Source organism: Taudactylus pleione, unplaced genomic scaffold, assembly GCF_031769625.1.
Source record: "Taudactylus pleione unplaced genomic scaffold, aTauple2 ptg000403l, whole genome shotgun sequence".
In the NCBI taxonomy this organism is placed as follows: domain Eukaryota; kingdom Metazoa; phylum Chordata; class Amphibia; order Anura; family Myobatrachidae; genus Taudactylus; species Taudactylus pleione.
In genome coordinates this window covers 2,583,442-2,714,405 of record NW_028284805.1, presented here as the reverse complement: position 1 = coordinate 2,714,405, position 130,964 = coordinate 2,583,442, and the positions used below count along the sequence as shown (strand labels likewise).

General features: G+C 45.5%; 1 protein-coding gene and 2 pseudogenes across 2 annotated transcripts; all 3 read left to right on the top strand.

Annotated features, from left to right (window-relative positions):
- The first annotated feature begins 15,935 nt into the window (after window positions 1–15,935).
- On the top strand, window positions 15,936–27,992 carry LOC148506454 (uncharacterized; annotated as a pseudogene). Its single transcript, XR_015869788.1, has 7 exons — window positions 15,936–16,010; window positions 18,765–18,932; window positions 21,211–21,396; window positions 24,512–24,635; window positions 24,752–24,849; window positions 24,948–25,059; window positions 26,229–27,992. The product of XR_015869788.1 is annotated as an uncharacterized LOC148506454 (transcript).
- A 6,170-nt stretch (window positions 27,993–34,162) lies between these two features.
- On the top strand, window positions 34,163–127,185 carry LOC148506452 (uncharacterized). The gene is made up of 9 exons (XM_088446728.1): window positions 34,163–34,244; window positions 35,822–35,971; window positions 43,505–43,696; window positions 44,766–44,889; window positions 45,006–45,094; window positions 45,248–45,362; window positions 72,291–72,764; window positions 72,849–73,430; window positions 125,657–127,185. Exons 2-9 carry the CDS (start codon window positions 35,894–35,896, stop codon window positions 127,183–127,185), a joined length of 3,183 nt encoding a protein of 1,060 aa, XP_088302854.1. The 5' UTR covers window positions 34,163–34,244; window positions 35,822–35,893.
- On the top strand, window positions 98,166–103,982 carry LOC148506453 (oocyte zinc finger protein XlCOF8.4-like; annotated as a pseudogene).
- Window positions 127,186–130,964: the final 3,779 nt, after the last annotated feature.

Below are 130,964 nucleotides of genomic sequence, written 5' to 3'. Positions count from 1 at the left end.
ATTGGATAAAGATGCCGTTAATTCTATTAGTCACATTCAGAGTGTGTGTCATAGACCATATATCAGCGAGGTATAAATGCACATCTGTTAACCAAATGTCGAAACTGAATTATTGGGTAAGACATAATCTGTTTGCCAATCAGGAAAACATGCACGACGCCATCTTGTGAATGGCAGCAAGACTCCATTTTAGAAAAGAAAGCTTACACAAGCGCCATTTTGTCAAAAATACATAGTACACAATCCACAGTGCAAAATTGATAAAAGTAGCAATTTTGCAACTCACAACGCAAAGTTGCTAAAAAGTAGCACAAACAGCTTTTTAGCAATCTTCCCCTAACACCTACCGACGGTGTTTATCAGACATAAAATAACTTTGCAACACATTAAAATCACCACAGACTTATATTTGAGCAGTAGCAAAGAAGTGGTGTTTTCCCTGCATTCACATTAACACATACACGATGTAGCAAAAAGTAGCAAATTAGTGGTGTTTTCCCTGCACTTCATGTTAAACATAGGACAACGCAAAATAGCTAATTAGACGCACAGCCAGCTTTTTAGTGACCTTTCCCAAACCCATACTGGCATGTTCACACACATACACAGAAGCCTTTCCAACTTAGTGCTGGTCGCTAAGTGCCTCACAGACCCTCAAACACACAACACAATTTAGTGTCATTTCTCTCCGCATACACATTTAAAAGCAATGGTCCCGCAGCGTGAAAGGAATGATTATTACTTGGTTTAATCGCAATGTCAGCATATAAAGAAATGAATGTTTTCTGTAACTATGGCTTAGTAAATGACAATTGGACCGTGTTTGGTGCCGTACTGATCTACTCTGTTCCCACAGCGTTTTGGTGGCATCGGTGAGGAGATCAGAATATGCGGCTATGAAATATGAATGTTAGAGAGAATTTCTTGAAATGTTGTATGCCATAGTTAGATTAGATTTATTATGCAGCGGGAAGGTGAACACAATCAGGCTGTTAGAGGCTGGGTTGAGTCTTTGCACTTACCTATGAATTGTACTGTAACGGAAGAAGCAAGAAGAGGAACCAGTGAGAACCTGCCAACGTATTCTATTGTATTGCTTATCCCAGTACGGGTATATATGTGAGTGCTCTGAAACAAGATGCCAGTCTGCGGTGTTCCTGTTATGCTGTTCGACGAAGGTCTCATTATTGATGCCAGTATCTGGTCCCAGAGCGCACGCGTATGTATTGACTGTACCTTATGACCTAATATTTGTACAATTTATTTTGCTCTCATTGTTAGATCATAGCGTGGTAACATCTGCACTTTTACCTGAATAATAATCTTTAGCGCATTGGACTGCTATTCAACTGTCTTAGAGTTTTATTAATGGTATAATTAAACACAATGCTAATTAGCGACATCTTGTGGTTTTAGAAGGTATAGGCAGGTTTTGTCTTAGAGGTTCTAGGCAGGTGAATCTTAGAGGTTTATAGGCAGGAATGTACTAAAGGTTTATTTACGATTCAACAGTTGGGGGCTTGTAGGTTTATCACGTTATCTGATACATGGTAACACTCGGTCAGTTCTCTCTCAGCAAAAGGGTGGAGGCACCTTTTGAGAGGCGCATTAATCTTTCATTACCACAGTGTTGCTGAGAGCGTACTGCCGGTTATTGTGTAGAGGAAGCGCTGATCAGAATCCAGGGACAAGGAGAGAAAAGTTGTTTTCTCTCGTTAATAAAAGTTTAGAGGGAGTAGCATAATAGCGTTAAGGTAATAACACATGGGCCTGGTCGCATCACTGTGTATGCGACTAGTCGCACATTTGCGTACACATACTTCCGGTTGTGCTGCCACGTGTTTGAACAAAGCCATTGAGGTTTTCATTTTTTTTCTATTACCAATATCTGGGTTAACGTGTATTTTTCTGCGCAGGAAAAAAGTGTGTAACAGTGAATATTTGTTGAACAAGGTTAAGGGTATCGTATGATCCTTAAAGGCTAGGTGCAAGGGTTAGTCTAGCCGCTCGGTAAGCAGCTTTACCATTCTATATACAGTAGCAGGTGTACATGTTGTCTTTGCTGTAGAGAGGTGCGTGAGAGTAGCCGACATACAAACTCTCATAGGTGTGGAAGTTGCCTTACTAAATCTTATCCGGGTGTGGAAGTTGCCTTTTTCAAATCTTATCCAGGTGTGGAAGTTGCCTTACTAAATCTTATCCAGGTGTGTGGGCGCCGCCGACTTAAATCATCCACAGGTAAGTGAAAGTGTCTTGATTGTCTTTCACCGGCTTAAATCTGTATTGAAAAGCATAGGAGTTGTCTCAGAATGGGAGCCGCGCAAACAGTAGAGATGTTAGACAATGATGTGCTGCTAATGGAGGCGCCGATCGGATCGGCCCGTCGTATCATGCATACCAAGTACGGTACTTATGCAATAAGGTATTGTGATTTATGGTTTAATATGATGAGGAAGAGTGTTAGACCGTTTCCCAGAATTGGTAGTTTTGATAAAAATGTGTTAGACAATGTCCGGGATCACATCAGTTTGATGCGCTCCCGAGAGAAAAAGGTTAAGTATTTTGAATGTTTAAAACTGTGGCAGCACGAGGGGGAAATGTGGCTGAAGGAGGTACATGCAATGCAAACAGGCGTCCCGGGCACAGTCTCGGGCAATGCGCTAATGACGCCAAATAGCGCCGCGGACGCATCGCTTGATAGCGCGCACGCACTGCAAGGTAGCGTCGCCTTGCAGTGCGGGATGTTTCTGTCCTCCCTGAGCTCGCCTTAGGACACCTGCGTTACGGTTTGACAGGTGTACTGCCCCAGTCAAACTCCCCACCTGCCACGGGGATCACTGCAGTAACGGAGGGATTGGGGATCACTGCAGTAATGGAGGGATTGGGGATCACTGCAGTAATGGAGGGATTGGGGATCAGTGCAGTAATGGAGGGATTGGGGATCACTGCAGTAATAGAGGGATCGCAGATCACTGCAGTAACAGAGGGATCGGGGATCACTGCAGTAATGGAGGGATAATTGAAGTACCCTTGAGTTTACTAGATTCATTTATATCCTTAGTTCCAGTAGACTACAAATTTGCCTAGTGGAAGGTACATTCTCTGTGTCCTACTTGTGTGTAGCTGATTTTTAAACTATTATGTGATATAGTTACTATAGTGCAGTTTTTAGAAATGGAAAGTTTGCCCATAGTAACCAAACAGAGTCTAGCTATTATATTCTAGTATGTGCTAGATAAATGTTACGTAGAATCTGAATGGTTGCTATGAGCAACATCTCCACTTCTAAAAACGCTCACTTTATTAAATATACCCATAAGTGTCCACCTCAGGCTTTTGTCTTGTCACAACATCTAATGGTAAGGGATGTGTGTGACATCATTGAAGACGTTGATGTGATTATGGATTTGGATGCGTCCATGCTTAGCACCCCGCATTTGCTTTTAGCCAGCACAGAAGGATAAATCTATGCCTAGAATATACATAGTCTTGCGCAAGGTATTACCGATTATAAAACCAATATTAAGGCTGCAGAGTCTTTTTGCTTTGTAAGCTTAGTCCTAAGTAAACTTAGACAGATCAGCATGAACAGAAGCAGGGAGGACAAAAACAAATACACATTCCCTTTATTGCTAAGGATGAGTGGGACTTGTCCTCAGTATGTACATTGAAAGTGTCAAAGTTGTCCCACTCATTCCATGCACTGCAGGAGTTCAAATGGGGGAAATACTCACCTAAAAGGCCATTGCTGGTAGATGCCGCTAGAGACGGGGGAGGGCGGGGCTTGATGACTTATGGCACCAAAACTAAAACACTGCAGGAAAAGTAGGGTGTGAGGTTCTCACTATGTGCCTGTTTTAGAGATGTACGCTAATGCATTCTCAGCTGCGATCAAGCACACAGCTGGTGTATGAAAATATGCTAATGCTAGTATGGATAGCCAAATACAATATGTTTAGCTGAATGGTTAGGATATTTATATAAATTGGAAGGTTCCCTGATGAAGCTCCTAAGGGAAGAAACGCGTTGGTAGGAACCTTGCACGACTACACGTTGATGTCTCAGGACCTGGAAACCAGAGGATGCGAAACGCAGAAGCTGTCATCATGCGCTTCAAGATGCGTTCCAAGCAGCCGGGAAGAAGCGGCAGCACACCGGAGAAAATGCCTCAACTAAAAGTACAGCTTTGAGAGACCGGGCCACATAAGGTGGGAAAAGGGACATCGGCGCTCAGTGATTATTAATACCCAAAAGAGGCGGGGGAGTGCCATACAATGGAATAAATACTATGGGGTCAATCCTATTAGCCGTGATGACCTCACCGGTACAGCCCGGATTAGCTGATACTTGCTCGCAGCCCCATGGGGCACCAACATAATTCAGAGAATTCGTGCTCGGAGCGGGCCGCAAATGGTGCAAGGTGCCGGTCCGTTGCCACCGTTTTAACGCCATTGCAAAGGCAACTCGCACCCTTCGCACATAATAGGATTGACTCCTATGTTCATGAGATAATCAGGAGCTGGCTGGGAGTGATTTTATTACCGTATGTGACAAACTAATCGTGTGTTTACATCGTTAGAATTTAGTATCTTTTAGTATTCATGACATGTTGGCAACGTCTATTTAAATAGAGATATGTAGAAGCCGTTGAGGCAGGGATAACAGTTTTCTGGACATTTACATTGCCGATTAGGCAGGACTATTATTTGCTTACATTGGATGCAATGCATGAAATGTATTATGATGAATTTTAAAAGTTTTTAGTAGATAGAAAAAAAAAATATATATATATTTTATGTATTGTTGATTTAGTGACAGTGTATTTTAAACACATACATCAGCACTGCACAGTGCATTTTATTAGGAAGTACCACAATATTTCTATTTTATAAATTTTTTATGATTTATGATTAAATAAGTTATCTACATTTATCGTGAATATAGTGGACTGTCTACTCCATACTAACCCGCCCTATCTCTATCCTCTTGTTTGACTAGAATTGCGCCATCAATTATTATTTGTTTTTGTTTGAGGCAGCAATCTACTTCTCTTATCATTTTTGTATTAAATTGCGCAGATAGTATATAAAACTTTTGTATAAATGGGAAGTGTTGCTTTCAGTTTTAGGGGTCTATTTACTAAGCAGTGTTAGGAGACAGGGTGAAAAGTGATAAGGTACCAGCCAATCAGCTCCTAACTGCCATCTTACAGGCTGTGTTTCAAAAATGACAGGAGCTGATTGGCTGGTACCCTATCACTTTTCACTTTGTCTCCTAACACTGCTTAGTAAATAGACCCCTTAATTGCATATTTACTTATATCTTGCAAAGAAATTATTATTTTGATTACACTGTATATCATTCATGCCTACTTTTGAAAACTAGTTTCAGGGAGATTATAGTCAGTCATAGTGTGCGCCTCTGGAGGGGCATGTCTAGCACTGACTATAGGGAGTTTAATAACACCCATTGGGCATGTCTAGCACTATTTTAATGTCTGTGCCAGGCTGTGCTTTGCAGAGTATGATCCATAGGCTGCAGCATTGACTTTGCTGCACTGTACAGCTGCAGGCCGGCAATCTATTAGGTAGCCCAATATCTATGCCACCAGCCCACAGAAGGGGTTAATGATTTTCCCCAGTCAGCCAGACTGTTCATTGTTAACGTGGCATGAACTCTCCCACCGGACTCAAGATGGTGAGGCCTCCTGCCTGCCCACTAGTGTGGCTGGAGGACAGACCATTAGAAGAGAGGGACAGTGGCATATGGGATGTGGGTCCGACATGAATACAGGCAGCACGCGCGGGGGGCACTGTGGACCATTAGGGAGTCCTGAGGGAACGTTTGAAGAGGGGAGAGAGACCTACATTGAAGGTCTGGCCGCGGCTGCGCTGTCATCCACGCAGTGTTTTCAAAAGCAGCAACAGAGCAGTGTGAGCCTGGGACCTCTGGAGTTTGAGTGACAGGAAGCGTCCAGTGAAGGAGGAGCTGGGGAGGTCCAGGGAAGACCAGCGCCGCCCATTCTTTGAACATCGTTGGAAGCAGGCAGCCTGGAGGTGGCTGTGTGGGTGGATCAAGGCGGACCGGAGGATACAAGTGTCAGCCTTCATAACATATCACTCGTTGCCAGTGGGAGGTTCGGAGGCAGGAGCGGAGGCGGATCTATGTGGACTTCTCTCAGGAGGTGGGCCGGCTAGTATTCAGATGGAATCCCTACGAGACAGTGGGGAATCAGGGGTTTTGTTTAACATTCTGGGGCAGCGGGAGACTCTGCAGTGAAGCGGGAGTCTCCCGCAGGATTCGGGAGGGTAGGCAACTATGCTATATATATATATATATATATATATATTATATATATGAGGAAATGGGCACTGGCTGTTTGGTAAATCAAGGTCTGTGGTTAAGAAGTTTCCTGAGAAATAAGGAAGCCAGCTGGTTAGTTACAGTTTTAATGGTTACTTTGAATATTTTAGCAGATGTCATTACAGCGAGTTTTGGAAACCTTCCATCAGGGGAGTATATGTTATATGTTAATCATTGATCTGCTTATGTTTCTAGACCAATTTAGTATATAAGATTGTATTATTTGAAATGACAGCAGCCAGCAGATTGGATTTGACTTGCTCTGTACGGCTGTACATACATAAATCTTCAAAGAGACTTCATTGTATCCCGTTATTGATCCATATCAACATGTAGCCGGCTTGAAAGGTACTGAGATGACCACCGGTGGCTTTGTAGATCCAAGCAAGTGCGTATAAATACGCAGCCACCCTCACAGACATTTCGATAATCGGCCATGTTGGTAGCCTTGCGGTCACGTAGAATAGCCGCCCGAACTGAGCCGTCGGAACCACTTTGTCTGCGTACGGGATTGTAGATGCCGCCTACAACCCACCCCAAAAATGTGCGGGACACGCCTACGTTTTTTGCAGCTAAGTGGTTTTAGCGCTATGTCATATGATTCATTCTTACATATACCCTAATTGCCTAATTGCACCTGCCCGATGGCTTTGTGTCTATTGCAGGGAAAAGTCTGGTTAGAAGACCGGGTAGATGATAACTATCATGTTAAAGTAGGCAATAAGCGGCTCTCCAGCTGTTGTTGAACTACAAATCCCAGCATGCCTTGTAGCCGTTTCAGCACGGCCAAATTGCAAAACTGTGGCAGGTCATGCTGGGATCTGTAGTTCTACAACAGCTGGGGGGCCACTTATAGCCGGGATCGGTATGAAATACCGCCGGATGCACGTCCGGAGGTTCAAATCCTGACGCCGGAAGACTAACTAACCTAACCCCCCCTAACCTTGCCTTAGGGGTACCTAACCCTAATCTCTCCCCCAAATGCCTAACCCCCTGTAAGTGCCTACACCTAACCCCCCCTTCCCCACAGCCTAAACCTAAGTCTCTCGGGGGAGGTGCCTGACCCTAACCTCACCCCAGGGGGTGCCTAACCCCAACCTCCACTTCTCCTAGCCTGACTCTAACCCTCCCAGGGCGGTGCCTAGCCCTAAGTCCCCCCCGGGAGCCCCTAACCTAACCCACCCCCCGCGGCTGTCTGCGCCCGGTGCCCAGCTTACCTTCGATCAGGATGCCGTGCGTCGGGCTCCCGGCGTAGGTAAAATGACGCCTGTCATTAGACCCTTGCTGGGATTAGACTGGTCGGCATTTAGACCGTCGGCATCCCGACTGTATACCCTTATTGCCCACCCCTAAAAATCATCTAAGCATGTGCCTTGATGTTGGCTAAAGCCGGTGGGTATGGGAACCCATAATTTAGATAAATATTTGATGACAATCACATTTACATTTATCCTATTTGCCAGGGGCGGAACCAGAATTTTTGGGCCCCAAAGCAACATTTTAAAGGGGCCCCAACCTCAATGCTTTAGATAGACTCTTCTCTCTGGAGAAGTGGTACATTTTATGAACCATAGTAGTGCCCCAGTTCATCGTATGCCCCATAGTAGTTCCTAGTTCATTTTATGCCCCATAGTAGTGCCTTAGTTCATCGTATGCCCCATAGTAGTTCCTAGTTCATTTTATGCCCCATAGTAGTGCCCCAGTTCATCGTATGCCCCATAGTAGTGCCTTAGTTCATCGTATGCCCATAGTAGTGCCCCAGTTCATCGTATGCCCCATAGTAGTTCCTAGTTCATGTTATGCCCCATAGTAGTGCCTTAGTTCATCGTATGCCCCATAGTAGTGCCCCAGTTCATCGTATGCCCCATAGTAGTGCCTTAGTTCATCGTATGCCCCATAGTAGTGCCTTAGTTCATCGTATGCCCCATAGTAGTGCCCCAGTTCATCGTATGCCCCATAGTAGTTCCTAGTTCATTTTATGCCCCATAGTAGTGCCTTAGTTCATCGTATGCCCCATAGTAGTTCCTAGTTCATTTTATGCCCCATAGTAGTGCCCCAGTTCATCGTATGCCCCATAGTAGTGCCTTAGTTCATCGTATGCCCATAGTAGTGCCCCAGTTCATCGTATGCCCCATAGTAGTTCCTAGTTCATGTTATGCCCCATAGTAGTGCCTTAGTTCATCGTATGCCCCATAGTAGTGCCCCAGTTCATCGTATGCCCCATAGTAGTGCCTTAGTTCATCGTATGCCCCATAGTAGTGCCTTAGTTCATCGTATGCCCCATAGTAGTGCCCCAGTTCATCGTATGCCCCATAGTAGTTCCTAGTTCATGTTATGCCCCATAGTAGTTCCTAGTTCATGTTATGCCCCATAGTAGTGCCTTTGTTCATCGTATGACCCCATAGTGCCCCAAATCACATTATGGGCCATATTAAATTTGAGGCGAAAAATCAGTTTCTGTGATACTTTTTCGCCGATGACGTCATTTTCGCCTGTTTTGCCTTTACCCCGTATTCAATTTCAAAGACTTTTCGCCTAGGCGGAAAGTCAATGCAATGGACCCAGCGAAAAGGTTTCGCCTATGAATAGCAGGCAGAAAAAAGTGCAGAATTGGGGTTTTGGGGTGCAACGTTGCGGGAACCCACGAGCAGCCTTAAGACACTCCCCCAAAGGTAAACTGCGTGAAAATGAAAAAAAAAACACTTAAGAAAACCCCAAAAAAGTACATTCATTTTGGGGGCGAAAAAAAACAAATTTGGGGGACAAAGTTAAAAACTAGCGAAATAGTCTCCAGGGGGTCCCCAAGTATGCCCCAGGTGTTTTTTTGATTGCAGGTGCTTGCGGCAGGTGATTTTTAATGATTTTTAAAAATTCACTTTAGCAACTTTTAAATATGATACCCCCCCATTTTCATGTACCCCAAATTTGCTGGGACTACTTATTTTCACCAAAACAAATAGCTAAATGCTATTCTTCACCACTTATGCAAATACACTAATTACAACCTATTGAGAACATTTAAGTACCTCAAATACCTTCAGCAGGGCTATTCGTGGGTATCCCCCATGTGATATAGTGATCCCCCATGTCAGTGCATCTTTTGGGGGGTGTCAGGTTGATTTCCCCAAATCTGACAGGACTTTTCGCCTGTTTAAGTTTTGCCAGGTCCCATTTTCGCGTTCTTTCAAATTGAATATGGGGATAAGCGGGGACGTGAGCGATACTTTTTCGCCTGCAAAACACGCGATATAGGCGAAAAGTCCGGCAGGCGAAAAAGTATCGCTGGTGCGAAACTTATTGAATACGGGCCTAACTCACAAATTACTCCAGTTCAGATTATGGGCCTCATTCAGAGGCGGGCGGAGGATGCAAGCGGTCGCTCAGAAACTGGGCGGCCGCTTGCATCCTGACCGGCCGCCTCTGTTTCGGTCGTTAGGCTGTGGGTTAACACCCACAGCTCTAACGACTGCTCCGGTGATGGTCGCGATGGTCATTGACCATCGCGACCATCGGGGCTTACGACGAGACCCTAGAGTAGGGTCTCACTTGTCGTAAGCCCCGGAGAGCTTCTGGCTCTGTCAGAGCCGGAAGCTCTCCACTGACATCACTAGTGATGTCAGTGGGGCCTCCCCCAAACGGCAGGCGTTCCCATGGGAACGCCTCCGTTTGGGCTGCCACCCCCCCGGCCCGCCTTCCAAACGGGGCGAGCTGTCAATCAACATCGACAGCTCGCCCCCTTTGGAAAGAGACCCTCGCTGTCGGTCGTAGCGGGTCTCACGCATGCGCACGAAGGAGCCAGCTCCCTCGTGCGCATGCACACTAGACAAACATCGAGGCGGCTGTGCGGTCGTAGACCGTACGGCCGCCTCTGAATACAGCCCAATGTCTCAAATTACCCCAGTACATATTATGCCACTGTGTAGTGCCCCAGTTCGTATTGGTAGACAACTATATGACCTGGGTGCAAGTGAGCTGGTCCCCCTAAGCCTCTGGGTCCCATAGCAATGCCACCCCCAGTACCCAGTTTAGCTACGCCCATGCCTACGTCACGTTTATTTGTGGAGAAATGTATGTGTAATTGTAGGAATGTGTCAGGTGACTGTGAGCAGGGTTTAGGGGGTGGAGCCAGCACAGAGCGCACTGCCGCCCTGTTATGTTGCTGACAGTGAGATGCCCCGCCCCCAGCTGTGGATGGCTCCACCTCCTCTGCTATTTTACAAGTTGCCTCAGGCTTAAACTTATCAACAGTGTGACCACATCTCTCGGTCCGCAGGTTCTGGGCCGTCCGTCTGTCTCCTCTATGTACATTGTCCAGTCCACATCCACACCGCAGGCTGGCCGGCACAGTCTCTGATAAAGTGAGTGATCAGTCTCACTCTCTGAGGATTGGTCAGAAGAGGTAGAGCTGAGCCGCAGTGCAGGTCGCCCACTGATTGGCCCCTGCAGCGGTGACGCGAGTCTCAGGACACTTGAGTCCCTGCTGTAGGAGCCAATCAGCGGGCAACTACTGCTGCTGCCAGATGCCATACCCAGATAATTTGTGGATTATCATCTGGACTCCAGACAGTCTGGCGGATTTCTGGACTGTCCAGAGTATTCCCGGACGGGTGGTAACCCTACATGATATGTATGCAATACACATACTTGGAGTTATGGAGAAATTACCCTTCTTACACTAATAGGGGTATTCAATATGGGTGCGATAACATCGTTTTTTGCGTTAATATCGCAGGTTTTAGTTTTACACCGTATTCAATTTCAAAGACTTATCGCAGTTTTGAAAAGTCTTTGATAAAAAACGGTGATAACTTTTCACCATTGAATAGGTGTCGAAAAAAAGTTTTGGGGTTTAGGGGTGCAGGTTTAAAAAAAATAGCCTGCACCCCTGGGAATGACATTTAAAAAAGAACTGTGTCAAAAAAAGTAAAAAAAAAAAAAAAAAAATAGGGACACCCCAAAAAATTAACTTAAAAATTGGAGTGCAAAAAAAAAAAAAGGGAAAAAAGTGTTTAACAATAGGGAAATAGGTTCAGGGCTATTCTGCAAGTATGCGTCACGTGTTTTCTAGAATAGATTTATAGCGGCAGGTGCACAATTGCAGAATTTTTTAAAACTTACTTTAGGGATATCAAAATATGCTAGTACCCATTTTCATGTACCCCAAATGTGATGGGACCACTTAAAAACAAAAAAAATAACCTAAGTGCTCTTCTGCATCACTTCTTCACTGTCGGGAAAAAAACACCTGCTGCGGCTATTTAAATCTCCGACTTTCAATTAAAGGCTAAAACGGGGGTACCCATAGTGTTCCCCCATGTTTTTACAACTTTAGGGGGGTCCTACAATTATTTTAAGGAAAAATTCGTAACTTTACGCAAATTCAACTTCGGAGTTTTCCGTTTTCGTTCAGTTTATATTGAATACGGGGATAAGCGGGAGCGCGCACCAGACTTAACACAGAAAAAAACTCTGATATGAAACGTTAACTTCGACAGTGAAGTTAACGTTTCATATTGAATACCCCCTGAGAATTGATTTAGCAGCAGTCACTCACAATGAAGGTATGGATTTGTATCCTCTTTATCGGTGGAATTAGGCAGTATGGAAAGCTGATATAGATGGGCCTGTGGGGTATTACCCACACTAACTATATAAATATTGGTGTTTTGTGCTCCTTACTGTCTATGGACCTGATGCAGAGTGGATAGCATTGCTGCTGCATCTTTGTACGCTAAAATATGCTAATGCCACAGAAGCCGTCTGGAGACAAAAGACACCCCCTGGCGGCATCGCGGACCTAAGTTCTGTGTCCAAAGATGCAGAATTGGGTGACCATCGGTCATGACATCAGCCTTCTAAGAGAGCCTGAAGCTGGATACACACTGGGCAATATATCGCCAATATATATATCGTGAGCGCATAAGCGGGTGTGCAGCCGACAGGGGCCGGGTATGCAAATTCCGTGATCACACGGCCAGGCTTAAGGACGCCCTCTATGTCTTAGAGAGGGACGGCAGAGCGAACGCACGCCAGTGTAAAGACGCCCACTTTTCATTCTCAACACACGTCATCTCCAGGAAGTGTGTGATTAATCTGTAACATCGAGAGCCATCGGAGCTGCACGCAACGCTTGAGGTAGACACTACCCCGCCGCAAACACTGCGATAACTGCAGTGTGAGATACACCCAGGTGACGTGTACAATGACGCATCCATGTTAATTATGCACGCCCAAAGAACAGCGTTTTGGCGCACAGACACGCCTGCGTTCACACATTCACTCCCCCGTTTTCCAGAACCTTCCCCTGTTACCACCCACATACGGCACTACATGTCACTCAAAGTAGTGCTCCGACTGCGGGCTACGAGCAATCACTTCCCGATCGCACAGACTGGCTTGCGCACACGCACTGCGACGCATACACAGACGGACAACGATCGCCCATAGCGAACGATCGCGGTTTAGCGAGCGGATCTGAATCAGACCCTCTGTCTGTTTCATTTACAGTATTATTTATGACGCATGTGTCTGTTGTTGTCGTATTTCAGCAGTGTATCCAGTTCTGGTACTCAGGAAAAAAAGTGCAGATACTGCGTTCCCGAGTGCCAGCAATCAGGGCCTCATTCAGAGGCGGTCGGAGGATGCAAGCGGTCGCTCAGAAACTGGGCGGCCACTTGCATCCTGACCGCCCACCTCTGTTGCGGTCGTTAGCTGTGGGTTAACACCCACAGCTCTAACGACTGCTCCGGTGATGGTCGCGATGGTCAGAGACCTCCGTTTGGGCTGCCACCCCCCCGGCCCGCCTTCCAAACGGGGTGAGCTGTCAATCAACATCGACAGCTCGTCCCCTTTGGATCGAGACCCGCTACGACCAGCGCTGTCGGTCGTAGCGGGTCTCACGCATGCGCACGATGGCGCCGGCGCCGTCGTGCGCATGCTCTGTGGGGGGCCACCGACCCGGTCCAAGCGCATCGGTGCTAATGACCGGGTCTGAATGACCCCCTCAGTGCTCACAACACTCCTAATTCTCTCCATGGCATTGGTCTCTCAGTATAAATGTCACAATGTGATATCTAATCCCACTGAGATCACAGACAGAAGCGTTACAGTGTTATTCCCTGTGACTATACAGTAGGGCACATAGTGGCTCTATCCCAGACTGATAGACTACATTGTAATCTCAGTGGACCATTCTCATACTGCTCTATATCTGACATTACATACAAAGTAGATTGATATTGATAAAATGTACCTATTTCACAAAGGGGGATGGTGAGGAGGAGGCATGTGGGGCACAGACAGAAGAGGAAGGGCATGTGTGGCACAGACAGGAAGGGCATGTGGGGCACAGACAGAAGAGGAGGAGGTATGTGGGGCACAGACAGGAGAGGAGGGGGCATAGACAGAAGATGGGGGGCATGTGGGGCACAGACAGGAGTGGAGGGGGCATGTGAGGCACAGACAGGAGTGGATGGGGCATGTGAGGCACAGACAGTAGAGGAGGGGGCATGTGAGGCACAGACAGGAGTGGAGGGGGCATGTGAGGCACAGACAGGAGTGGAGGGGCATGTGGGGCACAGACAGGAGTGGAGGGGGCATGTGGGGCACAGACAGGAGTGGAGGGGGCATGTGAGGCACAGACAGGAATGGAGGGGGCATGTGGGGCACAGACAGGAGTGGAGGGGGCATGTGAGGCACAGACAGGAGTGGAGGGGGGCATGTGGGGCACAGACAGGAGTGGAGGGGGCATGTGGGGCACAGACAGGAGTGGAGGGGGCATGTGAGGCACAGACAGTAGAGGAGGGGGCATGTGAGGCACAGACAGGAGTGGAGGGGGCATGTGAGGCACAGACACGAGTGGAGGGGGCATGTGAGGCACAGACAGGAGTGGAGGGGGCATGTGAGGCAGAGACAGGAGTGGAGGGGGCATGTGAGGCACAGACAGGAGTGGAGTGGGCATGTGAGGCACAGACAGGAGTGGAGGGGGCATGTGAGGCACAGACAGGAGTGGAGGGGGCATGTGGGGCACAGACAGGAGTGGAGGGGGCATGTGGGGCACAGACAGGAGTGGAGGGGGCATGTGAGGCACAGACAGGAGTGGAGGGGGCATGTGGGGCACAGACAGGAGTGGAGGGGGCATGTGGGGCACAGACAGGAGTGGAGGGGGCATGTGGGGCACAGACAGGAGTGGAGGGGGCATGTGAGGCACAGACAATAGAGGAGGGGGCATGTGAGGCACAGACAGGAGTGGAGGGGGCATGTGAGGCACAGACAGGAGTGGAGGGGGCATGTGAGGCACAGACAGGAGTGGAGTGGGCATGTGAGGCACAGACAGGAGTGAAGGGGGCATGTGAGGCACAGACAGGAGTGGAGGGGGCATGTATGATACAGGATAGTGAGGTTGTGAACATACGGCGCTGGGGTTGGGTAATAAGTTACAGTAATGAGGCAGCAGGTATACCCAGGCTTACCATACTATCCCTTTTAAACTGGGACACTCATGAATTACACAGGTTCTGTGGCTGACTGAGGGCCTGATTCAGAGCCGGACGCTATTTGCGCTCGCTCGTTCAAAAATAGGGGCCGGCTATTTAAATTGAGTTCTCGCTCTTTGCGGTCTGTGAACGCCTCTATGTCTGAGCGAGCGTCCGAAACATGCGCTCGCTATTTTGTAAAGACGCCCTCTGGCCGCTCGCATCATACGTCATCTCCGCTATTTATTAGATTAATCGAGTACATCGAACGGCGTATGAACTGCTCGCAGTGCTTGTGGTAGCATTTTCCTACCGCAATCATGCGAACAGTTCTGGCTATAAGACAACCAAGTGACGTGGTCGATGACGCTGCTTTGTTAATTATGCACACCCATAAAACGCCCGTTTTGACCTTTAAGCACGCCTGCGATTGGATCTCCACTCCCCGTTTTCAAGCACCTTCCCCTGTTACCACCCACAAACGCCTCATTCTGTCACTCAAATTAGCAGGCACTCGCTATTTTGCGAGCACACGATTTCCGACCGTACTGACTGGTTGGCGCATGCGCATTACAACCCATACGCATGCGCAGATGTGCGAACATCGCTCGGTGCGAACGAGCGGCCGCTTACGAGTGGCTCTGAATCAGGCCCTGAATTCACAGTCTCATGAGTGTCCCAGTTTAAAAAGGGATAGTATGGTAAGCCTAGGCATAATGAGGATACGGGAGACTGTATATAATCAGTAACACTGCTGACATGTGTGCACTACATGTATATAACCTGCTGGGCACTTACTGCCATCTATTGTGACAGTGACGTGTCTGCCATGAATGGGGGTTGGTACATATTACTCAGACAGCAGAGTCCCCGCCCCGTGTGGCTTCTCCCTCACTTCTGTCTGTCTGACATCGTTCCCCGTACACAGCATCCTGGGAGCAGTAAATCTCCAGCTAGGTGTTAGTATAATGTCTTCTGTGCAGGCGCCATTTTATGTATGTCAGAGCCTGTGTTTTAGCAACTGTTGGTCTTCAATAAAATGTCTGACAGGTGAGAATTTAAGCTGTTGAAATGAAGTTCTCTAGTGATGCAGTCAGTGACAAAAGTACTTGCCTGGAAACCTCAAACCTCTGATAGAGAATCCATCTACTAGACCCCAATACTTGGAAGGATGTAAGAGCTCATATGTGATATTACTCTGATATATGTATACTGTGGTATGTGTGACCTGTGTATAGTGATCAGTGTGTATAAGGTGTGTAATATTGGTGTGACCTGTGTATAGGGATCAGTGTGATATTGGTGTGACCTGTGTATAGTGATCAGTGTGTATCAGGTGTGTGATATCAGTGTGACCTGTGTATAGGGATCAGTGTGTATCAGGTGTGTGATATCGGTGTGACCTGTGTATAGTGATCAGTGTGTATCAGGTGTGTGATATCAGTGTGACCTGTGTGTATATAGGGATCAGTGTGTATTAGGTGTGTGATATCGGTGTGACCTGTGTATAGGGATCAGTGTGTATCAGGTGTGTGATATCAGTGTAACCTGTGTATAGTGATGATCAGTGTGTATCAGGTGTGTGATATCGGTGTGACCTGTGTATAGGGATCAGTGTGTATCAGGTGTGTGATATCAGTGTACCCTGTGTATAGTGATCAGTGTGTATCAGGTGTGTGATATCAGTGTGACCTGTGTGTATATAGGGATCAGTGTGTATTAGGTGTGTGATATCGGTGTGACCTGTGTATCAGGTGTGTGATATCAGTGTAACCTGTGTATAGTGATCAGTGTAATATCGGTGTGACCTAAGTGTGTTAACGGTGTATAGTGATCAGTGGGTCTGATTCAGAGCCGTACGCTCTGACCAGAGCGCTCGCTTTGAATAAGGGCCCTCCTACCTCAACTTGGAATGGCCTCCTGGCCGCTCGCATAGCTGTGGGTGACCAACACCATCGACAGCACGCCCCCTTTGGTGCGAGACCCCGAGCGACGGATTCCCCGTCGCTCGCCGGGTCTCGCGCATGTGCACGACGGAGCTCCCTCCGTCGTGCGCATGCGCACTTGGGCACCATCGACCCACTTGCGAGCGTCCAGCGCTCGCGAGCGGGTCAGAATCAGGCCCAGTGTGTTATCTGTGTATAGTGATCAGTGTGTATCAGGTGTATGACCAGAATGGGATTGAAATACCAGTGGCTCTTCTGTTTCCCCTAACCCTCCCTTAGTGGTGCCTAAACCTAACCCTCCTGGGGGGATGCCTAATCCTAACCTCCCCCCAGTGGTGCTTAACCCTAACCACCCCTTCCCCTAGCATAACCCTAACCCTCCCTGGGGGGTGCCTAACCCTAAGTCCCCCTGGGGTTACCTAAACCTAACAGCCCCCTTCATTACATGTTGGCATGTAATGTAATGAAGTGAAATGAAGGGCATGGTGCCGATCATTGTCCACCAACCCTAACAAATACCAGGAACTACATGAGAAACAGTTAAGATGCCCATACACGGTGCCATATAGCAGCCGATCCAACGGATTGGTATGATATTGCTGCTATATTGTATCATGTATGGGCATGTGTGGGGTCATACATCGCACCCCCAGTACTTACTGCATGTTCAGTTGATCTGGGGATGAAATGTGCGTTCCCATGCAGCGCTATGCGGGTGGGGGAGGGGAGAGCCAGCATATCGGGCGGTCGGACAACCAATTGCACCGTGTGTGTGGGGACCGCCCGATATGTCGGACGTCGGATCCCCCTGTCGCATTGCAATGTGCATATCGTACCGTATATGGATGCCTTTAGTGAGAAGCTGCGTAGAATTGTAACTCTCCCATGCCTCAAAAAATGTGGCCAACCTATGGATCTTTTAAAATGTGCCAGTCAGTAATGAATACACCTGTGCTCCAGTATGGAGATATGGAAAACATGCACTGTTAAGTTGGCAACACAACTAAAAGATTGTCAGTCCAATCCAGCCAGCCAGCTAGCTGGCTGGCTGGCTTAGAAATACCGGTGATGTTTTGAGCATTTGCTCCCGAACGACGGAAACAGACAAAAACCGTCGCTCAGGCCGGCCACCGCAACGTTAAGACGATGGATTTAACCAACTTCTTTGAACAACCTTTTTTGTCCGTGACAATGTCAATTTCCCCGACAGTCCAGGTTTTAAGGATATCCATGATTGAGCACAGGTGACTTATTTAGTACCTCCGTCAATTTGATTTAACCCTTTGGACTCGAGCATGGATGTCCTTAAAACCTGGCCTGTAATGGCGGAGTTTATATAACTGTGAATCAGTATATCTCATATTACATATGTCCTTGTATAATCATAGAGATACGCACAGAAGACTGTTGGCCCTAACACCACATGTCCGTCCAGCTTTCCCGGTTACAGATGACCCTTAATGGATTCCTGTTACTCCTATTACCTGTATGTTCTCCGTGAATGCTCACCTGTAACCCGCTGTAACAGCAGCAGAGCAGAGCAGAGGAAACAGGAATTGTACCTGTAAGACGTCTATAAGAGTCTCTCCATGTGATGGTTTGTTTCTGTCTTCTACATGCATCTCGGAGTGCACAGTCTACAGGCAAGGGGCTAGCAGAATTTAGCTGGGAAGGCCGGAGAAGTCACTGCGTCTGGTGACACGTGTGCCCGAAAAGGTGGCATGGCCTCACAGGAAATTCTGATTCCATCACTACGGGGGTTATCCCCAGAGACTAGTGCCTCCTCTGTGACAGCCCAGTGCTGCAGGAGAATGTCACTTTGCAGCACACTGCTCCTGTCACTTAGGAGGAGCCCTCTGAGGATGACCCCATACCCCCCCCCCCAACCTCATAGTGACGCCACTGGGGAAGACCATAATGCAGTTAATAAATATATGGAGCACTCTGCAATGTTTTTTAAAGTTATTCTGTTTGTTTCTAGACATTTGAGCTGAGTGGAAGCTGAGAGACCTCACTAGACGTAATGCGATGGTGATATGCCCATCCTGTATAAATCTCCAATTACCTGAGGATGGACAAGGACAGGAGTCACATGACTGAGAGGATATTACATATTACCCTGGAGATCATCTACCTGCTGACTGGGGAGGTGAGGGAGTCTGGGAGTGTCACAGTGACATCTCTATTATCTCTATTACTAACACAGGGACCTGACTGGGGAGGTGAGGGAGTCTGGGAGTGTCACAGTGACATCAGTATTATCTCTATTACTAACACAGGGACCTGACTGGGGAGGTGATGGAGTCTGGGAGTGTCACGGTGACATCACTATTATCTCTATTACTAACACAGGGACCTGACTGGGGAGGTGAGGGAGTCTGGGAGGGTCACAGTGACATCACTATTATCTCTATTAACACAGGAACCTGACTGGGGAGGTGAGGGAGTCTGGGAGGGTCACAGTGACATCACTATTATCTCTATTACTAACACAGGGACCTGACTGGGGAGGTGAGGGAGTCTGGGAGTGTCACAGTGATATCACTATTATCTCTATTACTAACACATGGACCTGACTGGGGAGGTGAGGGAGTCTGGGAGTGTCACAGTGACATCACTATTATCTCTATTACTAATACAGGGACCTGACTGGGGAGGTGAGGGAGTCTGGGAGTGTCACAGTGACATCTCTATTATCTCTATTACTAACACAGGGACCTGACTGGGGAGGTGAGGGAGTCTGGGAGTGTCACAGTGACATCAGTATTATCTCTATTACTAACACAGGGACCTGACTGGGGAGGTGATGGAGTCTAGGAGTGTCACGGTGACATCACTATTATCTCTATTACTAACACAGGGACCTGACTGGGGAAGTGAGGGAGTCTGGGAGGGTCACAGTGACATCACTATTATCTCTATTAACACAGGAACCTGACTGGGGAGGTGAGGGAGTCTGGGAGGGTCACAGTGACATCACTATTATCTCTATTACTAACACAGGGACCTGACTGGGGAGGTGAGGGAGTCTGGGAGTGTCACAGTGATATCACTATTATCTCTATTACTAACACAGGGACCTGACTGGGGAGGTGAGGGAGTCTGGGAGTGTCACAGTGACATCACTATTATCTCTATTACTAACACAGGGACCTGACTGGGGAAGTGAGGGAGTCTGGGAGGGTCACAGTGACATCACTATTATCTCGATTAACACAGGAACCTGACTGGGGAGGTGAGGGAGTCTGGGAGGGTCACAGTGACATCACTATTATCTCTATTACTAACACAGGGACCTGACTGGGGAGGTGAGGGAGTCTGGGAGTGTCACAGTGATATCACTATTATCTCTATTACTAACACAGGGACCTGACTAGGGAGGTGAGGGAGTCTGGGAGTGTCACAGTGACATCACTATTATCTCTATTACTAACACATGGACCTGACTGGGGAGGTGAGGGAGTCTGGGGGGCGGGAGTGCACACCCTAGGGTTGCCACCCGTCCGAGATTACTCCGGGCAGACCAGAAATAAGGACATCTTTTTGGAGCCCACACTGTCAACAATCCACAAAGGATGCTTCGAGCAGCATGCCAGGGAGCTGGAGCAGTGTTTCCCACCCTCCCGACACCTGGGGTGCTTAGTTATGACAGCTTGAGTGCCACTCGGGAAGCGGGTGCAGCACAGGGCTCAGTGGCACCCTGTTACAGGGCCGCATTTCATAAAGCCATGTGGCCCAAGTTAAGAACATTTAGTTCGGCTGGCATTGATCCCGATGGCATAGTTTATATGGTGGACTTAACGTTTATTAACAGCGCCGGGCACTAACCTATCTCGTCATTGGGTGTTGTTATGGTGTATTTCTCCCATGAGCCTCTGCTTCCTGGCCCCCGGGATGACGTCATTCTCCCTTTGGTACGGTCTGTTCTGCCTCAGTCTTCTCATCAGCGCAGGTGTATCCGCGCAGCAGCTGGTGGACAGTATTGGGTACAAGGATTAGCCCCCAAATCCTTACAGTCTAAAACCCTAATTAAATGGCAAATCTCTAACCAATTCTGGAAAGCCATTTTACTCCATAATATCATGAGCTGTAGCAAGATAATTAATTATTCAGTGTTGCAAGTAAGGATCGAACAGCTCTTTATTCAATTATTAATATTTTAATATCCTTCTGCGCCCCAAGGCACTGTTCCCCAAGGGATTTCGGATCTCCTAATCTAATTCCCTTTTATCAGGTGCCCTGTTGTAAGCATGGGGACCCAGTTAAGAAAAATGATGTGTTATAATATTTAATTATCCATGTCCTAGATTGTTAATACTCCAGTAAGGGTACAGATAGGGCTGTATTTATGAATCGACGGCTTTTGTAGTTAATTCACAGAGGTTCAGTCTTCCACCTAGTTTTTATTGATGTCTCTCAATACACAGGATTATATTGTAGTGAAGAAGAAATCTGGGGAAACACCCAGCAGCCGTCCCCGTGTGTCAGGAGGACTGAGCAGGACCCAGAGCCCCATCACGGTGCCTCCACCTCACTCACTGATACATGAGAGACACAATGACCAGAAGATCCTGGAACTCGCCAACAAGATCATTCAGCTGCTGACTGGAGAGGTGACTGCTGGGAATGGGACATTATACAGTAACACCAGGGGATGTGTCTGGGTGATGACTGGAGAGGTGACTGCTGGGAATGGGACATTATACAGTAACACCAGGGGATGTGTCTGGGTGATGACTGGAGAGGTGACTGCTGGGAATGGGACATTATACAGTAACACCGGGGGATGTGTCTGGGTGATGGCTGGAGAGGTGACTGCTGGGAATGGGACATTATACAGTAACACCAGGGGATGTGTCTGGGTGATGACTGGAGAGGTGACTGCTGGGAATGGGACATTATACAGTAACACCAGGAGATGTGTCTGGGTGATGACTGGGGAGGTGACTGCTGGGAATGGGACATTATACAGTAACACCGGGGGATGTGTCTGGGTGATGACTGGAGAGGTGACTGCTGGGAATGGGACATTATACAGTAACACCGGGGGATGTGTCTGGGTGATGACTGGAGAGGTGACTGCTGGGAATGGGACATTATACAGTAACACCGGGGGATGTGTCTGGGTGATGACTGGAGAGGTGACTGCTGGGAATGGGACATTATACAGTAACACCGGGGGATGTGTCTGGGTGATGACTGGAGAGGTGACTGCTGGGAATGGGACATTATACAGTAACACCAGGGGACGTGTCTGGGTGATGACTGGGGAGGTGACTGCTGGGAATGGGACATTATACAGTAACACCAGGGGACGTGTCTGGGTGATGACTGGAGAGGTGACTGCTGGGAATGGGACATTATACAGTAACACCAGGGGATGTGTTTGGGTGATGACTGGAGAGGTGACTGCTGGGAATGGGACATTATACAGTAACACCGGGGGATGTGTCTGGGTGATGACTGGAGAGGTGACTGCTGGGAATGGGACATTATACAGTAACACCGGGGGATGTGTCTGGGTGATGACTGGAGAGGTGACTGCTGGGAATGGGACATTATACAGTAACACCAGGGGATGTGTCTGGGTGATGACTGGAGAGGTGACTGCTGGGAATGGGACATTATACAGTAACACCGGGGGATGTGTCTGGGTGATGACTGGAGAGGTGACTGCTGGGAATGGGACATTATACAGTAACACCGGGGGATGTGTCTGGGTGATGGCTGGAGAGGTGACTGCTGGGAATGGGACATTATACAGTAACACCGGGGGATGTGTCTGGGTGATGGCTGGAGAGGTGACTGCTGGGAATGGGACATTATACAGTAACACCAGGGGATGTGTCTGGGTGATGACTGGAGAGGTGACTGCTGGGAATGGGACATTATACAGTAACACCAGGAGATGTGTCTGGGTGATGACTGGGGAGGTGACTGCTGGGAATGGGACATTATACAGTAACACCGGGGGATGTGTCTGGGTGATGACTGGAGAGGTGACTGCTGGGAATGGGACATTATACAGTAACACCGGGGGATGTGTCTGGGTGATGACTGGAGAGGTGACTGCTGGGAATGGGACATTATACAGTAACACCGGGGGATGTGTCTGGGTGATGACTGGGGAGGTGACTGCTGGGAATGGGACATTATACAGTAACACCGGGGGATGTGTCTGGGTGATGACTGGAGAGGTGACTGCTGGGAATGGGACATTATACAGTAACACCAGGGGACGTGTCTGGGTGATGACTGGAGAGGTGACTGCTGGGAATGGGACATTATACAGTAACACCGGGGGACGTGTCTGGGTGATGACTGGAGAGGTGACTGCTGGGAATGGGACATTATACAGTAACACCGGGGGATGTGTCTGGGTGATGACTGGAGAGGTGACTGCTGGGAATGGGACATTATACAGTAACACCAGGGGACGTGTCTGGGTGATGACTGGGGAGGTGACTGCTGGGAATGGGACATTATACAGTAACACCAGGGGACGTGTCTGGGTGATGACTGGAGAGGTGACTGCTGGGAATGGGACATTATACAGTAACACCAGGGGATGTGTTTGGGTGATGACTGGAGAGGTGACTGCTGGGAATGGGACATTATACAGTAACACCGGGGGATGTGTCTGGGTGATGACTGGAGAGGTGACTGCTGGGAATGGGACATTATACAGTAACACCGGGGGATGTGTCTGGGTGATGACTGGAGAGGTGACTGCTGGGAATGGGACATTATACAGTAACACCGGGGGATGTGTCTGGGTGATGACTGGAGAGGTGACTGCTGGGAATGGGACATTATACAGTAACACCGGGGGATGTGTCTGGGTGATGACTGGAGAGGTGACTGCTGGGAATGGGACATTATACAGTAACACCGGGGGATGTGTCTGGGTGATGACTGGGGAGGTGACTGCTGGGAATGGGACATTATACAGTAACACCGGGGGATGTGTCTGGGTGATGACTGGAGAGGTGACTGCTGGGAATGGGACATTATACAGTAACACCAGGGGACGTGTCTGGGTGATGACTGGAGAGGTGACTGCTGGGAATGGGACATTATACAGTAACACCGGGGGACGTGTCTGGGTGATGACTGGAGAGGTGACTGCTGGGAATGGGACATTATACAGTAACACCGGGGGATGTGTCTGGGTGATGACTGGAGAGGTGACTGCTGGGAATGGGACATTATACAGTAACACCAGGGGACGTGTCTGGGTGATGACTGGGGAGGTGACTGCTGGGAATGGGACATTATACAGTAACAGCAGGGGACGTGTCTGGGTGATGACTGGAGAGGTGACTGCTGGGAATGGGACATTATACAGTAACACCAGGGGATGTGTTTGGGTGATGACTGGAGAGGTGACTGCTGGGAATGGGACATTATACAGTAACACCGGGGGATGTGTCTGGGTGATGACTGGAGAGGTGACTGCTGGGAATGGGACATTATACAGTAACACCGGGGGATGTGTCTGGGTGATGACTGGAGAGGTGACTGCTGGGAATGGGACATTATACAGTAACACCGGGGGATGTGTCTGGGTGATGACTGGGGAGGTGACTGCTGGGAATGGGACATTATACAGTAACACCGGGGGATGTGTCTGGGTGATGACTGGAGAGGTGACTGCTGGGAATGGGACATTATACAGTAACACCAGGGGAGGTGTCTGGGTGATGACTGTATCATTGTGTGTGTCAGGTTCCTATAAGGTGTGAGGACGTCACTGTATATTTCTCCATGGAGGAGTGGGAGTATATAGAAGGACACAGGGGTCTGTACAAGGACGTGATGATGGAGAATCACCGGCCCCTCACATCACTGCGTAAGAGGAGACTGTCACTTACTGTAATGGGGAGAGCAGCTATGGGGCCACCTATATACACATCATCTGATAATCACATATATACAATGTAATCAGTCACTGTGTGTGACCTACAGATGGGGCCAGTAACAGGAATACCTCAGAGAGATGTCCCCGTCCTCTTTATTCCCAGGATAATACAGAGGAGAATCACAGTGTCCTACAGGAGGATCAGGTAGGTGGGATTCACTGTCTCTAGGAATGTGATCTGTAGAGAAACTCTGTGCAACTAATACACTGTTTTTTTTTTTCTTATTGTTTGTTGTTATTTAGGATGATCACCTGATTGTTATTAAAGTAGAAGATATAAAAGAGGAAGAAGAGACGTATGTGATGGGTGATCAACAGTGTAAGGAGGAGGAAATCCCTACAGCTATCAGCACAGGTGAGTAATAATCACTAAGTACAGAACAGTCACATATTCTCCTTGTTCTGTCACTACAGCAATCTCTTATCCTACACCCTCCTCTGTCACTACAGCAATCTCTTATCCTACACCCTCCTCTGTCACTACAGCAATCTCTTATCCTACATCCTCCTCTGTTACTACAACAATCTCTTATCCTACACCCTCCTCTGTCACTACAGCCATCTCTTATCCTACACCCTCCTCTGTCACTACAGCCATCTCTTATCCTACACCCTCCTCTGTCACTACAGCAATCTCTTATCCTACACCCTCCTCTGTCACTACAGCAATCTCTTATCCTACACCCTCCTCTGTCAGTCTAATGAGGGCAAGGATCTGCCCAGGAATGGTGTCAGGAGCCATCAGCCCCTATTATACTCTTGATCTCCCCCTCACATCATGTCACTGTGTGTTACCAGCCCGGAGATCTGACCAGTCTCCTCTACACACACTATGATTATTTAACTTAAGGGGGCATAGTGAAAATGTATTAGACAAAAGAGTGCACAGTGCTATGTCTGCCAACCTGAGGTTGCTCAATATGATATGTCCCTCGCAGGTCATGACCACACTTCTCCAATGGCTTGTCACACCCCTTCATCGGCCCCTGCCATTGCATTTATCTGATGAGCTCTTTATGTTCCAGTCTGACACGTGATTGGAGTGGGGTTGAAAGTAACTTTTGACAGGGTTTGGGGTTTCACACAACAGTGTGTGGTTAGTATAAGGTGCTTGGATCAAACTGGAGACCTCCTGTATAGTTGGCTCTATACTGTTATACCACTATTGTGCTCTCATAAAATAAAAAATACGAACATACTTTGCAGGACTTGGTCCTAGGTCCTGGGGACACAGGAACAGTGATTATACCATGTGAGCCAAAGCCAGTGCTGTTTGTTAGGGTCCTGTTTAGTGAGACTTAAACATCATGTATTTGCCTGTTCTCCACACACTCCCTGTCTACAGCCAATCCTCTGCCCCCTGGTGTTATATAAGACTTGAAAACCACAGCAGTAGTGTCTGTTGGACCTCGTGGACTTTAACCTGTGTCTTTGTCTGATTTCCAGTCCAGCTCTGTTTTTCTCAGCCTTTTTTCTTTCTTGTACAAAATACAAAATATTTCAATACGTTTTATTTTTTCCCAGTAGATGGACACAGCAGCAAGAATACCTTGATGGAGCATCCCGTTTTATCTCCTGATTGGCAAATAGAAGATGGCCACATCACACCAGATCCACAAGGAGAAAACCCATCTAATTTTGAGGGATGTTCTTCCGATAAATCCAATAGTGTTCCATTTCGTACACCTCTTAGAGGAGATCACATGTTTACCTGTTCTGTATGTGGGCAATTGTTCACACAGAACACAATTGTTACTACACAAGAGCCAGCTCACACAGGTGGGAATCTAACTCCATACCCTGAGTGTCCCAAATGTGTTAAACAAAAAGCAGATCTCGTTGTACATCATAGAACTCACACAGGTGAGAAGCCATTTCCATGTTCTGAGTGTGGGAAACGTTTTACACACAAATCGATCCTTATGAGAAATCGGAGACGCCACACGTGTGAGAAGCCATATTTATGTTCTAAAGGCGGGAAATGTTTTATGCACAAATTAAGTCTTGTGAAGTATAAGAGGATTCGTGCAGGTGTGAAGCCTTTGCCGTGTTCTAAATGTGGGAAATTATTTACACGTAAGGCAAATCTTGAGGGGCATCAGAGAGTTCACGTAGGCCAGAGACCCTTGTCCTGTTCTGAGTGGGAAAGTTTTTAAGCGCAAATCGGATCTTGGAAGACATAAAAGAATTCACACAGGCGAGAATCCATGCTTTTGCTCTGAATGTGGGAAATGTTTTACCCGGCGGTCCAATCTGGTTAGACATGAGAGAATTCACACAGGTGATAAGCCTCTGTCATGTTCCGAGTGTGAAAAATGTTTCACCCATCCGTCGCATCTTGATAGGCACCAAAGAATTCACACCGCCGAGAAGCCATTTTCCTGTTCCGAGTGTGGGAAATGTTTTGCACAGAAATCAGATCTGGTTAAACATCAAAGGATTCACACGGGCGAAAAACCTTTATGTGTTCTGAGTGCGGGAAATGTTTTACACAAAAATCAGACCTCATTAAGCATCAGAGAATTCACACGGGGGAGAAACCTTTTACATGTGCTGAGTGTGGGAAATGTTTTACACAGAAATCACATCTAGATAGACATCGGAGATTTCACGCGGGTGAGAGGCCTTTTTTGTGTTCCGAGTGTGGCAAATGTTTTACGCGGAAATCAGATGTGCTTAAACATCAGAGAAGTCATACAGGTGGGAAGACTTTCTGTGTGTTCTGAAAATAACTTTTATACAATGTAGAATGGAGGCAGCACTAAATAATGCTTAAAACAACTGCAAAGAGTATCACCAACACTCAAATACAGATGACAAATATAGCTAACATAATGGTATTATATTGGCGCTAAAGGGTCAACCAGTCTTCTCTTTTTCATATTTCTATTTCAGCTTCTTCTCCAAACAATCCTTTCTTTTCAATTCCGTCATAGGAAAAGAACACATAAAATATTGATGGTGTAGTAATTTGTATAAAAATATACCACAGTTTCTATTGGGAAGTGTGTGATAGCTTTAAGTTCAAGGGGTATGTTCCAACCACTATAAACCCTTCTTATGTTTCCGGAACCTCATCTGGTGTAGTTCACATTACATGTTGGGTGGTTGAATAAATAATGGAACTATGAAACCGTGGAGTATCTGCTTTGAGAAAGATTGAAACAAGTGAAACGCGTCAGTGGGGGGTTCTAGTCTGCACCACCAGAGAACTATTTCAATCTACAGAAGGGCAACTACACCAGATAAGGATCCAGAACATGTTCTGGGTTTTACATACTATTTTCTTGCAGCTAGACATTTACTGTTTGAAAATGTTGATGTTTTATATGTTTTACTATGTATTTAATTCTGTAAATGATATATATTAAAAAGTTTGTACAAGTTTTCAAAAGGTGTTTGTTTATTTTTTGTATTTTAGTGGGCACTTATTCCATTAACTGAGGAACCAAGGGAGTGAGTCCTTGGAGGAAACCTTTTTGAAGTATAGAAAAATTGGGACATTACTGACGCGTTTTGATTGTTTAAATTTTTCTCAGAGCTGATATTTCACTGTGTCAGTGTTCCGTTCTTTATGCAGACAACCGCCCTATAGGTAAGGAGAACCTGATTCTGAGAGCATGCAATACGCACGTAATGCTGATGTTCAAGTAGTTGATCGATTATTTGCAACGGCGCATGCACCAGTGTACACAAAAAGGTGCTGTTACGATTGGGTCAAATGGTAGCAGAAATGTGGCAATAAAATTATGGGTGTTTGTGAACGGTGGCTAGTTATGCCCGCAAAAAAGTGCCGGTCAGTGGGCAATACGATCTTTACGCTGGTGTACGTTATTGGATGGATATGAGAAGGCAGCAAGTGGGCGTCCTGCTGCTCGGGTGTGCTTTGGAAGGCATTAGCAGATTTTGGCAAATGCGAGCCGTGACAGTATGCCACTTGCATCAGCGTACATCTCTGAATCAAGCCCTCAGAACGTTTGCAAATATTTATAACTTGTTTGTGTGTTTTTTTGTGCATCTCAAGAATAAATCTCAAAGTAGAAAGCATTTCCCCCGACACCGGCTTTTTATTGCACTCTCCTCCCAGTTCTGTTTAGCTATATAAAGGCATGAGCTGGTGTTCTTCTACTGCTGTTAGAGTTGTTGTACTCTTGTTTGTTTTATTCTTTGTCTGGTTAATGCTCATTACCAAGAAAATGTGCATTCGTCAAGGGGAAAAAAAAAAAATCACTTTTATATGTCAATAGTGTTTTCATTGTAATGTAATTATTGGCGTGACATGCTCACGGACACTTACATGGGTAGCAGACACAGCAACCGTGGGTTTGCACATAGCATGCTTATCCTTTACAACCTGGACTTTTATTGCCTAACTAAAACCCTAACACGCACCCCCATGTAGCCTAACCTTCCCCCTAGTGCCTAACCTCCCCTCCCGTAGTCTAATCCTCCCCCTAGTGCCTAAGCCTTACCTTCCTGTCCTGCAGCCTAACCTCCAGTGCCTAAACCTAACATTCCCATTCTGCAGCCTGATCCTCTTCTTAGTGCCTAACCTTCCCGTCTTGCAGCCTAACCCTCCCCCTAGTGCCTAACCTTCCCGTCCTGCAGCCTAACCTTCCCCCTAGTGCCTAACCTTCCCGTCCTGCAGCCTAACCCTCCCTCTAGTGCCTAATCTCTCCTATTGTCTAACCCTAACCTTCCCATCCTGCAGCCTAACCCTCCCCCTAGTGCCTAACCTTCCCGTCTTGCAGCCTAACCCTCCCCCTAGTGCCTAACCTTCCCGTCTTGCAGCCTAACCCTCCCCCCTAGTGCCTAACCTTCCCGTCCTGCAGCCTAACCCCCCCCCTAGTGCCTAACCTTCCCGTCCTCCAGCCTAACCCTCCCCCAAGTGCCTAACCTTCCCGTCCTGCAGCCTAACCCTTTCCCTAGTGCCTAACCTTCCCGTCCTGCAGCCTAATCCTCCCCATAGTGCCTAACCTTCCCGTCCTGCAGCCTAACCCTCCCCCCAGTGCCTAACCTTCCCGTCCTGCAGCCTAACCGTCCCCCCAGTGCCTAACCTTCCCGTCCTGCAGCCTAACCGTCCCCCCAGTGCCTAACCTTCCCGTCCTGCAGCCTAACCCTCCCCCTAGTGCCTAACCTTCCCGTCCTGCAGCCTAACCCTCCCCCTAGTGCCTAACTTTCCCATCCTGCAGCCTAACCCTCCCCCTAGTGCCTAACCTTCCCATCCTGCAGCCTAACCCTCCCCCTAGTGCCTAACCTTCCCGTCCTTTTCGGTTGTTGACTTTGTGAACATTTTGCCTGTTGACATTTTGGCGTTGACGATAAGAATGTGGACATTGTTATTGTCGACCTTATGAGTCCATCCCCTCCCCCTTAGTATATACATTGTTTCATGCTAAGCACAATTAACAAATTAAAAATAATGATGGTACAGACTCTTAACTTTTTGTACTTCATAAAGAACCTCTCCAGATCAACCTATTCAGGAAGGAGGACAACTGTAGATACTGGTTTAATGGGATGTAGTTATGATCCTGACATCCCGACGGTAAGTATTGGGGTTAAGGGGGCGGGTTAGACACTAGGGGGAGGGTCGGGTTGAGGCTGTGGTGGTGGGACTAGGATTAGTCTGCAGGGGGGGGGTTAGGGTTAGCCTATTTACTGGTAGGTGTCTGAGTGCCGAGAACTTGAACGCCGGTTTCCTGTACCCAACTAGTTTTAGTTAAGTAAACACTGTGTTCTAATTCTTACATCTATCCATGCAACTTCTGTCCATTGGCCTGGCGTCGGTGCCCGGTAAAGGTTGACTTTAAAGAAGGAATAGAAGACAGCCTGTTACCTGTTTATGCAGCTACCCAGAGTTCTTCATCCAAATCTAACATCTAACCATGGAGGTAACCACGGCCAGAGGGTAGAGGCATCGCTCACAATGAATAGCCACAGAAAAAAAACTTGTAACAACTGAGGAAATGGGATTAAGAAAAGTTTGCTCTTTTTAAAAAAAAAAAAAACCTTCCTTGTACCTATCATAAAAGGGTTGGGTACACGACCCCGGCGACCGAATCCTGAGAGTGGAAATCCGGATACATGGAAGTAATCTAACCTTTCCCCTACCCCTCCTCCCACAGCCTAACCCCTAACCCTAATACTCAGCGTCCGGATCACATCCGCCTGGAGGCCAACTACATCCCTCATATAGGTGTGTGGCCAGATCATTTATGTGACGATTACTTTATTGGCAATGCAGAAGTCAGACGAGTCTACTCTGATGAAGACCGGTACTTCAGGCCACACCACACTTTCCTATGTTAGTCTATTTATGTAGCGAGTAAGCAGGGAAAGAATATTCTAGGAGTGGCAGTGCTGGGAACTTCAGTCACAAAGGAAAAGTATAGAGAAAGCAACAAACTATTAGGCTTGTTTATTGGGGGGGAAAGGGACTAATCTGTATAAATATATATTTAAGCTTAATTAATACAGGGATCTTTCTAACTAAATTGTCATAGCGAGAGCCATATAAACAGCAATCCGTCAATCTGTGCATAGAAGATCGATACGTTCGTTCATTACTGCATTGGATGCCTTAATTGCAAAATATGACACCCAGGGCTAATTATCCATGTGACCTTACCCAGAAAGGAAATGATTTCTTTTGTAGTACATAGAGTGATTTCCTATATAGTGGCCATCTTAGTAGATACTCAAGACCTATATTCCCTTTATGGTTCACAAAGATAGCGGGTACCACTGTAAAATATGTATTATCATTTATTAGCAACACTGGCCTCAGCCGGCACACATGGAAAGAGAATGGCATTATCGGTACTCGGCTAGTTTTCCATAATGTCTGGATTTCTGCCTTCCTGCGTCCTACTGCCAGGCAGCGTAGTGGCTAAGCCCAGGTGACTCCCCGATTCAGCAGACCCATATAGTCAAGCACTACCTGCAGGCTGGCCAGTTCTACAGCCGAGTACACACTTGAGCGATGTTGGACCGATTTGACGTTTCGTAATGAAAAATTTGCCTACATAGCTCAGTGTGTATGGGTGATTGCGCACTCCCGCGGTCGCTAGATTTGATGTCCTACACATCAAACTTTGCAATAACACTAGCGACCTGCGGTATGCTAATAAGGGACAGAACAGTGATCGTTCCTCTTTCATTAACTCGTTCTAATGTGTACGGGCAATCTCCACTCAAGGGCAATCGTGTGTACCAGGTGTGTGATATTGGTGTGACCTGTGTATAGTGATCAGTGTGTATAAGGTGTGTGATATCAGTGTGACCTGTGTATAGAGATCAGTGTGTATCAGGTGTGTGATATCAGTGTGACCTGTGTGTATATAGGGATCAGTGTGTATCAGGTGTGTGACCTTTGTGTATATATAGGGATCAGTGTGTACCAGGTGTGTGATATTGGTGTGACCTTTGTGTATATATAGGGATCAGTGTGTACCAGGTGTGTGATATTGGTGTGACCTGTGTATAGTGATCAGTGTGTATCAGGTGTGACCTTTGTGTATATATAGGGATCAGTGTGTACCAGGTGTGTGATATTGGTGTGACCTGTGTATAGTGATCAGTGTGTATAAGGTGTGTGATATTGGTGTGACCTGTGTATAGTGATCAGTGTGTATCAGGTGTGTGATATCAGTGTGACCTGTGTGTATATAGGGATCAGTGTGTATTAGGTGTGTGATATCGGTGTGACCTATGTGTATATATAGGGATCAGTGTGTATCAGGTGTGTGACCTGTGTGTATATATAGGGATCAGTGTGTATTAAGTGTGTGATATCGGTGTGACCTATATATAGTGATGATCAGTGTGTACCAGGTGTGTGATATCGGTGTGACCTGTGTATAGTGATCAGTGTGTATCAGGTGTGTGACCTGTGTGTATATATAGTGATCAGTGTGTATTAAGTGTGTGATATCGGTGTGACCTATATATAGTGATGATCAGTGTGTACCAGGTGTGTGATATCAGTGTGACCTGTTTATAGCAGGGTTGCCTACCTTTAATATTCTCTTCCCGGGAGAAGCCCGGGTAAGAGAAGCAACAGGGGGCCGACGGGGGCGGGGCTTGATGATTTGCGTCATTAAGCCCCGCCCCCTCACAGTAAAATTGTCGCGATTGGGCACAATTTACATAGGGGGCGGGGCCAAATGCTGTGATTCATGCAGAATAACAGCTTAAGCCCCGCCCCCTTCACGGAGACCCGCGATTGCCGCGGGTATTCTCCTAATTCTGCCCACTTCACTAGGAAGTGGGCAGAATGCGGGAGAAATGCCTACCCTTCCGGGGGTGCGGGGGGTTACCCGAAAAATCGGGGGCCTCCCGCGAAAACCGGGAGGGTAGGCATGTATGGTGTATAGTGATCAGTGTGTATCAGGTGTGTGATATCAGTGTGACCTGTGTATATATAGGGATCAGTGTGTATTAGGTGTGTGATATCGGTGTGACCTGTGTATAGGGATCAGTGTGTATTAGGTGTGTGATATCGGTGTGACCTGTGTATAGGGATCAGTGTGTATCAGGTGCGTGATATCGGTGTGACCTGTGTATAGTGATCAGTGTGTATCAGGTGCGTGATATCGGTGTGACCTATATATAGTGATGATCAGTGTGTATCTGGTGTGTGATATCAGTGTGACCTGTGTATAGGGATCAGTGTGTATCGGTGTGACCTGTGTATAGTGATCAGTGTGATATTGGTGTGTGACCTGTGTATAGTGATCAGTGTGCATCAGGTGTGTGATATTGGTGTGACCTGTGTATAGGGATCAGTGTGTATCAGGTGTGTGATATCGGAGTGACCTGTGTATAGCGATCAGTGTGTATCAGGTGTGTGATATCAGTGTGACGTGTATAGTGATGATCAGTGTATCAGGTGTGTGATATCGGTGTGACCTGTGTATAGTGATGATCAGTGTGTATCAGGTATATATCGGTGTGACCTGTGGATAGTGATGATCAGTGTGACCTGTGTATAGTGATCAGTGTGTATCAGGTGTGTGATATCAGTGTGACCTGTGTGTAGCGATCAGTGTGTATCAGGAGTGTGATATTGATGTGAATTGTGTTTTTTTAATATAACATGTTGAGACTGAAGCACAAATAATCTAACTTCAGCCTTATCTGGTATGCGGAAAAGACGAACATGAGAAACACTGAACACCACATGAAAGTATAAACATTGTATCAAGAATAATGGGAGCCAGTCTGTTAAAGAACCATTGTACCACTGCTGTGTACTACATAAAATGACATGCTGCACAGTGTTAGACTTCATAGAGGATTGTAGTTTAGCTAAATGCTGTCTTCTGCAATGGCGCCATTTTATATGTGGCTGTGCATGAGACTCAGGCAATAATGGTCCTCGGGAAAATGGCCGTCCAGTAAGCAGCCTATGTATTCATACATACAAACTCTAGTGTTTCACTGAGACTCCAGGTCCAGAATAGCAAAGATAACAGAGATACCTTTATCTGCGACCCTGCTATTAAGCCCGTCACCCAGATAACCATATAAAAAAAGGTAATTATTATCAGATATGTGTATCAAGTAAGTGTAATATCTGTGATCTGTGTATAGGGATGAGGTATCAGTGTGTATCAGGTGTGTGTAAATCTGTGACCTGTGTATAGGGATCAGTGTGTATCATGTGTGTGATATCAGTGTGTCCTGTGTATAGGGATCAGGTGTGTGTAATGTCAGTGTGACCTGTGTATAGTGATCAGTGTGTATCTGATATCAGTGTGACCTGGTATAGGGATCAGTGTGTTTCAAATTGTAAAGCGCAACGGAATTTGCTGCGCTATATAAGAAACTGATAATAAATAATAAATAATAATAATATCAGGTGTAAAATATTGGTGTGACCTGTGTATAGGGATCAGTGTGTATCAGGTGTGTGATATCGGTGTGACCTGTGTATAGGGATCAGTGTGTATCAGGTGTGTGATATCAGTGTGACCTGTGTATAGGGATCAGGTGTGTAATGTCAGTGTGACCTGAGTATAGGGATCAGTGTGTATCAGGTGTGTGATATCGGTGTGACCTGTGTATAGGGATCAGTGTGTATCAGGTGTGTGATATCAGTGTGACCTGTGTATAGGGATCAGGTGTGTAATGTCAGTGTGACCTGAGTATAGGGATCAGTGTGTATCAGGTGTGTGATATCGGTGTGACCTGTGTATAGGGATCAGTGTGTATCAGGTGTGTGATATCAGTGTGACCTGTGTATAGGGATCAGGTGTGTAATGTCAGTGTGACCTGAGTATAGGGATCAGTGTGTATCAGGTGTGTGTAATATCTGTGACATGTGTATAGTGATCAGTGTGTATCAGGTGAGTGTAATATCTGTGACCTGTGTATAGTGATCAGTGTGACCTGTGTATAGGCATCAGTATGTATCAGGTGTGTGATATCAGTGTGACCTGTGTATAGTGATCAGTGTGTATCAGGTGTGTGATATCAGTGTGACCTGTGTATAGGGATCAGGTGTGTAATGTCAGTGTGACCTGAGTATAGGGATCAGTGTGTATCAGGTGTGTGATATCGGTGTGACCTGTGTATAGGGATCAGTGTGTATCAGGTGTGTGATATCAGTGTGTATCAGGTATGTGATATCGGTGTGACCTGTGTACAGTGATCAGTGTGTATAAGGTGTGTTATGTCAGTGTGACCTGTGTATAGTGATCAGTGTTATATCAGTGTGTATCAGGTGTGTGATATCGGTGTGACATAGTATGGTGTAGGTAGTTTAAATTTAAAGTAGTCACGGGTACAAACATTCTCAGTTTCTGGATTATAATTAAAATGGAGATTAGGTATCAGGAATCCCCAATTCTGGTGTTTGCGATAGATTTTAAGTGGTGCAAATAGTGCTTAATGGACGACTGGAAGCTCCCAGACTATTGGTCACTACAGAATCATTGATCTCACCTTCAGAAATATGACATTGTGTGTAGTCACCGTCCAGCCTTGTGGATTAGAGAAACGTTTGAGAAACACTGTCCAGGGGCGGAAGAAGAGACTTAAAGGTCACTCAATGTTTTATATATAACTATGCTACATGTGTACTCTGTGATGTTTATTATCTTTATTTTTAGGCACTTCAGCTGTAAGAAAGTGGAGAGTCTATACTAGCCGTCACATGAAGGTACCATCACTGATCACTGAGGATGGACAAGGAGAGGAATCACATGGCTGAGAGAATATTACATATCACCCTGGAGATCATCTGCCTGCTGACTGGGGAGGTGAGGGAGTCTGGGAGTGTCACAGTGACATCACTATTATCTCTGTTACTAACACAGGGACCTGACTGGGGAGGCGAGGGAGTCTGGGAGTGTCACAGTGACCTCACTATTATCTCTGTTACTAACACAGGGACCTGACTGGGGAGGTGAGGGAGTCTGGGAGTGTCACAGTGACATCACTATTATCTCTATTACTAACACAGGGACCTGACTGGAGAGGTGAGGGAGTCTGGGAGTGTCACAGTGACATCACTATTATCTCTGTTACTAACACAGGGACCTGACTGGGGAGGTGAGGGAGTCTGGGAGTGTCACAGTGACATCACTCTTATCTCTATTACTAACACAGGGACCTGACTGGGGAGGTGAGGGAATCTGGGAGTGTCACAGTGACATCACTCTTATCTCTATTACTAACACAGGGACGTGACTGGGGAGGTGAGGGAGTCTGGGAGTGTCACAGTGATATCACTCTTATCTCTATTACTAACACAGGGACCTGACTGGGGAGGCGTGGATGTCTAGGAGTGTCACAGTGACATCACTATTATCTCTATTACTAACACGGGGACCTGACTGGGGGAGGTGAGGGAGTCTAGGAGTGTCACAGTGACATCACTATTATCTCTATTACTAACACGGGGACCTGACTGGGGGAGGTGAGGGAGTCTAGGAGTGTCACAGTGACATCACTATTATCTCTATTACTAACACAGGGACCTGACTGGGGAGGTGAGGGAGTCTGGGAGTGTCACAGTGACATCACTATTATCTCTATTACTAACACGGGGACCTGACTGGGGGAGGTGAGGGAGTCTAGGAGTGTCACAGTGACATCACTATTATCTCTATTACTAACACAGGGACCTGACTGGGGAGGTGAGGGAGTCTGGGAGTGTCACAGTGACATCACTCTTATCCCTATTACTAACACAGGGTCCTGACTGGGGAGGTGAGGGAGTCTGAGAGTGTCACAGTGACATCACTATTTTTCTCTATTACTAACACAGGGTCCTGACTGGGGAGGTGAGGGAGTCTGAGAGTGTCACAGTGACATCACTATTATCTCTATTACTAACACAGGGACCTGACTGGGGAGGTGAGGATGTCTAGGAGTGTCACAGTGACATCACTATTATCTCTATTACTAACACAGGGACCTGACTGGGGAGGTAAGGGAGTCTGGGAGTGTCACAGTGATATCACTATTATCTCTATTACTAACACAGGGACCTGACTGGGGAGGTGAGGGAGTCTAGGAGTGTCACAGTGACATCACTATTATCTCTATTACTAACACAGGGACCTGACTGGGGAGGTGAGGGAGTCTGGGAGTGTCTCAGTGACATCACTCTTATCTCTATTACTAACACAGGGACATGACTGGGGAGGTGAGGGAGTCTGGGAGTGTCACAGTGACATCACTATTATCTCTAATACTAACACAGGGACATGACTGGGGAGGTGAGTGAGTCTGGGAGTGTCACAGTGACATCACTATTTTTCTCTATTACTAACACAGGGTCCTGACTGGGGAGGTGAGGGAGTCTGAGAGTGTCACAGTGACATCACTATTATCTCTATTACTAACACAGGGACCTGACTGGGGAGGTGAGGGAGTCTGGGAGTGTCACAATGACATCACTCTTATCTCTATTACTAACACAGGGACCTGACTGGGGAGGTGAGGGAGTCTGGGAGTGTCACAGTGATATCACTCTTATCTCTATTACTAACACAGGGACCTGACTGGGGAGGTGAGGGAGTCTGGGAGTGTCACAGTGACATCACTATTATCTCTATTACTAACACGGGGACCTGACTGGGGGAGGTGAGGGAGTCTGGGAGTGTCACAGTGACATCACTATTATCTCTATTACTAACACAGGGACCTGACTGGGGGATGTGAGGGAGTCTGGGAGTGTCACAGTGACATCACTCTTATCCCTATTACTAACACAGGGTCCTGACTGGGGAGGTGAGGGAGTCTGAGAGTGTCACAGTGACATCACTATTTTTCTCTATTACTAACACAGGGTCCTGACTGGGGAGGTGAGGGAGTCTGAGAGTGTCACAGTGACATCACTATTATCTCTATTACTAACACAGGGACCTGACTGGGGAGGTGAGGGAGTCTGGGAGTGTCACAATGACATCACTCTTATCTCTATTACTAATACAGGGACCTGACTGGGGAGGTGAGGGAGTCTGGGAGTGTCACAGTGATATCACTCTTATCTCTATTACTAACACAGGGACCTGACTGGGGAGGTGAGGGAGTCTGGGAGTGTCACAGTGACATCACTATTATCTCTATTACTAACACAGGGACCTGACTGGGGGAGGTGAGGGAGTCTGGGAGTGTCACAGTGACATCACTATTATCTCTATTACTAACACAGGGACCTGACTGGGGGATGTGAGGGAGTCTGGGAGTGTCACAGTGACATCACTCTTATCCCTATTACTAACACAGGGTCCTGACTGGGGAGGTGAGGGAGTCTGAGAGTGTCACAGTGACATCACTATTTTTCTCTATTACTAACACAGGGTCCTGACTGGGGAGGTGAGGGAGTCTGAGAGTGTCACAGTGACATCACTATTATCTCTATTACTAACACAGGGACCTGACTGGGGAGGTGTGGATGTCTAGGAGTGTCACAGTGACATCACTATTATCTCTGTTACTAACACAGGGACCTGACTGGGGAGGTAAGGGAGTCTGGGAGTGTCACAGTGATATCACTATTATCTCTATTACTAACACAGGGACCTGACTGGGGAGGTGAGGGAGTCTAGGAGTGTCACAGTGACATCACTATTATCTCTATTACTAACACAGGGACCTAACTGGGGAGGTGAGGGAGTCTGGGAGTGTCACAGTGACATCACTCTTATCTCTATTACTAACACAGGGACATGACTGGGGAGGTGAGGGAGTCTGGGAGTGTCACAGTGACATCACTATTATCTCTAATACTAACACAGGGACATGACTGGGGAGGTGAGGGAGTCTGGGAGTGTCATAGTGACATCACTATTTTTCTCTATTACTAACACAGGGTCCTGACTGGGGAGGTGAGGGAGTCTGAGAGTGTCACAGTGACATCACTATTATCTCTATTACTAACACAGGGACCTGGCTGGGGAGGTGAGGGAGTCTGGGAGTGTCACAGTGATATCACTATTATCTCTATTACTAACACAGGGACCTGACTGGGGAGGTGAGGGAGTCTAGGAGTGTCACAGTGACATCTCTATTATCTCTATTACTAACACAGGGACCTGACTGGGGAGGTGAGGGAGTCTGGGAGTGTCACAGTGACATCACTATTATCTCTATTACTAACACAGGGACCTGACTGGGGAGGTGAGGGAGTCTGGGAGTGTCACAGTGATATCACTCTTATCTCTATTACTAACACAGGGACCTGACTGGGGAGGTGAGGGAGTCTGGGAGTGTCACAGTGACATCACTATTATCTCTATTACTAACACGGGGACCTGACTGGGGGAGGTGAGGGAGTCTGGGAGTGTCACAGTGACATCACTATTATCTCTATTACTAACACAGGGACCTGACTGGGGGATGTGAGGGAGTCTGGGAGTGTCACAGTGACATCACTCTTATCCCTATTACTAACACAGGGTCCTGACTGGGGAGGTGAGGGAGTCTGAGAGTGTCACAGTGACATCACTATTTTTCTCTATTACTAACACAGGGTCCTGACTGGGGAGGTGAGGGAGTCTGAGAGTGTCACAGTGACATCACTATTATCTCTATTACTAACACAGGGACCTGACTGGGGAGGTGTGGATGTCTAGGAGTGTCACAGTGACATCACTATTATCTCTATTACTAACACAGGGACCTGACTGGGGAGGTAAGGGAGTCTGGGAGTGTCACAGTGATATCACTATTATCTCTATTACTAACACAGGGACCTGACTGGGGAGGTGAGGGAGTCTAGGAGTGTCACAGTGACATCACTATTATCTCTATTACTAACACAGGGACCTGACTGGGGAGGTGAGGGAGTCTGGGAGTGTCACAGTGACATCACTCTTATCTCTATTACTAACACAGGGACATGACTGGGGAGGTGAGGGAGTCTGGGAGTGTCACAGTGACATCACTATTATCTCTAATACTAACACAGGGACATGACTGGGGAGGTGAGGGAGTCTGGGAGTGTCATAGTGACATCACTATTTTTCTCTATTACTAACACAGGGTCCTGACTGGGGAGGTGAGGGAGTCTGAGAGTGTCACAGTGACATCACTATTATCTCTATTACTAACACAGGGACCTGACTGGGGAGGTGAGGGAGTCTGGGAGTGTCACAGTGATATCACTATTATCTCTATTACTAACACAGGGACCTGACTGGGGAGGTGAGGGAGTCTAGGAGTGTCACAGTGACATCTCTATTATCTCTATTACTAACACAGGGACCTGACTGGGGAGGTGAGGGAGTCTGGGAGTGTCACAGTGACATCACTATTATCTCTATTACTAACACAGGGACCTGACTGGGGAGGTGAGGGAGTCTAGGAGTGTCACAGTGACATCACTATTATCTCTATTACTAACACAGGGACCTGACTGGGGAGGTGAGGGAGTCTGGGAGTGTCACAGTGACATCACTCTTATCTCTATTACTAACACAGGGACATGACTGGGGAGGTGAGGGAGTCTGGGAGTGTCACAGTGACATCACTATTATCTCTAATACTAACATAGGGACATGACTGGGGAGGTGAGGGAGTCTGGGAGTGTCATAGTGACATCACTATTTTTCTCTATTACTAACACAGGGTCCTGACTGGGGAGGTGAGGGAGTCTGAGAGTGTCACAGTGACATCACTATTATCTCTATTACTAACACAGGGACCTGACTGGGGAGGTGAGGGAGTCTGGGAGTGTCACAGTGATATCACTATTATCTCTATTACTAACACAGGGACCTGACTGGGGAGGTGAGGGAGTCTAGGAGTGTCACAGTGACATCTCTATTATCTCTATTACTAACACAGGGACCTGACTGGGGAGGTGAGGGAGTCTGGGAGTGTCACAGTGACATCACTATTATCTCTATTACTAACACAGGGACCTGACTGGGGAGGTGAGGGAGTCTAGGAGTGTCACAGTGACATCACTCTTATCTCTATTACTAACACAGGGACCTGACTGGGGAGGTGAGGGAGTCTAGGAGTGTCACAGTGACATCACTGTTATATCAATACTCCTATCTCTTATTCATCCATTCAGAAATCCTATTATTTTCTAATCATTTAACTATTTTCCATCTGCATAGCAGGTAAATTATGGCTACTGAATCTCATCATAAACTTTGATAGAGATAGCTGGCTGAATCATTGTATTTACCATGTTAAGTAACATTTAAGATTCTAATCATACAAAAAACCATATAATATACTGTATTAGGATCTGATGTCACAACCCAGGCAGCTGTACCCTACAGGAATCATTGTGATGCAGAGTCTCTGCTGCTTTTCTGATGTGTTCGGCCTAAGTGCAGAGCTCCCTCCTCTGCTGGACATTTGTCCTAACTATAGAGCTCTCAGCATTAATGACCATGTGCTGTTTTATGACTGACCCATTCCAGTATCCCAGATAACAGCTGTAACTGCAGTTCTACAGATCTGATATAAAACAGAGAAACCTTCTCTTCCCGGAGGTGATGTCATCTGCATAATGTCTGAGACTGCCAGAGCGTCAGTTTTGGATTTGTCTGATGGCAGGAAGTAGGGACGAACTGGGGCTCTACTACTTCAACCCTGGCAGCCCCCTCTGTGGGGCGTGGCCTCATTTCACAAGGGGTGTGGTTAAATATCACATTGTGAGTTATGGCGCAGCACACCCCATCTATCAGTATCCCGGACGAGCAGAGCACCAGGAGGCGGAGCTGCTCGGCCAGGCTTCAAGACCGGCCCGGCCCACCAGGCCATCGGCCCTTCTAGCATCTGCCAGAAGTGCCATGTGGCCAATTTGGCCCTGGCAGGAAGGATGTGTTCTAATAATAACTCCCTGATGGGTTTGTGGGTAACTACATATATGTCTCCTTGGTAAGGGCTTACCTTGTGTGCGATTATAACCTTGTATATGTGGTGTTTTATTGTAGTGTAGCATTTAGGTTATTTCTTGTAGGATCATGGCAGTGACTCCATTATGCTGAGCAGGTTCCATTTTTCTTGTTGCTCATGACACCATGAGCCAGGTGTGGGCCATGAGCGGCCCTCCAGCTGTTGTTAAACTACAAATCCCAGCATGCTTCGCAACAGTTTTAGCATGGCCAAATAGCAAAACTGTGGCAAGGCATGCTGAGATGTGTAGTTCTACAACAGCTGGTCACAAAGAGGACTCCGGCCCCATGACAGGTCTAGTTAATCTGATTCACTTAGACACCTCCATTCCTCCAAGTGATGGTAGTGAGATGGTCTAGTTTAGAATATATCATCCATTTCCTTTGTTTAAAGGAAAGTACAGATGTATTCATCAGAGAGCACTCTGACATAAAGTGCCCATGTAATTTCATGTCACAGCGACACCATCCATGTTTATTCATTAAACTTGAACCTGACCAGAGCAGTGAAGGATTCTGGGAATATTATGTGTGTGTGTGTGTGTGTGTTAGTGTCATCTATACACACTTGCTAATGCTACAGTTGTCCAGCACGGATGCATTACTGCCTCACAGCACTGAGGTCTTGGGTTTAATTCCCACCACGGCCCTAATTGTATGGAGTTTGTATATTCTCCACGTGCTTGCAAGTTAATTGTCTACTGACTAGTGTGTGTTTACGTGTGCTGTACATGTGGGAATATAGAGTTTAAGCTCCACTGGAGCAGGTAATGATGTGAATGGCCAAATATTCTCTGTAAAGCTAAGCAGAATATGTGTGCGCTGTATAAGCATCTGGTAAAAAAATAATTTGATATTTTGTTGCAATTTTATTTATATGAAATATTTTTTTAAATAGATGATCAACAAAGCGTGGGATAGCTTGTTCAGAAGCACTGGCAGTGTTACAGCATGCACGGGCAGTGACAGTGGGCACTCCTGGGGGTGGTACAATCTGGCCCACACTAGTACACAAGGGGAACCTTGCATTTATATATTATCGTCGATGTGGCTCCACCAAAAGCTATGTGCTATGTACACTTACTAGACCAGTGTTTCCCAACCTCGGTCCTAAAGGCACACTAACAGGGCAGGTTTTAGTGATATCCTTGATTGTGCACAGATGGTTACATCAAAATAACTGAGGCACTAATTAAGTCACTTGTGCTCAAGTATGGCTATCCCTAAAACCTGGACTGTTGGTGTGCCTTGAGGACCGTGGTTGGGAAACCCTGTACTACACGGTATCTATAAAAATTGTAGATAGGATAGATACAGATTTGTATAATGCACCTTTTGTGTCTATTCTGCATATTTAACCCTTAAATAAATCAACTCCTCATAGAAAGAGGTTTCCTATGTATTATTATCTCCCCCAATATACAGGATTACAAAGTAGTGAAGAGGACATCCGGTGAGTGTGAGACACCCAGCGGACTCCCCCATATGTCAGGAGGACTGAGCAGGACCCAGAGCCCCATCACGGTGCCTCCACCTCACTCACTGATACATGAGAGACACAATGACCAGAAGATCCTGGAACTCACCAACAAGATCATTCAGCTGCTGACTGGAGAGGTGACTGCTGGGAATGGGACATTATACAGTAACACCAGGGGATGTGTCTGGGTGATGACTGGAGAGGTGACTGCTGGGAATGGGACATTATACAGTAACACCAGGGGATGTGTCTGGGTGATGACTGGGGAGGCGACTGCTGGGAATGGGACATTATACAGTAACACTAGGGGATGTGTCTGGGTGATGACTGGAGAGGCGACTGCTGGGAATGGGACATTATACAGTAACACCAGGGGATGTGTCTGGGTGATGACTGGAGAGGTGACTGCTGGGAATGGGACATTATACAGTAACACTAGGGGATGTGTCTGGGTGATGACTGGAGAGGTGACTGCTGGGAATGGGACATTATACAGTAACACCAGGGGATGTGTCTGGGTGATGACTGGAGAGGTGACTGCTGGGAATGGGACATTATACAGTAACACCAGGGGATGTGTCTGGGTGATGACTGGAGAGGTGACTGCTGGGAATGGGACATTATACAGTAACACCAGGGGAGGTGTCTGGGTGATGACTGGAGAGGTGACTGCTGGGAATGGGACATTATACAGTAACACCAGGGGATGTGTCTGGGTGATGACTGGAGAGGCGACTGCTGGGAATGGGACATTATACAGTAACACCAGGGGATGTGTCTGGGTGATGACTGGAGAGGCGACTGCTGGGAATGGGACATTATACAGTAACACCGGGGGATGTGTTTGGGTGATGACTGGAGAGGTGACTGCTGGGAATGGGACATTATACAGTAACACCGGGGGATGTGTCTGGGTGATGACTGGAGAGGCGACTGCTGGGAATGGGACATTATACAGTAACACCGGGGGATGTGTCTGGGTGATGACTGGAGAGGCGACTGCTGGGAATGGGACATTATACAGTAACACCGGGGGATGTGTCTGGGTGATGACTGGAGAGGCGACTGCTGGGAATGGGACATTATACAGTAACACCGGGGGATGTGTCTGGGTGATGACTGGAGAGGTGACTGCTGGGAACGGGACATTATACAGTAACACCAGGGGAGGTGTCTGGGTGATGACTGTATCATTGTGTGTGTCAGGTTCCTATAAGGTGTGAGGACGTCACTGTCTATTTCTCCATGGAGGAGTGGGAGTATATAGAAGGACACAGGGGTCTGTACAAGGACGAGATGATGGAGAATCACCGGCCCCTCACATCACTGGGTAAGAGGAGACTGTCACTTACTGTAATGGGGAGAGCAGCTATGGGGCCACCTATATACACATCATCTGATAATCACATATATACAGTGTAATCAGTCACTGTGTGTCTCCTACAGATGGGGCCAGTAATAGAAATACCCCAGAGAGATGTCCCCGTCCTCAGGATCATAGAGAGGAAAAGTACAATAACCCACAAGCGGATCAGGTAGGTGGGATTCAGGGAGTTGCCCAATACCAAAGTGACGCTACAGTATATGATCTGTAGGACAGCTGTGCGGGTCTCATGCACTGATGTCTTCTGTTTACTCTGAAATAAATCAGTCATTATTATATGTATGTTATTTGTATTGTCTTGTAGGATATTCAGGTTGAAGAACTTATTAAAGTAGAAAACATAATGGTAGAAGAGGAGACGTATGTGATGGGTGATCAGCAGTGTAAGGAGGAGGAAATCCCTACAGCTATCAGCACAGGTGAGTAATAATCACTAAGTACAGAACAGTCACATATTCTCCTTGTTCTGTCACTATAGCAATCTCTTATCCTACACCCTCCTCTCTCACTACAGCCATCTCTTATCCTACACCCTCCTCTGTCACTACAGCAATCTCTTATCCTACACCCTCCTCTGTCACTACAGCACTCTCTTATCCTACACCCTCCTCTGTCACTACAGCCATCTCTTATCCTACACCCTCCTCTGTCACTACAGCAATCTCTTATCCTACACCTTCCTCTGTCACTACAGCCATCTCTTATCCTACACCCTCCTCTGTCACTACAGCCATCTCTTATCCTACACCCTCCTCTGTCACTACAGCCATCTCTTATCCTACACCCTCCTCTGTCACTACAGCAATCTCTTATCCTACACCCTCCTCTGTCACTACAGCAATCTCTTATCCTACACCCTCCTCTGTCACTACAGCAATCTCTTATCTTACACCCGCCTCTGTCACTACTACAGCAATCTCTTATCCTACATCCTCCTCTGTCACTACTACAGCAATCTCTTATCCTACATCCTCCTCTGTCACTACAGCACTCTCTTATCCTACACCCTCCTCTGTCACTACAGCCATCTCTTATCCTACACCCTCCTCTGTCACTACAGCAATCTCTTATCCTACACCCTCCTCTGTCACTACAGCAATCTCTTATCCTACACCCTCCTCTGTCACTACAGCAATCTCTTATCCTACACCCTCCTCTGTCACTACAGCACTCTCTTATCCTACACCCTCCTCTGTCACTACAGCAATCTCTTATCCTACACCCTCCTCTGTCACTACAGCAATCTCTTATCCTACACCCTCCTCTGTCACTACAGCAATCTCTTATCCTACACCCTCCTCTGTCACTACAGCAATCTCTTATCCTACACCCTCCTCTGTCACTACAGCAGTCTCTTATCCTACACCCTCCTCTGTCACTACAGCAGTCTCTTATCCTACACCCTCCTCTGTCGCTACAGCACTCTCTTATCCTACACCTTCCTCTGTCACTACAGCAATCTCTTATCCTACACCCTCCTCTGTCACTACAGCAATCTCTTATCCTACACCCTCCTCTGTCACTACAGCAGTCTCTTATCCTACACTCTCCTCTGTCACTACAGCAATCTCTTATCCTACACCCTCCTCTGTCACTACAGCAGTCTCTTATCCTACACCCTCCTCTGTCGCTACAGCACTCTCTTATCCTACACCTTCCTCTGTCACTACAGCAATCTCTTATCCTACACCCTCCTCTGTCGCTACAGCACTCTCTTATCCTACACCTTCCTCTGTCACTACAGCAATCTCTTATCCTACACCCTCCTCTGTCACTACAGCAATCTCTTATCCTACACCCTCCTCTGTCACTACAGCAGTCTCTTATCCTACACTCTCCTCTGTCACTACAGCCATCTCTTATCCTACACCCTCCTCTGTCACTACAGCCATCTCTTATCCTACACCCTCCTCTGTCACTACAGCCATCTCTTATCCTACACCCTCCTCTGTCACTACAGCACTCTCTTATCCTACACCCTCCTCTGTCACTACAGCAATCTCTTATCCTACACCCTCCTCTGTCACTACAGCACTCTCTTATCCTACACCCTCCTCTGTCACTACAGCAATCTCTTATCCTACACCCTCCTCTGTCACTACAGCCATCTCTTATCCTACACCCTCCTCTGTCACTACAGCACTCTCTTATCCTACACCCTCCTCTGTCACTACAGCACTCTCTTATCCTACACCATCCTCTGTCACTACAGCACTCTCTTATCCTACACCCTCCTCTGTCACTACAGCCATCTCTTATCCTACACCCTCCTCTGTCACTACAGCCATCTCTTATCCTACACCCTCCTCTGTCACTACAGCCATCTCTTATCCTACACCCTCCTCTGTCACTACAGCCATCTCTTATCCTACACCCTCCTCTGTCACTACAGCCATCTCTTATCCTACACCCTCCTCTGTCACTACAGCACTCTCTTATCCTACACCCTCCTCTGTCACTACAGCAATCTCTTATCCTACACCCTCCTCTGTCACTACAGCAATCTCTTATCCTACACCCTCCTCTGTCACTACAGCAATCTCTTATCCTACACCCTCCTCTGTCACTACAGCAATCTCTTATCTTACACCCGCCTCTGTCACTACTACAGCAATCTCTTATCCTACATCCTCCTCTGTCACTACAGCACTCTCTTATCCTACACCCTCCTCTGTCACTACAGCCATCTCTTATCCTACACCCTCCTCTGTCACTACAGCAATCTCTTATCCTACACCCTCCTCTGTCACTACAGCACTCTCTTATCCTACACCCTCCTCTGTCACTACAGCAATCTCTTATCCTACACCCTCCTCTGTCACTACAGCAATCTCTTATCCTACACCCTCCTCTGTCACTACAGCAGTCTCTTATCCTACACTCTCCTCTGTCACTACAGCCATCTCTTATCCTACACCCTCCTCTGTCACTACAGCCATCTCTTATCCTACACCCTCCTCTGTCACTACAGCCATCTCTTATCCTACACCCTCCTCTGTCACTACAGCCATCTCTTATCCTACACCCTCCTCTGTCACTACAGCCATCTCTTATCCTACACCCTCCTCTGTCACTACAGCCATCTCTTATCCTACACCCTCCTCTGTCACTACAGCCATCTCTTATCCTACACCCTCCTCTGTCACTACAGCACTCTCTTATCCTACACCCTCCTCTGTCACTACAGCAATCTCTTATCCTACACCCTCCTCTGTCACTACAGCAATCTCTTATTCTACACCCTCCTCTGTCACTACAGCAATCTCTTATCCTACACCCTCCTCTGTCACTACAGCAATCTCTTATCTTACACCCGCCTCTGTCACTACTACAGCAATCTCTTATCCTACATCCTCCTCTGTCACTACTACAGCAATCTCTTATCCTACATCCTCCTCTGTCACTACAGCTATCTCTTATCCTACACCCTCCTCTGTCACTACAGCACTCTCTTATCCTACACCCTCCTCTGTCACTACAGCCATCTCTTATCCTACACCCTCCTCTGTCACTACAGCTATCTCTTATCCTACACCCTCCTCTGTCACTACAGCACTCTCTTATCCTACACCCTCCTCTGTCACTACAGCAATCTCTTATCCTACACCCTCCTCTGTCACTACAGCAATCTCTTATCCTACACCCTCCTCTGTCACTACAGCAATCTCTTATCCTACACCCTCCTCTGTCACTACAGCATTCTCTTATCCTACACTCTCCTCTGTCACTACAGCAATCTCTTATCCTACACCCTCCTCTGTCACTACAGCAGTCTCTTATCCTACACTCTCCTCTGTCACTACAGCAATCTCTTATCCTACACCCTCCTCTGTCACTACAGCACTCTCTTATCCTACACCTTCCTCTGTCACTACAGCAATCTCTTATCCTACACCCTCCTCTGTCACTACAGCACTCTTTTATCCTACACCCTCCTCTGTCACTACAGCACTCTCTTATCCTACATCCTCCTCTGTCACTACAGCACTCTCTTATCCTACACCCTCCTCTGTCACTACAGCAATCTCTTATCTTACACCCTCCTCTGTCACTACTACAGCAATCTCTTATCCTATACCCTCCTCTGTCACTACTACAGCAATCTCTTATCCTATACCCTCCTCTGTCACTACTACAGCAATCTCTTATCCTACACCCTCCTCTGTCACTACTACAGCAATCTCTTATCCTACACCCTCCTCTGTCACTACTACAGCAATCTCTTATCCTACACCCTCCTCTGTCACTACTAAAGCAATCTCTTATCCTACACCCTCCTCTGTCACTACTACAGCAATCTCTTATCCTACACCCTCCTCTGTCACTACTACAGCAATTTATTATCCTACACCCTCCTCTGTCACTACTACAGCAATCTATTATCCTACACCCTCCTCTGTCACTACTACAGCAATCTCTTATCCTACACCCTCCTCTGTCACTACAGCCATCTCTTATCCTACACCCTCCTCTGTCACTACAGCAATCTCTTATCTTACACCCTCCTCTGTCACTACTACAGCAATCTCTTATCCTACACCCTCCTCTGTCACTACAGCCATTTCTTATCCTACACCCTCCTCTGTCACTACTACAGCAATCTATTATCCTACACCCTCCTCTGTCACTACTACAGCAATCTCTTATCCTACACCCTCCTCTGTCACTACAGGCATCTCTTATCCTACACCCTCCTCTGTCACTACAGCCATCTCTTATCCTACACCCTCCTCTGTCACTACAGCCATCTCTTATCCTACACCCTCCTCTGTCACTACAGCACTCTCTTATCCTACACCCTCCTCTGTCACTACAGCAATCTCTTATCCTACACCCTCCTCTGTCACTACAGCAATCTCTTATCCTACACCCTCCTCTGTCACTACAGCCATCTCTTATCCTACACCCTCCTCTGTCACTACAGCACTCTCTTATCCTACACCCTCCTCTGTCACTACAGCACTCTCTTATCCTACACCCTCCTCTGTCACTACAGCACTCTCTTATCCTACACCCTCCTCTGTCACTACAGCACTCTCTTATCCTACACCCTCCTCTGTCACTACAGCACTCTCTTATCCTACACCCTCCTCTGTCACATCTACAGCAATCTCTTATCCTACACCCTCCTCTGTCACTACTACAGCAATCTCTTATCCTACACCCTCCTCTGTCACTACTACAGCAATCTCTTATCCTACACCCTCCTCTGTCACTACTACAGCAATCTCTTATCCTACACCCTCCTCTGTCACTACTACAGCAATCTCTTATCCTACACCCTCCTCTGTCACTACAGCCATTTCTTATCCTACACCCTCCTCTGTCACTACTACAGCAATCTCTTATCCTACACCCTCCTCTGTCACTACTACAGCAATCTCTTATCCTACACCCTCCTCTGTCACTACAGCCATCTCTTATCCTACACCCTCCTCTGTCACTACAGCCATCTCTTATCCTACACCCTCCTCTGTCACTACAGCCATCTCTTATCCTACTCCCTCCTCTGTCACTACAGCAATCTCTTATCCTACACCCTCCTCTGTCACTACAGCAATCTCTTATCTTACACCCTCCTCTGTCACTACTATAGCAATCTCTTATCCTACACCCTCCTCTGTCACTACTACAGCAATCTCTTATCCTACACCCTCCTCTGTCACTACTACAGCAATCTCTTATCCTACACCCTCCTCTGTCACTACAGCAATCTCTTATCTTACACCCTCCTCTGGCACTACTACAGCAATCTCTTATCCTATACCCTCCTCTGTCACTACTACAGCAATCTCTTATCCTACACCCTCCTCTGTCACTACAGCAATCTCTTATCCTACACCCTCCTCTGTCACTACTACAGCAATCTATTATCCTACACCCTCCTCTGTCACTACTACAGCAATCTCTTATCCTACACCCTCCTCTGTCACTACTACAGCAATCTCTTATCCTACACCCTCCTCTGTCACTACAGCCATCTTTTATCCTACACCCTCCTCTGTCACTACAGCCATCTCTTATCCTACACCCTCCTCTGTCACTACAGCCATCTCTTATCCTACACCCTCCTCTGTCACTACAGCACTCTCTTATCCTACACCCTCCTCTGTCACTACAGCAATCTCTTATCCTACACCCTCCTCTGTCACTACAGCAATCTCTTATCCTACACCCTCCTCTGTCACTACAGCAATCTCTTATCTTACACCCTCCTCTGTCACTACTACAGCAATCTCTTATCCTACACCCTCCTCTGTCACTACCGCCATCTCTTATCCTACACCCTCCTCTGTCACTACTACAGCAATCTATTATCCTACACCCTCCTCTGTCACTACTACAGCAATCTCTTATCCTACACCCTCCTCTGTCAGTACTACAGCAATCTCTTATCCTACTCCCTCCTCTGTCATTACAGCCATCTCTTATCCTACACCCTCCTCTGTCACTACAGCCATCTCTTATCCTACACCCTCCTCTGTCACTACAGCCATCTCCTATCCTACACCCTCCTCTGTCACTACAGCACTCTCTTATCCTACACCCTCCTCTGTCACTACAGCAATCTCTTATCCTACACCCTCCTCTGTCACTACAGCCATCTCTTATCCTACACACTCCTCTGTCACTACAGCACTCTCTTATTCTACACCCTCCTCTGTCACTACAGCAATCTCTTATCCTACACCCTCCTCTGTCACTACAGCAATCTCTTATCTTACACCCTCCTCTGTCACTACTACAGCAATCTCTTATCCTATACCCTCCTCTGTCACTACTACAGCAATCTCTTATCCTACGCCCTCCTCTGTCACTACTACAGCAATCTCTTATCCTACACCCTCCTCTGTCACTACTACAGCAATCTCTTATCCTACACCCTTCTCTGTCACTACTACAGCAATCTCTTATCCTACACCCTCCTCTGTCACTACTACAGCAATCTCTTATCCTACACTCTCCTCTGTCACTACAGCAATCTCTTATCCTACACCCTTCTCTGTCACTACTACAGCAATCTCTTATCCTACACCCTCCTCTGTCACTACTACAGCAATCTCTTATCCTACACCCTCCTCTGTCACTACAGCCATCTCTTATCCTACACACTCCTCTGTCACTACAGCACTCTCTTATTCTACACCCTCCTCTGTCACTACAGCAATCTCTTATCCTACACCCTCCTCTGTCACTACAGCAATCTCTTATCCTACACCCTCCTCTGTCACTACTACAGCAATCTCTTATCCTACACCCTCCTCTGTCACTACTACAGCAATCTCTTATCCTACACCCTTCTCTGTCACTACTACAGCAATCTCTTATCCTACACCCTCCTCTGTCACTACTACAGCAATCTCTTATCCTACACTCTCCTCTGTCACTACAGCAATCTCTTATCCTACACCCTTCTCTGTCACTACTACAGCAATCTCTTATCCTACACCCTCCTCTGTCACTACTACAGCAATCTCTTATCCTACACCCTCCTCTGTCACTACAGCCATCTCTTATCCTACACACTCCTCTGTCACTACAGCACTCTCTTATTCTACACCCTCCTCTGTCACTACAGCAATCTCTTATCCTACACCCTCCTCTGTCACTACAGCAATCTCTTATCTTACACCCTCCTCTGTCACTACTACAGCAATCTCTTATCCTATACCCTCCTCTGTCACTACTACAGCAATCTCTTATCCTACACCCTCCTCTGTCACTACTACAGCAATCTCTTTTCCTACACCCTCCTCTGTCACTACTACAGCAATCTCTTATCCTATACCCTCCTCTGTCACTACTACAGCAATCTCTTATCCTACACCCTCCTCTGTCACTACTACAGCAATCTCTTATCCTACACCCTCCTCTGTCACTACTACAGCAATCTCTTATCCTACACCCTTCTTTGTCACTACTACAGCAATCTCTTATCCTACACCCTCCTCTGTCACTACTACAGCAATCTCTTATCCTACACTCTCCTCTGTCACTACAGCCATCTCTTATCCTACACCCTCCTCTGACAGTACAGACTAATGCGAACAAAGTATCTGCCCAGTGGGAGAGTCAGGTTCCATCAGCCCCTATTAGACTCCTGCTCTCCCCCTCACATCATGTCACTGTGTGTTACCAGCCCAGAGATCTGACCAGTCTCCTCCCCTCACTCTCTGGTGTATCTCATACATCAGGAGCCATCAGCCCCTATTATACTCCTGCTCTCCCCCTCACATCATATCACTGCGTGTTACCAGCCCAGAGATCTGACCAGTCTCCTCCCCACACTCTCTGGTGTATCTCATACATCAGGAGCCATCAGCCCCTATTATACTCCTGCTCTCCCCCTCACATCATTTCACTGTGTGTTTCCAGCCCAGAGATCTGACCAGTCTCCTCCCCACACTCTCTGGTGTATCTCATACATCAGGAGCCATCAGTCCCTATTATACTCCTGCTCTCCTCCTCCTCGCATCTTATCGTTGTGTGCTACCAGCTTCCCATTTTCCTCCCTTACTTACAAATATAACATTTGCCCATGATTCTCCCCATGCTCTACCATGGGACATTAACCATGATCCTTTCTGACAACTTCCGCTTGATATTCTTAATGATCACGGATGGTAATAACATCTATGTACGTTCTGTCTTGTTCTGATTATATACTGTTTTACCTGAGCTATAAGCCACATCTGCTTACATATTTTTTATTTAAGTATTGCGTTTGCTGCCTGGAGGTCCACGGCGAGGGCACTGGTGGGATCTGATTGTTATGTTCCAGCGGGTACTTTGCTGGTTCATTTGAGTCAGGCTCGGTATATCACAGTGCACCAGAAAAAGCAGCCTATATACACCAGAATAGGAGAATGCCCATCTGCTCCTACAATAAATAAGATAAATGCACAATATGGGTATAATGGTGCTCGATATATATTTTTTCACAGTTTGTGCAAACCTCAGACACAAATAGGAATAACACAAATACAAGTAGTGTAATCCTGGTATCATACGTAAATGTTTTTAGTTATTTGTACCAATAAAAGAGTAGTGTATTGTTCTCCACCACCACAGAAAGATTGTGTATGACGGGTTTGCCCCCCATGCAGAGCACTCTCAGCCTATAGCCCAATAAAGGGCACATAGAAATAATACTCCAACAGGGTCTGGAACCGCCTTCTTTTCCTCTCGGGGTATCAGCCAACCAGATATGTATATCCATAAAGTAACCTTCTATTACATAAAATTACAAAACATAAAGTAGGTGAACTGGACTCTTAGAAGGCAGAAGATTTTTAGCAATGGATACGCAACATCTGAATCGAAAAACCATCACAAGTTTGTTCTCCCTTCTTCCGGAAACAGTCCTATAACGGCAACAAGCATGAGGTCTCCCACCAACGCGTTTCGATCCCTTAAGGTGCCTACACACTTGGCGATGTGCCCCCGATCCGACATCGTGTCCGATTTCCCTTGAGCTCTCCCCCGGCAACTCCCTGGCAGTCCTGCACACGATTTGGTGTAAAAAGTGTCCAATGTGACAAACGATCTATCGTGCTTCCTTAACTTTTTCCAGTGCATCGTGTCCCAGACTGGCAAATCTGCCCTACAGCACGGCAGATCTGAAGATGCGATGTTCGACCTGCGGGGACGCGCTCCGGCATCGTGATAGTGAGTTGACACTCATGATTTGGGCATATTTTACACGAATTTGTTGTCACGATGCGTTGGAATCGGGCAAATCTTGTAAAATATTGCTAAGTGTGTAGGCACCTTTAAGGAATTGTTTTCAAGGTTTGGGAAGAAAATAAACAAGTCCAGCTTTAAATACCCTATCCAATTAACCTACGAGATGTGGCTATTAAATAATGAGACTGATGCTATAATTTTTAAATATATTTAGGAAATTTTAACTCCTTTCCCTTCTATGTGCTCCCCTTCTGCATCCACACATCTCTATATTCTTATTATCTATTGGCAAAGCCGTGCTGTAGCTCATTATCTATCTAAACTGCTCTGTTGTTTTCTTCTTTACCTCAGTAACTGATGCAAAACGGTTCCCTTCAGTACAGATTTGACTTTAGGGAAAAGAAAGAAGTCACGCGGTGCTAGGTCTGGCGAGTATGGAGGGTGTTCTAGCACTGCGAACTGTTTCACTGCCAAAAATTGCTTCACGGAGAGAGCTGTGTGGGCTGGTGCGTTGTCCTGATGGAGAGTGAAACCATTTTTCCACAACTCTGGCCTATTTCTTCTGATTCTTTTTCGCAAAGTTGCTAGAACATTTTTGTAGTAATGTTGATTCATCATTGAGGATGAGTCGATGGTCAATTTTGAACATTTATTTTCATTTTTTTTACCACATTTTCATTTGTTTTTGATGTGCAAGGCCTTCCAGGATGTTCATCATCTTCGACATCCTCACGGTCGCCACTAATTTTTTGTGCCACACGAGCACATGACCTACAATGCGCCCCGTAAGCCTCGGTTAGTATACGGAAAGATTCGGTGGGTGTATTGTTCAGTTTAACTAAAACTTTTAAGTTAACACGTTGCTCTACTTTTGAACTAAGGCCCTCATTCAGAGCCGCTCGTTAGCGGCAGTACGCTCGTTCCGAGCGATGTTTGCACATCTGCGCATGCGTACGCTTTTTAGTACGCATGCGCGAACCAGTCAGTGCGGCCGAAAATCCTTTGTACGCTATATAGCGAGTGCCTGCTATTTTGAGTGACAGAATGAGGCGTATGTGGGTGGTAACAGGGGAAGGTGTTTGAAAATGGGGAGTGGAGATCCGAACGCAGGCGTGCTTAAAGGTCAAAACGGGCGTTTTATGGGTGTGTATATTTAAAACAGCAGCGTCATTGACCACGTCACTGGGTTATTTTATAGCCAGAACTGCACGCAAATTTGTGGTAGCAAACACCAACCACAAGAATAGCGAGCAGTTCATACGCTGGTCGATGTACTCGATTAATCTAATAAATAGCGGACATGACGTAGGATGCGTGCGGCCAGGGGGCGTTTTTAACAAATAAACGAGCGTATGTTTTGCTCGTTCGTTCAGACTTAGAGGTGTGAACAGACTGCAATGTGCGTACGGATCATTTGAATAGCCACCCCTTGTTTTTAAACGAACGACCGCAAATAGCGTCCGGCTCTGAATGAGGGCCTAAGCATCTTATGACGCACGGGGAATACACATCTTCAATGCTGTATGACAGCAAACTATTTGTGCGAGAGGGGTGAAACTTGCAAATTCGTTTTGGGATAGTCCAAGGTCAATGTTCCCCCCCCCCCACTCCCTTTTAACTCACACAGTTTATTTTTTACAAGTGCAGTCTCTGTATTTACTAGCCACATCTTGTATTATCCAGTAATAAAAATAAACCACCCTGTATAAAGGATTAATAACTCTTATAGTCCATATACTATACATTCATGTCATCCACGTGGCCCGTCGATCATCAGTGCTTCTGATAACCAGACCGAAAGTGATGTAACTCCCGACATCTGTTGCGGCGAGACCGGAAGTAACTCATGTCAGTAGTCTCCGGCGGAACAGGAAGTGACTCATGTCAGTAGTCTCCAGAGGAACAGGAAGTGACTCACGTCAGTAGTCTCCGTCGGAACAGGAAGTGACTCACGTCAGTAGTCTCCGTCGGAACAGGAAGTGACTCATGTCAGTAGTCTCCGGCGGAACAGGAAGTGACTCATGTCAGTAGTCTCCGGCGGAACAGGAAGTGACTCATGTCAGTAGTCTCCAGAGGAACAGGAAGTGACTCACGTCAGTAGTCTCCGTCGGAACAGGAAGTGACTCATGTCAGTAGTCTCCAGAGGAACAGGAAGTAACTCACGTCAGTAGTCTCCAGAGGAACAGGAAGTGACTCACGTCAGTAGTCTCCGTCGGAACAGGAAGTGACTCATGTCAGTAGTCTCCAGAGGAACAGGAAGTGACTCACGTCAGTAGTCTCCGTCGGAACAGGAAGTGACTCATGTCAGTAGTCTCCGGCGGAACAGGAAGTGACTCATGTCAGTAGTCTCCAGAGGAAAAGGAAGTGACTCACGTCAGTAGTCTCCGTCGGAACAGGAAGTGACTCATGTCAGTAGTCTCCGGCGGAACAGGAAGTGACTCATGTCAGTAGTCTCCGGCGGAACAGGAAGTGACTCATGTCAGTAGTCTCAGGCGGAACAGGAAGTGACTCATGTCAGTAGTCTCCGTGGAACAGGAAGTGATTCATGTTGGTAGTCTCCGGCGGAATAGAAAGTGACTCATGTCAGTAGTCTCCAGCGGAACAGGAAGTAACACCAGTGGTATCATTCTAGTCCATGCTCTATTTTTATAGGAAATTACCTGACTGGAGACCGGATGTTCCATCACATTGTAGTCCTGTCATTTGGAAATCGAAAATGACATGGGCGTAGACCTGATGTTCCACCATATTGTAGTCCTTTTATATGGATATAACCATAGTGACCTATGAATAAATACAAAATAATATGTAAATAAACCACTCTTATTCTAAAGTGGTTTTCATACTTCATGCAAGACATAAATAACTAATAAAACACATTGAAAAACATCTGAAAAATAAGAGCTATGTACAAATGGGGGTAATATCATACAAGTTTAACTCAGTAATACTGAAAATCAATGTAATTTCTGTTTTAGCAATCAAATGTATTATATTTTTTATATCTCCACTTACCTCTCATTAATTTAATCCAATAGAATTTAATGCTCTCTACGGAGCAACCATGTGCTGAAAGTTAATGGGTTTCCAGACATTTTTTTTTTATATTTCTCAAACGTTCACCAATCTGGACTTTTAAGTGTCGCCCTATATACAATTTATTACATTTACACTCTAAGGCATAAACTAAATTTTTTGTGTTGCATGTCATAAATTCTTTAATTTGATGTATATTGTTATTGCTGATGACCTCATTAAACTTATTTATCTCAATACTTTTGACACTTTTGTATCCCATACATGATCTACATCTAATAAAACCTGAGGACTTTATATATCCTGGATCATTAATTGTATTAAAATGAGCACTGCTTACTTTTTTTTTGTTACTTTAGATGCCCTGCTATAAATATATGTTGGCTTAGCAGGGATGGATGACTCTATAACTGGGTCTCTTAATAAAAGTGACTAGTGTTTTTTTAATACATTTTCTAATTCATTATGTTTTGAGTTACAATTGGGATTTTATAACTAATATTATTTTTAACTTCTTTCTATGGGTTTAATATTCAGTACAAGAATAGCTTCCCATACACTACTTCAACCCGCCTTTAGATTTGTATCTATTGTTCGTTTATCATATGCACATGATAAAAAGGCATTCTTACTTTCATCAGCCTGGTGTTCAAAAATATTTATTTCTGTACAATTTTGTTTTACTCTTTTAAATTAGCCCCTGGTATCGAATAGAGCCAATTTCTATGGCCGTGATATATGATCTTGAGTTTGTTTTTTTTAAACACACAGTCATTACCAAAAAAAAGTAATCAGAGTTTAATTTATATCCAAGGACAATTTGATAGTATATGAGTTATTGTTTAAAAAGCTACTGAATTCCTCTAAAATAATACATCCTCCTTTTCCATATAAAAAATGTCATCAATATAACGCAACCAGGACACCGGGTTTGCCGCAAATGGATTGCTATTCCATATAGTTTCCTCTTCCCATTTCCCTATAAAACTGGGACTTGATAATTATACTCCGAATATTGTCTGTGAGTTTGGAGTAACACGTCCACCCTTCAAAGCACCTTGATTGAGCTGGGGACAGGAGAAGCTTGTGATTATTGGCTCCTGCACACACTGTATTAACTCAATGTAAAGGACACAGAGCTCCCAATTAGCGGCCCTTAGACGGAGCCTGTGCCCGGCCGGCTTTTACCTATACAGAGCTGGGACCTGAGCAAAGGAGGAAAGTGTTTTCGATGCAAAGAGGACCCGGGGAATCGGCGAACAGACATAGCTTGTGTGTAGTAACATACTGTACACACAAAAGACGGAAACATAAAGTGTCCGGGACTGCTGGTGAATAACAGTGTGGTAACTCCCTTTTTTCAATATACCAACAATCTATTGCAACTGGTTAATAAGCCCTTTTTATCTAATATTACATATATTCTAAAGGGGCTGGACAAGTATTATAAAGGACAAGCCTAAAGAATGATTTTTGTTCACAAAATACGGGACTCTTTTTGATAAAACCAAATGCACTTTTTATCTATTCACACATTTAGTGAATATGCTGCTCATAGACATGTGATTTGATGTGTTGCTTGTTGCGATCAGTTAGGAATATAATGTTTTTATTATATATGAATTGCTTTGTTATTTATTGTGAACAGTCAAAGTATAAAAACATAAAAGTGAGATTATGAGCATATCACTTTGTATCCAATTGCAAGTTGGTATTGACATTGAAATTGATACAACTCCAACAGCTGAATCACAAGAAGTTAGGTAGAATTTTGCTCAAGCTATAGTTATGTGTTTATTTTTATAAGGTATTCATTTAATAAATATGAAAATTGCCAGATTTAAATATATAATATATGAGTATTATTTCTACAACCCCAGCGTAGTAATTTATTGTTCATTTTAGTTTAATCTCCTAGAGGCTGACAATTCCTCTATTTCCCTGCTACAGGTATGGGGGGGGGGGGAAACAGATATCTACTATTGAGTGTATAGAACAGGTGCTGAGTCTTTTAGGGGCAAACTGGGCCATGTGTGCACTCTGTTACATATACTGATATGGAGATACGGAGAGTGTGAGGACATAGCAGGATACAGCTAGTATGACCTGTGTGTGATATAATGTATAGACCATGCCTGCACTCTGTTACACATACTGAGATGGAGATCCGGAGAGCGTGAGGACACAGCAGGATGCAGCTAGTATGACCGGTGTGTGATATAATGTATAGACCAGGCGTGCACTCTGTTACATATACTGAGATGGAGATCTGGAGAGTGTGAGGACACAGCAGGATACAGCTAGTATGACCTGTGTGTGATATAATGTATAGACAATGTCTGCACTCTGTTACATATACTGAGATGGAGATCCGGAGAGTGTGAGGACACAGCAGGATGCAGCTAGTATGACCGGTGTGTGATATAATGTATAGACAATGTCTGCACTCTGTTACATATACTGAGATGGAGATCCGGAGAGTGTGAGGACACAGCAGGATGCAGCTAGTATGACCGGTGTGTGATATAATGTATAGACAATGTCTGCACTCTGTTACATATACTGAGATGGAGATCCGGAGAGTGTGAGGACACAGCAGGATACAGCTAGTATGACCTGTGTGTGAGATAATGTATAGACCATACCTGCACTCTGTTACATATACTGAGATGGAGATCCGGAGAGTGTGAGGACACAGCAGGATACAGCTAGTATGACCTGTGTGTGATATAATGTATAGACAATGTCTGCACTCTGTTACATATACTGAGATGGAGATCCGGAGAGTGTGAGGACACAGCAGGATGCAGCTAGTATGACCGGTGTGTGATATAATGTATAGACAATGTCTGCACTCTGTTACATATACTGAGATGGAGATCCGGAGAGTGTGAGGACATAGCAGGATACAGCTAGTATGACCTGTGTGTGAGATAATGTATAGACCATGCCTGCACTCTGTTACATATACTGAGATGGAGATCCGGAGAGTGTGAGGACACAGCAGGATGCAGCTAGTATGACCGGTGTGTGATATAATGTATAGACAATGTCTGCACTCTGTTACATATACTGAGATGGAGATCCGGAGAGTGTGAGGACACAGCAGGATACAGCTAGTATGACCTGTGTGTGATATAATGTATAGACCATGACTGCACTCTGTTACATATACTAAGATGGAGATCCGGAGAGCGTGAGGACACAGCAGGATGCAGCTAGTATAACCTGTATGAGATAATGTATAGACCATGTGTGCACTCTGTTACATATACTGATGGAGATATGGAGAGCGTGAGGACACAGCAGGATACAGCTAGTATGACCTGTGTGTGAGATAATGTATAGACCATACCTGCACTCTGTTACATATACTGAGATGGAGATCCGGAGAGCGTGAGGACACAGCAGGATGCAGCTAGTATGACCTGTGTGTGAAATAATGTATAGACCATGTCTGCATTCTGTTACATATACTGAGATGGAGATCCGGAGAGCGTGAGGACACAGCAGGATGCAGCTAGTATGACCTGTGTGAGATATAATGTATAGACCATGTCTGCACTCTGTTACATATACTGATATGGAGATCCGGAGAGTGTGAGGACACAGCAGGATGCAGCTAGTATGACCTGTGTGTGATATAATGTATAGACCATGTCTGCACTCTGTTACATATACTGAGATGGAGATCTGGAGAGTGTGAGGACACAGCAGGATACAGCTAGTATGACCTGTGTGTGATATAATGTATAGACCATGACTGCACTCTGTTACATATACTGAGATGGAGATCTGGAGAGTGTGAGGACACAGCAGGATGCAGCTAGTATGACCTGTGTGTGATATAATGTATAGACCATGTCTGCACTCTGTTACATATACTGAGATGGAGATCCGGAGAGTGTGAGGACACAGCAGGATACAGCTAGTATGACCTGTGTGTGAGATAATGTATAGACCATGTGTGCACTCTGTTACATATACTGAGATGGAGATCCGGAGAGTGTGAGGACACAGCAGGATACAGCTAGTATGACCTGTGTGTGATATAATGTATAGACCATGTCTGCACTCTGTTACATATACTGAGATGGAGATCTGGAGAGTGTGAGGACACAGCAGGATACAGCTAGTATGACCTGTGTGTGATATAATGTATAGACCATGACTGCACTCTGTTACATATACTGAGATGGAGATCCGGAGAGCGTGAGGACACAGCAGGATGCAGCTAGTATAACCTGTGTGAGATAATGTATAGACCATGTGTGCACTCTGTTACATATACTGATGGAGATATGGAGAGCGTGAGGACACAGCAGGATGCAGCTAGTATGACCTGTGTGTGAGATAATGTATAGACCATACCTGCACTCTGTTACATATACTGAGATGGAGATCCGGAGAGCGTGAGGACACAGCAGGATGCAGCTAGTATGACCTGTGTGTGAAATAATGTATAGACCATGTCTGCATTCTGTTACATATACTGAGATGGAGATCCGGAGAGCGTGAGGACACAGCAGGATGCAGCTAGTATAACCTGTGTGAGATAATGTATAGACCATGTGTGCACTCTGTTACATATACTGAGATGGAGATCTGGAGAGTGTGAGGACATAGCAGGATGCAGCTAGTATGACCTGTGTATGAGATAATGTATAGACCATGTATGCTCTCTGTTACATATACTGAGATGGAGATACGGAGAGTGTGAGGACACAGCAGGATGCAGCTAGTATGACCTGTGTATGAGATAATGTATAGACCATGTATGCTCTCTGTTACATATACTGAGATGGAGATCTGGAGAGTGTGAGGACACAGCAGGATGCAGCTAGAATGACCTGTGTGTGATATAATGTATAGACCATGTATGCTCTCTGTTACATATACTGAGATGGAGATCCGGAGAGTGTGAGGTCACAGCAGGATGCAGCTAGTATGACCTGTGTATGATATAATGTATAGACCATGTATGCTCTCTGTTACATATACTGAGATGGAGATCCGGAGAGTGTGAGGACATAGCAGGATGCAGCTAGTATGATGTGTGTGTGATATAATGTATAGACCATGCCTGCACTCTGTTACATATACTGAGATGGAGATCTGGAGAGTGTGAGGAAATAGCAGGATGCAGCTAGTATGACCTGTGTGAGATAATGTATAGACCATGCCTGCACTCTGTTACATATACTGAGATGGAGATCTGGAGAGTGTGAGGACACAGCAGGATACAGCTAGTATGAGCTGTGTGTGAGATAATGTATAGACCATGCCTGCACTCTGTTACAGATACTGAGATGGAGATTCGGAGAGTGTGAGGACACAGCAGGATGCAGCTAGTATGACCTGTGTGTGATATAATGTATAGACCATGTATGCTCTCTGTTACATATACTGAGATGGAGATCCGGAGAGTGTGAGGACATAGCAGGATGCAGCTAGTATGATGTGTGTGATATAATATATAGACCATGACTGCACTCTGTTACATATACTGAGATGGAGATCCGGAGAGTGTGAGGACACAGCAGGATACAGCTAGTATGACCTGTGTGTGATATAATGTATAGACCATGCCTGCACTCTGTTACTTATACTGAGATGGAGATCTGGAGAGTGTGAGGACACAGCAGGATGCAGCTAGTATGACCTGTGTATGAGATAATGTATAGACCATGTATGCTCTCTGTTACATATACTGAGATGGAGATACGGAGAGTGTGAGGACACAGCAGGATGCAGCTAGTATGACCTGTGAATGAGATAATGTATAGACCATGTATGCTCTCTGTTACATATACTGAGATGGAGATCTGGAGAGTGTGAGGAAATAGCAGGATGCCGCTAGTATGACCTGTGTCAGAAAATGTATAGACCATGCCTGCACTCTGTTACATATACTGAGATGGAGATACGGAGAGTGTGAGGACACAGCAGGATACAGCTAGTATGACCTGTGTGTGATATAATGTATAGACCATGTCTGCACTCTGTTACATATACTGAGATGGAGATACGGAGAGTGTGAGGGCACAGCAGGATACAGCTAGTATGACGTGTGTGTGATATAATGTATAGACCATGCCTGCACTCTGTTACATATACTGAGATGGAGATCCAGAGAGTGTGAGGACACAGCAGGTTACATCTAGTATGACCTATGTATGAGATAATGTATAGACCTTGCCTGCACTGTGTTACATATACTGAGATGGAGATCTGGAGAGTGTGAGGACATAGCAGGATGCAGCTAGTATGACCTGTGTGAGAAAATGTATAGACCATGCCTGCACTCTGTTACATATACTGAGATGGAGATCCGAAGAGTGTGAGGACACAGCAGGATGCAGCTAGTATGACCTGTGTGTGATATAATGTATAGACCATACCTACACTCTGTTACATATACTGAGATGGAGATCCGGAGAGTGTGAGGACATAGCAGGATGCAGCTAGTATGACCTGTGTGTGATATAATGTTTAGACCATGTGTGCACTCTGTTACATATACTGAGATGGAGATCCAGAGAGTGTGAGGACACAGCAGGATGCAGCTAGTATGACCTGTGTGTGAGATAATGTATAGACCATGTCTGCACTCTGTTACATATACTGAGATGGAGATACGGAGAGTGAGAGGGCACAGCAGGATACAGCTAGTATGACGTGTGTGTGATATAATGTATAGACCATGCCTGCACTTGTTACATATACTGAGATGGAGATCCGGAGAGTGTGAGGACACAGTAGGATGCAGCTAGTATGACCGGTGTGTGAGATACTGTATAGACCATGCCTGCACTCTGTTACACATACTGAGATGGAGATCCGGAGAGTGTGAGGACACAGGATGCAGCTAGTATGACCTGTGTGTGAGATAATGTATAGACCATGCGTACACTCTGTTACATATACTGAGATGGAGATCCAGAGAGTGTGAGGACACAGCAGGTTACATCTAGTATGACCTATGTATGAGATAATGTATGGACCATGCCTGCACTCTGTTACATATACTGAGATGGAGATCTGGAGAGTGTGAGGACATAGCAGGTTACATCTAGTATGACCTATGTATGAGATAATGTATAGACCATGCCTGCACTGTGTTACATATACTGAGATGGAGATCTGGAGAGTGTGAGGACATAGCAGGATGCAGCTAGTATGACCTGTGTGAGATATAATGTATAGACCATGTGTGCACCCTGTTACATATACTGAGATGGAGATCTGGAGAGTGTGAGGTCACAGTAGGGTGCAGCTAGTATGACCTGTGTGTGAGATAATGTATAGACCATGTGTGCACTCTGTTACATATACTGAGATGGAGATCTGGAGAGTGTGAGGACACAGCAGGATACAGCTAGTATGACCTGTGTGAGATATAATGTATAGACCATGTGTGCACCCTGTTACATATACTGAGATGGAGAGCTGGAGAGTGTGAGGTCACAGTAGGGTGCAGCTAGTATGACCTGTGTGTGAGATAATGTATAGACCATGTGTGCACTCTGTTACATATACTGAGATGGAGATCTGGAGAGTGTGAGGACACAGCAGGATACAGCTAGTATGACCTGTGTGAGATATAATGTATAGACCATGTGTGCACCCTGTTACATATACTGAGATGGAGAGCTGGAGAGTGTGAGGTCACAGTAGGGTGCAGCTAGTATGACCTGTGTGTGAGATAATGTATAGACCATGTGTGCACTCTGTTACATATACTGAGATGGAGATACGGAGAGTGTGAGGACACAGCAGGATGCAGCTAGTATGACCTGTGTGTGATATAATGTATAGACCATGTGTGCACTCTGTTACATATACTGAGATGGAGATCTGGAGAGTGTGAGGACATAGCAGGTTACATCTAGTATGACCTATGTATGAGATAATGTATAGACCATGCCTGCACTGTGTTACATATACTGAGATGGAGATCTGGAGAGTGTGAGGACATAGCAGGATGCAGCTAGTATGACCTGTGTGAGATATAATGTATAGACCATGTGTGCACCCTGTTACATATACTGAGATGGAGATCTGGAGAGTGTGAGGTCACAGTAGGGTGCAGCTAGTATGACCTGTGTGTGAGATAATGTATAGACCATGTGTGCACTCTGTTACATATACTGAGATGGAGATCTGGAGAGTGTGAGGACACAGCAGGATACAGCTAGTATGACCTGTGTGAGATATAATGTATAGACCATGTGTGCACCCTGTTACATATACTGAGATGGAGAGCTGGAGAGTGTGAGGTCACAGTAGGGTGCAGCTAGTATGACCTGTGTGTGAGATAATGTATAGACCATGTGTGCACTCTGTTACATATACTGAGATGGAGATACGGAGAGTGTGAGGACACAGCAGGATGCAGCTAGTATGACCTGTGTGTGATATAATGTATAGACCATGTGTGCACTCTGTTACATATACTGATGGAGATACGGAGAGTGTGAGGACACAGCAGGATGCAGCCAGTATGACCTGTGTGTGATATAATGTATAGACCATGTGTGCACTCTGTTACATATACTGATGGAGATACGGAGAGTGTGAGGACACAGCAGGATGCAGCTAGTATGACCTGTGTGTGATATAATGTATAGACCATGCCTGCACTCTGTTACATATACTGAGATGGAGATCCAGAGAGTGTGAGGACACAGCAGGTTACATCTAGTATGACCTATGTATGAGATAATGTATAGACCATGCCTGCACTCTGTTACATATACTGAGATGGAGATCTGGAGAGTGTGAGGACAGAGCAGGATGCAGCTAGTATGACCTGTGTATGAGATAATGTATAGACCATGTATGCTCTCTGTTACATATACTGAGACGGAGATCTGGAGAGTGTGAGGACACAGCAGGATGCAGCTAGTATGACCTGTGTATGAGATAATGTATAGACCATGTATGCTCTCTGTTACATATACTGAGATGGAGATCCGGAGAGTGTGAGGACACAGCAGGATGCAGCTAGTATGACCTGTGTGTGATATAATGTATAGACCATGTGTGCACTCTGTTACATATACTGATGGAGATACGGAGAGTGTGAGGACACAGCAGGATGCAGCTAGTATGACCTGTGTGTGATATAATGTATAGACCATGCCTGCACTCTGTTACATATACTGAGATGGAGATCCGGAGAGTGTGAGGACACAGTAGGATGCAGCTAGTATGACCGGTGTGTGAGATACTGTATAGACCATGCCTGCACTCTGTTACACATACTGAGATGGAGATCCGGAGAGTGTGAGGACACAGTAGGATGCAGCTAGTATGACCTGTGTGTGAGATAATGTATAGACCATGTATGCACTCTGTTACATATACTGAGATGGAGCTATGGAGAGTGTGAGGACATAGCAGGATGCAGCTAGTATGACATGTGTGTGATATAATGTATAGACCATGCGTACACTCTACTACATATACTGAGATGGAGATCCAGAGAGTGTGAGGACACAGCAGGTTACATCTAGTATGACCTATGTATGAGATAATGTATAGACCATGTGTGCACTCTGTTACATATACTGAGATGGAGATCTGGAGAGTGTGAGGACATAGCAGGTTACATCTAGTATGACCTATGTATGAGATAATGTATAGACCATGCCTGCACTGTGTTACATATACTGAGATGGAGATCTGGAGAGTGTGAGAACATAGCAGGATGCAGCTAGTATGACCTGTGTGGGATATAATTTATAGACCATGTGTGCACTCTATTACATATACTGAGATGGAGATACGGAGAGTGTGAGGACACAGCAGGATGCAGCTAGTATGACCTGTGTGTGATATAATGTATAGACCATGCCTGCACCCTGTTACATATACTGAGATGGAGATCCGGAGAGTGTGAGGACACAACAGGATGCAGCTAGTATGACCTGTGTGTGATATAATGTATAGACCATGCCTGCACTCTGTTACACATACTGAGATGGAGATCCGGAGAGTGTGAGGACACAGCAGGATATAGCTAGTATGACCTGTGTGTGATATAATGTATAGACCATGCCTGCACTCTGTTACACATACTGAGATGGAGATCCGGAGAGTGTGAGGACACAGCAGGATGCAGCTAGTATGACGTGTGTGTGATATAATGTATAGACCATGTGTGCACTCTGTTACATATACTGAGATGGAGATATAGAGAGTGTGAGGACACAGCAGGATGCAGCTAGTATGACCTGTGTGTGAGATAATGTATAGACCATGCCTGCACTCTGTTACACATACTGAGATGGAGATCCGGAGAGTGTGAGGACACAGCAGGATGCAGCTAGTATGACTTGTGTGTGAGATAATGTATAGACCATGTGTGCACTCTGTTACATATACTGAGATGGAGATCCGGAGAGTGTGAGGGCACAGCAGGATACAGCTAGTATGACCTGTGTGTGAGATAATGTATAGACCATGCCTGCACTCTGTTACATATACTGAGATGGAGATCCGGAAAGTGTGAGGACATAGCAGGATGCAGCTAGTATGACTGGTATGTGAGATAATGTATAGACCATGCCTGCACTCTGTTACACATACTGAGATGGAGATCCGGAGAGTGTGAGGACACAGTAGGATGCAGCTAGTATGACCTGTGTGTGAGATAATGTATAGACCATGTATGCACTCTGTTACATATACTGAGATGGAGATACGGAGAGTGTGAGAACATAGCAGGATGCAGCTAGTATGACCTGTGTGTGATATAATGTATAGACCATGCGTACACTCTGTTACATATACTGAGATGGAGATCCAGAGAGGGTGAGGACACAGCAGGTTACATCTAGTATGACCTATGTATGAGATAATGTATAGACCATGCCTGCACTCTGTTACATATACTGAGATGGAGATCTGGAGAGTGTGAGGACATAGCAGGTTACATCTAGTATGACCTATGTATGAGATAATGTATAGACCATGCCTGCACTCTGTTACATATACTGAGATGGAGATCTGGAGAGTGTGAGGACATAGCAGGATGCAGCTAGTATGACCTGTGTGAGATATAATTTATAGACCATGTGTGCACTCTATTACATATACTGAGATGGAGATACGGAGAGTGTGAGGACACAGCAGGATACAGGTAGTGTGACCTGTGTGTGATATAATGTATAAACCATGCCTGCACCCTGTTACATATACTGAGATGGAGATCTGGAGAGTGTGAGGTCACAGTAGGGTGCAGCTAGTATGACCTGTGTGTGACATAATGTATAGACCATGTGTGCACTCTGTTACATATACTGAGATGGAGATCCGGAGAGTGTGAGGACACAGCAGGATGCAGCTAGTATGAGCTGTGTGTGAGATAATGTATAGATCATGCCTGCACTCTGTTACATATACTGATGGAGATATGGAGAGTGTGAGGACACAGCAGGATACAGCTAGTATGACCTGTGTGTGAGATAATGTATAGACCATGTGTGCACTCTGTTACATATACTGAGATGGAGATCCGGAGAGTGTGAGGACACAGCAGGATGCAGCTAGTATGACCTGTGTGTGATATAATGTATAGACCATGTATGCTCTCTGTTACTTATACTGATGGAGATATGGAGATTGTGAGGACACAGCAGGATACAGCTAGTATGACCTGTGTGTGAGATAATGTATAGACCATGTGTGCACTCTGTTACATATACTGAGATGGAGATCCGGAGAGTGTGAGGACACAGCAGGATGCAGCTAGTATGACCTGTGTGTGATATAATGTATAGTCCATGCCTGCACTCTGTTACATATACTGAGATGGAGATCCGGAGCGTGTGAGGACACAGCAGGATGCAGCTAGTATGACCTGTGTGTGATATAATGTATAGACCATGCCTGCACTCTGTTACACATACTGAGATGGAGATCCGGAGAGTGTGAGGACACAGCAGGATACAGCTAGTATGACCTGTGTGTGATATAATGTATAGACCATGCCTGCACTCTGTTACATATACTGAGATGGAGATCCGGAGAGTGTGAGGACACAGCAGGATGCAGCTAGTATGACCTTTTTGTGATATAATGTATAGACCATGCTTGCACTCTGTTACACATACTGAGATGGAGATCCGGAGAGTGTGAGGACACAGCAGGATATAGCTAGTATGACCTGTGTGTGATATAATGTATAGACCATGCCTGCACTCTGTTACACATACTGAGATGGAGATCCGGAGAGTGTGAGGACACACCAGGATGCAGCTAGTATGACGTGTGTGTGATATAATGTATAGACCATGTGTGCACTCTGTTACATATACTGAGATGGAGATATAGAGAGTGTGAGGACACAGCAGGATGCAGCTAGTATGACCTGTGTGTGATATAATGTATAGACCATGTGTGCACTCTGTTACATATACTGAGATGGAGATCCGGAGAGTGTGAGGACACAGCAGGGTGCAGCTAGTATGACCTGTGTATGATATAATGTATAGACCATGTGTGCACTCTGTTACATATACTGAGATGGAGATACGGAGAGTGTGAGGACACAGCAGGATGCAGCTAGTATGACCTGTGTGTGATATAATGTATAGACCATGCCTGCACTCTGTTACACATACTGAGATGGAGATCCGGAGAGTGTGAGGACACAGCAGGATACAGCTAGTATGACCTGTGTGTGATATAATGTATAGACCATGCCTGCACTCTGTTACATATACTGAGATGGAGATACAGAGAGTGTGAGGACACAGCAGGATGCAGCTAGTATGACCTGTGTGATATAATGTATAGACCATGCCTGCACTCTGTTACACATACTGAGATGGAGATCCGGAGAGGGTGAGGACACAGCAGGATACAGCTAGTATGACCTGTGTGTGATATAATGTATAGACCATGCGTGCACTCTGTTACATATACTGAGATGGAGATCCGGAGAGTGTGAGGACACAGCAGGTTACATCTAGTATGACCTGTGTGTGAGATAATGTATAGACCATGCCTGCACTCTGTTACATATACTGAGATGGAGATCCGGAGAGTGTGAGGACACAGCAGGATACAGCTAGTATGACCTGTGTGTGTGATATAATGTATAGACCATGCCTGCACTCTGTTACATATACTGAGATGGAGATCCGGAGAGTGTGAGGACATAGCAGTACAGCTAGTATGACCTGTGTGTGAGATAATGTATAGACCATGTGTGCACTCTGTTACATAAACTGAGATGGAGATCCGGAGAGTGTGAGAACACGGCAGGATGCAGCTAGTATGACCTGTGTGTGAGATAATGTATAGATCATGTGTGCACTCTGTTACATATACTGAGATGGAGATACGGAGAGTGTGAGGTCACAGCAGGATACAGCTAGTATGACCTGTGTGTGATATAATGTATAGACCATGCCTGCACTCTGTTACATATACTGAGATGGAGATACGGAGAGTGTGAGGTCACAGCAGGATACAGCTAGTATAACCTGTGTGTGATCTAATGTATAGACCATGCCTGCACTCTGTTACATATACTGAGATTGAGATCCGGAGAGTGTGAGGACACAGCAGGATGCAGCTAGTATGACCTGTGTGTGAGATAATGTATAGACCATGCCTGCACTCTGTTACATATACTGAGATGGAGATCCGGAGAGTGTGAGGACATAGCAGGATACAGGTAGTATGACCTGTGTGTGAGATAATGTATTGACCATGCCTGCACTCTGTTACATATACTGAGATGGAGATCCGGAGAGTGTGAGGACATAGCAGGATACAGCTAGTATGACCTGTGTGTGATATAATGTATAGACCATGTATGCACTCTGTTACACATACTGAGATGGAGATCCGGAGAGTGTGAGGACACAGCAGGATACAGCTAGTATGAGCTGTGTGTGATATAATGTATAGACCATGCCTGCACTCTGTTACACATACTGAGATGGAGATCCGGAGAGTGTGAGGACACAGCAGGATACAGCTAGTATGACGTGTGTGTGATATAATGTATAGACCATGCCTGCACTCTGTTACACATACTGAGATGGAGATCCGGAGAGTGTGAGGACACAGCAGGATGCAGCTAGTATGACGTGTGTGTGATATAATGTGTAGACCATGTGTGCACTCTGTTACACATACTGAGATGGAGATCCGGAGAGTGTGAGGACACAGCAGGGTGCAGCTAGTATGACCTGTGTGTGAGATAATGTATAGACTATGTGTGCACTCTGTTACATATACTGAGATGGAGATCTGGAGAGTGTGAGGACACAGCAGGATGCAGCTAGTATGACCTGTGTGTGATATAATGTATAGACCATGCCTGCACTCTGTTACATATACTGAGATGGAGATCCGGAGAGTGTGAGGACACAGCAGGATGCAGCTAGTATCACCTGTGTGTGATATAATGTATAGACCATGTGTGCACTCTGTTACATATACTGAGATTACTCTCTGTCTTGCTCACTCACAAACTAGGACATGACAATGACAAAGTCACTGATTGTATGGAATTGTTGGGGTGAACGTCTTATTATAGTAACACAGTATGGTATAGTGCTGCAGGGATGCTAATTCTCATATATTTATTCTGTTCCCAGCAGATGGACACAACAGCAGGAATACCTCGGGGAGACATCTCATATTATCTCCAGATTGTGACCTAGACGATAACTTCTCACAGGACTCTCCAGGAGAAACCCCCATTTCCCCAAGTGTACACCCAGAATATCACAGTACAGATCTATCATCTGATCCTTCTAATCATGAAGAGTGTTCCCCTGATAATCCCAGTATTGTTACACACAGCTCAGATCATACACATGATGAATCCTTTTCATGTTCTGAATGTGGGAAATGTTTTACAAAGCAGTTAAGTCTTTCTATACATCAGAAGAGAGTTCACACAGCTGAGAGGCCTTTTCCGTGTTCTGAGTGTGGGAAATGTTTTTCACTCAAAGGAAATCTTACTAGACATACAAAGAGTCACACAGGTGAGAGGCCATTTTCATGCTCTGAATGTGGGAGATGTTTTGCACAGAAAAGAGATCTTAATAGACATCAGAGAGTTCACACAGGTGAGAAGCCATTTTCATGTTCTGATTGTGGGAGATGTTTTGCACATCAGGGAACACTTGACATACATGAGAGAACTCACACAGCTGAGAGGCCATTTCCATGTTCTGAATGTGGGAAATGTTTTACAAAGCATTTAAGTCTTTCTATACATCATAAGAGAGTTCACACAGCTGAAAGACCTTTTTCATGTTCTGAGTGTGGGAAATGTTTTACACTGAAAGGAAATCTCACTAGACATACAAAGAGTCACACAGGTGAGAAGCCGTTTCCATGTTCTCAGTGTGGGAGATGTTTTACACAGAAAAGAGATCTTCATAGACATCAGAGAGTTCACACAGGGGAGAAACCATTTTCATGTTCTGAGTGTGGGAAATGTTTTGCACATCAGGGAACACTTGACGTACATGAGAGAACTCACACAGGCCAGAGGCCATTTCCATGTTGTGAATGTGGGAAATGTTTTATACAACAGTCAGCACTTGATGCACATCAGAGAGTTCACACAGGTGAGAGGCCATTTTCATGTTCTGAATGTGGGAAACGTTTTACATGGAAAAAAGATCTTAATAGACATAAGAGAACTCACATAGGTGAGAAACCATTTCCATGTCCTGAGTGTGGGAAATATTTTAAACACAAATCAGCTCTTTTTAGTCATCAGAAATGTCACACAAGAGAAAAAAACTGTTTATGAGGGTCTAGATATATAGAAATTGCAGAGGTATTCGCAGTACTATAATTTTATTAAACATTTTCACAACAAGCATAAATACAGTCTTAGCCTAGATTGTTGTCCCTGCTTAATGAGGGGTAACTTACATTTTGCATGTATGCACAATATACTTATATATCACAATTTAGATAAAACCCACACCTAGGTGGAATGAATGTCCCCAACATAAGACTACAGCATATTCCTCATGTAAATGGCTTTCAGTTTCCGTATAATATTAAATGTTGGCCCTTTTGCACAATAACAAGACCACTTGCCATAATACAGGGTCCTAAGTATCTAGAATTATCCATGGTTGAGCACAGGTGACTTCATTAGTACCTCAGTCAATTTGATTTAGTCAACTCTGCTCAAACATGGATATCTCTAAAACCTGAACTGTTGAGGAGCCTTGAGGACCGCGTTTGGGAACCTCTGGTCTAGAGAACCAATAGGCCTTGCAGAGGCAGCTGGCGCAGTTCCTGTAAGAAATGTCTGCATGCCTGGACAATATACAAACAACCCTTTTGGGTGTGGGTCCATCTGTTAATTTGGTTTCAGTTCCTGTAGCACCTGCTCCTCCATCCATGCCTATGCTGGTATCTCATCTCCAGTTATCATCAAACAGCAAGTTTGATGGAAATCCTAAGCTCTGTTGTGGCTTCTAAAATCAGTGTGAGATCCATTTTGCGTTAGAAGCCACTAATTGTCCTACAGCCAACACTAGAGTATCATATATCTAGTTGATGACCGAACAAGCTCTTGACTGGGCCACGCTTTGGGAAAGGTGGAACCCTTTGCTTTCCAACTATTCAGATTTTATTTCTACTTTCCATTAGATATTTGATGAGCCAGGAAGAACTACTTCAGCCTCAGTGGACATCTTACGGTTATGCCAAGGTAGCAAAACTGTAAATCAATATGTTGTTCAATTTCAAATCTTGGCCACTGAGTTACATTGGAATGAAGATGCTCTAATTGTGGCTTTCTGGAATGGTCTTTCTGATAGACTCAAAAATTACCTGGCTACCCTTGATATTCCTCCTAAGTAATATGATCTCATCTCTCTATGCCCTAGTCCTCCACCACCATCTGGTGGAGAACCAATGCAAGTTAATCAGTTCCATCTGGGGAACGACAGAGAAATCATCAAGAGAACATTTGCCTATACTGTGGAACCTCTGGACATATGGTCAGTGGTGGAGAAGTTAAGTTAGATGTAACTATCATTACTCCACAGTTTTGGAGTCCTAAATATTTTCTGGCACTACTGTATTCTGGTGCAACAGGGAATTTTATCACATTTGACTACGTCCAAAAGTATCAACTTCCTACCAAAGCCCTGTCATAACCAATCACCCTTGCAGTAGTTGATAGCAGTCAAATTCCAGATGGAGTTGTGACTCAACCATCTGTCCTTGAGGTAGAGGCTTCATCAGAGGGAATTGGGGCAGTACTCTCCCAGTGATTTGAAGATGAAAAACTCCACCCTTGTGGTTATTTTTACCAGAGATTTCTTCCTGCTGAGAAAAATGATTCCATCAGAGATCAAGAGTTACTCGCCATTAAACTTGCTTTTGAGAAGTGGCGATATTTACTTGAAGGAGAAGAATATCCAGTAACGGTATTTACGGATCACAAGAATTTGATATATCTGAGATCTGCTCACTGTCTTAACCCAAGGCAAGCCCGATGGACAATGTTCTTCTCAAAATTGAATTTCAAACTTACAGAGCAGTCCAATGTACACGGAAGAAGATCCTGCAACCACCGAAAAACATCCAATTGTAGATCCTGCATCCTTTGCTACAGTAAAGTTATCCTTTACTATTCCAAGGGGGAAAACTTTTGTAGCTTCTAGTCTTTGTAAAAAGCTTGTACAATTGGGCTCACGCTCTTTCATAGGTCACACTGGAGTCCAGAAAACTCTTGAATTTATCCAAAGATCATATTGGTGGCCAACAATGAAGTAAGATGTTCAAGAATTTGTCTCTTCTTGTATAAAACGTGCTCAGCACAAATTATCTCAATAGTCTCCTGCTAGACAACTTCAGTCCCTTCCTGGACCCATCTCTTAAAGGATTTCATCCCTGACCTTGCTCTATCTGAAGGTTACAATACCGTATTGGTCATTGTGGCTTGTACCTCTCACTAATCTCCCATCAGCTCCATGCCTAGATCAGTTGTTTATTCAATAAGTCTTCAGACTCCATGGTCTATAAACAAAGAAAAGAAGACTCTTTGTTGGGGGCACTCTATGTGAATATGAACTGAATAAAGTAAAATGTAACTTTTAATTGTTATAGGATATAAAATATTGGTACACACACAAAACATACATGACATATAATATATACAGATATAATAGAGTGTATAGTACTGTACACAGAAGAACTAGATCTCAATTAGAGGAAGTTCACTAGGCAGACAATTATGCCAATAAAAGAAGATCTGAAAAACAGATTCATCAGCAAATCTGGGTGACGGCGAATAGTATTAGATAGTGTATCAGCCCATAGAGCCAAAATATTGTTACATGGTAACAAAAACCTCCTGGTATGGCACACATAAATAGCTTATAATAAAACACCTCTAAAGTGACATTTTAAATGCAGAGTTCCACCAGAGATGTACCTATCATATAATAAGCACCACATGCTAAAGATTCAGCTACAATACAAAAAAATGGAACCAGCGCTATTATGAATAAACTATATACTGATGGACAGGTGTCTCTGAATAGAATCAATGTATTTATTCAAATAAAAACACATATACAAATATTAGAGATCTCTAATTAGAAAACACATAAAAGTTGACACAATAATAGTGACAATATAATAATAATAAAAATCCACCAAAACAAATATTGGGAATGAACTCTCTCCTCAATGTTCCAAGTGATTGGAATGTTAGGCAAAATACTGCTCGCCGGTGGGCTCTGCAAGCCAAACAAAAAGTCCTCTCATATCCAATTAAGGATGTTTAGGACTAGAGTGTAGTGGAAAGAGTAAATCCAATTTGTATGCAAATAATGCTAAGAGATCCTCTGGTATCCAGATAACAAATCAAATGAGCTCCTGAGGAAGCTGAGCGGTCATTGCTCAGGGAAATGCGTTGAGAGACCTTATCCACCAATATCTGAACAAATTGTTGGATTCATTATACTGTTTGGCTTGAACTCTAATTGTCCAAGTTTGTTTTAAAACTGAAAGGATTCCTTAAGGATTGCGCTCCGGCTTATTCATTCCATCTGCTGGATGCAAGAGGATTATCTATCAGCAAGTTACTATCGTTCGGTCCCTGGATGATTCCTTGTGACAACGCCTCAGCACCTCATTCACTGTTGGATGCCAGAGAAACTTTCTGCCAAGCACGCACAGCCGTTAGCAATAGGTACGCAGTACAACATTACCAATGTATCATCTTTTCTACTATGTCTGAGGAATTTGCCTAGGCTCATTTGATTTGTTATCTGGATACCAGAGGATCTCTTAGCAATATTTGCATACAAATTGGATTTACCCTTTCCACTACACTCTAGTTCTAAACATCCTTATGCTGGGCATACACGGCAAGATAAACTGTCTGTCAGACCGACAGACATTTTATCTGGACGGCTGCCAGCCGCAGATGTCCGCGGCATACACTGTGAGAGAAATCTCACAGTGTATAGCCCGACATCTGCGCTCCGCCCCCGGGGGAGGAGACATTTCCCTGTTCCTTCCGTAGGAAGGAACACAGGAAATGTCTATCTGTCGGCTGCACTGGGCATACACTGCCCGATGCGGCCGACAGTTACCGGGTAAATATCTCATCAGACGGGCATGCTGTACAATCCAGCATGCCCGACCGAGCAATATTTAACCCTCGGTCGCCCCCCCCACGCTACAATTATCGCGGCGATCCGCCGATATCGGGCGGATCGTCCCGAAAATTGCAGCGTGTATGGCCAGCATAACTTGGATATGAGAGGACTTTTTGTTTGGCTTGCAGAGCCCACCGGCGAGCAGTATATTGCCTAACATTCCAATCACTTGGAACATTGAGGAGAGAGTTCACTCTCAAAATTTGTTTTGGTGGATTTTAATTATTATTATATTGTCACTATTATTGTGTCAACTTTTATGTGTTTTCTAATTAGAGATCTCTAATTTTTGTATATATGTGTTTTTATTTGAATAAATACATTGATTTTATTCAGAGACACCTGTCCATCAGTATATAGTTTATTCATAATAGCGCTGGTTCCATTTTTTTATGTTTTTCTCTATTTTTCTGGGGCTGACTACCCCACTTACCAGCAGCTCTCGTGATAGCGCGTCTATTTATTTATTTATTCAGCTACAATACAATGTTGATGTATCCTATTATCACACTGTAAATGAATAAACATGCAGATTTATATCGAACGTGTTAGAACTCGTATCTCTTCCAGGGGAATAAACACCCCTCCTCTGAAATTGAAATATAAACCAAATTATGGTGTCTAGATATGTCACCTAGAATATAAAAGGCAGGTTAGCAGGTTCAACATTTATCTCTTAATACTGTATAGATTTAACCTCCAAGATACTGTGACTGGAGAATGGGTACAATAGAATTGTTGTTGCTTATGGTAAGTACTGTCAGAGATAGTGACATATGGTATAGAATATGTCATTAGAATAACCCCCCCCCCCCACACACACACACTTCTGCTGTTGCCACGTCTTGTATGGAACAGAGGATGTGGGATGAGAGAGTGGGGCTGGTAGGAAGGAAGAAATATGAGCACTTCTGCTGTCAGCATGCACAAACCTTGGCTATCCTGATATCATGGACATTGCAGGATAGGCAAGGACGGCTCGCTGATGAGAGAGTGCGAAATAGATATCCAATATGTTGTTCTAATTATAGGAAAATATTCCTTATGGAGCGAGTGGTCAGGAGTTGATAAGCTGTAGGTTCACTGTCATTGACTATGGTTCCTATGGTACGCTTGTTGCTGTATAGTGATCAAATCCATAAGACTGTAATGGGATATATGGAGTTTCACTTTCCAGCGCTGTAAAAGTAGCTGACTATAATCCAAAGCGAATGTGCGTGGAGCATTGTCCCAACAGTGTTGAAATAACAATGTACATTCCTGTAGTGCCTGTAATATTTGTAGGCAGTCGCACTCGTTAGATTGTGAGATATCCCGAGTACCTGTTATTCCTTATGCGGAGGCTGGCGACTGTAGTCCTGGACAGGTAAGTATAGCAGCAAGGCCAGTCTGTGCTACACTCGCGTCTTTAGATGGTCCCAGTTTCCTGCAGTGGATACGAGGTGTGTGAGCCATACCGGCTATGCAACTGTGTGTGGAGGGCGGGCGGTCTATGTTGCTGGTAAGTGATCGAGCGGCGTTAGACTGCAAGGAAAGTTCTGTGTGCACGTCTGACGGGATGGTGCCCGGCCTTTCAGATCACATGACCCTTGACGTACGTTTCGCCTTCAAAAAAGGCTTGTTCACATCCTTTGGTTAGACTGTATGGTCTACCAACAGAAATCATCTCTAACCGAGGGGTAGCAAAGTTTCCTAAGCGTATCACACTCAGACTAGTGGTAAAACTGAGAGGGTAAACCAAGATCTAGAGACTTTTTTGCGGCTCTATGTCTCCTCTTCACAGGATGATTGGGCTGAGCTCTTGCCCAGGACAGAATTTGCTCACAATAATCGTTATCATACTTCCTCGGATTTTACACCCCTTCTCTATCTTGACATAGATCCTCTATAACCTACTATTCAGACTATTCCAAAAGTTAAGGACATTAAGGATTAATTATGTAATTTATATATTGTTAGATAATGTAATTTGTGTTGGGACACAGGAAGCTGCTGGTCTCGTTATAAACCACTACCGGTAATGTCCATTAGGTGCATCAGACTCCCAATATCCCCAGCAGAATACTGAGTACAGATGTGAGCAGGGTACGTAGTAATGGAAGAATAATACAGGGACATCACAGGATAAGTAGGATCAGTACAGATTGTCCTCAGTATGTCCTGCACTGTCTCACCTCCCACAGTGGTGATAGCACCAGTAATGTGCAGGGTCAGGAGATGGAGATCATTTGGCAGTGAGGGAATCTGCAGGGACCAGGCCAATAACACTGAGCAACACCCAGAGGACAATTCAAGCTTTGGTAATAACTTACAATGAGGAGGTCAGAGAGTTTAGGAGGAAGTTAGAGAACAAGTCGCTGTACTGAGCTGTCTGACATCCATGTGACATAACACAGCTGTGTGTGATGGTGGTTTGTGTCTGTACATTGTTAGTAAAGCTGGAATAGTGTATAATTGTCCTCTCAGTGATGCACATGTTCTGTGATGGCCTTGGTGTAGTATCTAGTGACATGATGTAATGGAAACACTGATATTACCAGAGATTTCCCAAGGAAGTATAGAACTATCAGGCTGGTCACACTAGGCCACAGCTGGCAGGGGAATATAACATAGAGCTGTAACCAGGGACAGGGCAGTCAGCTATAGGCCAGAGTACGGGCTGAGGTCAGGGCCACTGAATAGAAGAAACATCAGTATAAGCCAGGAGGATATTGGTCAGTCAGACAATTACTACGACTCATTCAGAACTGGATATTAAATGACTTAAAGCTGTAATATCCTGTCACTTTTGGTACCGGACATTTATACTGTGACGGTCTTAGGCCCGTATTCAATTTGAGGCGAAAAGTATTTTCTCCTCCTTCGCCTGTTTTCTAGGCGGAAAAGTATCGCACGTGTGCCCGCTATTCCCCGTATTCAATTCCAAAGTAGGCGAAATCGGGAACCGGAGAAACCTGGATCGGCAAAAAGTCATGTGAATTTTTGGAGGAACCCCCTAAAGATGTCCAGACATGGGGGGTTCAGTTTGGGTACCCCCGTTTAGCCCTGCAGAATGTGTTCTGCATTTTTAAATAGCCGCGGCAGGTGTTTTTTCCCGATATTGAAGAAGTGATGTAGAAGAGCACTTAGGTTTTTTTTTTTTTTTAAAAGTGGTCCCATCAAATTTAGGGTCCCTATTAGCCTATTCTAGAAAACACCTGCCGCATACTTACACAATACCCCTGAAAATATTTTGCTATTTTTAAACACTGTTCCCCTATTTATTTATTTATGTCCACAAAATTTTTAATAATTTTTTTGGGGTGTCCCGATTATTTTTTTTTTTTACTTTTTTTTGCCCATTTCGTTTTAAGGGGCCATTCCCAAGGGTGCAGGCTATTTTTTTAAGCCTGCACCCCTAAACCCCAATTCTGCATTTTTTTTTTCGCCTACTAAAGGCTGGCAAAAAAGTTTCCGTGTTTTTTTACATTGACTTTTCGCACCGGTGAAAAGTCAGTGTAATTTAATACAGGGATATTTCAAATAGGCGAAAATGACATCCTGTTGGTGTCCCGCAGGGTTCTATCCTGGGCCTACTGCTCTTCTCCCTGTACACTTCTAAACTAGGAGAACTCATCAGCTCCTTTGGCCTCCAATACCACCTCTATGCCGATGACACGCAACTATATCTCTCCTCTCCTGAACTCTCCCCTTCTGTCCTCTCTCAGGTAACCAGTTGCTTCTCCGCCATCTCTTCCTGGATGTCCGAGTGTTCTCTGAAGCTCAACATGGAAAAAACTGAACTCATCATCTATCCCCTTAATAGAGTCTCCACTCCAACCAATCTCGCTATCACTGTTGACAACACAATCATCTCCCCTGTCCCCCAACTTCGCTGCTTGGGTGTCGCCCTTGACTCCACCCTCTCCTTCACACCCCACATTCAATCTCTGGCTCAATCCTGTTGGTTCCAGCTACGCAACATCACTCGTATTAGGCCTTTCCTCTCCCAGAATGCTACCAAACTGATTATTCATTCACTAATCATTTCTCGGCTTGACTACTGCAACCTTCTCCTTACTGGCCTCCCACATTGCCATCATGCCCCCTTTAGTCTGTTCTCAATGCGGCAGCTAGACTTATCTTCCTCTCCCGCCTTTCCACTTCTGCTGCTCCCTTCTGCCAAAACCTGCACTGGCTCCCATTCCCCTACAGAATCCTCTTCAAACTCCTCACCTTCACATACAAGGCCATCTCTAACTCTACTGCTCCCTACATCTCCAACCTTATCTCCTTACACACTCCCTCCCGCTCACTTCGGTCTGCCAATGGCTGTTACCTCTCCTCCACCCTGGTTACGTCATCTCATGCTCATATCCAAGATTTTGCTCGTGCAGCCCCCCTCCACTGAAATAAGCTCTATCACTCAGGTTCTCCCCGACCTTGCAGAGCTTCAAACGTGCACTGAAAACCCACCTGTTCACCAAAGCATACCCCTCCACCACATAACCATCACCAAGTCTCTGTCCCTCCCGCCTCAGCCATCTCTACCTCGCCTACTTCCTGCACTCAGGTCCCCCTCTACACACTCATGTCATCTGTCTGTCTCCCCTCTCCCCTAGATTGTAAGCTCCTAGGAGCAGGGTCCTGCTCCCCACTGTCTCACAGCCTTTTTCTCTAGCACTTCTATGACAGCCTTCACCTTCCCAGCTGTATTGTGTATGGAAAATTGTGTTGCTAATTGTTACTTGTGCTGTTTATATTTTGGTTACTGTATTGTAATGTAATGTTCTGTGTACCCTTTACTGTATGTACGGCGCTGCGGACCTTGTGGCGCCCTATAAATAAAATTTTATAATAATAATAGTGGATGGCCATCTTAACTCTTTAAAATGTACCATTGAATTGCAATCATTACAAACAAAGCCATCTGCAGTTCACATGCTGACCACAAGATGGCAATGTGAGAATACATAATGATAAGTGTATTATATTATACAGTGTAACGGTCAAATTTACCACTGTAGCAGTCATATACTGTATGAAACCTTCTACATTTCACAGGCTGACCACAAGATGGCAGTGAATGAATACATAATGAAAAGGGTAAACGTATTATATGGTAATGCTCAAGTTTACCACTGGAAGACAGTCATTATATATGAAACCATCTGCAGTTCACACAAGGGCCTGATTCAGACCCGCTCGCAAGCGCTATGCGCTCGCAAGCGGGTAGATGGCCGGGCAGTGCGCATGCGCAAGCTTTGGAGCGAGCGAGAAATCACTCGCTCCGGGGCTCGCAACAAAACGGGGTGGCGGTCGATGTTGATCGACAGCTCGCCCCGTTTTGTAGGCGGGAAGGGGGGGTGGCTGGCCAAATGGAGGCGTTCCTGAAGGAACGCCTGCCGTTTGAGAGCGGCCCTACTGCCATCACTCGTGATGTCAGTAGTTGAGCTTCCTGCTCTATTAGAGCAGGAAGCTCACTGGGGCTTGCGGGAACGAGACCCTACCACAAGGGTCTCATCACAAGCCCAATGGTCGCAACCATCACCTGGCCGCTCGCAAAAGGAGGCCAGATTGAAAAAAAAAAAAAAAAAAAGGCCGCCCAGATTCAGAGCGAACACTCACAAAGAGCGTCTGGTTCTGAGTCAGGACCTAAGACCACTAGATGGCAGTGAGAGAATACCTAATGATAAGGGTAAAAGTATATATTGTCACTCTCAAACTTACCATTGGATGCAGTCATTACAAAAGAAGTAATCTGCAGTTCATAGGCTGACCACAAGATGGCAGTGAGAGAATACACAATGCAGTGGTTCCCAATCTGTGCACCGCTGCTTCCCAGGCTGCTGCAGCTAGAGGTTGCCCAGAAACTGCTTGTTTTTTTTTTGTACGGCGAGAAAGGGTCAGGGTTGGTGAGCGGAGTGGAGGCGAGGCTTTTGGTGCGAGTGTACAGGAGCTGTCAATGCATGGTATGTAATGGGCTGGGCTGCTGGTGCTGCATGGAGTCTGCAGTAACGGCCTCTGCGCTGGATCTGATCAGCTTTAGATACAGCCGTGGTGCTGGCGATCTCTACTAAGTAAGGGGGGCTGTATTGGAAACTAAGGGGGGGCATATAGCTATGAGCAGTGAGATAACCACACTATAGGGGGGCTGCAGTGAGAGACAGGGGGAGGGGGCTGCAAAGGAAGACACGTTGAGGGGGCTTGCAAGGGGAGACACATGGGGTGTGCTGCAAAGGGAGAAAGGGAGACACGGAGTGGTCTGCATAGGAAAACACATGGAGGGGGCTCTAAATGTGGCTCTTGGGTGGGTTTGGGTAATTAATGCACCTTTCTGGGAGCCCATGATTAGCACCCACCTGAGTGTTTAAAGCCAGGGTGCCACATAGTGTTCTATAGGGATGGTGGGCACATAGGGAACTTAAGGAGGGCCTGCAATGAGAATTAACTATACTATAGGGAGGAGATCACATAGGGAACTATAGAGAGGGGGCCGCATAGGGAACTATGGGGTTACTGCAATGAGAGACAAGGAGAAGAGGGCTGCAAAGAGAGACTGGAGACACATGGAGGGCGCTGCAGAGAGAGAGAAACAATGGAGGCTGCAATGAGAGACATGGAGAGGGGCAATAGGAGAGACAGGGGAGGCAACTGGAGTGGGACGGAGGGGGCAATGAGCAAGAATAGCAGTTTTTCTGTCTGTGTTTTTTTGTGGTGGATGACACTATGTATGATCTTAATTTGAAATCACACTACTTGGGTCAAAAAGGGACCACTTGGTAACTATTTTGAATTAGGGACGCCTTTAAAAAAAATCATGGAGACCCTAAGGGTGCCTTGAACTGGAAACGTTTGGGAACCACTGACATAATGATAAAGGTATTATATAGTGTAACTTTCAAAATTACCACTAGGAGGCAGTGAATACACATGAAACCATCTGCAGTTCACAGGCTGACCACAAGTTTGTAGTGAGAGAATACATAATAAAATAAGGATAAAAGTATTATTAGTGTAGCTTTCAAATTTACCACTGGAGGGCAGTTATTGTACATGAAACCATCTGCACTTCATAGGCTGACCACAAGATGGCAGTAAGAGAATACATAATGACTATTAAGGTGCCCACACACATACCGACTTTTCATCCAATTTGGACGATTTTGACGAATCGTGACGACAGAACATGTAAAAAATGGCCAAATCGTGAGTTTCTACTCTTGATCATGATGCTGATGCGCGTCCCCACTCGTCGTACCTCACATCTTCAGATCTGCTGTGTTGTAGGGCAGATTAGCCAATCTGGGATACAGTGCATTGGCTGCAAGATAGATCTTAAGTCAGATTGGACATTTTTAACTCCAAATCGTGACCACGACTGCCTGCGGAGAGTTCAGGGGAAATCGTGTACATCGGCTGATTGGGAGCAAGTCGGTATGTGTGTGGGCACCATTACTGCCTCACAGCACTGAGGTCGTTGGTTCGATTTCCACTACAGCCCTAACTGTGTGGAGTTTGTATATGCTCCCTGTGCTTGCGTGGGTTTCCTCCAGGTTCTCCAATTTCCTTCAACACTCCCAAAATATACTGGTAGATTAATTGACCCCCCAAAAGAATTAACCCTAGTGTGTATGTGTGAGCCTGTGGTAGGGAATATAGATTATAAGCTCCACTGGGGCATGGACTGATATGAATGGACAAATATTCTCTGTAAAGCACTGCAGAATATTTGTGTGCTATATAAATAACTAATAATAATAATAAGGACAAATGTTTTATATAGTGTAACTCTGATATTTACCACTGCAAGGGCACTCATTATACAGTTCACAGGCTGAATACACAATGGCAATGTGAGAGTATTATATAGTGTATCTGTCAAATTTAACACCAGATGGCAGTCATTATACAGGAAAACCATCTGCAGTTCACAGGCTGACTACAAGATAGCAATGAGAGAATACATAATGATATGGATAAAAGTATTATATAGTGTAGCTGTCAAATGTACAACTGGAGGGCAGTCATTATATATGAAACCACCTGCAGTTCACAGGCTGACCACAAGATGGCAATGAGAGAATACGTAATTATATGGACAAAAGTATTATATAGTGTAATAACTGTCAAATTTAACATTGGAGGGCAGTCATTATACAGGAAACCATCTGCAGTTCACAGGCTGACTACAAGATAGCAATGAGAGAATACATAATGATATGGGCATTATATAGTCGAAAGCTGCATACACACGGTACGATCTGCACAACCAACGATATCGCTGATAGATTTCCCCTCAGCTTTCTGCAGTGCGGGACAAACAATATTGGGTGTACACACTTAAAGATATCTATGATAGAAGTACTGCTGCCACATCTCTGAACATGCAAATCTTGATGAAATCATTCAAGTTGGTCGGCATGTACAGACGACCATAGATATTGTTATCGTCCATGAGGGAACGCTCATCGTTGGTCGTTCACTGCATAAAAATGAACAATATGAACGATTTATCGCTGAACGATATCGTTATCATTCATATCATTCATAGATATCGTACTGTGTGTACGCAGCATTACTCTGGAATTTACCACTAGAGGGCAGTCGTTACATATGAAACCATCTGCAGTTCACAGGCTGACCACATGATGGCAGTGAGAGAATACATAATGATAAGGACAAAAGTATTATATAGTGTAACTCTCAAATTAGCCACTAGAGGACAGTCAATATATATGAAATCATCTGAAGTTCACAGGCTGGCTGTGAGAGAATATATAATGATAAGGATAAACATAAAGTGCAAATTTACCACTGGAGAACCATCATTACATATGAAACCATATGCAGTTCACTGGCTGACTATAAGATGGCAGTGAGAGGATACATAATGATCAGGATGAGTATTATATAATGTAACTCTCAAATTTACTACTAGTAGGGCAGTCATTATATATGAAACCATCGGGATGTAGTTGGCCGCCGGTCTCGGTCCCGACACTGTCATCTCGGCAAGCGATTTAACATAGGCATCGAAATACCTATGCCTATGTTAATCCCGATGCCAGAACGCCGAGAGGATGCCGGACTGATCGTCCTCTTCCGGGGTAAGTATTTACTTAGCTGGGGATGGGGGGGGGTGTTAGGTTTAGGGACCTCCGGGGGAATTTAGGGTTAGGCACCCCCGGGTAGGGTTGGGGTTAGGCTAAGGGAAGGGAGGGTTAGGTTTAGGCACTAGGGGCGAGGTTAGCACACCAGTACAACATACAGCAGAGGTATAGCACACCAGTACAGCATACAGCAGAGGTATAGCACACCAGTACAGCATACAGTGGAGGTATAGCACACCAGTACAGCATACAGCGGAGGTATAGCACACCAGTACAGCATACAGTGGAGGTATAGCACACCAGTGTAGCATACAGTAGATGTATAGCACACCAGTACAGCATACAGTGGAGGTATAGCACACCAGTACAGCATACAGCGGAGGTATAGCACACCAGTACAGCATACAGCGGAGGTATAGCACACCAGTACAGCATACAGCGGAGGTATAGCACACCAGCATATCATACAGCGGAGGTATAGCACACCAGTACATCATACAGCGGAGGTATAGCACACCAGTACAGCATACAGTGGAGGTATAGCACACCAGTACAGCATACAGTGGAGGTATAGCACACCAGTACAGCATACAGCGGAGGTATAGCACACCAGTACAGCATACAGCGGAGGTATAGCACACCAGTACAGCATACAGCGGAGGTATAGCACACCAGCATATCATACAGTGGAGGTATAGCACACCAGTACATCATACAGCGGAGGTATAGCACACCAGTACAGCATACAGTGGAGGTATAGCACACCAGTACAGCATACAGTGGAGGTATAGCACACCAGTACAGCATACAGTGGAGGTATAGCACACCAGTACAGCATACAGTGGAGGTGTAGCACACCAGTATAGCATACAGTGGAGGTATAGCACACCAGTATAGCATACAGTGGAGGTATAGCACACCGGTATAGCATACAGTGGAGGTATAGCACACCGGCATAGCATACAGCGGAGGTATAGCACACCGGTAGAGCATACAGCGGAGGTATAGCACACCGGTAGAGCATACAGCGGAGGTATAGCACACCGGTACAGCATACAGCGGAGGTATAGCACACCGGTACAGCATACAGTGGAGGTATAGCACACCGGTACAGCATACAGTGGAGGTATAGCACACCGGTATAGCATACAGTGGAGGTATAGCACATCGGTATAGCATACAGTGGAGGTATAGCACACCGGTATAGCATACAGTGGAGGTATAGCACATCGGTACAGCATACAGGTATAGCACATCGGTATAGCATACAGTGGAGGTATAGCACATCGGTACAGCATACAGTGGAGGTATAGCACACCGGTATAGCATACAGTGGAGGTATAGCACACCGGTACAGCATACAGTGGAGGTATAGCACACCGGTAGAGCATACAGTGGAGGTATAGCACACCGGTACAGCATACAGTGGAGGTATAGCACATCGGTATAGCATACAGTGGAGGTATAGCACATCGGTATAGCATACAGTGGAGGTATAGCACATCGGTATAGCATACAGTGGAGGTATAGCACACCGGTATAGCATACAGTGGAGGTATAGCACACCGGTACAGCATACAGTGGAGGTATAGCACATCGGTATAGCATACAGTGGAGGTATAGCACACCGGTATAGCATACAGTGGAGGTATAGCACACCAGTATAGCATACAGTGGGGTGAAAGTACATTTTAAAAACAGGGATTAGTAAATACAGCAAACAGTGCTGCAGTTCGGCATGACATATATGGGTGACTGAAACATTTGAAATATGAAATGCACTGAATTAATAGATCCACGTATTTGTTCATCCTGCCCAAGAAAGAACCCAACCGAGGCAGCCATCTGGGGCGCACTGCGTAGATTACAACTGGCAGGGGGTGCAAGTAGCAGAAGTATAACATCCAGGTGGAAATTAAAAAAGGGTGACCGCATTATAAGTTAAAAACCATGTTAAACTTAATCAGTTTTTTTTTAAAAATGAGAGTGTTCTGCAAAAGGTCACAGAGTCTCCTTCACTCAAGTGTGTGGTCTTGTCACATCCAGCAGTTTGTGGAGCTCGATTTCGCTGCAGTTTGAGACAGCAGCCGAACCCAATCTCAGGGGAGTGTAAATGAAGGTGGAGGGTAACCATTCCTGTGTGTTTGAGAAATGGTTTAATTTTTGGTTACAAAGTAGTCAAAAGTCCAAATCCAGTTCAAACTCCGGTTCTAACTCCATACTTCAGATGCAGGCTGTAATAATGGCAGGCCAAGCCTATGTGTGCAGGCTTTAGAATGAGACCCTTTTGCAGGAGAAGCTAGGTCATCTGGTACAGTGGGAGGGAGTGTCTGAGCAGCTTGTTCAACAAACTAATGAATGGTGGGGGAAATGTGCAGTCTCACAGTTGTAAAACAAACTTTCAATAGACTATTATATAGTGTAACTCTCAGACTGACCACTGGAGGGCAGTCATAATTTATGTCATTAACTACAATTCTCAGACTACCCACAAGATGTCAGAGCGAGATTACAAAATTATATAAAAGTATGATATGTTGTAATTATCAAACTTCCCTTTAGAGGGCGTCATACTGATGTCCGAACCCACATTGTCTGACCACAAGACAACAGTGGGAGAAAATGATCCTTGTAATGTATTATGTAATGTAATTCACATACACACCACTGGAGGGCAGCACTGGCATATAAACAGTAATCACCTGCAGCGCTTATGGTGCATGTACACGGTGCGACTTTTATGAGCGATTTGAACGATAACGATATCGCTCATATCATTATGATATGGCAGCACAGATGACGATCGCGATCGCAGGTCCCTATAGTGAGGTCCCTATATCGCAGGTCCCTATAGTAACCACCTGCTCGATATCGAGCAGGTTAGGCAGCATGCACGGGCGATGGGCGATATATCGCCCGCGCATTGCTGATCTTCACTGCAAGATTTGAATGATAACGATATGAACGATATAGTTATCACTCTAATCTTGCAGTAAAACCGCTGCGTGTGTACGCAGCATTAGTCTGCATTACTCATTCGCAACAAGAGGCTGATCCTGCAATGCATTCTGGGAGTTTGAAGTCCGAACTTCCCTTCAAAGATGAGAGATACTTAAAGCTCTGGACTGCAATTCCCATAATGCCTCACGGCAATACTCACCGTGGTTTGTATGTAACCCAAGGGGATGCACTCAGGAAGCCGACGGTCGCAATGCCGACCGCCGGCTTCCGACTGTCAAATCCCGGCAAGTGTTTAATGACAGACGTTGAAATCCTGACGCCTGTCATTAGACCTACGCCGGGAGCCTGACACCCGGCTTACCGATCCAAGGGCACGGACAGCTGCAGGGGGGGAGGGTTAGGTTAGGGGCTCCCGGGGGGGGACTTAGGCACCCCCCGGGAGATTAGGGTTAGGCTAGGGGAAGGGGGGGTTAGGGTTAGGCACCCCCGGGGGGAGGTTAGGGTTAGGCACCCCCCGGGAGACTTAGGATTAGGCTGCAGGGAAGGGGGGGGTTAGGTTTAGGCACTTAGAGGGGGGTTAGGGTTAGGCACTTGGGGAGGTTAGGGTTAAGCACCCCCTAAGGGATGGTTAGGGTTAGGAGGGGGTTAGGTTAGCAAATGGTAAAAATACTTACCTGTCAGGATCTTCACTGCCGGGCTTCATACTGATCCCAACCCAAGACCCAAAGGAAGATGATGATTGAGGCTTGGAACGCACAAGCCGGAAGTAGTGTGTAACATCACTTTCGGGTGAGAGGGGAGGAGGGGGAGGGGAAGGAGGAGGAGGAGGAGGAGGAAACAAATCATCTCATGTGTCTCCGCTATAGAGGCCGCCCTTGTCTCCGGCTCCTCTGAATGCACACACAGGTTTTCTGTTGAGGTTTTCTGTTGAGGTTTTCTGCAACGTGTATCCGGATGATTATTGTTGAGTTGAGCAGGAGAGATAAGGGGGCACCGAGGACGCGTTGGGAGAAGTGGGAACAGCAGGTGATAATTACATTTATTATCATAGCAATATAGCAGGTGGAGCAGACTTTAGTGCACGTCATTCATGTAACATGTGGAGCAGACTCTGGTAATCACTTTATAATTATCACTGTTACATTTTTAATACATTACTAGCGCTTATAGCTTTCCCCACTCCCTGGAGTTATTATTTGTGTATCATTATTTCCTAATAAATGTTTCTTATTTTTAGCCATGGTCATTTTCTCTGGCTCTGTGTTGACAGCGCCACCTGCTGTCTTCCTACATGTAAGAGTATTGGCATTCTTTATTTCAGGTTGGCAGCTGACTGTTAAACCTTTGGGGATCAATGGCAGGGCCGGCCTCCACTGCAAAACTGGGGTGTGGCTTAATTTCCATAGGCCATGCCCCTAAGTGATGTTACTTGGAGGCGCGTCCGCATGGCACGCCTCCTGTGGAACATCAGGCTGGGGGAGAGCCCAGCACTCCATCACTAGCTGGGCTTCCCCCAGCCCTCTCCCGGCACTGAATGGATGCCGCGTGCACGCGTGCAGCATCCATTCAGCTACTCCGGGGTCCGGCACCACCACATAGCTGCAGCGGTGGGGGGTATCCCACCTCCCGACCTGACCACCTGCGGGACACTTCGGCCCATGGGTGGAACAGCGGGACAGTGCTGTCCCGCTGAAATTGGGACATTGGGAGGGGTACGCCCTCTATGGGGTGGCGCCCCTGTTCAACCGCACTGGTCAAACACCCCAAGAGCAGCCCCTGATCAATGGTGTCAGGTTAGTATAATACAGGTAGAGCAGAGTGTGATGTCATGCGAGTATAATTCAGGTGGAGCAGACTCTGTTTTCTTGTTAGTATAATACAGGTGGAGCAGACTCTGGTATCTTGTTAGTATAATTCAGGGGGAGCAGAGTGTGATGTCATGTTAGTATAATACAGATGGAGCAGCCTCTGGTGTCAGGTTTGTATAATACAGGTGGAGCAGCCTCTGGTGTCATGTTAGTATAATACAGATGGAGCAGCCTCTGGTGTCAGGTTTGTATAATACAGGTGGAGCAGCCTCTGGTGTCAGGTTAGTATAATACAGGTAGAGCAGAGTGTGATGTCATGCGAGTATAATACAGGTGGAGCAGACTCTGTTTTCTTGTTAGTAAAATACAGGTAGAGCAGACTCTGGTATCTTGTTAGTATAATACAGGGGGAGCAGAGTGTGATGTCATGTTAGTTAAATATAGATGGAGCAGCCTCTGGTGTCATGTTAGTATAATACAGATGGAGCAGCCTCTGGTGTCATGTTAGTATAAAACAGATGGAGCAGCCTCTGGTGTCATGTTAGTATAATACAGGTGGAGCAGGCCCTAGTTTCAGGTTAGTATAATACAGGTGGAGCAGAGTGTGATGTCATGTTAGTTAAATACAGATGGAGCAGCCTCTGGTGTCTGGTTAGTATAATACAGATGGAGCAGTTTCTGGGTCTTGCTAGTATTATACAGGTGGAGCAGGCTGTGGTGTCTTGTTAGTATAATACAGATGGAGCAGCCTCTGATGTCATGTTATGCGAAATTGACAGAAACCATTTTGTTGTTGTTCAAATGTCCAGTAAAACTTGCATTTATGAAGAACTGAAAGATAACGCTTGATTCTTATCTAAACTTGCTGTTCCCTAACCGCATCCTGCCAGAGTGTAACGGATATATCCTCTATAAAGCAGAACAGACCTGAACTTTACAGCTTACATTTGTCTCTGTTGTTTCTTTGCTGTTCTCATGCCGAAGCTGTATGAAGATTTACTTGACAACTCAGCGTGACTTGGGCTTCCAGGATCCAGGAGTTCTGCCTGTATTCCACAGTTTGTATAATACAGGTGGAGCAGCCTCTGGTGTCAGGTTGGTATAATACAGGTGGAGCAGAGTGTGATGTCATGTTAGTATAATATAGGTAGAGCAGTCTTGTGTCAGGTTAGTATAATACAGGTGGAGCAGCCTCTGGTGTCATGCTAGTATTATACAGGTGGAGCATGATCTGGTGTCTTGTCAGTATAATACAGATGGAGCAGGCTCTAGTGTCCTGTTATAAGTAAGATGGAACAGGCTCTGGTGGAGGAGAAACTGGTGCCCTGTTATTATAATATCAGCTAAGTGGAATATGGTGTCACATTATAATACAGGTGAGGCATGCTTTGGTGTTCTGGAAATGTAAAACAGATGGAGCAGACTTTGGTGCCATGTTGTTCTAATAAGTAACAGATTCACAGTGACGTCAGGTAAATGACAAGAAAGTGTACCCCAGTGGATTGCTACACAGCATGGTGAGATGATTTCGGTGTGTAAAGGCAGTGTGCATTCCATCTAATCACTTGACTATATATGAAATCCACGTCATAGTTGCCTGTTTCCTGATTCATGCTAATCCGCATACAGTTATCTGAATGATTGCACATATATGTGGGACTTAAGGTGGGAACACACCAGGCAGATCTCTCTGCCGATCGCCGATGCGCCAACAGAGCTGCCAATCAGGTAAGCTATACACACTTGCAGATCGGCCGCTTGACGTGTCGGCCCTGATATCACAACTGGGCGGGCTGAGCTGTCAATGACTGGCGGTCCCTGCAGCATGTATAAAGGTGGTCTGTTGATGCAGCAAGACCACCGATATATCTGCAGCTTCTGCATCGAGAACTAGTGATAGAAGGGAATAAGGACCTGATTCAGATCCGTTCGCTTCCAGCGTATGCAAATATGACCAAGTGACGAAATAGAAAGCGATCGCTCGGCAAGGTATAAGCACGCCCACTTTGTCTTGGCGAAGCGATCACTTTGTGTATGCAGACGCCCATTAGCATACGGAGAGACGCCCACTTGTGCACGTCATCTCCTGGAAGTGTATTAAAACATTGGTACATCGAGGACTATCGGAAGCGAACGAAGCGCTTGTGGTTGCTTTACCCTTCCGCAAGCACTGCGAGGATTTCAGTGTAAAAAAAAGGATGGTGATGTGTACTATGACGCTGCCTGTTAATTATGCATGCCTCTGAAACAGCGTTGAAACACTCTGGCACGCCTGCGTTCGCACCTCCACTCCCCGGTTTTTACTGGACTGCCCCTGTTACCACCCATAAACGGCCTCTCCTGTCACTCATTACTCTGGGCTGTCTTTTTAGAGCGAGCGAGCGGTTCCCGATCGCTATGAGTAGTTCGCGCATGCGCACTGCGATGTATACGCATGCACATATTAGCAAACATCGGCAGCAGCGAGCGGACGCTTGCTAATGACCGAGTCTGACCGAGTCAAGACTGTTTACCCAATACAGTTTTTCAGTGAATAGTGGTAGTTTGATCAAGAGAGTGACAAGTGGATAAAAAGTACATTAAGGGGTCTAGTTACTAAGCAGTGTTAGGAGACAGAGTGAAAAGTTATAAAAAAGTGATAAGGTGCCAGCCAATCAGCTCCCAACTGTCATTTTTCAAACACAGCCTGTGAGTTAGGAGCTGATTGGCTGGTACCTTATCACTTTTCACTCTGTCTCCTAACACTGCTTAGTAACTAGACCCCTAAGACAGTGCTAAAACCAATTTGATATTAAAGGACACAGCAGCAGAAGAAAACAATTATCAGGCACAAGTTCCTCAGCTGGAATATTGAATATATCCTTTTTTATAACTTTTGCAATTTTTACAGCTTTCCTTTTGCAATAGTTTTCTTCTTTCATTCTTTTCCTGTTGATGGGTCATGCTCCCACACTGCTTACACTTTCTTTCATTTAATGACTGCGAAGCTAATTCAGTCATGCTTGTTGCCACTTCTGGGGGACATTCAATTCAGCGCAATGGTGAATAGCCACGGGAGGGACCTCCCGCAGCTATTCAATTCAATGTGCTGTGGGCCTTGTCGGGAAGCAGGTAATTCAGAGGATTCCAGTTCTCACGTCTTAACCTGGGTGTTAAGGTGCAGTAACCGGCATTCTCTGATTAAAGTCCTGGGCGCGCGGCTGTTAGCTCCGCGTTAAGCCGGCAAACAGCTGCGTGTCCGACACTTTTGTCGGATTTCTCCTCGCATCCCCAGGGAGGTGCTAGAAGAAATCCTTTGCTTGCCCAAACAGCGCATTCAATTGAATAGCTGCGGGAGCTCCCTCCCGTGGCTATTCACCATCGCGCTGAATTGAATTCCCCCCTCTGTGTCACTTTCCTCAACAACTGATGTGCTTGATCCTTCCTCAGCAGTTAAATAATCCCTTTTAATTTGTTTCCTAGAGTTATCACAAATCTTTTGATCATTATTGGCATGTGGCTGTATTTTAATCATCCATGGTAGCATCTTCCTTAATTGTTTTCTGTTGCTGCTATGTCTTATAATATTAAATGGGTAGCAGCACTGAGGGCCTGATTCAGAGCCGGACGCTCTGAACGAGCGCCCGCTCTGAACGAGCGCCCGCTCTGAATCAGGGCGTTTTTTTTTTTTAATGTTGCGGACACTTGGCCGCTCGCATAGCTGTGGGTTACCACCCACAGCTTATGCAAGCGTCCATGATGATGGTCGCGATGGTCAAGACCATCGCAACCATCGGGCTTGCGACGAGACCCTTGCGGTAGGGTCTCGTCTGCCGCAAGCCCAGGAGTGCTTTTGGCACTATCAGAGCCGAAAGCACTCCCACTGACATCACTTGTGATGTCAGTGGGGCCGGCCCCAGTTGGTAGGCGAGGACGCCTCCGTCTGGCCAGCCATGCCCCCGGCACGCCCACCAAAGGGGGCGTGCTGTCACTCACCATCGACAGCACGCCCCCTTTGTAGCGAGACCCATAGCGACGGAGTGCCCGTCGCTATCCGGGTCTCTCGCATGTGCACTACGGAGCCAGGTCCGTCGTGCGCATGCGCACTGGGCCAACATCGACCCGCTTGCGAGCGTTCAGCCCCTGAGTCCTAATAATACTGATGAACTGTATTAGATAAACCAGAAGTTCCCAAACGCAGTCCTCAAGGCACCCCAACAGTTCAGGTTTTAGAGATATCCATGTTTGAGCACAGCTGGTTAAATCAAACTGACTGTGGTCAAGCATGGATATCCTTAAAACCTGGACTGTTGGGGTGCCCTGAGGACAGAGTTTGGGAACCTCTGAGATAAACTTGCTTAGTCCCTTGTACCATACTTGACTACTCGCCCGAACCAAAACGACTGGGAGCCTCACTAAAATCGGGTGGCTCTACACCTCCCCTTCACCCCCAGAAAAGCAGGCGTCTCCCGTCCAGCTTCCTACTCTCCCCCCCCCCAAACCCACTCCAGCACTTGCTAATTCTGTGTAATATCCTTAGCCACTCCATGCCCAACGATATGCCGACCTGGCTGCTCCCTCCCGAAGGCAAGCATGTCTTGTATCACTAGTTCTCAATGCAGAAGCTGCAGCCAGACTGAGTGGTGCAAACCATCAATGGTTCACCATGGATTGCAATTGTACCACTGATGGTTGTCACTGATGGCACCGTTGATGGAAACCCTCCGATGGTTATCCCTAGAACACAGAGAGAGACACTACAAGACAAGTCTGAAATTAATATTTTTTTACTCCTGTTCCTAAAGGCTTCCCAAAATTAAACTACTACCAAAGAGAGACTGTATTTAAGTCTATAACATACTTTATCTACAAAAAATTAAACATAAACTTTTTTTTTTAGATATTCAAGGTCAAAGGTCACATCATGTGACCTTGAAATGTAAAAGTCAATATTTAAATATAAAACTATTTTTTATGAAAACTCTGGTCCCTTGACTTTAAAACAAGACCAACGTGAAAGTTCTACCACAATTAGAAGCAAAGTTATGATTGGTTTTAGTTGACCATACAACCATAAATGTATAATTTTTTTGTCATGTCTGTAATCCTGTAGCATGAGCACCGTGTATCGCTGAGGGCTAATCAGGGGTGTATCTGTAATGGGTGCAGGGTGTGTGGGGCCCAGATCCAGGGGGGCCCCGCACTGCACACCCTGCACCCATATTATCTAAAACTCACCTGTCTTTGGTCCCGCGCGGGTGTCAGCCATTTTTCTGGTGTTCTGCATACGCAGTAGACTCTGGGCACATCAGTCAGCTGCTGGCCGCCAGGGAGAGAGGAGGGGGCCCAGCACGGGGAATGCACACGGGCCCCCTCCTCTCTTAAGACGCCTCTGGGGCTCATATATTTCATATGAAAGTTACTTTATGCCATCTATCATTCTACCAAATTTCATGACAATCTGAGACGGTCGAGTTGGAAGCTGTGATGGTTTAACACGGAACATGCGTGCGCGAGCGGCTCGCTGTGATGGGGAATGCAATCGCAGAGAGCGCAGAGACATTGCAAAGTGATTGACAAGAAGTGCCATTTGTGGGCGGTGACAGGGAGTGGCCAGCCAATCGCAGGCGTGCCAGTGCGTCTGAACGCCGTTGCATGGGCTATTGCATACGCAGCCTGGCGTCCCTCTGCGTGCCGGAAGTTTAGCAACTTCTGCGACAGGGTCATATTAACCTGCGTATGGGTCCGATGGTTCTCGATGTTACCGGTGTTTTAGCAGTTTTGCTAAGTATTACGGATGTAAGTGAAGGTAAAAGGGCGGTTGAATGTAGCGCTGGGCGTCTGCTTCTTGTGCTGTGATGGCAGTGCGAATGCATTCATTAGCATATTCTCGCTGCGGCCAGACTTGCGATCCGTGCTAAATTGGGCCCTTGGTTCACAGACGTATCAGGAGTACATACCCGCTGATCCGCTCTCGATATATCAGCTGTATGATTAGACGGCCGATATATCGCCCAGTGCGTACCCAGCTTTACACACATAGAGCCTTATTCAGACCCAGTCGCAAGCGCTGAGCGCTCGCAACCGGATCGATGTTTGCTAACTGGGCATGCACACGTCGCTAGCCGGCTCCGACGTGTTGCATGTGTGAGACCCGGCTAGCGACGGGCACTCCCTCGCTACGGGTCTCGCACCAAAATGGGATGGCTGTCGATTGTGATTGACAGCTTGCCTCATTCTGGAGGCGGGCAGGGGGGGTGGCCAGCCAAACAGAGGCGTTCCCGACAGAACGCTTGCCGTTTGGGGGCGGCCCCACTGACATCAGCAATGATTGAGCAGGAAGCTCCCTGGGGCTTGCGCTTGCCGAGACCTTAGGGTCTCGTCGCAAGCCCCGATGGTTGCGATGGTCCTGACAATCGCGACCATCAACCTGGTCCTGACCATCGCGACCATAACCCACAGCTTAGCTAGCGACCAGGAGGCCGCACTTCACATCACAAGCCCTCATTCAGAGCGACCGCTTGTATCTAGCGATCGACTCTGAAGGAGGGCCTTAATGCTGCTATAACATCATTATTGCATCAGAAGTCATTCTGGAAAAACAATTTATTTTAAGTATGATGTAGAAATTGTAATTTTACACAAGAACCTGGACAGCTTAATGTGTGACACTTCACATAGTTGTATTTAGAGAATAAATCCCAAAACTATTTATTCTAAGGTCATAAACAATATCATTGAATTTATCCAAATGAATTTATCAATAACTGTTTTCTATAACACACCTAATTCCCCAATTACCTTTATTTACATTGTCCATCCCATACAGTGAATACCCCTGACCAATCATTTACCAACATAATGCCCCCAATATAGCTTTAAGGAGCTGTGCATTTTATTCTTCTGATTTATTCTCCATTTCTAATTCATCTACAGGAGAGAGTGTCCTGTATCTATAATCTTAAACTGTCTGAAGGAAAATGACTGAGAATCTATTAAACATCACCCTGGAGATCATCTTCCTGCTGACTGGGGAGGTGAGGGAGTCTGGGAATGTCACAGTGACATCACTATTATCTCTATTACTAACACAGGGACCTGACTGGGGAGGTGAGGGAGTCTGGGAGAGTCACAGTGACATCACTATTATCTCTATTACTAACACAGGGACCTGACTGGGGAGGTGAGGGAGTCTGGGAGTGTCACAGTGACATCACTCTTATATCTATTACTAACACAGGGACCTGACTGGGGAGGTGAGGGAGTCTGGGAGTGTCACAGTGACATCGCTATTATCTCTATTACTAACACAGGGACCTGACTGGGGAGGTGAGGGAGTCTGGGAGTGTCACAGTGACATCACTCTTATCTCTATTACTAACACAGGGACATGACTGGGGAGGTGAGAGGGTCTGGTAGTGTCACAGTGACATCACTCTTATCTCTATTACTAACACAGGGACCTGACTGGGGAGGTGAGGGGGTCTGGGAGTGTCACAGTGACATCACTATTATCTCTATTACTAACACAGGGACCTGACTGGGGAGGTGAGGGAGTCTGGGAGTGTCACAGTGACTTCACTCTTATCTCTATTACTAACACAGGGACATGACTGGGGAGGTGAGGGAGTCTGGGAGTGTCACAGTGACATCACTCTTATCTCTATTACTAACACAGGGACCTGACTGGGGAGGTGAGGGAGTCTGGGAGTGTCACAGTGACATCACTCTTATCTCTATTACTAACACAGGGACATGACTGGGGAGGTGAGGGGGTCTGGGAGTGTCACAGTGACATCACTATTATCTCTATTACTAACACAGGGACCTGACTGGGGGAGGTGAGGGAGTCTGGGAGTGTCACAGTGACATCACTCTTATCTCTATTACTAACACAGGGACATGACTGGGGAGGTGAGGGGGTCTGGGAGTGTCACAGTGACATCACTATTATCTCTATTACTAACACAGGGACCTGACTGGGGAGGTGAGGGAGTCTGGTAGTGTCACAGTGACATCACTCTTATCTCTATTACTAACACAGGGACCTGACTGGAGAGGTGAGGGAGTCTGGTAGTGTCACAGTGACATCACTCTTATCTCTATTACTAACACAGGGACATGACTGGGGAGGTGAGGGAGTCTGGGAGTGTCACAGTGACATCACTATTATCTCTATTACTAGCACAGGGACCTGACTGGGGAGGTGAGGGGGTCTGGGAGTGTCACAGTGACATCACTATTATCTCTATTACTAACACAGGGACATGACTGGGGAGGTGAGGGGGTCTGGGGGTGTCACAGTGACATCACTATTCTCTCTATTACTTTAACGCTAATAATTTTACTTTGTATTTTGTGTGATTTTAGAGACCAGTGAATTAATGCATGACTGTTTAGTTTGCTGATGTAATAATCATGTTGAAGCACAAGTTGTATTCTATTTTCACTATTGAATAACTTAATCATGATAAATAATTATGTACTTTTTATCTACCTCGCAAAGTTATACCCAGTAAATCTTCCTGTCCATATACTTCAAGGACAATTATAGATTGCACACAAGATGTAGTAAGGTAAAAGGAATGTTTTCTTTTAACACTAAATATTGAATACTGTTCTCATAATATAAACCATAAAGCATAATTCCCTCTCTCTGGTTCAGGGTTTGATAGAACTTTGCTTCCAAATAACCATTGGAATTATTTCTGTTCACCACTTTAATAAGGCAGCGGAAGATGGTCTGAGTAGGAGGCCAATGAGAAAGATTGTTTCTTATTATTGGTTCATGTGACTGTTGTTCCCATTCCTCACCCACCATTCATAACATGACATAGCTCATTGGTATATTGGCTTTAAGTGATGGATCTGTGAACCAATGAAAGACATCTACTCCTAGTGCTGAGTTTCTTTCCCTTCAATACACAGGATTATACATTAGTGAGGACATCTGGTAAACATGTGACACGCAGCAGCCATCCCCATGTGTCAGGAGGACAGAGCAGGACCCAGAGAGCCATCATGGTGCCTCCACCTCACTCTCATAAATGTGAGAGACACAATCACCAGAAGATCCTGGAACTCACCAACAAGATCATTCAGCTGCTGACTGGAGAGGTGACTGCTGGGAATGGGACATTATATAGTAACACCGGGGGATGTGTCTGGGTGATGACTGTATCATTGTGTGTGTCAGGTTCCTATAAGGTGTGAGGAGGTCACTGTCTATTTCTCCATCGAGGAGTGGGAGTATATAGAAGGACACAGGGGTCTGTACAAGGACGTGATGATGGAGAATCACCAGACTTTGAAGATGGATATGACTGAGAAGATATTAAATCATTCCTTGGACATCATCTGTTTGCTGACTGGGGAGGTGAGGGAGCCTGGGAGTGTCACAGTGACCTGACTCTTATCTCTATTTCTTACACAGGGACCTGACTGGGGAGGTGAGGGAGTCTGGGAGTGTCACAGTGACATCACTATTATCTCTATTACTAACACAGGGACCTGACTGGGGAGGTGAGGGAGTCTGGGAGTGTCACAGCGACATCACTATTATCTCTATTACTAACACAGGGACCTGACTGGGGAGGTGAGGGAGTCTGGGAGTGTCACAGTGATATCACTATTATCTCTATTACTAACACAGGGACCTGACTGGGGAGGTGAGGGAGTCTGGGAGTGTCACGGTGACATCACTATTATCTCTATTACTAACACAGGGACCTGACTGGGGAGGTGAGGGAGTCTGGTAGTGTCACAGTGACATCACTATTATCTCTATTACTAACACAGGGACCTGACTGGGGAGGTGAGGGAGTCTGGTAGTGTCACAGTGACATCACTATTATCTCTATTACTAACACAGGGACCTGACTGGGGAGGTGAGGGAGTCTGGGAGTGTCACAGTGACATCACTATTATCTCTATTACTAACACAGGGACCTGACTGGGGAGGTGAGGGAGTCTGGGAGTGTCACAGTGACATCACTCTTATCTCTATTACTAACAGTTACAATTTACTGATACTATGTATTTCCACTTATCCACTTGCTTCTGCTTCATACTGCCTGTACTTCAACTATTCTAAAATGTACACTAAAGAGATAAAAAAAAATTATATATATATATATATATATATATATATATATACACACACAGTATATATATATATATATATATTATTTTTTTTTCCAGTGTTTTGCCAAGAATGGGTGTATAAGAGGTTATTGCACACCTGACATGATGATGTCATCATGCCTAACCTCCTGCTACATACTAGCAACTATAAGGGGTGGGACTTTGTGATTTTTAGGTAACTGCAACCACTCCCCTCCCATTTAAACCTTTTGTGTGCTTAGGGTCTAAATCCCGACCCTACGTGCCCGACACAGGACTTAAAATATGCGTCGAAATGCTGACCCCCTATCTTAATCCCGGTGCCGGAAGACCGACCACCTCCATCCAGATCGTCGTGTGCCGGGTAAGTTTAACACTTAGCCCGGGGATGGGGGTTAAGTTTAGGGACCCCCAGGGGGACTTGGGGTTAGGCACCCCCCCGGGGAAGGTTAGGGTTAGGCTAGGGGAAGGGGGGGTTAGGGTCAGGCACCACTAGGGGGAGATTAGGGTTAGGCACCCCCACCGGGAGGGTTAGGTTTAGGGTGCGGGGAGGGGGGTTAGGTTTAGGCACCCCTGGGGGGAGGTTAGGGTTAGGCACTAGGGTGGGAGGTTAGGGTTAGGCACCCCTAGGGGAGGGTTAGGTGAGTGTGGTAGAGGGGAGAGTATGGATACTTACCACCGGGAATCGGGATCTCCTGCTGTTCAGCCGCCGGTATTTCATTCCCATTCCACCTTAAGTGTTGGATCTGTGAACCAATGAAAGGTATCTTCGTGCCAGTTTGTTTTTCCCTTCAATACACAGGATTATACAATAATGAAGACATCTGGGGATCGTGCTATACCCAGCAGCCATCCCCATGTGTCAGGAGGGATGAGCAGGACAGAGCCCCATCACGGTGCCTCCACCTCACTCACTTATACATGAGAGACACAATGACCAGAAGATCCTGGAACTCACCAACAAGATCATTCAGCTGCTGACTGGAGAGGTGACTGCTGGGAATGGGACACTATACAGTAACACCAGAGGATGTGTCTGGGTGATGACTGGAGAGGTGACTGCTGGGAATGGGACATTATACAGTAACACCAGGGGATGTGTCTGGGTGATGACTGGAGAGGTGACTGCTGGGAATGGGACATTATACAGTAACACCAGGGGATGTGTCTGGGTGATGACTGGAGAGGTGACTGCTGGGAATGGGACATTATACAGTAACACCAGGGGATGTGTCTGGGTGATGACTGGAGAGGTGACTGCTGGGAATGGGACATTATACAGTAACAACAGGGGATGTGTCTGGGTGATGACTGGAGAGGTGACTGCTGGGAATGGGACATTATACAGTAACACCAGGGGATGTGTCTGGGTGATGACTGGAGAGGTGACTGCTGGGAATGAGACATTATACAGTAACACCAGAGGATGTGTCTGGGTGATGACTGGAGAGGTGACTGCTGGGAATGGGACATTATACGGTAACACCAGGGGATGTGTCTGGGTGATGACTGGAGAGGTGACTGCTGGGAATGGGACATTATACAGTAACACCAGGGGATGTGTCTGGGTGATGACTGGAGAGGTGACTGCTGGGAATGGGACATTATACAGTAACACCAGGGGAGGTGTCTGGGTGATGACTGGAGAGGTGACTGCTGGGAATGGGACATTATACAGTAACACCAGGGGATGTGTCTGGGTGATGACCGGAGAGGTGACTGCTGGGAATGGGACATTATACAGTAACACCAGGGGATGTGTCTGGGTGATGACTGGAGAGGTGACTGCTGGGAATGGGACATTATACAGTAACACCAGGGGATGTGTCTGGGTGATGACTGGAGAGGTGACTGCTGGGAAATGGACATTATACAGTAACACCAGGGGATGTGTCTGGGTGATGACTGTATCATTGTGTTTGTCAGGTTCCTATAAGGTGTGAGGACGTCACTGTGTATTTCTCCATAGAGGAGTGGGAGTATATACAAGGACACAGGGGTCTGTACAAGGACGTGATGATGGAGAATCACCAGCCCCTCACATCACTGGGTAAGAGGACACTGTAATTTATAATAAATTAATTTGGTCATGTTCAGGATCACCTACATAACATGTCACCTGAAAATCACGTATCTGGGAGGTTCTGGGATCTGATGAGTTGTCTGTAGAGGGGAGATTTCAGGGAACGCTGGATGGTTTGGAGACTAGAGGAATGTCTTACTGTGCATGAGAGGGCACTCTACAGAGTGTATGCAGCCTGAAAAATGTTCTGTAACCGTGAATGGGATCAGGTAATGAGTGTGGATGGGGGACACAGATCTTGTACAGAGCGACTAGGTCGACCTGTGAGATATTTTGAGATAAGTGATGTATGTTAGTGTACTTTGGTTAAAAGCCTTATGTGTAAATACATACGTACAATGTAATGACTCAATGTGTGTTTCCTACAGACGTATTCAGTTACAGCAATACCCCAGAGAGATGTCCCCGTCTTCTTTGTTCACAGGACCATACAGAGGAGAATCACAGTATCCGACAGGAGAATCAGGTAGATGGAATTGAGGGTCTCACCATATACCCAGATACAGATGTTCCTCTCTTCAGCTACTGTACCACCTATCTGCTCCCCTTCTCTACCAAACTGCTTGTACAACTTGTATTTACCACCTCATGACCCACTTTCTTTTCAGTGATTCCCTCCTCAGTCTTTAGCAACCAGGTTTCCATCCTCTAAACTCCACAAAGACTGCACTTACCAAAGTGACCGATGATCTTCTTTTGGCTATGTCAGTGGATCACTTCTCCCTCCTCTCGTCCTTTGGTCTTTCTGCAGCTTACAAGCAACACAGCTGACCACCCTCTACTTATAAACGGCCTTCACTCCACTGGCCTTTACAGAAGCACCGTCAACTTATTTTTAAAAAAAATTTTTAAAATCTTTTTATTGAAGGTTTTTCATTACATCAACAAAACAGTCATAAAAATATACAGTATAGGTCAAAGCAATTTATATGCAAATTATCAAACAAATTGAAAGAAAGAAAGTAATAAGCGAAGCTGAAAAGAAGGGGGGAGGGAATGTCCGTCAATATAGAACTAGATTATTCGAGAAGTTACATCCAGGAAAATAAGTTGTCAATGGGGGTTCGGCTTTCAAGTGAGTGGTCCATGGAGTCCAGACATTATCGAAGTGATCTGGAGTATCACATTTGATGGAAGATATATGTTCCATTCTTTAGGTGGACCAGATAGCATTAATGGGAACAACCAGGGAAGGGGGTGCGTTCGATTTCAATTGAGCTGCTATCATACATTTAGCCGTGTTCAAGATGTGTTTAATCAACTTTTGTTGAGCGCGTGTAACACTCGGGATAGGGTGAGAAAGTAGGGAATATAAAGGAGTGCTTGGTATTTGGATACCAACTACATCCCGAATCAATTTATGGATTTCTAACCAATATGTGTGGACATGAGGGCACGACCACCGGATATGCAGCAGGGTCCTCGCCAGCCACACAGTCTCCAACAAAGGTCAGAAGAAGTGGAATATATTGAGTGCAAATTAGTAGGAACAGAACTAAGTACCATCAATAATATAATTTATAAGAATTTTCCTTAATTCGTATCAAAATTTAACTTTTTTCTTCAGGGTCCATAGGGCTCCACAGGGAGACCTAGGGGTGTAGGTGGTGGTTGAGGACCAGGCACCGAAAGTTAAAGCTTTGCTCCCGTGATGCAACGGTCCTTCCCCCTATACCCCGCCCCCGAGCCAGACGCACCTCAGTTGCATCGGTGCCCGACTGGAGTCGGGTCACCATTATAACAGTGGCTGCTTCAGGCAGCCCAAAAGCTTTTATTTTTATAATTTTCTTTATTTTACCTTTATTCTTCTGGTCGGGCAGCAACAGACTGTCCATGGGATGTCTGTGCTGCCGCTCCATCACCTCTCCGGGGCGCCTCAAAGGCAGCTCCGCCTGGTGCTCTCGACGGGCATCCCGGGGATATTGCCCCATGGATAGACCCAGACTGCAGCCCGGATTCTAAGGGGACAGGTAAGGTGGATCAGTCTTATCTCCTGTCTCAGGGGACAGACCGGAGGCGCTGAGGGTGAAGACCGGCTCCGTCCGCGTGATCCACTACACCACCAGGGTACATATGGAGCGGAAATCCAGTGGCCCGTGGTTAACATTCAGCATGGTTAGGTTAGCTTTCCCTATTACAGCGGCCCCTCCCCTCAGCTCAGGGTGCCATTCCTCTGAGGTCTAGTCTCTCTGAGCTGCTCTCATCCTGCGACCACGCCCCCTCAGAGATCTCCGGCGGCCATCTTCTACAGGCTCCGCCACTGATCTCTCAGGGAAATGCAGGGTCCAGTAGCCCTACATACCTCTCCCTAGAGACAGGTTATGTAGCACTATAGCCTACCAGCCTTTAAGGACTGAGTAGTTGATTGTAGTGCCATTTTGCAGTTATATGTATTTGTGCATTGTATGTTACTTATGCTAGCGCTGTCTGTCTGTATATTCTCTCTATACCGTGAGCATATATCTTTACTTGTTTTCTCATCTTTGCCCTGACAGGTGTATTCAGGGTTTTCTGTGCCTCACATTTCTTGTATTTGTGAAGGTTGTCACATACAGTTGGTTACTGCACTGTGCCATATTTTGTGCTGTTCGCTCCTGCAGCTTGCACAATGATAAGACAGGATCAGTATATTGCATTTCCACTTGTATATCACATACTTAGTGGTTGCCATATTGTGTGCTATAGTACTCTGCAGCTATGTCTAGCAAGGGCAAGAGTAGCAAGCAGGCATCTGCACCCATACTGCTCTCATACAAATTATGTGCTGCAGGCTTAAATAAAGAGGATTTAGTACAAGATGGGTTATGTGCTAGGTGTTATTCTCCACCAGCTCAATCAGACCCCCCAGCCCCTGCCCAAGAGCCCCCCTGGGCTTCCTTTTCTCAGTTGCTGGCTACTATTGAGGACCACCTAGCAGTCCCGGCTGTAATTCCCTATGAGGTTGCCACAACAAGAACAAGTAATACAGGTACCTCCTGTGCCCTCTCCATGGGTAGACATACTCTCTAACTCAGTCCCATATAGAGAGCGTATAGCGAATAGCAGGTAGGATTGCGATAGTAGATGGACGACTGCAGGGAGAACACCAGAGGAGACTGTAGGGGGAATATACCGAGAGAACATTAGCCTCAATAGCCATCCACATCCTTTGATTAGGGGGAGCAGAGAACACATGGAGTTAGTTGGGTTGCTCTGTAGTATTTCATGAGATCGGGGGCACCTGGGCCTCCAGATGTGCGATGTTTTTGTAGTGAATGCATATTAACCCTGGGTCGTTTATTTGCCCAAATAAAATGTGAGATCTCTATTTGAAGATTTCTTAGAATCGTAATAGGGATATGTTGTGGTAGTATGGTCATCTCGACCGCAGCCATACGACTAGTCCAAGAGATAAATAGTTTATTCCATGTGGAAAGGTCAGATTTAATAGAAGAAAATATCCTTGGGAAATTGGCCATATAGAGGGTGGAGTATGATTTGGTAAGATAGACTCCTAGGTACTTTAGCTTATCATATTATCAATTTCTGTTTTATCCAAACTGATTTTATAATTGTAATGCTGTCTATAAGTAGCAATTTCGGAAATAAATTTGGAAGGGAGGAATGGGGGTCGGTCAAGGTCAAAATCACGTTGTCTGCATACAGACCAATTTTGTCTCTTAAGTCACCAACAGAGATTCCGGAGGTATTGTTGAGTCTAATCTTAGCAGCTAAGGGTTCCATCACCAACACAAATAGCAGCGGGGAGAGAGGGCACCCCTGACGGGTACCATTACGGATGGGGAATGAGTCAGAAATAAGACCATTTACTAGGGCAGAGGCTGTTGAATAACGGTTAAGTGAGGATAAACCATTGTAGAAAGCTCCCCTGTACCCCATGTTGAGAAGGGTCTGCTGGATGAATGGCCATGCCACACTTTGGAAAGCTTTTTCCGCATCGAGAGCCACCACCAGTGTCGATGTGGATCGGACCTGAGCAAGATGTATAAGATTTAATAGACATCTCGTGTTCTTAGTGTTTGGAATAAAGCCCACTTATTCAGGGTGAACCAAGTGAGGTAATATAGGAGTTAATCTGTTAGCTAATATATTAGCAAATCATTTTAAATCAATGTTCAAGAGTGAAATTGGCCTATAGTTCTTCATCTCTATGGGGTCACAATCTGGTTTTGGGATAACAATTATATTAGCCCTGGTGGTGACTGCATCGAGACACTCACCCTCTTCAAGCAAATTAAACAGTAATTTGAGCATAGGAAGTAAGGGCTCCACAATTTTTTATAATAGAGGGCTGAGAAACCATCAGGGCCAGGATCTACGAAGTTGTTTTATAGCTGTTGTGATCTCTTCATCAGAAATGGAGGCATTAAGCGAGGTAATATGTGACGTGGTCAACTTAGGTAGATAACAGGGCTCCAGGTATTGACGAATCTTAGCTAGATCTTGGGGTGTATTCGTGATATTGGAAGTAAGATTACATAGAGATGTATAATAATCTCAAAACTCGTTGGCATCACTTGAGGGTCATGAGTAGCACTGTCAACTTCTTGTTTTCACCTCCTATCTCTTTTTACAGTCCTTCAGTGTCTCCACTTCTGTCTTATGCTCCCCACTTTTTTCTTTTATCTCTTGTGATCCTTCATAGATCTGTTCTCTGCCCTCTGCTCTTCTCCTTTTGCATATTTACTTAGGAATTTCATACGCTTCTTTGGCCTCCACTACAACCTCTTTGGAGATAATTATCTAATCTACCTTCCCTGACTTCTCTCCTCCTATCTTATCTATGTCCAACTGCCTCACTGTCATCTCCTTCTGATTGTCCCATCTCTACCTCACTGCCATCTCCATCTGATTGTCCCATCTCTGCCTCACTGTCATCTCCTTCTGATTGTCCCATCTCTGCCTCACTGCCTTCTCCATCTGATTGTCCCATCTCTGCCTCACTGAATTCTCAATCTAGTTGTCCCATCTCTGCCTCACTGTCATCTCCATCTGATTGTGCCATCTCTGCCTCACTGCCATCTCCATCTGATTGTCCCATCTCTGCCTCACTGCCATCTCCATCTGATTGTCCCATCTCTGCCATCTCCATCTGATTGTCCCATCTCTGCCTCACTGCCATCTCCATCTGATTGTCCCATCTCTGCCTCACTGCCATCTCCATCTGATTGTCCCATCTCTGCCTCACTGCCATCTCCATCTGATTGTCCCATCTCTGCCTCACTGCCATCTCCATCTGATTGTCCCATCTCTGCCTCACTGTCATCTCCATCTGATTGTCCCATCTCTGCCTCACTGCCATCTCCATCTGATTGTCCCATCTCTGCCTCACTGCCATCTCCATCTGATTGTCCCATCTCTGCCTCACTGTCATCTCCATCTGATTGTCCCATCTCTGCTTCACTGTCATCTCCATCTGATTGTCCCATCTCTGCCTCACTGCCATCTCCCTCTGATTGTCCCATCTCTGCCTCACTGTCATCTCCATCTGATTGTCCCATCTCTGCCTCACTGCCATCTTCATCTGATTGTCCCATCTCTGCCTCACTGTCATCTCCATCTGATTGTCCCATCTCTACCTCACTGCCATCTCCATCTTCACACAATTTTCTTTTGAGGAAAGGCCGTAAGGTGCCCCCTACCGGTGAGAGGTATGCCCGTTGCAGTATAAGCCATCTCCTAGGTACATCTCATAATTACAAGCTGGTATCATATTTATTGTCATATGACAGGTGTTTACCATATCAATTGATAGCATATGAGATTAGTGTGGTGCCCATTTTTGAACACCTAAGATTTCTTTCTTGGTGTCAGTTTCTGATTTGATCGTAGAATACATAAGTGCAGTAAGGGTCGTTTAGAAGGAACAAATCTTGGGGGTTGATAATATCTTTTTGGGTGTGCTAAATCCTATTTACATGTAATGGTTTGCCTGCATGTAAGGGAACCTGTGCTGGAATAAATAAGTACATTTGTCTGCCACCACTGCACAGGACATAGATTCTTGCGAGGGCCTCAAGAGATCTCAACCCCTGTTGAGTACATCTAGAAATGGGAGGAAGAGGGATTTTGATTTACCAGACTATCCATGAAGTCCTAGCCAATTTCCAAGCTCTACAAGTAGCTATTATCAGTATGTTGGTTAGGTTTAGCTCCTCGACTTTAGGAAGAGATGCGTGGATGGCATTCAGATGTGTCCTTGTTCATCTACCCTCAGTACACCATGCAGTGGCGTGAGTGAGTGATATGTGACACTTGTATAGCTGTGTGCGACTGACAATGTAAATGGCGCTTGGCGTGGAAAAAACCTGTGGCGGCTGCATCGTAGCACTTTGCCTGCTGATTGAGTCGCACACAGATACACAAGTGTCACATATCAATTTAATCAGCACAGTCTCCTGGTGCGTCCTAGTCACATCGCATTGCGGTTTGGATGCATGTTCGGCATAACAAAGACGCCCGACGCTACCAGAGACTCCCGCCACCAGGCGCGCCAAGGGGGGCTTTTTTTCTGCCACGACTGCAGTAGAGACGAGTGAGGACACCGCAATCCGGCACAGACATGCTATATTATAGTACTGAAGAACTGTGACGCTGAAGAAGGTCGAGTCGGCCTAGAACGCACCCGTTGCTCCAATTCGTTCCAGAGGTTCTCAATGGGGCTAACATCTGGACTCTGAGCTGGCCAGTCCATCCGGGTAACCGAACTTACTGTATACCAGTCCAGCGTCGCCCTGGAAACACGACAGGTGGCATTGCCATCCTCAGATTTATTAAAATTGAAGAAGCTCACTTGAGGCGCAAGACATTACCATCTCTTCCACAAAGGCTCATATAAAGATCTGAAGGCCTTTGGTCTAGAAAGCATCCAATTGGGCATTCAGGGAGGTTATGTTATGAGCAAGTTACTAAAAAAGGAAGCGAATGGGCGTACAACGTTTTCTTGGAAAATGAATATTTCCCTCCAGCCTTCATTTACTGTTAGCGCCCTTATCCTGTTACTAATCCTTGTTATCTTTCTAATTTATTTCCTTTCAAGATAGTACTGTTTATCTAATCCATAACCTTTATTCTCAGCCTATTACTTCATATTTTATTTGTACCATAGGTATAGCATTTGTTTGTTGTCACTATACTTTTCTTTATTTATTATAACACATACCGCGTTGGATAACCCCGGATAGAGAGACTCCTGGGTTTAATTCCCAGAAGTCCCTCTGGTTTCCTGTGCATGCGCAGAAGGACATGAGCCGCGGGGGGAGATGGGAGGGATCCGATTGGATCCCTTTCAGGGGGGCATCACAAAAAGAATCCCATAGGCTTCTATTAGATAATGCCACCTGAATCACGTTACCCTCAAGGGCGCGATGCATTCTGCTGCTTAGTACATATGAGGAATGCAGCCGCATTTTTCTTTTTAGTACATCCCACCCCCCAGGTGAGGTAAGGGGGGTCTAAGATCCCTGGGCATGACAAAAAGTCTTTTTCTGCATCTATATTAAAGCGTAAAGTTTCTTTAGCTTTGCTCAGATGTTTGATAGAGACAGCCGCCTGCACTCCCATCACCAATTGTTTGCCTGTAACAAAGCCAAGTTGAATGGGCAAGAATAGGGCAAGGTGAGATATTTTCTAGCCATTTTGGTTTTGAGTATTGTGGGTGGCTTTAGGCCCTGATTTAGAAGGGAGATTCACCTTTACGAACTAACTATAGTGAGGTCACTGCCCAGTTTGGGTAATACTATGATTGTAGTTGAATTAAATATATTGGGGATTAGTAACTTCACAAGAATGTGATTGTAGAATGTTACAAGGTATTGCGGTGAGTTCCTCATATATTATAGAACTCTGCGCCCAACCTTTCAGGGCCAGGCTATTTACCATCAGTGAAAGTTTTTAGTGCGTCTATCAATACTTGTGCAGCTATGGGACCTTCCAATGTTGACCTCTCCTCAAACATGAGTTTAGGAAGTCCTGGGTCCTGCAAGTACTTAGCCACCTCTTCATTGTCCCAAGGCGTGTGTATAGGGATTGGCAATACTGCCTAAGGGCATCACAGATTGCACTGGGGCAAGGTGGTGTAACATTGAACCTATAGTATTAAGAAACGCAATGCAGGGCTTGTTACGGGTCCCCCTGGTAAAATTGGCCACTAATTGCTCAGATTTACCCCCCCTCCTGTGAAACCTGTGTTTTGTGGAAGCTATATTGCAATTGGGCCCTTTCTGAAATTGTTTTTCTTGGATATAGCATGTGACAGGTTTACGTAGACTAACTACTAAGATTAACTAAGATCAAGTAAAAGTTTTTTTTATTTTTAAAAAAAAATTCTGTATCCACTTTTACAAGCTTAAATATAGTAGTAGCTAGTCCAATTCTCAGTCGTACTAGTTGCTTGAACCTATATTGTAGCAATTGTATTATAGTATACTAGAAACCATGGAAACCTGTTGTTGCTGTTGCTAAAGTCTCCCTCCTCCCCCTGTACAATGCACTTATAATTATCTGTGCTAATAAAAGAGTCTGATCCGTCCCAACCCCTCAATGATAATATCACTATGATGAGCAGAGTAGTTACACAATAATGTTTCTTATAATTAAAACATAGAAAATATGAAATATGGTCTAGTCCCAAAGGTGTAATATACTCCGGTCAGTGAGGGTTTAATCTCATTCTAATACATCAGACAATATTCATGTGTTGTGGATTATTTAGGGTGAAGATCTGAATGATGATAAAGTTGAAGATATAGAGGGAGAAGAGGAGACGTATGTGAGGGGTGATCAGAGGTGTAAGGAGCAGGAAATCCCTACAGCTATCAGCACAGGTGAGTAATACACACTAGGGGCCTGATTCAAAGATGTACTCACATGCAATCGCAGCTATGATCTCTCATGGATCTTAATAGAGAAAATATGCTAATGTCTCCAAAGGGCACCCAAGCATTGGTATGCCCAATGGTGCACTGTCATATTCATCCCGCGATGTGAAAACATGGTGGGGACTTAGGCTTAGGCACGTCCCCAGGATGGTTAGGTTTAGGGTGCGGGGAGGAGGGGCTTAGGGTTAGGCACCTCCGTGGGGAGGTTAGGGTTAGGCACCCCCCGGCGAGGGTTAGGGTTAGGCTAGGGGACGGGGGGGTTAGGACTAGGTACCCCCGGGAGGAGGTTAGGGTTAGGCACCACCCCAGGAAAGTTAGATTTAGGGGGCGGGGAGGGGGGGGTTAGGATTAGGCACCCCCCGGGAGGAGGTTAGGGTTAGGCACCACCTCGGGAGGGTTAGATTTAGGGTGCAGGGAGGGAGGGTTAGGGTTAGGCACCTCCGTAGGGAGGTTAGGGTTAGGCACCACCTCAGGAGGGTTAGGTTTAGGGTGCGGGGAGGGGGGGTTAGGATTAGGCACCCCCCAGGAGAAGGTTAGGGTTAGGCACCACCTCAGGAGGGTTAGGTTTAGGGTGCGGGGAGGGGGGGCTTAGGGTTAGGCACCTCCGTGGGGAGGTTAGGGTTAGTCTTTTGATAGGCCTTGGGTATAAGAACACAGAACCAGAACTAAAATGTTAAGTATTTAGTTCCAAGAATATCTCCAAAGCTTATGTTACAAAAAAAATTACAAAGATGATGATAATTTTAAAAGGTCACACCAGTTACTCACAATTTCAAGAAACAAAATAAAATAATAAAAAAGAGAGAAACACCATTCGGATCACCTGGATAGGGTCAAACAATGGCGGAAGTGAGGTCTCTTCCTAAAGATATGGTCACACCCTGGCATGTCTTCATCTCCTCACAAGTAATGCATCCTGTTTCATTTCAAACACACATTTTATGCTGTTTGCAGGATGCTCTTGGTCTCTCCCTCCGCCCCGTTGGGATAGTTTAACCCTTCCCAGATCAGAATTAATTGTTTAGGTGACTATAAAACAGGGCTCCTGGTCACATGAGCAGGGGTTATTTAATTACTCCATCTTGTTTGAAGTTGCTGACTTGGAAGAATGTTTGACATCTTGCTGGCCTGTATGTCTCTCCTTGGATTGTAAACCTGACCCCCTGTGGTGTTATAAACAGAGCCCAGTCTTTTGATCAGTGTTCCAAGTCAGAGAACCACATATATTAACAACTTGTACATAGGGCTATAAGTAAACATTAGCCAGTCAATTACCTCCCAGCCATCTGCCATACAATTTGAAATACAGTTTTTCTACACAATATACAGGAATAGGCACAGCCTATGAAGATGACATGTTCATAACCAAGGTTATGCTACAAGGCCCACAATCTGTAAAATGACAGAAGCTGATTGGTTGCTATGGCAACTTCTCCACTTTTTCCCTTCCTCTGTGTCCTACTTAGGGCCGTATTCAATTAGCAGCAAAAATGGTAATTTTTTTCCGCCATCTGCGAAATTGGGCGATTTCCGGGAAAAACACAGCGAAACCGGCCGATTTAGCTAAAAAAACAGGCAAAAAAGGCAATTACTGTAGGTGAAAATGGGGGAAAAAAACCTCCATCCCAGAAAAAAAATGTGAGGGGTTCATTCAGAACCCTTGGAAACCCCTCCTAATGATAAATGACCCCAATTTTTTTTCGTAAATTGCGTACCTACAAATTTTGGGTGAAAAAAAAAATTGTTGAAAACTATAGAAAGTTTTTTTCACCCGGAAATTACTGTTCCACGTATATTGGGGGTACGTTAAAATGGGTGCAACTATATTTTCATGTCGTAAAAATGAAAATTTAAGACTTCTGGTGGGCGGGACATCAGGAATGGCCGTCTTTTAGCTCCTCTCCTGACTAAGGCTACTGAAATCTCCTCCATCCTCCATTATCCGACCTTAATTGGAGAATTTAACTTCTCCTCTTCATCACCTAAACACGGGATTATTTTGATATTTATTTGGCCTTGGGAGATAGATATTGTACCGAAGTCTTGCTACTAATAGCATTGGCCTGCAAGCTAGCTGAGCTTTTAGCGCGAAACTCGGCGTGAGCGTTGGTACGGCCGTACATATAACTAGTTTTCCAGCTGTCTAATATACCTACAGACTTAGCAGAAGATCTCTATACCCGCCTGTTCCTGCTCGTTGACTGGCCGTAACCCACCACATCACTGCTTGGCGACTAGTTTCCCACAGTAACTACTCTCTGAGGTCCCAGTGCTGCGGAGACTGTCATCCCGGTGGAAAACTACATCGGAGATACAGTGAGCCCCTGTCACCCACACTTACCCGCACTGGCTTAAGCTGCTTCCCCCTGAACGCCTGATACGCACTGCTGGGCTGCTTGTGGCTATACTCCAGGACCCGGGGACTTCCCTTTTGCCTCTCACTCTCTCTGCACCCGCTCACCTAGAGCTCCTTTCCGACTGATTGCTCACCTCTCTGCCGGTGTCTGCTTTGGAACAGGGCTGCTGTCTGTGACAGGTAATGACCCCGTTGCTGGCTTCTGTTCAGGACGATCCTTGGGAGCGCTCTTTGGGGAAGATGTAAGAAGCTCAGAAGCAGTATCAGCGCACGTTATGTGCACTAATACCGCTTCTTCCTGATGTATGATCGAGGGTTTGGTGGTAAATGACAGGGGCGCTGTACTATCTACAAGATAGCAGCGCCGATAGCCTGGGCCATGTATGAACGGTCAGATCATCTGATTGTTCGGCCCACTGTAGCAGTCGCTATTGACAGCTACAACCTGGTGCTGCCCTATCCCCACAGCAGGGACAGCGCTCTCCCTGCTGCGGTGGCTGCCGGCTCCAGGCTGCATGCTGGGATCTCGTGATACTTGCGAGATCCCGCGCATGCTCAGTGGAGCCGGCCGGGACGGAGACACAGTGCATTAGCACTAGGCTGATGCGCTGTGGTCGCTAGCGAGTAGCACCGGAGGGGGGAGTTAACGCTCCTCCTCTCCAGCCGATGAGATGTTCATACATCTCATCGTTATTCCTTCCTGTTTTACCTTGGTAAAGGGGCGAAGCAGGAAGCGATATAGCGGCACGTTAAGTGCAGCTATAATACATCTACCCCATTGCCTCCTGGGCTGCAGGGAGCCTCAGACCGGTGCTGCACTTCGGCCCCATCTGCTAGTGGCTGCCTGCAGGGGGAAGAAGGCTGGCGCATCTGAAGTCCTTCACGACCCACATGGCTGAGTTCACCCGCATCTGAGGAATACTGCTGGTGGATGCCTAGTGGTGCTCTCGCTGCCCCCTCTGCTTCTTCTCTGATGCTGATTGCCTGCCTGAGGGATCGCAGGGGTTACCGCTGGAGCTGGCTGCCTCTTTGTTGTGACGGTCAGAGCGGATGTCCACCTGCAGAGTCATTGCTGGCTGCAGAGTCGGACATCGTTCTGGTCCTTGTTCGACATCCCATCTGGTGAGGTGTTCATCTTGGGATTGGGCACCTCACTTCCAGCTTGTTCCTACTGCCTCTGCTCCATTGACACGCTGCAGTGGACCGGCTAATGTGCCAGACAACTCTCCGATCCCGCTTGGAAGTGGGACTCTTGGAGTGTGCTGACTCTTCCGGCACCTGAAGGGTCCTGGTGACAGCTGCCTACCAACCTCCTTTCCGGTATTAACTTTGTCTGTTAATCTTACACTAACGTCTCTTTACATTCCACCCTCTTTTTTCTCCTCACTTGGTTCCTTGCCCTCCTTGCGTGTTACCCATATACCTTATACCCTCTATCCACCCTTTTGTCTTTTGCCCACTATATCTTCTCTCTCTGCACCCCCATAACCCTCCAATGGTTCTGGATTTTCCTCAGTGGATTGGTAACTGCGACAGCCTACTCTGTAGGATATCCTTCTTCTCAAGGACTGACTGTTCAGGGACTTATTGAGTGACCCACAATTTCTGTATTTTGGGGTTAGCCATACTGATTTAGACTCTATTTTGACTTATACTGTTAACATTCTCTGACAAACTTTTGGTAGAAAAACCCAGGGATTATGGACCTCATTCAGAGCCACTCGCAAAAAGCAAGCGCTTGCTCTGAATGAGGGCGGCCGCTGTTTTTTTAAGCCGGCCTGTCGGCCGCTCGCTAAGCTGTGGGTGACCACCCACAGCTTTTGCGAGCGGCCAGGTGATGGTCACGATGGTCGCGACCATTGGGCTTGCGACGAGACCCTTGTGGTAGGGTCTCGTCTGCCGCAAGCCCCAGTGGGCTTCCGGCTCTAATAGAGCCGGATGCTCACTACTGACAGCACTGGTGATGTCAGTAGGGCTGCCCACAAATGGCAGGTGTTCCTTCAGGAATGCCTCCATTTGTCCAGCCACCCCACCCCGCCTACAAAATGGGGCGAGCTGTTGATCAACATCGACAGCCGCCCCGTTTGTAGCGAGCCCCGGAGCGAGTGAATTTCTCACTCGCTACGGGGCTTGCACACGTTCATTGCACACGCCGCGCGTGTGCAATGTATACCCATCGACCCCTTGCGAGCGCATAGCGCTTGTGAGCGGGCCTGAATCAGGCCCTATAGCCATATTATTGCATATAACAAATGCTCCATTTAGTAGTTTTCTTTATTCAACCGTTGAAGCTGTTTTAAGTAGGATTACGTTGTACAGTACTGTCCCTTCATTACTAGTCGTTTGGACATCATATTAGAGATAGTCATTACATTACCTGGATTGAGTTAACTGTATATCTGTTACACCTTTGCTATTTGTACTTAAGTCTTGTGCATAAAGTGTGTTTATCTCCACCTAGTGAGGATACAGTATTATTACAGTTCCTAGTTAGTATCTGTTAGTGCATTTCTCAGAATACTCAGGTGTAATATTTTATGTCAATTTGAGGGGAAACATTGTCATAAATTTCTCTTTCACTTAAGGATTAGTGAGGAAAATATAATCTCACTTGCAGCCATTTCAAGGTTATCACTGAGGTAGTTTTGTACCACTATACCAATCTAGTCTTACACCAAGTGTATTTTTTTTCTGTATGATACTATTATCTAGTGGTGACTCAAGATAGTTCTCACCCTTACTGCTTGTAGACTGGCTAGAATATAAACCCATATGTTTTTTTTAGTGGTATCGTAACAATTTTAATACTGTAACCCACATATCTTGTATGCGACACACTCTATTGCCATTGGTGTACTATTGGTGACCACCTAGTTTACTTAATGCCCCCTCTCTATCTCCCCTAGAGACACAGGATGGTCTAGATCTCCCTGGTTCCTCTGTCTCAAGTGCCATTGCCATCTCCTCTTTACCTATGCCTGAAATGGCGGAGACCATTTCCAAAGTATTAATGCCCCAGTTTGATAAAAGGTTAGAGGGCACCGAAATGAAGACAGAGGCACCTCTGACTAGAATGAATGCACATGGTGCTCGCCAGAGCCGTAACTAGACTTCTTGGTGCCCTGTGCCAGAAAGAGCATTGGCGCCCCCCTCCCCTATTTTTCAGATAGGGACATAAGAGGTACACCTGAAAACGGGCCATGGCCTCATGGGGAAGAGCCAGGGACGAGTTAGGAGAGGCCAGGAGATGCTGGGGATAAAAAAATAGGATGCTACAAGTGAGAATGACAATAAACAGAAAATTGACAGGCCCGAAGAGTGCCCCCTGCCCTGCGGTGTCCTGTGCCATGGCACAAGTCCCACCACCATAGTTAAGGCCCTGCTGCTCGCTTAACCACACTGGAGACAAGGGTTAGTGAGGTGGAGGACAGAGGGCCTGATGCAGACCCGTTCGCTAGGCTGCATTCGCACGTAGCCTGCCGATGTTTGCAATGTGTGCACGTGTATAAGTCGCAGTGCGCATGCGTGAACTAATCCATGTGATCAGGAAGCGTTTGCTCGCTGCGCATAGCCACCTCGCTAGAATGAGTGACAGAATGAGCCGTTTGTGGGTGGTGACAGGGGTTGGTTGATGGAAACGGGGCAGTGGTGATGCGAACGCAGGCATGTCTGTGCGTCTTAACACCGTTTCAGAAGCGTGCATAATTAAGACGCAGTGTCAGCATACACGTCACATGGCTGAATTACACACTGAAGCACTCGCAGTGCTTGTGGTAGGGTATGGTCAGCCACAAGTGCTGTGTATGGCTCCGATGTTACTGATTGTTGCATACAGTTCCTGGAGATGACGTTGGAAAGTGGGCGTCTTAAGACAGGCTGGTGGGCATCTAAATACACACTGCGATCGCACAGCCATACATAGTGGGCGTGCTAATGCCTTGCCGTGCGATTGCGGGATTTGCATAGTTTGGCTGCGTGCGTACGCATCTAGCGAACAGGTCTGAATCGGGCCCAGAGTCCAAATCATTCAGGATAATACATCCTCCCATTCCTCCACCATTCAATCTGTAATAGAAAAACTTGACGATTTGGAAAATCGTTACCGTAGAAACAATCTGCGGTTCCTATAATTCCTGAGTCCTATAAGGGTCCACAACTTCTCGATTTTCTTGCCAAAGATTTGCCCCTAGCCTTAGACATAGCTGACACATTGGGCACCGCCAAAATTGAGAGAGCCCATCGCCTGGGCCCAGAACGACAAGGAGACAATAACCGGTCTCGCCCTGTTACAGAAAAATTCTTAGACTATCGGGCCAAGGAACAAATTTGAACTGCTTACTACAGATCTAACCCTTTAATGGTACAATCCCATAAAATTATGATTTTTCAGGATTTCTCTGTGTTGGTTGCCCAAAAACGCAAAAGCCTTTTCTGAAGTTTGTACTTACCTCCACTCCCAAAACCGTAGATTTACCCTGTTATATCCGGCAAAACTAAGAGTATTTGAGGATGGCCGTCCACTGATTTTTGATGATCCAGCACAGGCAAAATGTCATCTTCTCCCCCTTCGTTTATCTCTTCGGTCACCTCCACCACATTGATTATCACCAGACCTCCTTTGCTGGGTTTTAATTCATACATTAATATAATGTGGTGTTTAACCTAGACATGTTCGCTTACATCTGATTAGAGTCGAGATATCTTTGCTTTTAGTTATTTTGATCTGGAAGCTACTGATATACTGGAGTGAGCACAACTTATTATTATGTTTCTTATTTTGTTACATACTTTTCTTTAGTTAGGTTTACTCTACCCTAGTAATATCTATTGACATTTCTGACACCCTTATCTATTAGGGTACTCAAATTATGTTACTTTTGTTTTATTGGCTGTTTACTTGGATATGTGCCGGCTATCCCAGGCTACACCTGTCCCCTTTTTTGTTGGAAGGAAAATTGAAAATTGGAGTTTTGTGAAGCAAAGCACTACAATTTACTATTTGAAATCAGATTGTGGATAGGCATGGTAGATTTCTTGTGCTTGGTGTTGAAATTCTGTATTCTTGGTTTACATTGGTTAATATTTATGCTCCGAACACGGACTCCCATCTTTCTTTAATCAATTAAGTAAATTATTACAACAAAGGGTGGAGATTTCAATACATTGTTAGATCCCCAAATTGATAAGGCCCCTACACCATCTAAACCGGCTTCTACCACATGACGGGCACTCCCATCTCTACTGTCCACGTTACATCTCTCCAATCCTTAGCGTCTATTACATCCCACTGATCACTCCTATACGCATCTTTCAGTAGCACGTGGCTCCTTATCCTGCATAGACTACCTTTTATTATCCAATGTCCTAATTTCCCATCTCCATGATGCTCGTATGCTTGATATCACAAACTGACCATGCTCCTCTCACCGTGAAACTTACATTTCCCTCAAACCCTTACCGTGATAATATCTGGTGATTTCCCACGCTTCTGGCCTCCTCAGCTGATTTCTGCTCGTTTCTCAAGTCAGAATGGTCTGATTTTGTAGACGATAATCTTGATCACTGGGACAATCCTGGTTTTATGTGGGAAACTTCAAAGGCAGTATTACGAGGCCATATCATTAGTTACATGGCCAAGCGTAAACGCGATACATCGGCAACCTGTGCCTCATTACGTGCTGCAGTTACCCAAACTTTCACTGCCTATATGATGGATTCATCACCTGAATAACTGTGTCAATTAAAAACAAGCCCGTCAATTATTAGAAGACCTCCTTCTCATACAGGCAAAACACAGTGTAGAGGTCTCTAAACATAAATATTACCATTGGGGCAACAAGGCTGTTGCCTTTTGGCAACTATAGCCAAATCACGGAAATCTAGGAATCATATTACAGAAGTAATTTATCCCACCACTAGGTCTCCAATTACTGATTCGAAGGATATCTTGTCACTATTTACTACTTATTATTCTACTCTATATTCCCCTCAGTCAGTCAATGTGGAACGACATAGGATATTTTTAGATGAAGCCCGCCTCCCTACACTTACTCAAGACCAATGCAACATTCTGGACTCAGACATTGCTGATCAGGAACTTCAAGATACTATTAGAGCCCTGCCTGCTCATTAAGCTCCTGGTCCAGACGGTTACTCTGGTGACTATTTTAAAATCCTTCAAGATGATCTCTCTCCGCTTCTCTTGGGCTTATTTTGGCACATCCATAGCTATTCCCCTTCACTCCCCTCTTTTAACACCTCCCATACGATCCTTCTGCCCAAACCGGAGAAAGATCCTCATTTACTTGGATCATATCACCCTATAACGCTGCTGAATATGGACTTTATACTTTTAAACTTATTGCCAAAATCATGGCTATGCATCTGCAACACATTTTACCCTCCCTCTCAACTGACCACCAATTAGGTATTGTGTCCGGTAGGCACTCGGTTAAAGGTATTCGCACTGCTTTGGCCACTATAATCGCCTCTAGTAGAGATTCTCATGCTCAGAATATGCTTCTTAGTCTCGATACGATAAGGCGTTTGACAAGATTCTTTGGCCTCATTTATTTGAGATTTTGAACCATAGGGCAGTGGTTTCCAAACTTTTTTGAAACACGGCGCCCTAGAGTATCAGCATTGTTTTCACGGCACCTCTAAGCCAAAAGTTTGTTATTGAAAAATTCAGAAAATTTTTTAGTCAAGTAGTAAAGTGAAGTAAAATGTGCTTACCTGTCATCCTTAGGTTCAGTTATGTGGTTGTGGACAGGTCTGCATTTCTGTTTGTCCACATATTTACATTACATTGACCATAAATAATTTGAATTGGTGCTGGACCATCAACCTGAGGCACCCCTGTAAGTGTCCTGAGGCACCCCAGGGTGCCATGGCACACAGTTTGGGAACCACTGCCGTAGGGGATTCACCTCAAATGTAATTAAATTGTCACATTTCTTTTAACACTCTCCTTCCACGTCAATGCTGAGTAATGGATTGCCTGGCATGCCCATGGAATTGGGACGAGGCACCCTTTCCCCCCTCCTCTTCTACCTCACTATAGATCCTCTCCTTCGTATTCTGCAGCAATGGTCTGACTTCCAAGGAATCCAGGTTGGCACGTGCAGTGTTAAATTTATGGTCTATGGGGATGACATCCTTTTATATATCACAGATCCCCAGCATACGTTACCCTTGATTATGCAGAAGTTTCAGCAGTTTGGCGACATCTCTGGTCTGAAAATTAACGAAGATAAATATCTTCATCCCACTATTTCTGCTCCTTCCTGGGGCTCGTCTTTTCATTCTCCTGGGCCTCCTCACATTTAGAATATCTGGGCATTCTTTTGCCTAAGAACCCTGCTCAACTGTATAATAAAAATGTGTCACAAATGATTTGAATTATTACTGAGGAGCTCAGGAGTTGGAAACATTTGACCCTCTCGTATTTAGGTAGAGCTGCTCTTATCAAAATGATGACCTTTCCCCGTCTTCTATATATGTTACAGACATTGCCCATTCTACTTACCACAAAAGATATTAAATTAATTAACAAGCTCTTCCAGACTTTTGTATGGCAGGGTGGTAGGGCTCGTATTAGTCTCTGAAAACTATATCAACCTAAATCCAACGGTGGAATACATTTTCCTAACATTCTTGTCTAGAATCATTCCTCCTTTATGAGGTTTTTGGCTGACTGGCTAAATAATCAGAAGGTTTACGCCAACACATCCCTTGAATCACAATTCCTCCCTACAATGGCCTTAAAATACTTTCTACATAATCATGACCAGGAAGTTCCACCAGAAGTCTGTGACAACCCTTTATTAATGACTACTAGATGCCTCTGGCACATATTGCACCATAAGCTATGCCTCAATGCTTATAAATCAGTCCACCTCCCATTGTTGTGCAATTTAGACTTTCAAGAGGCAGAGGCAGCTTATCCTTTAATGATATGGAGGGTGGGGATGTTCACAATATAAGTCATCTGCTGAACTTAGATCTGAGGTGGCCCCTGTTGTTCCACGAGGCAACAGAGAAATTTGAGACTCTGCGGGCTCATCCCTTAGCTTACTTTCAGGCACAGTATTATATAGCCTCTGTAGTACGGGTTATTTCAACAGCTGATTTGCAAAACCCGCCAGACCAATGTTTTTCTAGATCAACACCTACTCATAAGGCTATATCTATCAATTACAAATTCCTTAGTGGAGAGCTAGATCACAATTTGGTTAGCCAGAGAATGCGTTAATGGCTGGCTCAATTCCCAACTCTCTATTAATGATTTAATACGTGGTTTAATGAGATCACGATCATTATTGAGCGCCAGTGCATATTACGAGCTTTTCTTAAATGTATAACATAGGACATATTTGTCCTCTCACAGTCGATATAGAATGGGTCTATCTGACTCTCACACTTGAATTAAATGTGCGGGGGAGGAGGCGGATATCTATCACTGCCTTTGGGAATGTCCAATGGTCCAAGGTTTTTAGAGGCCAGTAAGACAGGATGCTGAGACTCATTTGGTCAACTATGTGGCTGTCACCCCTGAATGGGCGGTCCTGGGTATAATTCCGAGTGGACAGACTTAATCCGGGTATCAGGAAATTATTACTTGCAATAAGCTCAGCGGCAAAGAAGGCCATTTTACAAGAATGGATACACCCAACTTCAATCAATTTTCAATTATATAAGTAAAGGTTGAATTTTATCTTTCGAATGGACTGGGTGGAAACTAGGGCCCTGATTCAGACCCACTCGCAAGCGGCTGTCCGCTCGCAAGTGGGTCGATGGTCTGCACTGAGCATGCGCACGACGGAGGGAGCTCCGTCGTGCGCATGCGCCAGACGCGACGAGCGAAGGAAAGTCCTTCGCTCGTTGTGTCTGATCAAAGGGGGCGTGCTGTCGATGTTGATTGACAGCACGCCCCCTTTGGTGGGCATGCCGGGGGCGTGCCTCCCTGACGGGGGCGTTCCCACGGGAACGCCTCCCATCAGAAGCCGGCCCACTGACATCACTAGTGAAACTGCGAGCCGGAGCCTGCGGTTGAGGTTTTCAACCGCAAGCCCCGGAGTGATTTTGGCTCTATCAGAGCCAAAATCACTCCGATTTTGGCTCTGATAGAGCCAAAATCACTCCGGGGCTTGCGGTTGAAAACCTCAACCGCAGGCTCCGGCTCGCAGTTTCGATGGTCGCGATGGTCAAGACCATCGCGGCCATCAAACTGCACGCTCGTATAGGCTGTGGGTGGTGTCTCATAGCTACTCTGCCAGTCTTGACACAATCCCAGATCCACCATAGTATGCGCCTGACTCAATGGTATGAGACCCAAATTCTCTTGGGAGATCCTCCCATAGTGTTGCCTAGCGAGTGCCAGACATCATTCCCCCCTTTTTTTATTATTTTTTTTATTTTAGCTTTTCTTATTATTTATCATGGCTATTCTATGTAATTCTTCTTATGAAACTACATCTTATTATTGTACATGTGTTTATAATTCAGGTCAGATTTTGAAACTTATGTCTCTGCTACGCTAATGATATCTTTGGACATATGCTGTGACGTAACTGATGTACTGATCATTATTATGTATGACAGATGTTGTGATTCTGATCTTCAACGTACATATGACAAAAATTTGGGGTGTTTTTGCTTCCATAAATAAATAAAAATCTATAATAAAAATATGCAAACTTAAAAACCATAAAAAAAATGCCTGCTGTGACCGTGTGCGATGGTTAAAACACTTGACGCATTCTGTACCGCCCCGCGAAAAATCAGACCCAATATGTTAAACCCATTTTCAACAATTTTTTTTCTTGCAAAATTTGCGTTGTCATTTTTCACCAAAGTACGCAGCTTACGAAATTTTTTTGGGGGTAATTTATCATTAGAGGGGCTGTCCAAAGGGTTCTGAAAGAATCCCCACATTTTTAGCCAAAAATAGGGATTTTTTTTTTTTTCTTCTAGTCTGGGATGGAGAAAACTTTTCTTAAATTTTTTTTCCCCATTCGGCCAATTTAGCCAATGGTGAAAAAAAACAGCTGTTTTCACCGCTAATTTAATATGGCCCTAAGTGACTGCTCCCCAGGCGGTGTTACTCCTACACCCTAGACCTCCTCAGGACAAACATCAGCAAATACTTGTCTGCATCTAGTGTGATTACGACTTACCATAACATGTAACATAAGGCAAACAGCATTGTTAAGGCTCATACACACTAGATGATGTGCTTGATGAACAATATTGGTGAAAGATTTCCCTTGATCTTTCTGTAGTGCAGGACAAATGATATTGCGTGTACACACTAAGAGATAGCTTTAACGATATCTATCAGAGAAGCCATCCTGCCACATCTCTGAACAGACAATTCTTGATGATATCGTCAGATATGCTGCATGTACAGACAACAAAAGACATCGCTAACGACCCGCGTTGAGCGAGCATCGTTGGTCATTCACTGCATACACACTGAACGATATATCATTCAATTATATCGTCCATATCATTCATGAAAATCGTCTAGTGTTTATGCGGCTTTACACCATAGCCTGTAACAGGATCTATTTACTCTCTGTCTTCCTCAGTCACAAACTGAGATGTGACAATGGTTACTGACTGTATGGAAATGTTGGGGTACAGCAATGCACGTCTTATTATAGTAACACAGTATGGTATAGTGCTGCAGGGATGCTAATTCCCGTATATTTATTCTGTTCCCAGCAGATGGACACAACAGCAGGAATAACTCGGGGAGACATCTCATATTATCTCCAGATTGTGACCTAGATGATAATAACTTCTCACAGGACTCTTCAGGAGAAAACCCCATTACCCCAAGTGTACACCCAACATATCACAGTGCAGATCTATCATCTGATCCTTCTAATCATGAGGAGTGTTCCCCTGATAGTACCAGTATTGTTACACACAGCTCAGATCATACAGATGATAAACCATTTACATGTTCTGAATGTGGGAAAAGTTTTACAAAGCAATTACATCTTTCACTACATCAGAAGAGAGTTCACACAGCTGAGATGCCTTTTCTGTGTTCTGAGTGTGGGAAATGTTTTACACTGAGAGGAGAACTTAATAGACATAAGAGAATGCACACAGGGGAGAGGCCATTTCTATGTTCTGAGTGTGGGAAATGTTTTTCAAACAAAGGCGTTCTTAATATACATAAGAGAACTCACACAGGTGAGAAGCCATTTCCATGTTCTGAATGTGAGAAATGTTTTCCATCGAAAGGAGGTCTTGATAGACATAAGAAAGTTCACACAGGTGAGAGGCAATATCCGTGTTCTATATGTGGGAAATGTTTTACGCAGTCATCAAGTCTCATTAAACACCAGAGAGTCCACACAGGTGAGAAGCCATTTCCATGTTCTGAGTGTGGGAAATGTTTTAGAGAGAAATCAGAGCTTATTAATCATCAAAGAGTCCACACAGGTGAGAAGCCATTTCCATGTTCTGAGTGTGGGAAATGTTTTAGAGTGAAATCAGAGCTTATTAATCATCAAAGAGTCCACACAGGTGAGAAGCCATTTCCATGTTCTGAGTGTGGAAAATGTTTTATACTGAAAAGAGCTCTTACCAGACATACAAAGATTCACACAGGTGAGAGGCCATTTTCATGCTCTGAATGTTGGAAATGCTTTATAACCCAGTCAGCACTTGCTGCACATCAGAGAACTCACACAGGTGAGAAGCCATTTTTCTGTTCTGAATGTGGGAAATGTTTTGTATGTCAGGCAACACTTTCTGACCATCAGAGAACTCACACAGGTGAGAGTCCATTTCCATGTTCTGAGTGTGGGAAATGTTTTTCAAACAATAGAGTTCTTAATATACATAAGAGAACTCACACAGGTGAGAAGCCATTTCCATGTTCTGAATGTGGGAAATGTTTTCCATCGAAAGGAGGTCTTGATAGACATAAGAAAGTTCACACAGGTGAGAGGCAATATCCGTGTTCTATATGTGGGAAATGTTTTATGCGGTCATCAAGTCTCATTTACCACCAGAAAGTCCACACAGGTGAGAAGCCATTTCCATGTTCTGAGTGTGGGAAATGTTTTAAAGTGAAATCAGAGCTTATTAATCATCAAAGAATCCACACAGGTGAGAAGCCATTTCCATGTTCTGAGTGTGGGAAATGTTTTAGAATAAAATCAGAGCTTATTAATCATCAAAGGGTCCACACAGGTGAGAAGCCATTTTCATGTTCTGAGTGTGGGAATTGTTTTAGAATGAAATCAGAGCTTATTAGTCATCAAAGAGTCCACACAGGTGAGAAGCCATTTTCATGTTCTGAGTGTGGGAAATGTTTTACACATCAGCCAACTCTTGCTTCACATAGGAAAACTCACACAGGTGAGAGGCCATATTCATGTTCTGAATGTGGGAAAAAATTTGCACTCCAGGGAACACGTAATGACCATCAGAGAACTCACACAGGTGAGAAGCCATTTCCGTGTTCTGAGTGTGGGAAATTTTTTAAAACGAAAAAAATTCTTATTGGACATCAGAGAACTCACACAGGTGAATGAATGTTCTGAATGTGGGAAACATTTTCAAACTAAATCAGTTCTTTTTAGTCATCAGAAACTTCACACCAATACAATTTAAGCCTAGATTGCTGTCCCTGCTTAATGAAGGGTAAATTACATTTGTATGTTCACACTATATACTAATATATGACCATTCAGATAAAATCCACTCCTAGTTGGAATGAATGATGTACTAGTTATTTTCAGGACAAGGGTATGAAGATTATTTGGCAGTGAGAAAAGCTGCAGGGACCAGGCCAATAACACTGTACAATACCCAGAGGAACATTATACCTTTATTAAAGACCTACAAAAGATACAAGATCAAAGAGTTTAATAGGAAGATATAAAACAAAACGCTGAACTGAGCTGTCTGACATCCATGTGACATAACACAGCTGTGTGTGATGGTGGTTTGTGTCTGTACATTGTTAGTAAAGCTGGAATAGTGTATAACTGTCCTGTCAGTGGTGCACATGTTCTGTGATGGACTTGGTGTAGTATCTAGTGACATGATGTAATGGAAACACTGATATTACCAGAGATCTCCCAAGGAAGTATAGAACTATCAGGCTAGTCACACTAGGCCACAGCTGGCAGGGGAATATAACATAGAGATGTAACCAGGGACAGGGCAGTCAGCTATAGACCAGAGTACGGGCTGAGGTCAGGGCCACTGTAGAACAAACATCAGGTATAAGCCTGGTGGATATTGGTCAGTCAGACAATTACTATGACTCATTCAGAAGTGGATATAAACTGACTTAAAGCTGTATTATCCTGTCACTTTGGGTACCGGGCATTTATACTGTGACTGTCTTAATCCATTTCTCAACAAATAAAAGGTTTTGTCATACACGTCTCCCCTCTCTCCCGTCTCCTGTCACATCGCTGCGATGTTGGGGATTTGCTCTCGGATAAACACCTGTATGGGTACACTGGGCTGTCCAGTCACCACTTATCATGATAAATTTCGGCATTTTGTTGGTACATATGTCTTAGATAATGTGTCATCTCTATTGTACTGTATGTATGTGTCACGGACTGAATTACAGTACTGTGCCAGAATTCATATCCTGCAGATTATAATAGTTAGATAATAATATAATATTTAGACAATAAAGTAAGGGATGACTGAATAACTGGACATTACAGGACTGTTATGTTTATGATTTAATATCTGTAAAATAAACTACAGACTGATGACAGCTCTGATGAATGGACCAGATTATACAACAGCAGGAAAGCCAGCACAGCTATTCTCTATGGATGACTCCAATACGTACAGACTACACATGATGTAACATTGGATGTATGATCTCATCTATATACAGATGTATGTCACAGCACAACGTTACTGCACCAGTTTGGCAGGTGCCTTACATCATTACTTTCTAATGTTGTGTAGCTGCATCCATGTCAACCAAAGGAGTTGGATGAGCTGGAATACTCTGTGCTGCTGTCACCATTCTGACTCTTATTAGTTACAGATTTCCAGCTCCACCCACTTTATCTCCTGCTTGTGTGTATGTCGTAATTTTAAGGATAAAAGTATTATTATTATTACATTTTATTTATAGGGCGCCACAAGTGGTCCGCAGCGCCGTACATACAGTAAAAGGTACACAGAACATTACATTACAATACAGTAACCAAAATATAAACAGAACACAAGTAACAATTAGCAACACAATTCTCCATACACAATACAGCTCTGAAGGTGAAGGCTGTCGTAGAAGTGCTAGAGAAGAATGCTGTGAGACAGTGGGGAGGAGGACCCTGCTCCTAGGAGCTTACAATCTAAATAGTGTAGCTTTAAAATTACCCACTTGAGGGCAATCATTGCATATGAAACAACCTGCAGTTCACAGGTTGACCACAAGATGGCAGTGAGAAAATACACTGATAATAGTGTAACTTTCAAAGTTACCACTGGAAGGCAGTCATATATGAAACGATCTGCAGTTCACAGGCTGTCCACAAGATGGCAGTGAGATAATACATAATGATAAGTGTAAAAGTATTATATAGTGTAACTTTCAAAGTTACTACCGAAGGGCAGTTATTACATATGAAACCACCTAAAGTTCACAGGCTGGCTACAAGATGGCAGAGAATCTACTATATCTATACATAGTATAAAATAGTCCCTGGTAGGCATCTGTCTGATGGGGCTAATCTCGAGAACCCCTTGACAGATTTTGATGCAGTTTTCACTATTCTATAGAGCATTTGTCAAGGAAGGTTTAGGTGTATGACACATTAATGTACCCTATGACAGAAGGGAGCCGAGCAATGACGATTTTAGTGAAGCAAATCAATGTAAAAATGGACGTTTGAGCACTTTCTTAGCTTATGCTGCCTAAACCTGTATAGATACATCACAAGGATGGTCTTTATTTTATACCATGTAGAGACTGATACGTATTATCCGGTTAATCCAGAAAAATTGATGTTTACTTAAACAAAAATGTAAGTTGTTCCCTTTTATTACTGTCCCTATTTAATTTAACTGAAAAACTTTTAATTTCAAACAAGTCCAATTCCTGGTAAGAGTCTGCTTTAGCATGACATAAATAAAGCACAGGGACAGACACTTAACATGCTAAAGCTGACCTAAGTGGGTACTATATATGGAGAAAGATGCGCTATCAAGAGAGCTGCTGGTATAGGGGTTGTCACTCCCTAATGGTAGATATACAAAAATATAAAGAAAAACCAGCGCTACTGAATAATAAAATTAAGATAAAAAAATACTAGATGGATGGTTATAAATATAAAAATACCAATCGGTCATTTATGGTGCTGATATAGCACTAGAGATAGACATAAAAATAAACATACATGTGCACATGAATACAATAAATAAATAAAATGAAATAACCAGGTATTTAACTGGACACATATACATAAGGTGTATGCTAACCACCGAATGCCTGGTTATAAGTAAGTGAATGCAGGTGATTCTCACTGGTAAGTCCCGCAAAAGTCAATAGTATGACCCCATAATGGCACTCAGATGATATGTTGATATATTTGTTCAAAATCAGCCAAACAGATGGTGGCTGAGTGCACCACAATAGGTATATAGGTTACAAAACTTTACCAGTCCTTGGTTAGAAGGGTTCAGTCATTCTCCATCGGGCCATACCTTTGCAGCTGTGTTATTCCCTCATCATTGGGCTTCAGCTCATTCAATCATCTTTGCTGGATGCCAGAGGATTTCCACACAACCCTTCTAACCAAGGACTGGTAAAGTTTGGTCATCCAATTAGCTAAGTAGTCCTTAATTACTTACCTCCGGTAGTGCTGTCTTCTGCATCTTCTTCTTCATCCAGCGTCGGGAGCCGGCTCTTCTGCAGCAGGGTATGTGAGTGTGTGTGGTGTTTGTAAGTGTGTAGCAGTGTGTGTGTACCGGTGTCAGTGTGCCCCCCCAGTGTCATTGTGGCCCCCCGTAATGGGGGCTGGGAGAACTACATCTCCCTGCAGTCCTTGCTCCTCCCAGCAGCCCCCTCTCCAGTAAGAAGAGAGAGGGGAGGTCGCCGGAAGCCGCGAAGACTACTGGAGACCCCCGGTAAGGTAAGTGGTGTTTTTTTTTTCAGCAAAAAATACACGCCGCGGGGTTTTCAGAACTGAAAACCCCGTGACCACTATTTTGGAAATTGAATACCGCGGGTATCGGGAGCGCGCATACCCACGGTATTTCTAAATTGGACGCGAGGGGCGCAAGATTTTTGACTCGCTAAACCCCGCGCAACATTGGATATGCCCCATGGAGG

Bases quoted from the DNA above. Each gene is read 5' to 3' on its own strand.
- LOC148506452 (XM_088446728.1), top strand. From the start codon at position 35,894: ATGGACAAGGAGAGGAATCACATGGCTGAGAGAATATTACATATCACC. The intron at 44,890-45,005 runs GTAAGAGGAGAC...TGTCTCCTACAG, and splicing joins CCGGCCCCTCACATCACTGG to ATGGGGCCAGTAATAGAAAT. The intron at 45,363-72,290 runs GTGAGTAATAAT...TGTTCCCAGCAG, and splicing joins CCCTACAGCTATCAGCACAG to ATGGACACAACAGCAGGAAT.